The following is a 110,867-nucleotide window of genomic DNA, read 5'->3' as shown; positions in this document are numbered from 1 at the left end:
GAACTATGCCAGGGGGCAGCTGTCATAGAAGGCCAGGTAAAGGACCCTTGGCGGGCCAGTAGAGTGGCAGTTAGTGGTGCCCTTGACCTATTGGTAGGCTGCCTTGCACTTTGCGCATGATACCAACTGGGCAGGTGTCTTACCACAGCTCCTCCCCACTGGGCCTCGTGCCCGCTTAAGGCTGATTAGTTTCCCTTGTTAAACTCACAAGTGCAACAAGCAAAAGTCAGAGTTAAGTCCCAGACCACAGATTCCAAGTAAGCCAGTCCAATCAATGAGAGTTGCCAAACCAGAATCCAGAGCCAATAAGCCAAGTCACAGTCTGAGGTCGGTCGGTCGGTTGGTCGGTCTCCTCTCCACTCCTACCTTCAACCTACTCTCCTTCTACAACCCACACCCCCTAGTTCCTCCAGGTGCTGTTTATATACTTCTAGGTTCACTTTAGCCTCTAGTGGCTGCAGCTGTGCAGCACACCTCCAGCTACCACCTGGGCTTTAACCCTGCATTTGCTTAGAGCAAGGGGCACTGTGGACACCACACCCTATCTTCCGCGGTGATATCTTCTGCGATGTCGCTACAGTGGGGCAACCTAATCCACAAAGGTCCCTGAATAAGGTCCTATAGTATTTTTTTTTAACCCACTATAGTTAAAGATGTATATGCCCATTGTTGGACCTGTCTGGTCTGCCAAAGAGGGAACTCCCAGTTTCCCCGCAAGGCCCTGCTCTGCCCCTTGCCACTAGTAGATAGGTGCATTGCCATGGACTTCATAGGTCCCCTGCCCAGGACCACTCAGGGCCATCGATATACTTAGTCATCATGATACAAGGAATCCAGCGCTAACCGGAAGTGGTACCCCTGCAGGGAATGCAGGCCCTGGGTGTAACAAGAGCCCTGATGCACTTGTTCACCCAGGTGGGGTTGCCTCAGGGCTCTTGTTGCAGGCTGAGGGATACCCTTCACCTTAGGCATCTTGTGAACCCTCTGCCAAACCATCCAGCATAACTCAGAAATTTACGGCCATATATCACCCCCAGACAGATTATCTGGTGGGGCGCTTCAACCAGACCCTGAAGCCCATGATTCTTAAATTGACCCAGGACTACCTGGTTTGATGGGACCTATATTCAGATGCCATCTTATTTGCTGTCTGCAAAACTCGACAGGCCTCGCCCCATTGACCTATTGTACAGCCATAGGCACCGCGGTCGGGGGGAGGAGCCAAGATGGCGACGGAGTAACATCTTCCAGACTCAGCTCCCGTTTGTTTTCAAACATTTGGAGCCATAGACATGACAAATAAAGATTCCACCTCAGCTAAAGGAAAGAAGAGATTGCGGAAGAGGCAACATGCCACAAGCCCTAATGAGGAGAAAGATGAGAGGGAACATAAGAAGAAACAGCTTAAAATTGTTAAGTTCCTCCCTTCCAGCGGAGATAAACCACCTGTGAGTACTCGGAACAGCAGTAAAATAAGACCTGAGGATTTTGCTACAGCCTCAAATGTTGATACAGAGACAGAAAATTGTTTACCTGCATCCCCCAAGGAAATAAGAGGAAAGGAGCACAAAGGTTTAAGGCAGAATGCAAATAATGGAAAAAAGGAGCGTGTTCCCCTTAACCAGACTTATTGGTCTCTTAATTATATGGGGGATATTTGCTACCTTTGTGCTGAGTCCTTGATCCTTATTATGGAGAAAATGGGCCTTTTTGAACAGCAGCTAGTGACTTTGACTCAAATGCTTGGAGAGTTACCATTCAGTATGCATCAGAGAGATAAGAAAGACGAGGTTGTTATTGCGAAATCCTCATGTACCTCCCTTCGCAGCTCGGCTGGAATTCGTCATTCACAGTATGAGACGTCAGGGAAAGTCCAGAGAATGCTCCAAGCAAAACAGATTGTAATCTGTATTCCTAGAACTGATGCCCGACTCTGGTCACATAAGAGAAGGATAGTTACTTCCTTGGAAGAACTATTGAGCCGTAGCATATCTCCCTTGGAATTAAAAAACTTCCACTTTCTCCCCTCTTTGGATGGTTATAAAAGACTATTTTTGGATTTTAAATCACCAGAGGTGCCCTTGCAACTTCTCCATTTACAACAGCTATTGAGAAGACACAATATAATCGCCCAACGAGTTTTTAAAGAATTGGGAACCAATGCCCTGGTCAGAATTTAAAAAGCTAATAAGGGCTTTGCTTCAGTATCAAAGAACGCTGAATTAGAGAAGGAGGCTGGTTTAGATAGTAATTACAAGCCTCCTCGAGATAAACAAAACAAGCTGATTGGCAGCCAACTACCCAAACATAATGAATTGTTACTTATAAAGAGCAAGTTGGATATGCTCCTTGAGTCAGGAAGGAAAAAGTTCAGGAAACTGTGGGACTTGGAAAGAGAAAGTGACATGCCAAGTTCTGAACTCCCTTCCCAGTCAAGTCTGCTTATGGAAAACTTTATAGACCCAAATCCTGACTTTATAGATATGTCCCTGGAGGCAGATGCAGAGGGGGTTAAATTTATGGGACGGGTTGATGCTTCGCTCCATCTCTTAGCATCTACTGAGGATTCTTTAGAAATGATGAATGTCTGTCCAGGAAAGACATCATCTCTGATATCATTCACAGATGGTGCAATTTCTATCAGTACCCCCAAAGATCCTTCCTTGACATGTATGTCACAGGTCATCCTGTGGATGGAACAAAGGTAGATACTCCAGGTGGGCAGACCTTGGAGACAGAGATGATTCCCTCACAAAAAATAATTACTGCACCGATAATGAGGCCTCATATTCCCTTTAAGGGGAATTCAGTAGGAGTACAAAATTTAGCAAACACTCAGAGGTACATGGATCCTGAGGATGGTTCAGCAGTGAACTCCCAGATAACCTCGGTACTTCAAGAGGATGTTTCTACTGTCTTAGGGAAATTGGAATATAACTCAAACTCCGAGGCATTTTACCCCCAAGAGGTCCCTTTTCTAGGAGAGAACCAGTTGATCTCCCCTATTCTCTTGAATGAAGAAGTTCCAGTTAAAGCACCTGAAGGAACAGGAAGATTATCTGCAGAATAACATGTTCCATCTTTTTCCGCTTGACAGGTGGCAGACCAGTACATAAACAAAATTAGTCTCATAACTTGGAATGTCAATTGTCGGACCAGCTTATTACAAGACCCTTCTTCGAGAGAATATCTTCTTACTAAGGACATAGTGATGCTCCAAGAAACCTGGACTACAGGGGATCTGTTCCTTAATGGTTTTAATTCTTATTCACTGGGAGCAACCCCTGGGGTTGGACGCGGAAGATGTAAAGGAGGTTTGGGAGTACTAGTTGCTACATCGCTCTGTGTAACCACAAGGGCACTTCCATCTTTTGAGCATTATGCTATGGCTATTATGCTTCAGTTTACTTGGGGAGCTTTGCTAATTATTAATGTTTATCTTCCTCCCCAAAGAAAGAGATTGCAGACTGGAATATTATGGACTGAACTTGAAGCTTATATAACTAACTTACTTCAGTCCCATCGCAACGCATATCTGGTCCTGGGAGGAGATTTTAATGCTAGATTGGGACCAGATGACTATACTCTATATGCCCAACAAAAGGTTTACCTTTATCCCTCCACTCCAGGATTAGATGACCTTCTTTTAAAACAGAAATCTAAAGACTTAAAATCTAATTATGTGGGGCTCTTGCTGAAGCAAATGACTATGAGGCTTAATTTGCACATTCTAAATGGTGCATTTGGGAAAGATCACCCAGCTGAACTTACATATCTTTCTGGACTCAGAATGAGCCAGAAGGACTATTTTATGGTGTCTACAAATGTGATTCCCTTATTAGAAGAATTGGAGGTTTTCTCTATCTTATGCAGTGATCATTTACCTGTTTCACTGCTTTTGAAAGTGTCTTGTCCTCAAATATGGAACACCAAATATTATAACTTTGTTTTACTTCCAGAGGGGAGAACATATGGTCGCACCAAATGGTCCTCAGAAAAGGATTCTGAATTCTGTGCCCTATTTGCCTCAGATTGTATGCAAAATTTTAAAAAATCCCTAACTCATACTGGGGAAGCATCTAATCTAGTGGGCATTTTTCAGGAACTGATTAATGAGTTGAAACAGCACCTTAATGTTAAAACATGTTCTACCTCGAAGCGGCATTATCCACCATCTAAAGCATGGTTTGACAGAGATTGTGTTGCAGCAAAAAAAGCACTACATAACAGCTATAAACTCTATAAAGCCGACCCGGATCTAAAGGCGGCTCAAGATTTTTTTGTCCAAAAAAAAACTATATAAGAAGCTGTTAAAGCAAAAGAAAAAGGAGGCACTGAGAGAAAGCTGGATGGGCTTGATCCAAGCAGCTAAACTTAATAACTCAGCTTTGTTTTGGAAATTGGTAAAGATCTCTCCTAGTTGTGGGCCTACATCATTAGATTGTCATATTCATTCTGGAACTTGGGAGCAACATTTCTATGATCTTTATAAAGACTCCAACGTATTTTACAGTGATCTGAACTTTGCAGAGATTCCACCCTGGCCCTGTCACTGTAACAGAAATCCATGAACTAGCTGCTCAGATGAAATCAGGCAAAGCACCAGGTGGAGACTTGATCCCACCTGAAGCAGTGAAGAACAATCTTGGTTTTTGGGGCCCAGTTTTAGCCTCATTATTTTCACACATTGACAAAACGGGCCAAATTCCTGAAGACTGGGGTGCTGCTATTATTGTCCCCATCTTCAAGAAAGGCAACAGAGAAGACCCTGCAAATTATAGACTTATCAGTCTTTTAAGTATTATTAGTAAATTATACACACGTCACCTTTATAGAAGGCTTAAAGACTGGCTAGAACAAGAGGGAATGCTCGCGGAAGAACAGGCGGGGTTCAGAGAGGGCCGTTCCACTATCGATCAATGTTTGGTGCTACAACATCTTATTGAGAAATATAGTTCTAATAAAGTGACCTCCCTTTATGCAGCCTTCATTGACTTGAAGGCAGCTTTTGATTCAATTTCAAGAGTCAAATTATGGGAAAAGCTGGAGGCCTCTAACATCAATAGACGCTTGCTTCTTCTTATTCAAGCTCTACATAGGAACACTACTCTCAAGGTGAGATGTAGCACTCAGGGCCACCTCACAAATGCTGTCCCAACTCAAAAGGGGGTTAAACAAGGCTGCATCTTGGCCCCACTTTTATTTAATTTTTACATCAACTCTCTGGTGGGCCATTTAAACAGCATGGATTTACATCCTCCCAGAATTGCAGGGAGACATATAGCTGTATTGCTATATGCTGATGATGCAGCCATTTTGTCAAGGACCCCTACTGGAATTCAGAGAGCATTGCGAAAGTTATCAACTTACTGTGAGGAGAATCAGCTAATGATTAATTATCAAAAAACTAAGATTATGACCTTTGCTAGGAGGCCTAAGCTGCGGTCATGGATTATTAATCATCATAGGATAGAGCAGGTGTCTTACTTTAAATACCTGGGCGTAATAATACACTCAAGTGGCTCTAGAAGAGTGCATGGAGAGTATGTGGCTTTAAATGCCCAAAAGAGCTCCTCTGCTATCATACAGTATATGAAAACGAACAGAGGGTGCTATCTCCCTGCTGCCTTCAGGTTATTCCGAGCAAAGACACTGGCTCAGCTATTGTATGGCTCCCAACTTGGGCTGCCCCCAAATATTAAGACCTTGGAGAGGGTACAATCTAAGTTTCTGAGGGCGGTACTGGAGGTCCCAAGAGACATATCTAATGTTAAGATACATTAGAGACAGGCCAGATTAAAATAGAGGCTAAGATCTGGATAGCTATTTTTTCATACTGGCTTAAACTTTGGTATTTACCAGTAGGTCTTGCGCCTTTAGTTTTGCATGATACCTATAAGTCCAGCTGGATGTACTTAATAGAACAGAAAATAGTTGCCCTTGGATTTTCTGTAATAACTTTATTAGATATGGGATATGAACGGGCAAAGGCAACCATTAAACAACGTATCCTTGACATGGAAAAGCAGAATGATGTTTCTTATGTTTCTGAATTCTATGTCAGGGAAGATCTTAAATATACTGTTGATGTCCCACATTACCTTGTCCAGCTGGAGAATTATAAGCATAGAAGAGCTTTTACACTGGCCCGCCTCCGAGGACTCCCCTCAGCAGTGTCAGCGGGACGTTACAAAAAGATGCCTTGGTCCCAACGTCTATGTCCCTGTGGATCAGAAGATATCAAAACAACCAAACATGTGCTTTTTCACTGTTCCTTTTACAGGAACATTTGTGCCACCTTTATCACTCCATTGCGGATCCATTTTTTGGGACACACACAATAACAATATATGAACTTGTTGCTTTCTGACACAAGTCCAGCTATTACTTTTAGTGTTGCGAGATTCTTTGCTTCGGCGAAGCAAATTAGTTACTTATGAGTGCCAGAGGCAGGAAGAAGGGGCCTGTGCAGAATATTAAGGGGAAGACATTCCTTCTGGATGGAATGTATACAGGATAAAAGGAGTGTGGGCCTGAGATAATGGGGCTATGTGCAATGTTGCCAGCAGCATTCATTCTTCCCTACCAAAGCCAGGCCTGATATTGGGGAAAACTATCATGTTAAGCCTTAGAAACCCTGCTTTCATGAAGGGAGAAAGATGTGTCTTCCACCCAGGGCTTGCCTTATGACGATTTCATTTCATTTCATAAACCTTTATTGGCATTTGAAACAATTAAATACACAAGGTAGAAAAAAAATAACATTTTATAACTTCATTGTGGAGCTTGCCTTCATTAACACATCCCAAATAATAATTCACGAGTGACTGCATTTTTTGATTATATTTATATTTATTTATACAGGTATTTATATACCGCCTTTCTTTGGTCGTCAGATTTCTCCTCAGACTCCTCAGACTCCTCAGACTTTAATCCAAGGCGGTTTACATAGGCAGGCTGTTCTAAACCCCTGTACAGATTTTTACAATTGAATAGTTCTAGTCTTTCATAGAACTCCTCGTTCCAGCTGGATTCCTTCCCGGTCTGGCCCTTCGCCTCCCACGCTCCACTTGACGGCAACTCCTCTCTGCCACCGAGGGTCAGCTCATCTTATCAGCGTGTCGTCAGTTCTCGGGTACTTCTGGTTGTTTCGAACTGGCAGCCTCAGATCTTCAAGCATACAAGGCGGCAGCTCTACCAACTGAGCCAGACCTCCTGCCCACCAGGCTACCAGGCTAATCTGCTACCAAGCTGGTAGTTACTTTGGAGCTATCCTCAAGGTGGAAGCCCACACAACCCTCAGAGGGGCCAGTAAGATAAAATTGGCTCTTATAGGCGTTCACGAAGTAACTATGAGAAGAGCATAGTTACTACACAAGAGCATAGTTACTAGAGCATAGTGTCACTACACAAGATATGGGCGACTGTATCGGGTTCCAGGTGGCAAAATTCACAAATTCTACACTCATGTGGGATATTTTGAAACCTTCCAGAGAGGACTGAAGAAGGGAAAACATTAAATCTTGCAAGCATAAAGGCTCGCCTCTTGCTAACTTCACTAACTTCCAGAAATACGATTGAAACCATGACCAAAACAAGGAGTCAGGCCAAAATAACACTGGGAGCAGGTGGGGTTGAGGTTACGAATAAGTAACTGAGTTTCTTCCTCCCATAATTTTGTCCTTAAGATTAAATACACTCAATTAAGGTCAGTGTCTGCAAGAGATTCCAAGGAAAGGCCCATATTTTGAAGTTTTACTTCAAAAAGTCTATGCCAGGTGGAAGTGTAAGGGTCCTTTAGAAGGTCAATAAGCAAGGAGTCAGGGTGGATGTTAAGATGAAGATGTAGCCAAAATTTGAAGGCCAAGGACCATGCCATAGTTGAGGGAAGATGGATGCCCAACTCAAGGATCATCGTCAATAACCTAATCATATCAGGTACACCCAAAATGCGTCTTAGAAAGGAGGCATGATCTAGTTCCCAATTAACAGCTTCAATCCAGATTGGGGCCCCATATAGTAACTGACTCATGATCTTAGCCTGAAGGATCTGCAGTGCTGCAGGAATTCCACTATTATAGTGGAAGCAGGTGACTGCATTAAGATGGAGTACAGCTGAGGCTTTTGCCAGTTTCCTATGTAAGAACCAGTTAAGTCGGTGGTGAAAAGTGATTCCCACATATCTCAATGATCTTACTTTTGTTCAAAGGAGTTATTACCAATGTTCCAGGGTACAGGTTTTCAAGACTTAGAGAAGACCAATATTTTAGTCTTCACTGTGTTAATTAACATGTCATTGGATTTACAATAGGATTGGAACGCTATTAATAGCTATTGCAGCCCAGTTCTAGAAATGGAGAGCAGAACAGCGTCATCCACATAAAGCAGAATAGATAAAGGAGCATAATTCAGAGTAGGGGCAAATTTTTCACAATGAGTCAAATATGGGCACAGATCTGCCAGAAAAAGATTAAATAATAATGCGGCTAAAATACAGCCCTGGCTGTAACTAAGATTACAAGATAGTTGTAAGATAGTTGTAAGATAGTTACTGGTATCTTATCTGAAAGAGAACCACTTCGGTTAGTCCGAACCTGGCAATAATTAGAAGAGTGAAGTTTATGGATTAAGAAAAGTAAACGAAGATCAATCCCCCAAGAAGCTAATTTGTTCCACAAAAGTTCCCTGTTAACTGAGTCAAAAGCATCCCGTAAATCAATAAAAGCCACGTAAAGTTTGCCATTAAAATAAGTTGAATATTTCTCAGCTAAAAGGGATAGTAAAAGCACATGATCGAACCTGGTAGATGAACCCGGGCGGAAGCCGATTTGTTCTCTACCAGGAAGGCGCTTTTCCTGGGCCCAATCTGTTAAACATTTTAACAGGTGCCTAGCATAAAGTTTCCCAATCAAAGAGAGTAAACTGATTGGCCTATAATTTCCCAGAATAGCAGAATCACCTTTTTTAAATATAGGGACTAAGATAGAGGATAACCAAGAATTAGGTAAAATCCCAAATCAGCGTAAAAAGATTAGCCAAAGGCTCCGCCCACCAACGGGTTATTTATTAAGAATTCACACAGGATACCATCCGGCCCCAGGGCTTTCCCAGTCTTCAGGGTACTTATTATATAAGTTTCTATAAGTTTCTATATAACTTTCTATAACTTCTTCCTTGGGAACCGGTGTCCAAGGTGGAAGATCAAGAGGCAGATGTACAGCAGTAGGGGCCAAATTGGGGACAGTAAATATTTTGGAAAAGTGTGCCATTCACTCAGTGGGGGAAATCGGGAATGGATCACTTTGGAAAGGAATCAGATTAGAGCAGGAAACCAGATGCCAAAAAGTCTTACTATTCTTAGAAAAAATAGCTTCAAGCAACCTATGCCATCTGGTCAAAGCAAAGTTATGTTTTTTCTTCTCCAGGAATTGTTGGCAGTTCTTTCTGGATGAGAAATAGAGGGCCAAAAGTTCAGGAGATGGATGGAACCGGAATAGACGGAACAGTTGTCGCACCCTATATTTCATAGTCCAGCATTCTGCATCAAACCAGGAGGTTGGGCCTCCATTACTTTTCAAGGCTTGATTAGAATTGAGCATCTCAGATACAGATTCTCCAAAACAACAGTTTCTGGAGAATTTGTCAATTGAATAGTTTGTCTTAAATGTTCAATTTCTGGCAATCTGGACCATTGTTCAAAGGCCGATGCAGTTTTAGATGACCATTTTGGGCGCAAGAATGAATTTTGGGGAGGGTCCCTGTGTACTACCATAGAAGAAGGACGTAGTATTGACAGCAAAACAGGGAGGTGATCACTGTCAGCACGGAACCCAATCTCAAAATCAGAAATCCTAGGGATTAAATCATTGGAAACTAGAATGTAATCAATCACACCCTTAAGGAAAAAAAAAGTAAAGTCACCCGTTGTATCACTCTCAAAGGATCCATTCAAAACATATAAGCTGTAACTAGTGCACAGGTCTACCATTTGGGATGCATTATCATTGACTACCAAATCTTTAGACTACCTGTCACAATGAAACCAAGGGGGAATCATCTCTTCCATATCCCATTTCATATATTTTGCAAGAGCAAGATTATTGGCTCCTAGTCTTGGATTAAAATCTCCAGCAATAAGAAGGGAAATTGAAGGGTGTGACACCAGTACATGCTCAACAATATTCTTCACTTCTGCCCAATATTCCAAGGCAAGCATACCAAGGGGAGGAATATACACGTTCAGCATAAGAATGTGAAACTCACAGTTTTTGAATAAAAAAACTCACAGTTTTTGAATAAAAAAGCTTGAATATAAAGTTGATAAACATCAACTAGATCTCACCCCTTGTCTAAAGGCTCGGGGGGAGGTGCACAATCTCTTCTTTAAAGTGACATTAAAGTGACATCTGTTGAACCCAAAAACTTGCTACCATCACCTGCCCCTGAGTCCAATTGGTTTGAAATCCCCCTTCCCAGAAGCAATTGATGGGGATGCTGCCTAGTTGGTGCCCCACCACTGCTGCTCACCCTGGGAGTAAAGGAGGACCCGCAAAAATGTTTTGCATTGGGCCCTGCAGCTCCTAAGGCTAGCCCTGCTTCTACCTTCATCAGGAGGAGCTCACAACTTCTAGTATCTGAAGCAGGGTGCCAAAGTTGCAGCCCCTCCCCAGTGACACAGCCCTCCTCTCCTTCACTTCTTTTGTCATATAATTTCTCCTCAGCTCCCTCCCACTTCTGGTTCTGAGATTTGGAGAGCAGGGTCTTGAGCTTTCAAGATTATCTAAGTCAGTGGTTCCCAACATTTTTTCATTTGCATTCCCCTTGGCACCCATTTCCACAAACTGTACCCTCATATTAGTCCCACAAGGCATTCTAATGCCAGTTTTGCAAGGCATTACATACCTGTCTTTTTCGCCTTTTTCAATTCTTTTTCAAGTACCCCTGAAGGTCCTGGCAAGCAACCCTGGGGGTGCATGTACCCCAGATTGGAAACTACCAATCTAAACCATAAGGTCGTCTAGAAACTTGATAGTTTCCAGGTTCCCCTGAGCCCTGACCTAATGCCATTCTCCAAGCTGCATCCTCTGATGTCTCATTGGACATCAGCACCAAGGGTTTGGAGTCAAGCCTACTTGGGTAGCCTGATCCATCTCTATAGGTGTGGGCCTCAGCCAGTGCCAAATGTGGCTGGCCTCTGACACCACCCCTGCCCATCCTGGTTCTATCCCAATGCTTGCTGGTGCACTCTTTGGAGCTGCCTTCCCACACTCCATGAAGGGGGACAATATTTAAGATGGTCACTCAACAGACAAATATGCAAAGCCTCTCACCCAACTTAATAAGTCCCATTTCTTTTTTCTTGCACATAATGCAAAATAATTCCAGGGTGAGACATTTGGGGGTATCACATCTAACAGGCAAGTTCTCACCCTCCCTAAACATGGTAGTCAAAATATAACAATCAATTTAAAGAATTTACAATTTGAAGGCTTGTTATTAGATTTAACATTTGCTGTTACACAACCTGTGCTGGGGCAATTCAAATTCAAACACCCTTTTTTGGTTTGTCTGTTGGGGCAGAAGAGGGAGGAGGAACTACTGCAGGCCTTGAGCACTAAAAGGAAGGAAGAGGCACAATTAATCTGGTGGTGTTGGATTCCCATCTTGGTGCAAATCCATTTGTGCCAAGGTGCTGAGGATCATTTTGGATCTTGCAAAGAATGCAGAAGTTGACTGGAAATGAGGATGGGGGAGGTTTTGCAAATGGCAGAATACTGAATAAGCCCCTTAAACTCCCTGCAGCTGGCTGAACAGAGGAAGCCCTTCTATTTACCCAGAGCATCTTTGTCTGGAGACACCATGCGGTCTGCTGGCTGAAAAGGAAATGGCCATAGAGGGGCCCTCTCTCAGAAAGTCTTTTTTATACTGCAGACTCTCCCATCTCCCACCTCCTGGTACTGGGTTTAAGCTTGGCTGGCAGTTGTACTCTCTCCCCTAATTCCAGCTAGGGCAGGATGGATGGGTTATGGCTGCACAGTATAAATGTACCAGGGCCAGAAACACAGGTGGGGCCAAACTGGGTGTGGACCCAGGACTCGCTCAGGATAGATCTGGCCATCATGGCAGAGGAGCTGCAATGTGAGTCTCTGAATTGTAATGAACATTGTGAGCTGCACTGAGCAGCCCGTTGTCAGGGGGGATAAATTTTTACATACATACATACATACTATATAGAAGATGGGGAAATGTAGTGCCAGTGAGCCCATGTGCTGGAGGCAGGAGCAGGAGCCAGCCTTGCCCCAGGACAACATGGCACCACCCCAAAGTGCAAAGTGCACGGTCAGAAAGGTCTTTGGCATCATTCACACAACATGCACCCAGGTTCTGCTTCAAATTAAGGAAAAATGGCAACAGTATTACAGTTGAAGCAGAAGGCAAAATTTTCCCTCCTACCCTACTCTATTCCCTGTTCCCACTCTCTACCCACCTCTTCCATTGAATCCCACCTTCAAATCCAGCAATTCCATGTCTGGTTTAACCCCTCCCAACTGTGATATACTTGTTTATGTCACAGTTCTCTGTTTCAATTTAAACATCAACTAGACCTCTGAAGGCTGGGGGGAGAGGTGCACAATCTCATCTTTAAAGTGACATTATTGTCTGGCATATTGTGCTTCTTCGTGCTCCATATTAATATTGTTTTGCCTGTATACCTAATGAAGCATTCTGTTGAACCCAAAAACTTGCTACCATCACCCTGAGCAAGTATCATTTCTTAATATCGCATTTTGGTTTTTTAATAATCCTACATTTGACATTTCTCAAAATATGGGACCTAGTGTGGTGTTCTTCTTCTTCAGTCCTTAGCTGGTTCTTGGAGAGCAGGTTGCCCTCTCAGCTTAGGTGCCACTGGGATCCATGTATCATTTATGACATGCTTCCACTCTTTGCAATTGTTGGTGATATTTCTTGCCTCATCAGTGGTCAAACACTGGGTCCCTAGGTCTTCCTCAATGTGTTTGAGCCATGTTTTCTTTGGTGCTGCTCGTTGAATCCTCCAGTAGGAGGAGTGACTCTGCCAAGGACAGTCTGAAGCCTGTCTGCAAAAGGAGAGGGTGGTCACCCTGTCATGGTGACCAGAACTGGGAAACCAGGCTAAGAAACCACATGGAAATCCAAACTACTGCATCCAGTGTACCTTGGGGAGACCCAGGTTCAAATTGCTATTCAGCCACAAAACTCACTGGGTGACTTTGAGCCAGTCACTATATCTCAACTCAGCCTACCTCATAGTGAGGATATGGTATAAAGTAGGGAAGCACTATGTATGCCACCCTTGGCACCTTGGAGAGAGGTTGTGATTGATGTGCAGTAAATAACATAAATATTTCCAAAGTGAGACATCTGAAATACTGCAATTAACCATATAGCATCTAATTTCCTTGTGCCTTCACACCTGAAGAAGCATTTTGTTGAACCTGAAAGTCTGCATGCATCACTCTGAGCAAATAAGGCACTTTTAACATAACAGGTTTTTTAAAGTCTACTTCTGACATTTCCAAAGCAAATTCCCAAAATCTTTCCTCTTTCCACTCCCTTCTTTTGCTTTATTCCATTTGTTTTACATTTTTGTAAAGGGGGATACATTTACATTACAATGGGGGTAGCTATCAAGGAAGAACAGCTGCATTCAAACTATTGCCAAGGAAGGAAGGAAGGAAGGAAGGAAGGAAGGAAGGAAGGAAGGAAGAAAGAAAGAAAGAAAGAAAGAAAGAAAGAAAGAAAGAAAGAAAGAAAGAAAGAAAGAAAGAAAGAAAGAAACCCTCTTTCCCAAGAAGAAAATGTGAAAGTTCTACAACCTCCCTAAAAAGTCTTTTCCCATGAGCCTACTGAACTGTAAAATCACCCCTTTGAAACAAAAGGACCTAGGAACAACCCTCTACCCCCCATCCAAAGCCCTTTCATATTAACCCAGACACCAGAGCTGTCAGGGTGCCATGAGAGGTGCCAGAGGGGGAGGATATTATGGGTGAATAGCAGAGAGCAGGCCACATTGCAAATTTAATTGGATTTTTATTTTTTTTGCAAGCCTTCAGCTTTGCTATCTTTTGCCTTCTTAAAAGGAATAAAAACCCCAGCCTTTATTTTTCAAAGATGTTGCTGGCCTTGCTGGGCACTATGGACATTTTGTCCAATCACTTCTCAGCCCCTTTCCCTTTCTTTCCACCGAAGCACCTCAATTTTGCCTCCTCTTGCCCCCCCCCCTGCAAATCATTGTCTAATTCCATAAAGAGCAGACTGACTGGAGGGGGGCAACAATAACCACAGCAGAGAGAGAAAATGGACACTTTTGAGAAAGGCAGCAGCAGAGTCAACCTTAGGGTTCACTATCCTGCTTTGGATGAGAGATTTGGTGGTCCAGTTAGAGTTGAAATTGGTCTTGGGGGGAGGCCTTTTTTTTTTTTTTTTTTGCTCTTCCTGAAGAGTTAAAAAATAAAAGAAATCTTGTTTAGCAGCCAACTGTTTGAAAAGCAAAAGGGACAAGACTGGCTTATATCTATTTATTCAACCGTACATCGTAGCATAGAGGTACAGAACCTTCAGTTTTGGGGAATGGTCTTTGTTTCTTAAATAGTGCTCCTGATCCACCAGCTTTTTCTGATCATGTTTAGACTCAATGAGTAATAATAGTACTAATAATAATACAGGTATTTCTATACTACCTTTCTTGGTCCTCAGATTTCTCCTTAGACTTTATTCAAGGCAGTTTACATAGGCAGGTAATTTAAACCCCGAAGGGATTTTTACAATTTGAAAGAAGGTTTCTATCTTTCAAGAAACCACAACATTCAGATGTTTCTTTCTTGATCTGGTCGCACATTCTGGCCTCCATCCTCCTACGCTCAGAGCAGATGGAATAGCTCGGCTCAGCTTGTCAGCTGCTTCAAGGTTGCACGGTGCCGGTGGCCTCGAACTGACGACCTTCAGATGTTATCATCAGGCAAATGGAGGCTCAACCCTCTAGACCGGACCTCCTGCCCTCCTGGAGTAACTGACTACTCCACTCCAATGGAGTGAACCACAATGTTGCACCTGGATCCAGCTGATGGATCAGGAGCACCATTCAAGAAAAAAAGACAATTCCCCAAGATTGAAGTCTCTGTATCTCTGTGTTATGATTAACAGCTGAAAAAATAGCCAGTCTTGTCTCTTTTTTTTTTTTTTTTTTTTTTTTGGCTTTTATCCCAGTCAAAGGTAACCACTTTATACTCCCATTTTACTGCTGAAGATTACACAGGCTGAGAGAAGCCATTAGCACAAGGCTAATTAGCACAAGCTATTAGTACCATGATGCTTTTTTCAGTCTAAGCAGTGGCATAACTAATGATTGTGTTAGTGTTAGGTGATTGTGTTAGGTGCTGAACTCAGAATGATGCCCCAGAAGTTATGTCACACCCAGGCTTTTAAAAAAGTGAAAATTGGAGTGGGGAAAACTTGCTTTCTCCACCCAGCAGCTCACCCACTTGCATTGCTGCCTCCCCCCAGCCAATGGCATAGCCAAGGCATCTATCTGCTACCTGGGGTCAAATCAAAGAAGATTTTGTAGCCTCCCCTCCACAATAAAATCAAATTTAATTAAGTAAGGGCGCAATCCTGAGTCCCTTGTGCCAGCCCAGGAGGGTAGCAAATGTGCCATAAAGCGCATTTGCACCTCCTCGTGAGTCAGCTGGGCTGGTGCACGGACACATGCCAGACCGTGGAGGCTGAATGGGCCAGCTGAATGGGAGGCTGAATGGGCCGTGGAGTCCTCTGCGCCGATTCAGGGAGGGAGCCTTGCGTCAACCAAGCTTGGCCAACGCAAGTGTTACGTGAAAATCCCCTTTTTCCTTTTGTGATTTTTATATCTGGTTATGTTACGGACTAAAATATCATACAGGCCAAGCAAACAGGCCCAATTTCCAAAAACCCTGGTAAAAGTCACAAGTTTAGACAACCTCCAGCTCTCCATGCACACAGCAACAAAGACTTTAGCAGAAAAGACTTTAGCAGCAAAGTCTAAAGAGTAAATTGTTGTCTCAATCACTGTAAATCGTCGCTTAAGTGTCTCCTATTGTTATAGGAAGCCAACCATTAGACACATTGAATTTCGCTGATAAGGAACATCTGGGCCCCAAACACCCTGGTGGCTGATAGTTTTCCCCCAGCTCAGCCCCAAACACCCTGGTGAGTGGCACCACCTAGCTCAGCGCCCAGCCCATTTCGGTCACAGAAAAAACCCTTTTAAGAGAGAGGCTCCGGGCATATGGTCTCTCTCTCTCTCTCTCTGGGCTCCATCTGTGTTGTAAGGGTCCTCCATAGGACTCTCCACCCCCCCCCCCATCTAACTGCTATTCAGGACAGGTAACTATATGCGTCGGAAACTCTTTCCCTTCTCACCCCCCTTTTTTCTCCCCTTCTCTCCCCATCTTTAGTCAGCAACTGGTTTAGAACAGACCAGGGACCCCGTAAATCCTTCCCTACAAATTTCCCTTTTCCTAATTTCCTCAGATGCACCAAATACCCTCCACACGCAACCACCATGAAAGCTAGGTACAATATATTCAAGAACTAGAACCAAGAAATGTGCATTATGTTTACCTTTGTGCTTTTGTAATAAAACTATAATCTTGTAGTGATAGTTGTCTTTCTCTCAGTCTCCTTTTTAAGCAAAAAAAGGAATTTTCTCTGCATTACGCCGTCTTGTTATCTAGCCTGCGACCCTGAAGTTTCCAAAAAGGGTAATATACTAATTCCCCTAAACAAAACAGCCCTTTTGGTAACACAAGGCTTTCGGAGGGGTGGGGAGGAGGCGGGAGGGAGGCATTCAGGGGCAGGGGGAGAGCAGGCAGAGGGCGGTCCTGGGGGAGGGCGGACGGGGAGTGGGAGGAGGGGCTGGGACCCAGCTCTTATGCCGGATTCCAACCCCATTCCTGAGCAGCACAGAGCAGCTGCAAGCTGCTCCACTCTCCTCAGACTTCTGCCACCTCAGGAGTTGGCGCAAGGCTGAGGAAACCCATTGACACTGCTGTGGCTTACCCAGGGGTAAGGGGAAGAGTTTCCCCTTACCTCTGGCTGAGCCACTTCGGGGCCCTATCTTGCACTGGATACAGCACAGGCCTCAAGTGCAAGATAGGATTGTGCTGCACATAAATAAAAAGTGTGTCCCCTGTTGGTTAGTGATACTGTGCAGGGGTGAACAGGGACAGTTATTCTCCTGCTAATTATAAGAGGAGCACCACTTGAAAAGTGCCACTTTACTCAGTTAGAAGGGGTAACTGTATTATGATATACGGAAATGAGAGCTGACTCATATCAACACCTTATTGATTTTATGCTGTATCATAATAACATATCATTGGCACTCAGAACAATCAGTCTCATAGATCGGTTTTGAGTTAAAGAAATACACTTTTTGTTCCATTAGTCAGTTGTGTTTTCATTTTCTGGTTAATTGGCCATAACTTTTATTGAATACAGACATTCCAATGAAGTTTGTTTCATTGCATTCTTCATTAAATTGAAGTGAACCAACCCTAGAAGAACTTCACGTGGCCCTGGACTCCCTTGCCTTTGGCAAGGCACCTGGAAAAGACAGCATCCCTGCTGAAGTCCTAAAGTGCTGCAAAGAGATCATCGCTACTGAGCTGCATGAAATCCTCTGTCTCTGCTGGAGAGAAGGTGAAGTACCTCAAGACATGAGGGATGCAAACATCATCACACTGTACAAGAACAAAGGTGACAGGGGTGACTGCAACAACTACTGTGGCATCTCTCTCCTTAGCATTGTAGGAAAGTTGTTTGCCCGAGTTGCACTAAAGAGGCTCCAGGTACTTGCAGAGAGCGTTTATCCAGAATCACAGTGAGGATTCCGAGCCAGCAGATCCACCACTGATATGGTATTCTCCCTTAGACAACTGCAGGAGAAATGCAGGGAACGACAGCCACTCTTTATAGCCTTCATAGATCTCACGAAGGCTTTCGACCTGGTCAGCAGGGACAGCCTCTTCAAGATTCTCCCCAAGATCGGATGTCCACCCAGGCTCCTCAGCATCATCAGATCCTTCCACAAGGACATGAAGGGCACTGTTGTTGCACATCAGACCCCTCTGACATCCGAAGCGGCGTGAAGCAGGGCTGTGTTCTTGCACCAACCTTGTTTGGGATTTTCTTTGCTGTCCTGCTGAAGCAGGCCTTTGGTACTGCAATGGAAGGCATCAATCTCTGGACCAGATCAGATGGAAAGCTCTTCAACCTCTCCAGACTGAGAGCAAAGTCCAAAGTCCAGCTGAAATGTCTTCGTGAGTTCCTCTTTACCGACGATGCAGCTGTCACTACCCACTCTGCCAAAGATCTCCAGCAGCTCATGGATCATTTTAGCAAGGCCTGCCAAGATTTTGGACTGACGATCAGCCTAAAGAAAACACAGGTCATGGATGTGGACTCACCTTCCTGCATTACAATCTCTTCGCATGAACTGGAGGTTGTCCATGACTTTGTGTACCTTGGCTCAACGATCTCCGATACTCTTTCTCTCGATACTGAGCTAAACTTTGCATTTAGCAGAGCTAAATGCAGTTAACTTGCATTTAACTTTGCAGCTACCATGTTTTCCAGACTCACAAAGAGAATCTGGTCCAAAAAGAAGCTGACAGAACATACCAATATCCAGGTCTACAGAGCTTGCGTCCTGAATACACTTCTGTACTGCAGCGAGTCATGGACTCTCCGCTCACAACAGGAGAGGAAACTGAACGCTTTCCACATGCACTGCCTCCGGCACATTCTCGGCATCACCTGGCAGGACAAAGTTCCTAACAACACAGTCCTGGAACGTGCTGGAATCGCTAGCATGTATGCACTGCTGAAACAGAGACGCCTGCGTTGGCTCGGTCATGTCGTGAGAATGGATGATGGCCGGATCCCAAAGGATCTCCTCTATGGAGAACTCGTGCAAGGAAAGCGCCCTACAGGTAGTCCACAGCTGCAATGCAAGGACATCTGCAAGAGGGATCTGAAGGCCTTAGGGATGGACCTCAACAAGTGGGAAACCTTGGCCTCTGAGCGGCCCGTTTGGAGGCAGACTTTGCAGCATGGCCTTTCCCAGTTTGAAGAGACACTTTGCCAACAGTCAGAGGCTAAGAGGCAAAGAAGGAAGGCCCATAGCCAGGGAGACAGAACAGGGACAGACTGCACTTGCTCCCTGTGTGGAAGGGACTGTCACTCCTGAATTGGTCTTTTCAGCCACACTAGATGCTGTGCCAGAACCACCTTTCAGAGCGCGATACCATAGTCTTTCGAGACTGAAGGTTGCCAATATATATATCATTAAATTACCTTTCCAATCATATATAACATGATAGTATTATTTGTACATACCAAAGTTTTCACAATTTGTGAATTGTGCGGCCACTAGTGTTAAGCTCAGCTTGTTGCCCCATAAAGCTTGTTGCCTCACCAGGCAATCTCTGTATCCTGTATTTAATGTAAATTACTACCCCCTGTATCCCTTAGCTATGCCACTGAGTTTAAGGAAGAGTAAGTTGTGTCAGCACTCTTAAACATAAAGTTCCATTTTACAGCCAAGAACATCAAGTCACAGTGACAGTGCCAGCCCATCCATGCCAACTGAAACAGTTGCTTCCTCTGCCCATCACTGTCTTCCTACTTGCCTTCACTGCTTCTCTTTCTGCTTCCACTTGACAGTTAGAATTGTGCCCGGAGAGTGCATGGAGCAGAGGGGTAAGGGGGGCACCATTTGGCACAAAGGCATAGCTAATTCATTTGACTCAAGGAACCCATAATGTTTTGACACTTGTAATTTTGTGTACGACAAGGTTATTTTCAGTAGTAGTCATGACAGGAAATGAATTTATTTATTTAAAGAGATTTATACCCCACCTTTCCCGTGCAGGAAAATAATGATAATGGTCAATTATGGTCATGGTCAGAAAATAAATGCAGTGAACATTTCCCCTAAGCAAGGGATTAAAGTCCTTCGCTGCTGTTGCTTCCCCTGCACATAGTACTCAGCAGAGATGTGTTGGAGCCAGAGCACTAATCCCTGAGTTGAGCCCTGAGTTTCCACCCCCTTGACTCGAGTCACCCATGAATCATAATGACAGCCGCCACAATTCATTCAGAGCTGTTTTTTTAGTCATTTTGACTTGAGCCTGAGACTTTTTGAAAAGTGAGTCAAGCTCCAGAAGCAGCAAAAAAATATGTAAGAACATAAGAAGAGCCCCCCAGATCAGGCCAAAGGCCCATCTAGTCCAGCTTCTTGTATCTCACAGTGGCTCACCTCAGGGATCACACAAGGCCATAGAGATCTGCATCCTGGTGCCACTCCCTTACACCTGGCATTCCGAGGTAACCTACTTCTAAAACCAGGATATTGAACATAAGAACAGCCCCACTGGATCAGGCCATAGGCCCATCTAGTCCAGCTTCCTGTATCTCACAGCAGCCCACCAAATGCCCCAAATTGCTCATGGCTTGTAACCTGTGATGAACTTTTTCTTTTAGAAATCTGTCCAATCCCCTTTTAAAGGTATCTAGACCAGTGTTTCTCAAACTGTGGGTCTTAACATGATATGTGACTGCATTTGGGGAAATTATAGACCTGTACTTTTAACAAACTACTATGTATATTCTTTTAACGATAAGTAAAGGAAACTTAATCCTGGGTAAGTGTGTGTAGGATTGCAGCCTAGGACAGTAAAAAATTTTCCTGCTTGAAAATGTCACTTCCGGTCATGACATCACTTCCGGTGGGACCCAACAGATTCTCATTCTGTCCCGGTGGGTCCCAGTGCTAAATGTGTGAGAACCACTGTTCTAGACCATCCTGCATCACAAACAAGCAAGCAAGCACACACACAAAACAGAGTCACAAACTCACACAAGTTGGACTTTCACGGTTATTTTAACCTTCCCTTCTCCTACTCCCAGTCCCCATTCCCACTAGAATTCACAATTCATTTACTAAACCCCCAACAGTAATCCACCCATTGCCCCCTCTTTCCATCTCCCTTCTTCCAACATAAGAAACTTTCCACCATAGTCCCCAGTTTTAGCTCCCCACATGTCCCCCTTTCCGTGATCCCACCACACCCTCCTCAGGTTCTGAGGTCCACTTTTAAAGTCACCAAAGCCAGTGATCAACAACACTCAACTTCGCAACAGTGGCATCACCAAGGTTTAATATCACCTGGTATGGTAATTCATGGTCTCATCCCCCTTAACTTTGTTTGTTTGTTTTACTATATAAGAATACACCCAACAAATCAGTAACTAACAAAAAACCAGTGGTCTGCTTGACAACACTCACACAATTGAATAGGAATTCCAATATTAGCTCTCGTGCACAGAAATGAGAGCTGACATCTTACTGGTTCCCAGCAGTGTCACAGCAACATTGGCTCTATGAACAATCAGTCTCATTCATCAATTTTGACTTAAGGAAATTCACTTTTTGTTAAATAAAACAGTTATATTTTTCTAGTTATTTGACTACAACATTCAATAGAATACAGATAATTCAGCATAGGTTGTTTCATTACATTCTGCATTATATTACCTATTGAACTATATATACCATGATGGTATTATCCAGAAATACCAAGGTTTCCACAATTCTTTCCTCCACTGATGTCACCCTCCCAAAGATGTCACCTGGTGTGGTTTGCTCCTGCCCCTTCTAGCTATACTAGTGATTTGGCATGCCAGCTCAGGTGACAGGAAGTCTTGGGTTATCCCTGCTCAGAGGCATAAAACTTGCCTCTGGGTCCATGAAATACATGTGCCTAGGTTTCTAGACTTTTTGTTGTTGCTGTCCTTAAACAATTGGCAGCCAGAAATCGTTGCTGATCTTTGGTCTATTTGGTCTAATCTATTGGTCAACCAATAGATCCTGTTCTGCCCTCTGCGCACTTCGATCTTAAGTGAATACACAGTTCTTCCAATGGACTGTGCTCCTCAACCTGTCCCCAGTCCTGCCCCTGCCCCTCAGGACTTGTTCTAGACTCAGCCCCCAAGACCCTGATTTGGCAGCCTCAAATACTATGAAAAGCTAGCAAAGTGTGAGTTTGTAAGTGTGAGAGGTGGTATAGAATAGTGGCTGGAAGCCTGAGTTGCAAAATTGAACTTCCCTGAGTCAGTTCTCATCTCTGCCACAAGCTCACTAGGCAGTTTTAGGCATGCTATTCCCCTTCATACTTTCATCTTCTGTAACATGGAGATTATAATACTTACAGGTTTGTTATAAAGATTACAAGATCAGAGAGCTTTGAACACTTGAAAGTGTTAACTAGCTTGTGCTAGGTTATGGTCCATAAACCTTCAAGGGCCTGGGATCAGGATACTTAAAGGCCAGGCTCTCCCCACATGAAAAAACCCTTTCAACAACTACTCCTTTCAACAACAGGGGCCTTTCTCTGTGTTTCCTCTCTCTGAAGTTCATTGGCAGGGAGGAAGACACATGTGACTAGGTCTTTCCAGTTGCAGCTCCTTAGTTGTGGAACCTTCTCCCACTGGAGGTCTACCTGGCCCCTTCATTGTCAGCCTTCTACCAAAAGGCAAAAAAGGCCTTTTTTTCTTCTTTACAAAAGGCCTTTTTATCTTCTAGGCCAAAAGCCAGGCATCTCAGTTAAGCAGATGCACCCCATATTATTTGACATCCACTGTACTCCCCACCGGTTTTTTAATCTTGTGTGAGTTTGGTTTTTATTTATTGATTAAACTGTCCTGGTTTTATTAATGTGTCATTATTGTTTTTTTATAGAGCATATTTATTGAAGACTGTATTGCCTTGAGTATTTTGTAAGCTGCCTCAAGGGACTCTTCAGGAGCAGAAAGGATTTAAGCCCCTGAAGAAATAAAGGCAAGGAATATGTTTAATAATAATTCTAGATAGATACAGCAACTTCCTCAAGACCACCCAGTAGAAGAGCTGGAATTTGGGCCCATGCCAAAGTTCTGGAAAAGTTCCTCATAAGAAATGCTCAGTAGACCTCAAGAACTATATATTTGTCCCTAAGACTCCTGAAACCTGAGCCTGGGAGAGGTGGAATTTGGCCCCTCCTTTCCAGAGTGCCTGATGCATTAAATTAATCCACCCTTCAGAGGTGGATTACATCTTTCCTGGTAAATTTACAACAACAGTATTTATATACCGCTTTTCAACAAAAAGTTCACAAAGCGGTTTACAGAGAAAATCAAATATCTAATGGTTCCCTGTCCCAAAAGGGCTCACAATCTAAAAAGATGCAACACCAGCAGACAGCCACTAGAAAAGACACTGCTGGGGTGAGGTGGGCCAGTTACTCTCCCCCTGCTAAATTAAAGAGGAGCACCCACTTGAAAAAGTGCCTCTTAACCAGTTGGCAGGGGTACTTAACCAGTTACCAGCGAACAACCGGCTGTTGGCGCTGCTTGAGGGAATGCTATTGCATAGCATTGTGGGAGATTTTATAAACCAAGGGGATTAGCTCCCTTAATCTCCTTCAGGTGTGACTGGCTGCATTCCCAGGGTGAAATGGAGGGGTCTTATAAGGAAGAGAGGGGAAACGTCTAGTGAGAAAACACAGTTCTGTGATGCTGGCTGTGAGCCTTTCATTCTGAGCCAAGTGTCCAGCATTTGAGAATCAGAGTTTTTCTTGCTATTACACTCAAACAGAGAGACATGAATAGCTACATAAGTCACACACCAAGTTGGACACTGAACCATGTTGTCCCAGATATCTGTATTCGCTAAATGATCCACAGAGCTGTCAAGCTTTTACACTTGCATGATGTAATGTGTTTCCATCTCATGAGTTAGAAGCTAGATTTTGTCTGCATTCTCAAATTTCAACCAAATTCGCATGTCATCTGGGGGCTACTAAATCCTTAGCTCGTATAGTTCTGCACTGCCCTTATTATATGGATATTAGAAGTATGTTTCCAAATTTATTTTCACTGGCACGGGATGATGAAATCCTACATTTGCTTCTAGCTTTCTACTGACATGCTGGTCATAAACCAACTGGCTAAATTTTTGCATGATATTCTAACTAGACTAGAACCATATTCCACATCCACCCTAACGATTCTATTTCTTAGGCAGAGAGTTTGTTTGTATTTTGCTTTGTCTGTCTGTTTTGCTTGTCTGTCCAATGCCTAATAAAGGTTTTTGAAATTGAAAAATTGACAGTGAACCATGTCACCCCAAATAGCCCAAGGAGGTTGAAATGGCCTCCCTGGTACTAGAAGTGATATTATTTCAAGACAAGCCACACATGGAGCAGAATTTGGGGTTGTGGGAGGCTGAATGGCCCCTCCACATGCTTGAATAAATCTTGGGGGTTGAAAAGAAGGAGAGATTTTCAGAAGCAAGCAGGAGCACACATCTACACCTGCAAAATTCAAACTGAATTTCATGGTCTCCTGAGGTTACAGCTAAGAACAGAGCATCGTTTATGAAGCTGATTGACTTGCTTATAATTTAGGCTGACTGGAAGCACAATCCTATGCATCTCTACTCAGAAGTAAATCCCACTGTGTTAAGTGGGACTTACTCCAAGGTAAATATGTATAGGATTGCAGCCCATATGATGTTTCATCAGGGGTGAAACAAAGGGAGCTGATGACAGCAGATGCCCTGCCAGCTAGGAATTTATCTCCAGCATTTGGACAGCAATACACATCAGAGCTTGTGGAAGGTGAGTCCTCCAGTAGCAGGAAGGGTGCAGAGAGCAAAAAGCAGCTGGTGGTTTGAATGTAAAGAGACAAGGAAAGAGTGGAGTGCAGCCTCTGTAGCCTCTGAGTGCAGCCTCTAAAATGCAGGTGGTGCTGTAGGAGCTCATTTGCCGTCATCTGTATGCTACTTGTCTGTTTGTAAATAAAAAATTACAGACACTGCAAATCTCCAGTGTTTTCCCTGCCAAATGTGACAAAGCCATATCATGCTTTCCCCAAAACTTCTGACTGCTCAGAGAAGTGGAGAGCACATGATGATACGTAGTGGGATGATATGCACATGGGACAAGTAATCTAAAGAACGCATCCCAAGTTTTAAATATGAAGGGCCAGACTACAACTTCCTACCATTCTGTTTGGTGTCAATGGATTTTTATATTCAATCTTGCTAAGTATCATCTGGAACTAGAGAGAAGAATTTTCAGTTTGGAGGACAATTATATAACTTCCTCCCTCAAAAGGTTTGCAAAATACTGTCCATAAGTTGTCATCAGGACTCAACCTAGGGCATTTTTGATGAAAGAAATGGGTAGTGATGAAATACGAGTACATGTTTTGATAGCTGGGCAATATGCATAATTGTTAATTCTGCTCCTTCTTAAGTACTGTTGCTAGATTGAACTCTGGCTTTGAATAATATTTTTAATAATAAATATGTTCAGAGCTGTTCACAAATTCATCTGAAGATATCATTTTGTGAAAAATTTTATTTTAAAGAACAAACAAATATATATTTACCTCTGTAGGCAGGGCAGGGGTTGGGCCAAAGTCAGGGTGGGTAATGGTAGGACATGGACAGACCTAAGCATAATCTGGCAAAAGACAGGCAACTTTAGTGCAGATCCCCAAAATGTTCTTTTTCAGTCTCCTATGCATATGTTCAAGGAAAACAACCAAATTGCTTGCTAATCCCTGGAGTGACACCATTTTTACCTCTAGTTTGTTAACCAGGAAAGGAAGAGCTTGGTTGTTTATTAGCCCCCCAAAAAACCACAGTGGCTCTATGAGAATGCTGAAGGCCACCACCTCCTGGCGGACATGGTGCTTTGCTCTTTCAGAATCAAGTAAACTTGCTTCCAAACATGAATTGCCAAACCAGTTGAGAAGTGAGTTTTCAGTGAATCAGAACTTCAACTTAAGAGTCAGACCAAAAATCTCCAAGGCTTCAAGTCTATATACACTTACCTGGTAGTAAATTCTATTAAATTCTGGAACTTACTGCTGAGTAGACATGCATAGGATTGTACTGTTGAACACTGTAGTCTTCTTAAGTTATAGTGTGAGCAAAGGTTAGAGGATATTGTGCATTAAATGTATCTGTGCTGCTTCAAAGCAGCTGACCTGGTTACCAAACCATTTTTTAGACATACAAAATTGCAAATTGCTGTGTTGGTCCATTAGAAGAAAAATCCACATCCAAAAGTAGGGTACCAAAAAAGAACCAGATGTCAAGACAGTAAGCTTTCAAACTCTTCATCTGGCTAGGCAGTAAGCAAGAGAAGGGAAGGAAAATATTACAGATGTGTTGAAGGTGTTCTGACAGTCTGCAGTAAAACAAAAGACAGTGTTTAGATTTTCATGCAATCCTGAATTGCCTTTTCAATTCAGTGGGCCTTTTCAAGCAGCAATGGGGCTGCTTAGCCAAAGAGAACAAGCAAAACATGGTTGACTTCTCCCCCCCTCCATATTCTGGAAATATAAAGTCTGTACATTAACTCAGTTCAGTCTCTTGCACTAATCTGAAGTGTGGACTGAATTACCTTACACTTGTTATAATTCCAGACTATGGGGTGGTTCAAGCATATTTTTCTGGCAAATCTGTCACAAAAACTTCCAACGAGCGGACTTCCCTCAAATGAGGAGGCTGGTTAGAAGGAGGTTGAAAGGGAAGGTAAAAGACTCCAATCTCTCCAGACTGCATGGAGTCTGTTTAAAACAACAGTAATAGAAGCCCAACAGTGTATACCACAAAGGAAGACGGGCTTGACTAAGTCCAGAAGGTGCCCGCATGGTTAATGAGCCAAGTTAGAGAGGCTGTAAAGGGCAATGAAGCTTCCTTCCGTAAATGGATGTCCTGCCCTAATGAGGAGAATAAAAAGGAACATAAACTGTAGCAAAAAAAATGTAAGAAGGTGATACGGGAGGCCAAGAGAGAGTATGAGGAATGCATGGCAGCAACATTAACGGGAATAATAAAAGCTTCTTCAAATATGTTAGAAGCAGGAAACCCGCCAGAGAAGTGGTTGGCCCTCTCAATGGTGAGGGAGGGAAAGGGGAGATAAAAGGAGACTTAGAGATGGCAGAGAAATTAAATGAGTTCTTTGCATCTGTCTTCATGGCAGAAGACCTCGGGCCGATACCGCTGCCCAAACGGCCCCTCCTGATTAAGTTGGATAGAAGTTAAAAGAGAAGATGTTTCAGACCTAATTGACAAATTAAAGATCAATAAGTCACCAGGCCCAGATGGCATCAACCCAAGATCAAGGAACTGAAGAATGAAGTTGCTGAACTCTTGACTAAAATATGCAACTTGTTCCTTAAAACGGCCACTGTGCCAGAGGATTGGAGGATAGCAAATGTCACACCGATTTTTTAAAAGGGAAGGAGAGGGGACCCGGGAAACTATAGGCCGGTCAGCCTAACATCTATTCCAGGTAAGATGGTGGAATGCCTCATCAAAAACAGAATCTCAAAACACGTAGACAAAGAAGCCTTGCTGAGGGAGAATCAGCATGGCTCTATAAGGGTAAGTCTTGCCTCATGAACCTTTTAAAAGTATTTGAAAAGCTCAACAGGCATGTAGATGCAGGAGAATCCTTAGACATTACATATTTGGACTTTCGGAAGGCGTTTGACTCAATCCCTCACCAAAGGCTACTGAGAAAACTCCACAGTCAGGGAATTAGAGGGCAGGTCCTCTCATGGATTGGGAACTGGTTGAAGACCAGGAAACAGAGAGTGGGTGTCAATGGACAATTTTTACAAAGGTGAAAAGGTGTGCCCCAAGGATCTGTCCTGGGACCAGTGCTTTTCAACATAAATGACCTGGAAAAGGGTTGAACAGTGAGGTGGCTAAGTTTGCAGATGACATCAAACTTTTCTGAGTTGTGAAGACCAGAAGTGACTGTGAGAAACTCCAGAAGGATCTCTCCAAACTGGCAGAATGAGCAGCAAAATAGCAGATGCATTTCAATGTAAGTCGGATTGTAAAGTAATGCACACTGGGGCAAAAAATCAAAACTTCACATATAGGCTAATGGGTTTTGAGCTGTCTGTGACAGATCAGGAGAGAGATCTTGGGGTGGGGTGGACAGGTCAATGAAAGTGTCAACCCAATGTGCGGCAGCAGTGAAGAAGGCCAATTCTATGCTTGGGATCATTAAAAAGGTTATTGAGAACAAAGTGGCTAATATTATAATGCCAATGGTAAGGCCACACCTGGAGTATTTTGTCCGGTTCTGGTCACCACATCTCAAAAAGGACATAGTGGAAATGGAAAAGGTGCAAAAGAGAGTGACTAAGAAGGTTGCTGAGCTGGGCCACCTTCCTTATGAGGAAAGGCATTTGGGCCTCTTAAGCCTAGAAAACAGGCACCTGAGCGGGGGAACATGATTGAGACATACAAAATTATGCATGGGAAGGATAAAATGGATAGAGAGATGCTCTTTACACTCTCACATAACACCAGAACCAGGGGACAGCCACTAAAATTGAGTGTTGGGAGAGTTAGGACAGACAAAAGAAAATATTTCTTTACTCAGCATGTGCTTGGTCTGTGGAACCCCTTGCCACAGGATGTGGTGATGTCATCTGACCAAATACCTTTAAAAGGAAATTGGACCAATTTCTGGAGGAAAAATCCATTATGGGTTACAACCTATTCCTATGGATACAGGAAGCTGGACTAGATGGGCCTATGGCTTGATCCAGCAGGGCTGTTCTTATGTGCATGTGTGTGTGCATGCACATGTGTGTGAACCAATCTCACACCTTTCAGAGGCTATTCAAGTCAGCATGAAAACCTCCTGATTTCCATCTTTTGATTGTACTGCAGACTCTTTAGGAACCTACACACAACCTCCCTCTCCACCTTTCTTACCATTAATTCATGAGTATCAAACATAAGGCCCCTCCACCCCACCCCCCTAAAATTGGGCTTTCCCAGTGTGATAATTGGGCTCTCTCATATCTTGAAATTATGAATATGATTTGCACATTTTCTCTTGTCATTTGTAGCTAATGAGTTTCTATGTGAGAACAAGTGCTTATTTCTAGCCATTATCTGCTTAATGATGTCACTTCCTGCTTAACGATCTCACTTTTGGCTCTTAGCAGGCACCATCAAATCAGTTGAACTAACGGCATTGTCAAATAGAGGTTTATTAAGGCCAAGGATGCTGTTCTGATGGCTTCCTCAGAACATGTGTGTGTGTGGCCAAGTTCTCAACTGCCTCCTGGAGACAAGAGAGGAATGACGGACTCTCCAAGGTGACTTTGGAGTAAGTTTATTTTGATCTGTTTAAGAATGGCTTTTGCTGTTAAGTTTCTCTGTAACTGCCTGCTTCTATTCTTTTGCACCTCAGCACAACCAATGTGCAAGCCATTTCCCCAGAGTGCTCGTTTTATCCTGCATTATTTTTGGATAATTTTGGATAGTACAAACACTTTGTATTTTATTTTAATAAATGCTCTTTACATTTTGTGTGCCTCGGTTGGTTGAACCAAGTCAGAGCCTTCCCCCAAACCTCTTCAACCAAGGGCTACATGCCAGGGATGGGCCAAGACTTGGGTGACTCTGCCTCGAGTCACAAAAACACGTTTTTTGCAACTCGTACAGGCTCAAGTTACACCGGAAGTGTAACAACTCAGGTTGAAACCGGAAATGACTCCCGACTCGGTGTGTGTGCCAACTCTGAAAATCGAGTTGTGACTCAGAAATTCAAGTTTCTTAACTCAAGTCTTGGCCCAGTCCACTTGGCCCAGTCCACTTGGCCAGAATACTTGGCCCAGTCCACTGTCTCTTGTGCTTACTTAATTTGTTTTTTGGGGGGAGCACTTTTGTGGGTGATCTAGAAGCTGCATTGAAAGCAGCCCAAGCAACTGATTTAGTGAGAGAAGGGTGGGTTGGCTCCAAGAGGCAGGGGATAGGGGTGGAAGGGAGGAGGGCTGCAAGAGGCTGGGGTGAGGAACCAGTAGAAGGCGAGGACAGCCTGGGGAGGGGGGAGCAGGCTCTCTTGTCCGTCGCAGAAGGAATGATCAGTTGGCTGATGCTGGCTACGTTCGCCGGGCTACCGCCAGTGCTAGCCTAGTGCCAGCCGGTGCTGGGCCAGCACGGGGCGGTCTCCTGGACCACAGAGGAGCAGAATGGGAGGTGGGGGGTGTGGACAGGCGTGTGGAGGAGGCGTTCCGGGGAGGGGGAAGGCTGGTGAGTGGGAGGCATGCCGGGGGGCGGGCGAGAGGAGGATCCGCAGAGCTGAGCTCCGCAGGATCCAGGGCACTCATGGAGGGCTGCTCAAGCCTTGCTGAGGGAGAATCAGCATGGCTTCTGTAAGGGTAAGTCTTGCCTCACAAACCTTTTAGAATTCTTTGAAAACATCATGTGGATGCGGGAGAACCCGTGGACATTATATATCTGGACTTTCAGAAGGCGTTCGACACCGTCCCTCACCAAAGGCTACTGAGAAAACTCCACAGTCAGGGAATTAGAGGGCAGGTCCTCTCATGGATTGAGACCTGGTTGAAGACCAGGAAACAGAGAGTGGGTGTCAATGGGCAATTTTCACAATAGAGAGAGGTGAAAAGCGGTGTGCCCCAAGGATCTGTCCTGCGACCGGTGCTGTTCAACCTCTTCATAAATGACCTGGAGCAGTGAAGTGGCTAAGTTTGCAGACAACACCAAACTTTTCCGAGTGGTGAAGACCAGAAGTGATTGTGAGGAGCTCCAGAAGGATCTCTCCAAACTGGCAGAATGGGCAGCAAAATGGCAGGTGCGTTTCAGTGTAAGTAAGTGTAAAGTCATGCACATTTGGACAAAAAATCAAAACTTTACATATAGGCCAGTATTATTCAAACTTCCCTATTCTCTTTAGGGAAGCGCCAGGAACTGAAAGGAGGCGCGGGATGTCACACCTACAGTCACACCCTTGGGCAGAATATGAGCCCGTCTTCTGCGCTTTTTTTTAAAGCAGAACAGGAGTTGCTCAGCTGCAAGAGTAGCTGCCGCTGCCCCGCCCTCTTCTCCCTCCACTCCAAGGCTGCCACCTTCTGTGTTCCCTGCATGTTGTTTCCAAAGCTCTTCGACTCCAACCCCCATCTGGCAAGTACCGAGCATCCTCAGCTTGCAGTCCTTAACCTTTGCTGATCCTTGTCTGGTTGGTTCCTAGTTCCCAGCCTGGTATCACTTCTCATCAAAGTGAAATCTCTTTTCAACCCCCTCCCACTTCCCCGTTTTGATCTCCAAACCTTCCTGCTTTCCTCCCCCTCCCCAAATAAAACGCTTCCTATTTTACCAGTAACCAGGGGTCTTAAAGTTGTTTCCATGCAAAGGGAGAGAGAGAGAAGCCACACTTTACTTGGCCAGGAGCAGAAAAAGGGTAGAGTTTTAAAAGTGATTTATTAATCTTGTTGTTTGACTGAAGAGGAAAGGCTGTATTTTTAAAGTGATGAATTTTGCTATTTGAAGGGAATACTTATCAGCCATTGAAGTGATTGCCAGCCCAATCCTAGCCACACTTTCCTGGGAGTAAGCCCCATTGACTCTAATGGGACTTACTTCTGAATAGACATGCATAGGCTTGTGCTTGTGCATCTCCTAGTATAGGAAACAAATCAGCTTCCTAACCAAACCCTTATCAGCTCTGATATATTTTCATGGTCTATTTTTGTTTTCCCCACCAGCTGCTAGAAAAATTTAATTTCATTAAATTAATAAAGGGTTCAATCCTATCCAAGGAGAATGGGAGAAATGACTAGTTGGACTGGGGTCCACAGGGCTGTGTGTGTGTGTAATGTTGGTCAGACTGGTTGTTCACAAAGTTCATTTGACAAAACAATTCTATTGGTATGCTTACAAAGTTTAAAAAAATGAGTCCTCCTGGACCAGACAAAATTTACCTACTCCAGCATCCTGTCTCCAACAGTGATCAGCAGCTGATCATTTATAAAGTGTCAACCCAATGTGCTGTGGCAGTGAACAAGGCCAATTCTATGCTTGGGATCATTAAAAAGGTTATTGAGAACAAAGTGGCTAATATTATAATGCCATTGTACAAATCGATGGTAAGGCCACACCTGGAGTATTGCGTCCGGTTCTGGTCACATCTCAAAAAGGACATAGTGGAAATGGAAAAGGTGCAAAAGAGAGTGACTAAGAAGATTGCTGGGCTGGGCACCTTCCTTATGAGGAAAGGCTATGGCGTTTGGGCCTCTTCAGTCTAGAAAAGAGACGTCTGAGGGGGCACATGAATGAGACATACAAAATTATGCATGGGAAGGATAAAGTGGATAGAGAGATGCTCTTTACACTCTCACATAACACCAGAACCCAGGGACAACCACTAAAATTGAGTGTTGGGAGAGTTAGGACAGACAAAATATTTCTTTACTCAGCATGTGGTTCATCTGTGGAACTCTTTGCCACAGGATGTGGTGATGGCATCTGGCCTGGATGCCTTTAAAAGGGGATTGGACAAGTTTCTGGAGGAAAAATCCATTACGGGTTACAAGCCATGATGTGTATGTGCAACCTCCTGATTTTAGAAATGGGCTACGTCAGATGCAAGAGGATGCACCAGGATGCAGGTCTCATGTTATCTGGTGTGCTCCCTGGGGCATTTGGTGGGCCACTGTGAGATGGTGGACTACAGGAATGTGGCATTTGGTGGGCCACAGGAAGCTGGACTAGATGGGACTATGGCCTGATCCAGTGAGGCTGTTCTTATGTTTTTATGTTTCCTTTGAAAAGTAAGTAGCCCCATTGCTGCTTACCTTACCTTACTCGGGGGACAGGGACAAATGTCCCCTTCTCCCGAGGAGCCTCCTGCAGTAGCGCGGGAGGCGCAGGATTCGGCGACAGCCCTTTTCAGTGCCACCGAGCCTGGGCGCTCCAGGCAGCTCAGGATTGGGCTGCCTGTCCTAAAAAAAAAAAAACTTTACTAATCTTCAAAGCTCATAATGTTAGTCTGGCATGTGAGTAAGGATCAAATTCGTATTTCTATGCTATATTCCAAACTTGCCTAACCAACATTAGTACTATAGGCATCCATTTTGTACTATAGGCAAGCCATTTCCACATTGGGACTATTGCAGACATTTCTAACTTGGCCCAAGATGGGTTCTCAATTTGCTGCTTATACCACTGAATGCTGGAGGTTAACAAGCATGCTTGATGATTCAAGTTAAACTCATGGAGTCCCCCCCTTTGTATGACAATGGTATCTCTTTTAACAATATCCTAGACCTGGGGTCGGCAATCTGCCATTCTGGAGCCGCAAGCGGCTCTTTCAGCCTTCTGCTGTGGCTCCCTGCGGGGCCAACCCGTCTGGCCCCGACGCAGCCGCTGCTCACCAGCCCAAGCGCGCGCGCGCAGCTCCCACACCTCCTGCGGCTGCGCCCCATAGGAGAGGGCGAGAACGGATGGCGGAGCACCACCACCAAGGGCGAGGCGAGCCCCCCCCCGACCCCGCTGCTCCCTCCTGCCCGAGTCAAAGCACCAGCCACCTGCCACAGGGGAGGCATAGGGGGAGGGCGCGTAAACAAACGGGGTTTGAACACCCTGATGACCCCCCTTCCCACAAGCAGCCCTGACCCCACGGAGCCAAGGCAAAAGCAAGCAATTGAGTGCAGCTGCTCTGTCCTCCTCCCAAGCTTAGAGCACAATCCTGTGCATGTCTCCTCAGAAGTAAGTCCCATTGTGCTTGCTCCCAGGAAAGTGTGCACAGGATTACAGCCTTCAAGCTCCCCACTCAGCATTCCCATCGCTCACTCACACTCTCACTGCTCCATTTCCTTCACTTGCAAACTTGAAAGGGGTTTGGAGACCCCTGCACCAGATGGTATTCTGTATATGTTTGTATACTGTATGTGTAACATACTGTATATGTACCACCAAAGCATATTTCATGGTTGGGAAGTAATCACTGTTAGTATGCCTTTTATTTTATGCAGTTTTGAACTCTTAGCTTGTTTGTTCAGGAGCACCTTTGTGAACAGTGTTAAGTAGTACTAAGTGGTCTTGTTCAGAGGTAGTATTGTGTGGAAAGGCATTTACAGAAGTACAGAAGTAAATGACAGTAAAGAATGACAGTATCCTTCACGAGCAGTTCACCTGTGCACAATCTAAAACAGTTGTTCTCCAACTGTGGGTCTGGACCTGATTTTTAGTGGGACCTATAAGAGGGGAGTGTATTATATAACTGTGACCTACAAGAGGGGAGTGTATTATATAACTGGGACCTATAAGAGGACATTATGTGTATTATATAACTGGGACATATAAGCGCAAGCTATATATGCAGTGTTATTTTCATTTTAGATGTCAAAAGGGATTTGTGGCTCCCGAGGTTTTCTTTTTTCCAGAAAATGGGTCCAAATGGCTCTTTGAGTGTTTAAGGTTGCTGACCCCTGCTAGACATTGCAAATCCCCCCCCCCAAATTTCCTAAAACAAGGTATAGAATTTGTTATTATAGCTTTGAATATATATAGAAAAATTATACATAAAATATATTATGTTCACTTAAGAGCTCAATCCTATCTGGCTTTCCAGCATTGATGCAGCTGCAGTGCAGCCCCAAGGTAAGGGAATAAATGTTCCCTCACCTTGAGGAGGCCTCCATGACTGCCCCTCCATCACAGAATGCAGTGCACATCCTGTTGGCATGGCTGCATTAGCACTAAAAAGTTGGATAGGATTGGGTCCTAAGTGTATTCACTTTGCCCCAGAAGGACATATTCAGAAGGACATTTATCTAAGTCCACTGAGATGTCATATGTCATCAAAATTCAATTTGATCAGCTGCGTTATGTGTCGAGGGAGTAGGATTCCTAAATATTTAATAATAAGGACACCATCTGAATTTCCAGGCACAAAGCATTTTCCAGCAGCATCACTTCAGATTTGGTCTAGTTGATACAGTAACCAGAGATATTTCCAAAAACAGTAATTAATTTTAGTAATTCAGGAATGGGCACAAGGGGATCTGCAAAAAACAACAGAATATCATCAGTATACATAATAATTGTGAATTCATTTGCATTGTATTTAATATCTTGGATAAAAGAGTTTTGTCTAATTGCACATGCTAATGGCTCCAAACAAAAATTAAAGATGAGAGTGGACCTTGTTCCTTTTTCCAGATTTATTGTAGGCAACAGATAACCATTTGATGCTATTCATGATTTAGTTGCAGAATAGAAGATCCCAAACCAGCAGTTCCCAAAGTCCTACTCGGACTTTGGAACCACAAGTACTCATGCAGGTTTGTGGGGCTTGGGCCTGAGGGAAGGGTGGTGTTCCAACAGTGCTGCAGCGGCATGGTGATCCTGGCGCAGCAGAACCCCTGGGGTTCCTGTGGCACTGTTGGGATATCCGTCACTGGTGGGTTGTGACGCAGCACTCTGGGAGCAATTCAGGAAGCTCCCCAAGTGTCGTAAGACTTCGCAGGGCGAATCTCCAGTGCGCCTCTCAGAAGCTTCTCAGCATCCAGGGAAGTGGAGGTACAAGAAACGGTTCCCTTCTCCGCGCTGCCTTCTGTGCTGTGACTGGGCGAGAGGCTCTGTGCACGTTCAACACGCTCCTCTCCTCTTTCTCTCTCGGTCCGCGCGCGCCCCTGAGGGAGCGAGCGAGGGGCGCAGCCAGAGCCCGGGCGTGCGGTCAGCGCTGCAGGCGTCCGAGTGGTCCAGCCAAGGTCTGCCGGCTCTCAGCACAGCCCAGCGCCAAGAGAGGCCACCGCCTCGCAGCCCGGCCTCACTCCGCAGCCCCTCCGCGCGGTGGCGTCGCTGGAAGGGGCGGAGCAACCAGCCTGGCAGGGAGGTGGGCGAGCGGCCCCTCCCTTCGGAGCCATTCCGGGAGGGGAGCAAAACGGAGCCGCACGGGAATGGCTCCGAAGGGAGAGGCCGCTCGCCCACCTCCCTGCCAGGCTGGCTGCTCCGCCCCCTCCAGCGACGCCACCGCCTCCACGGCCTGCAGACTGTCTGCCCAGGAACAGAGCTGACAGGCAACTGACTCCACGACGGCCAGCCCGGCCAGCCCCGCCTCCTCCTGGCGCTGCTCCCCAAGCGCCCCAGGCCGCGGCAGGTGCCCCGGGCCTCCCGCGGGCCCTCCTCCTTCTGGCTGCGCCATCGCCGCTCCCGCTTCCAGCGGCCTCCGAGAACCGACGCGGCTGCCGCCCGCTGCAACAGAGGCGGAGCGGAGGTCCCACGCTGAACCGCGGGCTCAGGCGCCCGGCTGGGGGCCGCCGCTGGTCCCGCCCTCGCCTGCCCCGCGGCCAAGTGGCGTCCGGGCGGAGCCCCGCGGCAGACGGCGCGCGCCTCGGCTGCGGAAAGGGAGGCGTCGACGGCTTCCGCTGTGCCATTCGCCTCGCTCCCCGCAGGACCCCGCCGCCGTCCGGGAGGCCCCGCAAGGACTGCGCTTCCCGAAAGCCTCCGCGAGCGCCGCTGCCTGGTGCACGTGAGCGGCCAGAGGAGTTGTCCTTGCCCCGCCATGGCGCCCCGGATCTCGCCCTTCCTCGGGTGAGTCGCGGGACGCCCGCCGAACTTTAAAATGGGGGGGGCTCCTGGCGGGTCTCCCCGGAAGAAGGCGGGCGGCGGCAGCGCAGGTGAAGGTGCCTCGTCCGAGCCCGCCGCCCCTTCCCGACTGGCCGCGGGACGGCTCTGCGTCTTCAGCCGCACCGTCCCGCGCCTTCTCCGGACCTGTAAGCTCTCCGGGAGTGAGGCCTGCCCGAAGCCTCCCTCGCGGACGTGCAGCCCGCCTGCTGTCGGGGAAAGCGGGGCCTGGCTGGCGGGGGAGGCTCGGCAGCCCCGCTGAGCAGGTGCAGAGTGCGCCTCCGTTGCCTTCGAAGCTCCTCCAGGTGGAGAGCGGACTCGGGCGCAGGCGGGAGAAAGCTCGTGCCGCGGCCCCTCCTCCGGGAGCGCGGCTGCTGCCCGTGGCCCTCGGGTGCTTCGCTTTCGGGGCAGCCGAGGGCGACTCTCGCTTCGGGCCCTCTGCCGGTCTCCTTCTGAAGGGTGCCACGTCCCCGTGAACTGTGCCTCGGCTCCTGCCGCGGCTTCCGAGCGCGGTCGGGACTGGAGCTGGCCGCAGCTGCTCTGCTCCCCAGTGCGCGTGCAGCCTCGGCCCGCAGACCCCCGAAGCGCCTCCCGGCCGCCGGGAAGGCCTCGCTAGACCTTCGTCTTCCGTTTTCCTGCTCAGGTTGCTGGCCAGAGGAGGCCTGGCGGGGGGCGCCGTGTACGTGGTGTACAGCCAAGGGCTGCTCAGCGACGGCGATCGGGGGGCCCAGGCCCTTCGGAAGGCCCAAGACGCCGTGCCCCTGGCCGTGGAGGAGTGGGCGAGGTACCTTGGCTGGCAGGTGAGGCTCACTGGTCGGCTGCAGCACGTATGATGCCCTTCTTAGAAAGAGGGGTTAGGCTGGAAGACAGTGCTTGCCAAGGGCCCGGCAGGGGAGGATTCAAACCCAGGACTTCCCAGTGTCTGCTTGCTGTGGTGTTGGGTCATCTCCTGCCATTTTCATGAGCTGACATGCTCAGTGCTGTTCTTCTCAAGCAGGTTCAGCTTTTCTGATCTCTGTGTTTGATTTCTCCAGCTTCCAGCAGTCCCACAGACTGAATTCTCCATCCGCAATTCCTGGAACTCAGGCAAGCACTTTTTCATTCGCTTTTCATTCAAACAGTTTCAGGCTGTTCCAGAGAGTCTCAGGTCCTTAGAACAGGGGTTCTCAACTGGGACCCACTTCTTTAGAATTAGAAGATTCTCAGTCAGGACCCATTGGAAGTGATCTTATGACCCTAAAGTGACATCATCAAGCAGGAAAATTTTTAACAATCCTAGGCTGCAATCCTACTCACACGTACCCAGGAGTAAGTCCCTTTTACTATCATTGTTAAAAGCATATACATAGTAGCCTGTTAAAAGTACAGAGCTGTAACATTTCCCCCGATGCAGTCACCTACTATGGTAGCATCAAGTCTAATATATTAAAATAAAATATTGAAATGAATGACCCACCTGAAATTGGCTCATGGCCCGACCCACAGTTTGTGAAACAGTGCCTTAGAACACTTATCAGGAGCTGTTCAAAGAGAGGGAGAGGCTGTAGGAGAGCTTTTGGTGCTCAGTTTGTGTCCGAGCAGGCCTTTCCAGTGTCTTGACTGTGTATCCCAGAATCTTTTCCGAAGTCTATCACTGACATGCAGATCACATGAACGTATGGAGCTGCTTAATACTGAATCAGAGTATTAGGTTCGGTATCCATCTAGTTCGGTATCCTTCACACTGAATGGCAGCAGCTCTCCTGAGGTGTTTTTCTACCCTGCCTCTAGAGATGCTCTTCACTGTGCTTGGGGTTGGACCCAAGACCTTCTACAAGCAAAGCAGGTGCCTTGTGAATGTATAAAACTGTATACTGTGGTTGAACTGAATGCTCTTTTATTAAAAATTTTAAAAAATTCCTTCATATAGATAACAAGCCAGTCAGGAAGAAGAGTTGTCATAGCCTGCTCCCTGACACACTTATTTTCTATGTGCAAGGAAGCTTTGGGATGTAAAGGCTTTTTCGTTTGCAGTCCAAGGCAATAAGTTTATCATCTTAATCAGAATGTTTATCGGAATGGTCCCATTTTGCACACCCCTTGTGGGTTCTTTGAGCCAAATAATGGGAGAAACAATCTGGATAAATAAAATACAGCTGCTTCATCTGTCCATTTTGTTAATGTTGTGTTTTGTTTTTGCAGGAGTTCGGACAGTCATATGTGCCCTCTCTGTGGCCCCTACAAGGGCTTGTGAGTACACCCAGCAAGGATGGAAGTATATGAAGGACTTTGTCAAATGACAACCCACCGAGGAGACCTGCTCTGTCTTTCACACTTGCTATCTAATGGGGATTTTACTTGATGCCTTCCAGCACAGGATAGCTCTATTGCTGAAAGGCTATATTAAAGACTTTGAAACACCCCTCAGAGGTTTTGGCCTAATGTGTTAACCATCCATAGAAAAGGGGGGGAAAACTGATGTAAATGCAGGTTTTAGACTCTGAGGCCTTTCAGCCTCATATTGGTTGAAGACATTAGCTTTTTCTAGTCACTGGCTTAGTTGATGACATATTATGGAATGATTACAAACATTCCAACAGCTCTGGAATTTAAAGAAACTATCAGCATGTTAGGCCTGGGAACAGATGGGGCCATGTAGTATCTGTTTATTGGCGTAGGCAGCACTATAGACTTTTGGGTGTGTGAATGAGGCAGTTTGAAGACAACAAAATGTTACACATCTATGGATTTTATCAGGGATCTCCATTTGTACAAAACAAAAGTAACTAGTTTGATTCTAGCCATGACTGTGAATACCACGCTTCCCAATTACACTATATGAGAATTTAACAGTCTGGGTGTCATGAACTTCATTTTCAACAAAGCAGTTTTTTTTAAACCCCTTTTGTCCATGAATCCCAATTGAAAGACTTGCCACCAGTGCTTATGAAATTGCAAACTGCCTCATTCACTGGGTTGTTCAAGACTTCCATCTAAGAACACTGATGGGGAGTGGTTTTGTTGCTCTTCTGAGCCCGTTACTCCTTCTCCTAACTAACACAAGGGGAACATAACTGCAAAATTAATATGGAGAACATCTTGGTTAGATGAAATTGTGCTGCAGCTGTCGCCTGGGCACCTCCTCATTTGGTGTAGGACATACTCTATAAGTCATCCTATTGCTGCAGATGCAGATTATACTTAAAGGAGAGGAACTGGTGTTGCTAGTTATATGGCAATTTTCCTGTCCATGTATGCCCTTTATTAATGCAATAATATATAATTGGCACAAACTATTTGCTCTTACTTTTAAAGTTCTCCATGGTCTTGCTCCTTCATTTCTCTGTCTTTCCCCTTGTTCCTAGATCCACTGAAGGTCTCAGGCAGCCCAATCCTATGCTCATTGGCACCCAGGGCTACAGCAGTGCTGAAAGGGCAACCACTGTATTCTCTGGGCACCAGGCTAGCACTGAAAGTCTCCTCAGGGTCCCTTACCCTGCTGCAACAATGCCAAAGGATCTCCTTGGATCTGCACCTGCTTTTGAGCAGGCATAAAACCAAGGGGGAACATAGAATATGGCAGCAGAGTCTGCTGCTATCTCCTCCCCTCTGGACCAAATCCTCCCCCCCCACCCTCCCCTGAAAAGTTGCACTGCTGCCTGGCGGTGCCTTTTATAGCAGCTGCAGAGAGTCCTCTTCCTGGCAGTGATGCCCAGTGGCGACACTCCCTACTCTCCAGGTTCTGCAAACATGCTTTATGGCATGTTCGTGACACCCAGTGCAGGCAGTATAGTCATGCTTGCTGGCACTAGACAGCTCAGGATTGGGCTCTTACAACTCTCTGTTACAACTTTGTTGCTTCTTGATCCACCTATCAAGATCCACCTTCTTGATCCACCTATCACCTATTCATGAGGGATCTCAACTGCCTACCTATTTTAGGAGGCCTTTGGCTTATCACTTTTTAATTTTCATTCCCAAAATTAACCAGGCTTTTGGAAGGGGTGACTCCAGCCATCTCTCCGCTTGTAAACTCTATGGGGCAGGGACTTGCCTCTTTTCGCCCATGAAACTCTGCAAACTATCATATGCTAGCTTTGTGCAATGGCTGACAGCATCTCTTTGCTTCCAGTTTCAGACAGAGTTTTCCCAATCCCACCCAAAGGGACTTAAACCATGGGCTCTATCACTGAGCTGTGGTGCCTCCCCATTTGCAACCAACACAGCTGGGAAGGGGTTCCTCTGAATAGCTGAATAGGAGGAGGTGAAACCCCTAACAGTGGTGGTCAGCCTCAGTACCTCTACTTGGCCTCTACCTCTACATTGTTGAGATGGGTGAAGATAGTAGCAGCAAGTTTTATCTTCACTGCAAATGTGCATCTAGGATTATCTTTTTCCTGCAGTACCAAATGATGCTAATTCATCATTAGCACCTGGGGGGAAGCAACAGGGATTCAAGTACTTGCTGGCATTGCTGCAGTGGGAGCTCGATCTGCCCCTGGAAACACCAGCCATTGAGAACTGAGCTAGTCCCTTCGTCTGCATAGCCCTACTCCAGCATCCTTTTTCTTGGTTACACTAGAATGTGATGGAATATTGGGGGTGGTGGCTTTTAAATCTATAGGTAGAACAAGCTGGGGGGTGGATTTCCTTACAGGAAATAGATGAGTCCAAAATAAAGAGGCAGAAGCAGCAGGGGAAGGCAGAGTCCAAAGTTCAGAGATCATCCGGATCTGGACCATCAACAGCCTGCTAGAAGAATTGGGCTCTAGATAATCGTCTCGTACTCCTGATGCATCGCTTCAATATAAATCTCGTGTTCCCAGTAGTAGAATGTATTCTTTTTTGCAGAAGGCTGGCCAACAGAGACCTTATCGGAACCTCTTGTGATGCGGTCATCTATGAAAAACGCAATTTCAGGTTTTTCAGTGAAACTTTCAAAGAGAGATTTGGGGCTGTGTTTTGTATACTGTACATACTTCAGAACTCAGTCGTCTCAATCCAAAGAAAGTTAAGTCTGTGACCACAAATCAATGACCACAACCAATTTGATTTCAAGAGGACTTTGGCACCATTTCCTTTCAGAATGTGATCTGAGTCTCTGGTTTATACAGTATATATATTTATACAGTATAAATTCAAAGTTCCTAGTTCTCAAGACAGCCTTGCAAATAAGGTTACAAATAAAGTATTTGACACGGTTCCTCACCAAAGGCTGCTGAGAAAACTCCAGTCAGGGAATAAGAGGGCAAGTCCTCTTATGGATTAAGAATTGGTTTAGGACCACGAAACAGAGTCAGTGTCAATGCACAATTTTCACAATGAAATTTTCACAGATGTGCCTCAAGGATCTGTCCTGGGACCGGTGCTTCTCAACTTGTTCATAAATGACCTGGAGTCAGGGATAAGCAGCAAGGTGGCCAAGTTTGCAGATGATGCTAAATTTTTTTCAGGTGATGAAGACCAGAAAGGATTGTGAAGAGCTCCAGAAGGATCTCTCCAAACTGGGAGGAAGGGACACAAAATGGCAGGTGCATTTCAATGTAAATAAGTTTAAAGTAATACATATTGGGGCAAAAAATCCAAACTTTACATATAATGGGTTCTGAGCAGTCTGTGACATCTCACAAGAGAGATCTTGGGATGTCAACCTAGTGTGCGATGGCACATTCCATGCTAGACTAATATCATGCTAAGGATAATTAAAAAGGGAATTGAGAATAAAACAGCTAATAATGCCATTGTACAAATAAGGCCACATCTGAAGTATTGTATCCAGTTCTGGTCGCCACATCCCAAAAGGGATATAGTGTAACTAGAAAAGGTGCAGAAGTGAGCGACCAAAATGATTTCTGGGCTGGGGCACCTCCCTTATGAGGAAAGGCTACAGCGTTTGAGGCGCTTTATTTTAGAAAAAAGGTGCCTGGGGGGGACATGATTGCAGCATACAAAATTATGCAGGGGAAGGTTGTTCTTTTCCCTCTCACACAACACCAGAACCAGGGACATCCACTAAATTGCATGTTGGGAGAGTTAGGACAGACAAAAGAAAATATTTCTTTACCAAGCATGTAATTAGTCCGTGAAAGTCCTTGCCACAGGATATGTGATGCCTTTAAAAGGGGATTGGACAGATTTCTTAAAAAAAAAAGTCTATCATAGGTTACAAACCATGATGGGTATGTTGCAACCTTCTAGTTTTAGAAGTAGGCCATGTCAGAATGCCAGGTGCAAGGGAGTGGCACTAGGATGCAGGTGTCTTATGGGTGGGCCACTGTGAGATACAGGAAGCTAGACTAGATGGGCCTTCAGCCTGATCCAGCGGAGCTCTTCTTATGTAATGGAAATACATAGGTGACCAGGCTGATATTTCAGAGGAGCCATCAGAACATTATATGCAACCTGTCTTTGCGACCTGTGTTTTTTAGATGCAAAGGTCCAAAGAAGCTTGAGTGTTGCACCCATTGCCACATTCTGCATTGATTCTCACTCCTGCGGATCATGTACAATGCCCTGTTTGTTACCTCCTTTGCCTGACTAATATTTCTCAAAAAGGACTTAATGAGGAGCCATGGCAGCTCCTTTGAAACTTGTTTGAATGTAAAGCTAAATGGATAGCAAACAGACGGAGTGTGGCGCTCTTACTGAATCTACCTGTTTCAGTGTCAACTGTCCTTCCAAACAGAAAGATAGTCCCAGCCATCATGGCAGCCAAGGTCAAAACTATGAGGAGGACAGCCCACCAACGTGTCTGCAAAAAAGAGAGAGCAAGACTATGTAAGCCATTCAGGAGCTAGGACTGAGGCTAGGACTCCAGCAGTCATAAAGTCACAAGAATATGAGAAAACTCCTGTGGATCAAGCCAAAGGCCTTTTTTCCCCATAGTGGTGCACCAGTGGTCTTTGGAAAGCCCACAAGGCATACTTCTCTCTCACTGCTGCTGCCCTGCAACTAGTATTTGGAGATATACCACCACTGGAGCTGGAGATAACACATAGCCATCCTACAGTGCAATCCTATGCATGTCTACTCAGGCACAAGCCCCACTGAGTTCAATGAGACTCCCAGGTAAGCATGTATAGCAGTGCTATTCAAACAGGTGTCGCGATGCCCCAGCCTGAGGGCCCTGGTCTCTGCCCCCTTAAGGGGCGGAGGCAGCCTAGAGGCAGGGGGAGCAATCGTGCTCCACTTCCACTCTAGCGGGGGCGGGGCATGATCGCTCCACATCCACTTTCCCTGCTGCGGGGAGCCCTGCCAGAAGTCGCGCCGGGCTCCCTGCACCCTGGGGAGGCTGCAGGAGGCTTGGGTAAGTGCAATCCTGGGGATCACGCCGCTGCCTCCCCCCCACCCCCGCTGCCTCCTGCCCCTGCAAAGACTGGCTCTCAAACTCTCCCAGTTTGAGAACCACTGGTATATAGGATTGCAGCCGTAGCCACATAGTACATTGCCATCAGTAGGCAGTGACAGACCTGCCCTCCCTCTTTAAAGCCATCCAAACTAGTGGCCATCACCACATCTTGTGGAAATGACTTACAGGCCAGGGATCCAGGGTCAAACCCAGAGAGTCCTCACCTTCATCCAGGTGGCTATATCTTCCATTTCGATGAAATTCAAGATGAAGTTTTTCATTCTTGCAACAGGTCCATCCTCATCTACAAACTGGCAGATGTGAAATTTGTCACAGTAGCCTGTTCTGCTTTTGCATGGTGAGCCTGGCATCAGTCGGATTTTGGAACCATTGAAGAAATTGTGCCATTCAGGGGAGGTTGTGCTGGCACAGGTTTTGGCCTGCCCTGCAGATGCCATTTCAGAACAGAGTTGAGAGACTGTGATAATTATTATATATGTTTTAAGCCTGGTATCTTTATATCTGGAAGCATTCCAACAACATATAATTTATAAATCAAAAGCATTAGGAATATAATTTATAAATCAAAAGCATTAGCATTAGGAGCCAGAACGGCATTTTTTTGCAGATATTTCAGCAAAGATGTTGGAAAGTATGCAAGCAATATCTGCTGAGCTCACTGAATCCAGAAGAGGTGGCAGAAAAAAATTTTCAGTGGTGGAAGGGTGGGTGCCTTTTCTAGCTTGTCTCTGTCTCTCCCAATGACTGACAAAACAGACTTTTCAGATCCAAAAAAGCAATTCTGACAGGAGTGAAATATTGATTAAAAAGCACTTTGTGTATGAATATTCACATTTCCCCTCCCTCTTCCATGCTACGTTTTCTTCTTGATCTAGATTTGTTACATGAGTGTTCCCAAGCCAAACAAGGATCACATATTACAGGATGGCATCATGGTGCTCTGTAGCCAGTCAGTTTGGTTGTGTGATGTCTTTGAGGGCAACTGAGGGCAATGCTTTCTGAATTTGACACACTGAGGATCGTAAGGCCAAGTGAAATCAATTGAGGGGTGAGCTACAGTACATCTGATAGCAATCAATGGCAACATAAAGATATGAACAAGACATTTTTGCAAGGTGTCCTTAAAAAAGGAGAGGTGAATTTGACATTCTGCAGTCATAAGAAATAGAGACTTGGCTTAAAAAGCAAAAAGACAAGATTCTTAGGTAGGCCCCAGTCCTATCTTCTGCTACCAACGCCAGCACAGTTGTGTCGAAAAGTCATGTGCTGCATCCTATGGTGGGTGGATAACCCAAAGGTAAATGTTCGAGACATATGTCTGAGGAAGGAAGGGGGGGAAGTTTTTGGAAGAGGGGATAACGTTATGTGAAAATCCCCTTTTTCCTTTTAGTTGTGATTTTCTCTCTATCTGGTTATGTACTATGGACTAAAATATGCAGGTTAAACCTCAGCACACAGGCCACAATCAGCTCAAGTCACAAGCTTACACAACCTCCACCTCCCTGTGGACACATTATGGGAGGAAGTCTGGCATCTTAAATCATTGTTTAAGTGTCTCCTACATTACTGTATTCATTGTATTGTTTTAACCCAATCACTGTTTAAGAACTGTATGCAAAAGTGTCTCCTAATCCAATCACTGTTTATGCAAACTTGAAATGCCTTATTCATTGTATTGTTTAAGTTCCCCCAGCTAGGAAGCCAGCCATTTGACCCCATTGAATATTTTTGATAACATCCTGATCCTTTCAATGTTTTACATACCCTGCTGTGTGGTAGTAAGCAAGCTACCATCCAGCTCAGCACTGTCTGAAAACCCTTTTTAAGAAAGGGTTTCCTGCCACATGGTCTCTCTCTCTGGCTCCCCCTCCAAGGACCAACACATCTGTATTGTGTCAGAGGGTCCTCCACACAGGACTCTCCCCCCCCCCATCCAACTGCTCTACAGGACAGGTAACTATCTTGCGTCTGGAACTTTTTCCCTTCTTCCCCCCCTTTTTTCCCCCTTCTCTCCCCATCTTTAGTCAGCAACTGGGTTTGGCAGACCAGGGACCCCTAAAATCCTTCCCTACAACCTTTCCTTTTTCTAATTTCCTCGGATGCACCAAATACTCTCCACACGCAACCACCATGAAAGCTAGGTACACTGGTTTCAAGTATTAGGATGAAGAAACATACACTTATCATTTCTCCATGTGCATTATGTTTACCTTTGTGCTTTTGTAATAAAACTATAATCTTTTATTAAAAGTTATCTTTCAGTCTCCTCTTTAAGCAAAAGGGAATTTCTCTGCATTACGCCGTCTTGTTATCCAGTCTGTGATCCTGAGGTTCCAATAAAGGGTAGTGTAATAATTCCCCTAACAAAACAGCCCTTTTGGTAACATTTAGATCCAGTGTGCACCATTGCTGCTGGATCCACCCCCTCCCTGTCCCTGGTTCTTCTCCCAGAATGCCAGGTTCCACTCCCTCCCTGCCCACAATCCACTCCCCTGCCAGCCTACCTGCTCCTGAGCAGATTGTTACATGAAAATCCCCTTTTGCCTTTTAGCTGTGATTTTCTATATATCTGGTTATAATATCATGCAAGCTAAACTGTTCTCCCAGCATACAGACCACATTTCCAGGACTCTGGTCAAGCCACAAGCTCATGGTTACACAACTACCCCCCCCCCCCCATAGTCACACATTATGCGAGGAAGTCTTGTGTCTTAATCCAATCACTGTTTAAGTGTCTCCTATTTAAGTGTCTGTCTAATAAGTGTCCCCTATTAAGTGTCATACAGTAGTATGCAAATGATTTTGGTGTTACTGATTGCCTTCCCCTGCATCTGGCATTCTGAGGTAGCCTACTTCTAAAATCAGGAGCTTGCACATACCTGTTATGACTTGTAACCCATGATGGACTTTACCTCCAGAAATTTGTCCAATCCCCTCTTAAACATGCATAGGCTAGCACTGTAATATACATTTTATGTTTCTTTGTGGGAGTTTTTATTTTTAGTCATGTTTTTTAAAACTATCAACCCACTCCAACAATTTGGGATGAAATGACTGAGATCTTTAAGTATAATATGTTTCAATGTAGAAATAAGAGGAGAAGAAAACACTAATTAAAAATTTTAAAGTTGATTTTTTTTCCTTAATGCAGGATGTCATGACAAGCTCCTGCACTTTGCCACTGTATAACAGGCTGTAACCTGAATGGACATATTTAGTGGTAGGGTTAGAAATTCAAAAATAAATTAGAAGCACATACCTGGCAGTTGGCAACAGAGCTGACATCTTTCTGCAAGGGAACTGGAGATGCAATCACACTGTTCTAAACCATGTTGGATGCAAAGGGATCCCACACAGAGCTAAAATGTGAGATATGTGGAGAGGCATGAATTCTAGGATGGAGGAAAAGTTTAAAACTTTTGCAGGAACTCTGCAAAATAGTTTTTTTTACCATTTTGAGTCTGGAAGGGGATTGGGCCCTTTCACACCAGTGGCACTGAGATTCAAAGCTAAATTGGTGTTTTATGTCAAGGTGTCCATCTCGACAAGGCCCATGAAATATCACCTCCTCCCCAAGATAGAAATCTGGTAGCAACCCTGACACACTAGGTTTGCTGGAGATCTAACAAGGGAGTGGTGAGTATAAAGGCTTCTCACCCGCCCTCCTACCCTGCAAGGCCTTGCTGCCGCCAAGTCCCCCTGTGACAAATGGTGCTTATCCCATCTCCCCTTTTCTAAGGCACATAACTGCTCCGGCACATACAGCAATGTCCGGAGAGGATTTTCAGCAGGAACAACTTAAGTCTCCTCTCCATTTGCATCACAATCTATCTAGATGCTCACATACAGCCAGTGTTTGTTTGAAAACTACAGAAGTTGTTGGATTTTGGCATGTCTCCTTTTAATATGTTTGTTGTAGTTTGACCCCAAGGGTTGATAATTATTGGTTCAGACAGCAACATGCTGAATATGAGCCAGGATGGTATAGTGGTTTTGGTGTTGGACCCAGAAGATCTGTGTTCCAATCCCTGCTCAGTAAAAAAGCTTTCTGGGTGACCTTGGCCAGTCACTATCTCTCAGCCTCACCTACCTCAGTGGGTTGTTGTGAGGCTAAAAGGAGAGAAGCAACCATGTACACCACCCTGAGCTTCTTGTAGGAAGGGTACTATAAAAATGTGACAAAAATAAATTTGGCCCCCAAAGCTGCCAGCTGCTAGCTTCTACCCTAGTGTCAGGAACTGCATTCATTTCTTTGAACAATCATTTTATTATTCTGTTCCATCTAGCCCAGCATCCTGCATCCAACAGCTGTTAAGTCAAGCAGGGCACAATGATGGCAAACTCTCTCCCTGTTACTTATTCCCAGGATGTGGTAATTGGAGGTAGACTGCCTCCAAGCCATTTAGCTTGCTTAAGAGCCATTGAAATACCAGCTCTCTATAAGAGCATGTAAGAATCTAAGAGATTACCACAACCTCTGCCACAACCAGATACCTCCAGGGCATGAGAGCAATGCCACCCAGCAACTGGTGCCACCTTGCCACCCAGCAACTGGTAATCAGGGGTACACTGCCTCTAAACATGGAGATTCTATATAATCATCATGATAACTGATAGCTATATCCTTCATTTGTATCCTCTCAATTTTGCACCCTCATAGCCTAAGATCAGTTTCAGCTGGGATCATGGCAACTCCCCCTCCATTGTTTGCCCTCAGAATCCGATACTCAGAGGTAGACTGCTCCTAAATGTGGAAGTTTCACTTAAAAACAAGAAGTTAACAACCCTCCACTATTGTTTCTCCCCTCCCAGCAACCGGTATTCAGTATCCAGGCTGCCCCTGGGCACGGAGGTTCCATTTAGCCGTCCTGATCCACAGCCATTAACCAATTTTGCCTCCATGTAACTCACCCCATTCAAACACACTTGTGACTGCCTGCCACAGATAGTGAAGTTGGCTTTTGGAAGAGGCACTGGGCATTTGGCTGTTGATCCAGAGCAAACACTTTCAGAAGCACAGTCTGTCTCCTCCTGGCAGAGATCTCCATGGGGTTTGTGGACACACTCATGGCTGCAGCAGAGTCCCTGGCTTGGGCTGAAAAGGTGAAAACATTTCTTAGGTGCAGACTTGTAAATCTGGCTGGGCTCTGCTGCTGAGCTGAGCTGAATGGGTGGGGAAATGGGGGTCCATTTAGGTGTGTGCTTTATTTCTTGGGCTATGCTGGTGCTTGGAATAATTCTGGACATTTGGGCCCATTCTTTCATTTATTCATTCATAGAAATTCCATCTCTAATGTATTTATTTAAAATGTATATTTAATTTTTTTTTCTGAACCTCAACACTGTGCCAGATATTTGATGCGGCCCTTTGGCCAAAAAGTTTAGAGACCAGTGCTCTATATGAAAGGCCATCATCAAGGAAGGAGCCTAATGGATCTCCCAGGACCAGAAGTGGCTGCTGAAAAGTATGCCAGCCCACAGAAGTTATAGTTTGTACTTAACGTCTGGAATTCAGAGGTAGTCTGCCTCTGGATGTGGAAGTTCCATTTAGGGCACAATCCTAACCAGGTCTACTCAGAAGTAAGTCCTATTTTGCTCAATGGGGCTTACTCTCAGGAAAGAGTGGTTAGGATTGCAGCCCTAGTTATTTAGCTATTAACAGCCTCTGATAGACCCACTGTGATAGAGCCCTTGTATTGCATACAGAAGGTGCATCTTTAGCAGCATAGCATCTTTAGCAGGTAGGGCTGGCAAAGAACCCACCTGAAATCTTGAAGAGCTACTGCCAGTCAACATAGGCAACTACCGCTTGTCTTGGCATTTATTGCTGCTGTTGCTACCCTCTTTGGTGTCCCCTTGCAGAACTCAAACCAGATACATCATCATTACCTGCACAGAGCTCCTGGTTTCAACCGGCATCGTTTTCCATCTGGCTCACTAGCACTGTAACAACAGGCATCTGTGACATCATTGCCAACATCACAGTCCTCGCCTGGATCCACAATCCGATTCCCACAGATAGGAAGATCCGTTTCTGGGAGAAATTACAAAGGAAGTAACTGCTCAGATCAAGGCAGTAACATCAGAGAGACCAAATATATGCCTGCTGTTGCTTTATATTACATTTTGCAATTCTGTTATGGATTAGATGGCTTATATTGGCTCCCGTACAATCCGGCCCATCCTCTTAGGTCATCGGAGAAGGCCTTTTTACAAGTGCCGCAGCCTAGGGAGATAGGTAGCCTAGGGCAGCGCCAAGAAATAGGGCCTTCTCAGTAGTGGCACCAACACTATGGAACTCCCTTCCCCTTGACTTAAGAACTGCTCCCTCTCTTGAAACTTTTCGGCAAGGCCTGAAGACCCTTCTGTTTAGACAAGCCTTCTGAGCTCCTGGCCTTTTAAAAATCTCTTAACATCTCTTAATATTTTTTAACATCTGTTTACAGGCCTGATCCTTTTTTAATTTGCTGCGCTATGCTCTTATCTGACTAGTTTTTTATCTGACTACTGTTTTTACAACATGTTACAATATGTTATTTTTTATCTGTTTTAAACTATGTTTTTAATGTGTTTTAACCTTGTTTTGTAAGCCGCCTTGAGTCCCTTCGGGGAGAAAGGTGGGTTAAAAATAAAGAATAATAATAATAATAATAATAATAATAATAATAATATTGGAAATATGACTGAACTGCAGAGTGACTGAACTATGACAGACAGCATAACCCTATCCACGTCTATGCAGAAATAAGTCCCCTTTTGTTCAATGTGGCTTACTCCCAGACATGTGTATAGAATTTCAGCCTGAACTGTACAGAGCAACTGCCAATTCTTCATTTCAGGAACAAAGTGACAAAGTTCAAGCCTGCCTAGGAACCATGAATAGGTATATGTGTGTTCAACAACCACACTGTGCCATTGCAGAAACTCTGGTAGTGGGTATAAATTCAGGATTTTGAAATCTCCTGCTTGAAAATATTCTGTGTATCTCTAAATGTCAGGTGCTGGGAATAAACAACAGGAGAGGGCCTTGTTTGTGCTGTTAGACATCTCAAATGGAGACTTCCATGTATAGGAAGTCTTCTATATGAAGACTTGGAGATTTCCTAAGCATCTATCTATCTTAGATGCTTAGGATCAGGGATGGGCAAGTCCAGCATGATTTGAGTTGAGTCATGAGTCTCCACCCCACAACTCAACTGAAAAATGAGTGGGCAGACTTTCCGAGTCACCCAGAACATTTTGGTGACTCAAAAAGACTCAAGTCACAAGTCTTTCCCTTTAGAAAAAACTCAGAAAAAAACACAGAAGACGAAGGAAAAAAGAAGCTGCTGCTGGAGTGTGTGCGTGTGTGCGCCGGAGTTCTCTTTAAACACCTATCTGATGTCCCCATCCCATCTGTAAACAAGTTGGGAGGGGGTGCGATGAGAGTGGGGACAAAAGTGGCAATAGGGAGGAGGGTCATGCGCAGCAGCTGGGAGGCCTACCAGTACAATCCAATCCTTTGCAGCTCTACTCAGAAATAGTCCCATTGTGGCCAGTCTTTCAATGAGCCTGCTGCAGCCATGCCATGAGTTTCCCTTTCATGGCTAGGAACTGCCTCCCCCCCCACCTTCTCCCCCCACTCGTCCCGGGAAAGAAACTTTGTCCAATGATCACCATTCCTTCAGAGAAGCCCACTCCCACCTCCCCCTTGTCTCCTGCTTGATGCAAAAGCCAAAACTTTAACCCTTTCCTGGCTGGCACTTCCCTGCTGCTCACCCGGTCTGAAGGATGACCCCAAGAGGTCTTTCACAACCAAAAAAAGTAAGCCAGCACATCCAGACACAGACTTGAGTCTGCATGCGTAGGGGTGCATTTCGAGTCAGTGACCTCAGACTTGAGTCAGTGCTGGAGTCATTGACACGTCTGACTGGAGTGTTCACGAGTCAGCAAAAAAGCATATTTTTGTGACTCAGACTTGAGTCACTTGACTCGAGTTCCCATCCCTGCCTAGGACAAAGGTGAACGTGGTAGCGTGAGTGAAAACATCTGGAGGTATTTGCTTAGCCACTGTTAGAAACAGAGTGATGGGCTTTTCTCTGATCCAGCAAAGCTTTTCTTATGGAGGGTGGGTCTATCAGGCTGTTAATAGCTAAATAACTAAATGGAACCCCCAAAACCTGAGGCAGACTACCTCTGAATACCAGATGTTAGGTACAAAGTACAATTTCTGTGGATTGGCATGCTTATCATCAGCCAGTTCTGATCCTGGGAGATCCATTAGGCGATCTCCTTTATGATGACCTAGAGCAGTGGTTCTCAAACCGGTGGGCAGTGACCCACTAGTTGGTGTAATGGTTCCCCATCCCTTTAAGGGGCAGGAGAGGGGGTGAGGGCCGGGGGCAAGGGCATTCGCAAGTAGAAAGCGCTTTGCACCTGGATGGACAAATGCACCTGGCTTTGCAGGGGATGGACAGAGTGGATAGAGAGATGCTCTTTAGACTCTCACACAACACCAGAACCAGGGGACATCCACTAAAATTGAATGTTGGGAGAGTTAAGACAGACAAAAGAAAATATTTATTTACTCAGCGTGTGGTTGGTCTGTGGAACACCTTGCCACAGCATGTGGTGATGGCATCTGGCCTAGATGCCTTTAAAAGGGGATTGGACAAGTTTCTGGAGGAAAAATCAATTATGGGTTACAAGCCATAATGGTGCAACCTCCTGATTTTAGAAATGGGCTACGTCAGAATGCCAGATGCAAGGGAGGGCACCAGGTCTCTTGTTATCTGGTGTGCTCCCTGGGGCATTTGGTGGGCCGCTGTGAGATACAGGAAGCTGGACTAGATGGGCCTATGGCCTGATCCAGCAGGGCTGTTCTTATGTTCTTATGTACCTGCTTTTTTCAACATTCTAAGTATCAGGGAGCCCTGCAGAAGGCTGTACAGGGCTCCCTGCACCTCCTGTAATGTCCTGCCTATGTCCTGTAATGTACCTATAAGTACCCCCTTTCACTCCCATTAGCAACATGATCCTGGGAATCATGTTGCTGCCCTCACTCCCTCCCCTGCAAAGAGTTACCCTGGGAATAAAACTCCTAGGAAGTTTGAGAACCACTGGCCTAGAGTGAAGACTTTGGGATGTGGTGGCAACTCAACAGCAAAGCCCAGTTCATGCAGATCATGCAGATGATCCCAGGTTCATTCCCTGGCATTACCAGGTAAGGCTGGGAAGACATGGAAAGCTACTGCTAGTCAGTGAATATACAATGCCAGTGGGGGGCTCCACCTCTGGCCAAAATTTTTAGAATCCTGGTATTTTCTAATAATACCATCAAATTATAAAGCAATCAATGCATAATTTCTTGCAGAATGCAATAAAATAAACCACACTGAAGTATCTCTATTCCATCAAAAGATATAGCCAGAAAACCAGTGGGATGGGTTTTCACTACACCCACTACACCCACTGCTCATTGCATGAGCGGAGTTCCATCATAGGGGTGACATGCTGGCCTCCCGCACTGGGTGACACAAACCCCAGTGATGCCACTGGGTCTGACTCAGCTGAACGCAGCTTATTACAGGAAAGAACTCGCACAGCACTCTATAGCTCAGTCTATGAGCAATAAAGCTGGGGAGACATATTGGGAACAAAAGAAAACAAAGGAGAAGATTAGAAATGGAGACAGGTCAGGCTACTGAAGATTCCAGTGCAGCCCTCATAATCTGACAGAATGAAGAACATGTTTAAAGTAAGCCCCATTGACTTCAGTGGGACTTACTCACAGGAAGATTTTATCTGTTTGTTTGTTTTATAGAATTTATGTCCCACTTTTCTAGTCCACAAAGGGTACTCAAGGCAGCTTACAAATAAAACAATACCAAAAACAAGCACCGTGCCCCTCCCCCCCATGTATTGGCAACCTTCAGTCTCGAAAGACTGTGGTATCGCGCTCTGAAAGGTGGTTCTGGCATAGCGTCTAGTGTGGCTGAAAAGGCCAATCCGGGAGTGACAATCCCTTCCACACCGGGAGCAAGTGCAGTCTGTCCCTGGTCTGTCTCCCTGGCTACGGGCCTTCCTTCTTTGCCTCTTAGCCTCAGACTGTTGGCAAAGTGTCTCTTCAAACTGGGAAAGGCCATGCTGCACAGCCTGCCTCCAAGCGGCCAGCGCTCAGAGGCCAGGGTTTCCCACTTGTTGAGGTCCATCCCTAAGGCCTTCAGATCCCTCTTGCAGATGTCCTTGTATCGCAGCTGTGGTCTACCTGTAGGGCACTTTCCTTGCACGAGTTCTCCATAGAGGAGATCCTTTAGGATCCGGCCATCATCCATTCTCACGACATGACCGAGCCAACGCAGGCGTCTCTGTTTCAGCAGTGAATACATGCTAGGGATTCTAGCACGTTCCAGGACTGTGTTGTTTGGAACTTTGTCCTGCCAGGTGATGCCGAGGATGCGTCGGAGGCAGCGCATGTGGAAAGCACTCAGTTTCCTCTCCTGTTGTGAGCGAACAGTCCATGACTCGCTGCAGTTCAGAAGTGTACTCAGGACGCAAGCTCTGTAGACCTGGATCTTGGTATGTTCCGTCAGCTTCTTGTTGGACCAGACTCTCTTTGTGAGAGAGAAAACGTGGTAGCTGCTTTACCGATGCGCTTGTTTAGCTCGGTATCGAGAGAAAGAGTGTCGGAGATCGTTGAGCCAAGGTACACAAAGTCATGGACAACCTCCAGTTCATGCTCAGAGATTGTAATGCAGGGAGGTGAGTCCACATCCTGAACCACCCCCATGTCAGCATAAAAAGGCTTCCTTGAATAAAAAGATCTTACGACCCCACCAAAAGGATTCTAAAGAAGGAACTGTTCTCCAATCCAGGGGGAAGGAATTCCACAGATGGGGAGTCACCATCGAGAAGGCCCTCTTTCTTGCCACCATCCCCCCTCACCTCCACTGGTGGCACACAGTTAGAAGGGCCCCCTCTGATTATCTGAGAAGATGGGTTGGATTGTATGGAAGGAGGCAGTTCGTCAATACCTTGGACCTGAGCTGTATAGGATTTTAAAAGTCAAACCAGCTGGAAACGAACTGGCAGCCAGTGTAGCCACTGAAGCAGCGGCCCAACTGAGTCAAAGCAATGAGTCCCAGCAACCACATGGGCAGCCACATTCTGCACTAACTGCAGTTTCCGGACAGTCTTTAGAGGCAGCCCCATATACAGCGCAGTGCAGTAATTAATCTGGATGTCACTAGGGCATGGATCACCATGGCCAGGTCTGAGTGACAGTATGGTCGCAGCTGGAGAATCAGCCAAAGCTGAGCAAAGGCTCTCCTGACTACAGTCACTACCTGGTAATCCAGGAGCAGCTGTGGATCCAGGAGCACCCCCAAGCTGCAGACCTGCTCCTTCAGAGGGAGTGCAACCCTATTCAGAACAGGACAACAGTCCAATACCTGAACCTTGAACTTCTGGACCAGGAGAACCTCTGTCTTATCAGCATTCAATTTGTGTTCAAAATGTGTTCACTCACATCCAGATCCCAACTGCCTCCAGACAACGATCCAGAACTTTGACAACCTCCTTGGACTCAGGAGGAAAGGACAGAAAGATCTGGGTGTCATCAGCATATTGATGACACCCTACCCCAGATGATCTCACTCCAGATGAGCTCACCCAGCAGCTTCATGTTGAACAGCATGGGGGATAGAATGAAGCCTTGCAGCACCCCACACCTAAGAAGCTAGGATGCCTTCCCCCGGCACCACCTTCTGGGATCTGTCAGACAGGAAGGAGCGGAACCACTGCTGAACAGTGCCTCTAAGCCCCAACTCAGCCAACTGACCCAGAGGGACACCATGGTCGATGGTGTCAAAGGCCGCCTACAGGTCAGTAGGACTAACAGGGACATACTCCCCCAGTCCATTTCCCGGCACAGGTCATCCACCAAGGCAACCAGCCAGACCAAAAAGGATCTAGATAATCAGCTTTGTCCAGGACCCGCTGGAGTTGAAACATCACCGCCCACTTGATCACCTTGCCCAAGAATGGAATATGAGACTGGCCAGAAGTTGTTCAAATTAGTGGGATTCAGAGAGGATTTCTTCAGGAGGGGGTGAACCACCACCTGCTTCAAGGTTGGCAGCAATACCCCCTCCCTCTGAGAAGAATTCACCACCCTTCCTGTCCACTCAGCCAACCCTCCCTGGACGGATTAATTAGTCACACACAAGGGTCAAGTGGGAAGAAGATGGCCTCACACTCCAGAGAATCTTGTCCACATCCTCAGGTTCTACAAGTCAAAAAGAATCTCACAGGATAGGCAGTTACCCCAGGGACAGATACTCCTAATGTGCCATCCAAGTCGTGCTGGATCTGATCGACTTTATCTGTGAAGTGCTTAGCCAATTTATCACAGCGAGCCTCTGTGTGCTCCTCCCCATCAGTAGGGGGGGGTGAGATGGAATATCTCAGAAGAGCTCAGCCAGACAATTCTCCAAGGATGTGATGGTGGGAGAGATGCATGACCGCTTAAGCTCTGCCACCGCCATAGAATAGGCTCTGGGATGAACTCTAGCCTCTATGCGGTCAGAAGCAGCACAAGTCTTCTGTCACTCTAGATCAGGGTGCCCAAACCCTGGCCCTGGGGCCACTTGTGGCCCTTGAGGCCTCTCAATGCGGCCCTCAGGGAGCCCCCAGTCTCCAATGAGCCTCTGGCCCTCCAGAGATTTGTTGGAGCCCACACTGGCCCGATGCAACTGCTCACAGCGTGCGGGCGACTGTTTGACCTCTCGCATGAGCTGTGGGATGAGGGCTCCCTCCACTGCTTGTTGTTTCACATCTGTGATGCAGTAGCGGCAGCAAAGAAAAGGCCAGCCTTGCTTTGTACAAGGCCTTTTATAGGCCTTGAGCTATTGCAAGACTTTCATTCATTCATATAAGTTCATCTTTAATATATTCATTTATGTAAACTTATGTAAATTTATTCAAATTTTAAATGTAAATTAATTCTTCCCCGGCCCCCGTCACAGTGCCAAAAACTTTGGACAGCCCTGCTCTAAATGTTGCATCTAAAATATTCAACTTGTCCCTCAAAACGGCCACGGTGCCAGAAGATTGGAGGATAGTAAATGTCACGCCTATCATTAAAAAGGGAAACAAGGGGGACCCGGGAAACTATAGGCTAACATCTATACTGGGTAAGATGGTGGAATGCCTCATCAAAGATATAATCTCAAAACACACAGACCTTGCTGAGGGAGAATCAGCATGGCTTCTGTAAGGGTAAGTCTTGCCTCACAAACCTTTTAGAATTCTTTGAAAAGCTCAACAGGCATGTGGATGCAAGGAGAACCCATAGACATTATATATCTGGACTTTCAGAAGGCGTTCGACACGGTCCCTCACCAAAGGCTACTAAAAAAACTCCACAGTCAGGGAATTAGAGGACAGGTCCTCTCATGGATTGAGGACTGGTTGAAGACCAGGAAGCAGAGAGTGGGTGTCAATGGGCAATTTTCACAATGGAGAGAGGTGAAAAGCGGTGTGCCCCAAGGATCTGTCCTGGGACCGGTGCTCTTCAACCTCTTCATAAATGACCTGGAGACAGGGTTGAGCAGTGAGGTAGCAAAGTTTGCAGATGACACCAAACTTTTCCGAGTGGTGAAGACCAGAAGTGATTGTGAGGAGCTCCAGAAGGATCTCTCCAGACTGGCAGAATGGGCAGCAAAATGTCATATGCGCTTCAATGTCAGAAAGTGTAAGGACATGCACATTGGGGCAAAAAATCAAAACTTTACATATCGGCTGATGGGTTCTGAGCTGACAGTGACAGATCAGGAGAGAGATCTTGGGGTGGTGGTGGACAGGTCAATGAAAGTGTCGACCCAATGTGCGGCGGCAGTAAAGAAGGTCAATTCTATGCTTGGGATCATTAGAAAAGGTATTGAGAACAAAACGGCTACTATTATAATGCTGTTGTACAAATCGATGGTAAGGCCACACCTGGAGTATTGTGTCCAGTTCTGTTCGCCGCATCTCAAAAAGACATAGTGGAAATGGGAAAGGTGCAAAAGAGAGCTACTAAGATGATTACTGGGCTGGGGCACCTTCCTTATGAGGAAAGGCTACGGCGTTTGGACCTCTTCAGCCTAGAAAAGAGGTGCCTGAGGGGGGACATGATTGAGACATACAAAATTATGCAGGGGATGGACAGAGTGGATAGAGAGATGCTCTTTACACTCTCACGTAACACCAGAACCAGGGGACATCCACTAAAATTGAGTGTTGGGAGAGTTAGAGCAGACAAAAGAAAATATTTCTTTACTCAGCATGTGGTTGGTCTGTGGAACTCCTTGCCACAGGATGTGGTGATGGCGTCTGGCCTAGATGCCTTTAAAAGGGGATTGGACACGTTTCTGGAGGAAAAATCAATTATGGGTTACAAGCCATGATGTGTATGTGCAATCTCCTGATTTTAGAAATGTGCTATGTCAGAATGCCAGATGCAAGCAAGGGCACCAGGTCTCGCTCCCTGGTGCATTTGGTGGGCCGCTGTGAGATACAATTGCCCCTCTGAAGTCTGTCGCAGGTGAGGTCATCCAGGATCGGGCGCAGCAGATGGAACGCTGGGTGTAGCACTACTCTGAGCTATATTCCAGAGAAAATGTAGTCACCGAAGAAGCGCTGAACAACATTGAGTGCCTGCCTGTGCTGGAGGAGCTTGACAGTGAACCAACCCTAGAAGAACTTCACGTGGCCCTGGACTCCCTTGCCTTTGGCAAGGCACCTGGAAAAGACATCATCCCTGCTGTAGTCCTAAAGTGCTGCAAAGAGATCATTGTCACTGAGCTGCATGAAATCCTCTGTCTTTGCTGGAGAGAAGGTGGAGTACCTCAAGACATGAGGGATGCAAACATCATCACGCTGTACAAGAACAAAGGTGACAGGGGTGACTGCAACAACTACTGCGGCATCTCTCTCCTTAGCGTTGTAGGAAAGCTGTTTGCCCGAGTTGCACTAAAGAGGCTCCAGGTACTTGCAGAGAGCGTCTATCCAGAATCGCAGTGTGGATACAGGTCCAACAGGTCCACCACTGATATGGTATTCTCCCTTAGACAACTGCAGTCTCCTGGGAGCAATGACAGCCACTCTTTATAGCCTTCATAGATCTCACGAAGGCTTTCAACCTGGTCAGCAGAGACGGCCTCTTCAAGATTCTCCCCAAGATTGGATGTCCACCCAGGCTCCTCAGCATCATCAGATCTTTCCACAAGGACATGAAGGGCACTGTTGTCTTCGATGGCTCCACCCCTTTGACATCCGAGGTGGGGTGAAGCAGGGCTGTGTTCTTGCACCAACCTTGTTTGGGATTTTCTTCGCTGTCCTGCTGAAGCAGGCCTTTGGAACTGCAACAGAAGGCATCTATCTCCGGACCAGATCAGACGGAAAGCTCTTCAACCTCTCCCGACTGAGAGCAAAGTCCAAAGTCCAGCTGAAATGTCTGCATGACTTCCTCTTTGCCGACGATGCAGCTATCACTACCCACTCTGCCAAAGATCTCCAGCAGCTCATGGATCGTTTTAGCAAGGCCTGCCAAGATTTTGGACTGACCATCAGCCTGAAGAAAACACAGGTCATGGTTCAGGATGTGGACTCACCTCCCTGCATTACAATCTCTGCGCATGAACTGGAGGTTGTCCATGACTTTGTGTACCTTGGCTCAACGATCTCTGACACTCTTTCTCTCGATACTGAGCTAAACAAGCGCATTGGTAAAGCGGCTACCACGTTTTCCAGACCCACAAAGAGAGTCTGGTCCAACAAGAAGCTGACGGAACATACCAAGATCCAGGTCAACAGAGCTTGCGTCCTGAGTACACTTCTGAACTGCAGCGAGTCATGGACTCTTCGCTCACAACAGGAGAGGAAACTGAACGCTTTCCACATGCACTGCCTCCGACGCATCCTCGGCATCACCTGGCAGGACAAAGTTCCAAACAACACAGTCCTGGAACGAGCTGGAATCCCTAGCATGTATGCACTGCTGAAACAGAGACGCCTGCGTTGGCTCGGTCATGTCGTGAGAATGGATGATGGCCGGATCCCAAAGGATCTCCTCTATGGTGAACTCGTGCAAGGAAAGCGCCCTACAGGTAGACCACAGCTGCGATACAAGGACATCTGCAAGAGGGATCTGAAGGCCTTAGGAGTGGACCTCAACAGGTGGGAAACCCTGGCCTCTGAGCGCTGGCCGCTTGGAGGCAGGCTGTGCAGCATGGCCTTTCCCAGTTTGAAGAGACACTTGGCCAACAGACTGAGGCAAAGAGGCAAAGAAGGAAGGCCCATAGCCATTGGGACAGACCAGGGACAGACTGCACTTGCTCCCGGTGTGGAAGGGACTGTCACTCCCGAATCGGCCTTTTCAGCCACACTAGACGCTGTTCCAGAACCACCTTTCAGAGCGCGATACCATAGTCTTTCGAGACTGAAGGTTGCCAACATGAGTGTGAGATACAGGAAGCTGGACTAGATGGGCCTATGGCCTGATCCAGTGGGGCTGTTCTTATGTTCTTATGTCTGTCCCACCACTTCATTGTCTGCAGCTTCCCAGAAAACCAAGGAGCCACTCTTACTCTGCAGCTGGGCAGATGCTGCTCAGGATCAATTTCATCCAGGGCCCTGGTCATCTCCCCATTCCAGAGATCAGTCAGGGTGTTGGGTGAGTCACCAGCTCTGGCAACAGGAAAGTCCCCCAGAGCCCTCAGGAATCCATCCGGATACATCAGCCTCCAGGGGGCGGACCATACAATGCAGCCCCCTGCTGCTGCAGAGGCAAGAAGCTGCAATTAGCCTAAATCCCACCAGGAAATTGTCCATAAATCCCACTCAGGATCTGTCCATGTCAAAGGAGTGATCTTAATCTCCTCCATGTCCAGATCACCATCAACCTGCCCAGCAGTAAACATCAGATCCAACATGGGTTCTGCATCATCTGTCGGGTCAGATATTCTCTAAGACAAACCCATGGTTGCCATGGTGGCCATGAAGTCCTGAACTGCAGCTGTCCTAGGGACCTTTTTGTGGTTCCCCAACACTAATAGGTAAGGGCACTCCAACACCATGCTCAGGATTACCCCAATCAGCTCAGGTAGGGAGACTGTTGGGCAGCATGGCAGGCAGTACACCAACAGAATCCCTAATCTGTCTAGACCCTCCATCATGACACAAAGGCACTCAAACCCCATGGACCACAGGACAGGTACCTGGTAAGATGGATGGTATCATGAAAGACCATTGCAGCCCCATCTCCCTGCCCCTGTAGTCATGGCTGCTGCAGTACCCAGAAACCTGGCAGACAGATCTGGGATAGGCCTATGCTTCCCATCTCATTCAGTCAGACCTCCGTGATACATGCCAGTGATGTGATACACAACTCCGTGATCCTGAATTAAATCCTAAACTAGGCAGGTCTTATTATTCACTGACTTGGTATTCAAGAGCAGCAGTTACAGACTCAGGGGATCATTGCCTAGAGTACCAAGGGTCAGAGGGATGGGGGAAGGATCAGAAAGAGGGACAGTCTGTCTATGACTGACCCTCGTTCGCCTGCCCAACCCCCACTGCCATATCTTCTGTAACCTGTCACTCTACTAATGGTGTTTGCACTCCCATCCCCCGGGCTCCCTCGAGGTGTCAGACACATTGCCCTTTGGCAGGTTTGACCCACAAACCACACAACCTGAACCACACACACTTCATTCAGCACTCAGTCACTCTCACTTCACTATTGAATTCTTTCTACATTCAATCCACTTTAGACAGCAGCCCCCCTCTCACTGAAACTTGGGTTACTGCACCCCCTGTTCCCCTCTCACCAAGACAGAGGTCACCACCTTCTCCTTGGGCTCCCTATTACAAGGCCAAAATTAAACACTCCTGTATGACAACCAAAACCCACTCACATCACACCTCGACAACCACCCACTCACAATCTTGCTTTCAGTCCCACTCACAACCTTAATGCTTACACAATGCCTCCTAACCCCTTCCAGGTGTCCTATCATTGCACAGCTAGGCGATCGGTGATCCAAGGATGATGAGCAGCTCAACAACACGGGCCACAGCAAAGGATCATACAGCCTCCTGATCCACTGTCTTGATCCACTCAGGAAGAGTCAAGGGCAAAGATGTACTTACAGTTGCATTTAGTAATGGAATCTGCTTTGTCATTGTGCATACAGCATGGTTCAACATTTGACATTCAGGAACTTACACTTTGGTTCATTCATGTGCCAATTAAAACCACAAAAAGATACATCCCCAAATAAAAAATAATGGACATTAAAACAGAAAGGGTCCCTCACCAACGAAACAGAGGTCTTTCTTCATCCTCAGGATTTTAGCAATATAAGCTATGCTGCACGGGGAGAATTTGTCGTTGTTAAATTCTTCCCCATCAGTGGCATAGCCAAACATCAGGTATTTCCCATGTGTGGTGTCAAAGTCAAACCGGGCACACTCCTTGCTCTCGTCATGCTGAAAAGGAAATAGGCTTGTTCACAAATCCATTACAAATATTTCTGAAGAACAGCAAATGCGAAGTGAATGTGGGTAAGTCATTATCTCTCAGCCTACCCTACTTCACAGGGTTGTTGTAGGGACAAAAGGAAGGAAGGAACCAAGTACACTACCCTGAGCTCATTGGAGGAAGGGTGGTATTTAAAAAAAAATCTGAAAAAAATAATGAGTGGCCTGACCCACAATTTGGGAACCACTGTGTTAGAGATTTGTTTCATTTTCAGCTTTAACCTCCTGTGCTAGGTACTCACATTGTTTCATGCTCTAGTCCAGTGATTTTCAACCTTTTTTGTCTCATGGCACACTGACAAGGTACTAAAATTGTCAAGGCACACCATCTGTTTTTTGACAATTAACAAGGCACACCATGCTGTTGGTGGGGAGCTCACATCCCCATTGGCCCTATTAACAAATTACCCTTCTCCCAAACTCTTGCGGCACACGTGTGGACCATTTGCAGCACAGTAATGGGCAGCACAGTAATGGGCACAGTGGTTGAAAATGGCTGCTCTAGTCCCTATATTCACATGATGAGCAGGTATGTCTTTCCTGAAGCAGCAGCTGTTTTCAGCAACAGACTGGGTCAACATTGTCATGAAAATGTTGTTTCATGTAGGTCTTTACTTTCCTTCTATTGGTATTGGAGTAGTTGGGTTTCCTCAGGAGTAAAGGACCCAGGTGAGAAGGATTGGGCTTATTAGTATAGAGAATAAAACCCTGTGGAGAAGGGAACTTTGCTGCCTCTTTGGTTGGATGGGATTTGGAGGAGTAGCTGGGGGACTGAGTGAAATTATTTTTGACTGGTTAGGTTTTTAATCTTTTTCTTTGCAGCTTTTCTTGGCAAGTTCATAAAAGGGTTTTGCCTGAGGGGGAATCCTGCAGGTTCAGTAGCCTCCTTTATTTTGTAGTGCTTTTGTTATCTGCATATTTAATATATTAAAGTTTTTAATTGTTAATTGGATCCTAATAAATCCTGTATTTCATGTTCCCCTTTGTTTGGATTTTAATGAGAACCTTGAGATTATTACTCCTCTTCCTTTAGAGGGTCCTTTTGTGTGATCCTCAAAACCTAGGGAGGATGCCCAATTGATTGGCATATGCTAATTCAAGCAGGTGGGCTGTCTAGGACCAATTGGACTTGAGAAAGCTAGACAAAAAAGACAGAAAATCCACAAAACCACCTGTCTGCTGGGTCATACCAGCCATGGAATGTGAATTTCCACCATGGATCATACCAGCCATGTGGGTTTCTGCCATGATGCTGATTTCAGTGGTTCCAGGGAAGCATCCCAGGACAACAGTTATTATAGCAGATGACCCAGCAGCCTTTTAAGGCTCCTCAGAAGCCTCTAAGGCAGGGGTGTCCAAACTTTTTGGCAGGAGGGCCACATCATCCCTCTGACACTGTGATGGGGACCAGGAAAAAAAAAGGAATTAACATTTAAAATCTGAATAAATTTACATAAATTTACATAAGTGAATATATTAGAAACAGAACTTATATGAATGAATGACGGTATCATGATAGCTCAAGACCTATAAAAGACCTTTCACAAAGCAAGGCTGGCCTTTCCTTTGCAGCAGCTGCTGCTTCACAGACATGAAACAGTAAGCAGCGGAAGAAGCCCACAGCCATGCGAGAGTTGGCCCTTGTGCTGAGAGTAGTTAAGTTGGGCCAGTGCAGGCTCCAGCAAGTCTCCAGAGGACCCTATGGGCCAGATTGGGGATCCCTGAGGGCTGCAAAAGGCCAAAACCAGGGATTTTCCCATCATATTTGCATCAGAAACATAAACTGCAATCCTATACACAACTTATGTAAAGCAAGTCCCACTGAATGCTGTAGTGTATTCTGAGTAGTGTATTCTGAGTAGACATGCCTAGAATTATACTCACATAGGCTCCCAGACTGTGTCCAAATTCATGAGAAAGTGTGATGTGGATCATTCTAGGAGGCAAGACCTGGCCATATTTCTGCAGTGTGATAAGTCCGGTGTTCAGCGATACATCCTTACCCTGGAAATTCTGGTGCTTGGAGCAAATTCCTCCTGAGTTGCCTGAGACAGAAAGTAAATTAATGGTGGAAGCCATAGAATAAATTTTAACTTATTACATATTGAATAATTGAACATCAGGATAATGTTCAGTCACCTGCAATGTTATCACCTTCATAGGGGAGGTTCTTTTGGATACAAATTCTTTCTTCTTTTGGGGTCTTAAAGATATTCTCAAGCAAATATGTATAAAGATTACACAGTCCTACCAAAAAAATTCCCCCCCTTTTTAGGTTGCCATGGATGTTTGAATGAATTTAGGATATTTTTGGGGTGCTGAATCCAATAATGTCATCAGTTTTGCCAGATTGGCTCTAGTTTTGACAGTCTAGTATAGCCACCTTACATGCTGATTCAAGCAGCTTCCTTGTGAGGAAGTCAATGCCTTGGCTTCCTCGTGAGGACTCTGCTAGCATATAACAGCCCAATCCTGAGCTGCCTGGGGTGTCCAGCCTTGGTGGCACCAAGAACGGCTGCCGCCGGATCCTGTGTGCCTCGGGCTTCGGCAGGGAACTTTCGTGAGAAGGGGAGAAGGGTAAGAGAAGCAGTTCCGCAATGGGGCTACTCACTTTACCGCTGACCAAAAGGTTGGCAGTAAAATAAAGGCGTTCGTATAGGGCGCCAAGCCCCACATGAAAGCCTTGGATCAGGTGGAACGGAGCTCCACGAACCCGCCTCCCTCCCTCCCCGCTCCTTCTCCTCGGCACGCCTCCCGCCTGCCCTCTCTCCGCCCTCCCCACACCTCCCCTCTCCCCAGAACGCCTCCTCCCCACCTCCTGGTGGAGGCTGGGTGCCCGCCCCGCACTAACCTGGCACTAGCCCAACACTGGCTGGCACTGGGCTAACGCAGGTGGTAGCCTGGTGGTGAGGTTTGCAAACATGCCTTATGGCATGTTTGCGACAGTGTGCAGCGGCACAAAGCCGTGGCGCTGAGCCCAGGATTGGGCTCTAAGGTTGCTATACCACACCCTCAAGACTAGAGCCAACTGGGCAAAACCAATGACATTTTGGAGGGATTTAGCACTCAAAATATACCCAAGAATAGATCTATCTTTTATGACAGTGTTTCTCAACATCTGTCCTCTGCTGTACCATTTTGCACGGTCCACCTATTAGAAATACCAGCAGAAGTAACTGGTGATGATGTCATTGCCAGTTGCTTCTGGATTGGGAGGCCAGATGTGTCACGACAAGTACTGGTAAGAGGCTCAGGGGGAACAGAAGGGCTTTCTTGAGCCTGCAAAAAGTGCACACTGGAGCTCTGCTCACTGAGCTGAGCCTCCTGTTGCTGCTTGTCACATTGCCTTGCTGGTCTGGGGGTCCTGCACGTACCACCAGAAACCACCCTGATTACTACAGGTGGTACAAGTATCACTGCTTGAGAAATGCTGTTTTATGACAACAAAATGTGTGTTGGCCTATTTGCAGTTTGAGTGAAAATAGGAATGTAAAGGTCCAAAACTTTGTTTTAAATCAGGAGTCTCCAAACTCTGACCCATGGTGTGCAATGATAATAATCTTGGGCATGACAGTGGCAAAGCCTTGCCATTCCACAGTGTAGCCTCCTTTTTTGTGCCTGATCTCTGCATCAGTACTTCTCCCTGAAATCAGTGCACAGAGCCTTATAGGCCCTAGGGCAATGTGGAGCAGAAGCGGTTGCCAGGCATGAAAAAAGGAGCCTGCCAGGCGGAATAGTAAGACTTCGTCACCACCACCCCATGCCCGACATTATTATCATGGTGCACCAGATCTGGCCCACGGTCAGAGTTTGGAGACCCATCTTTTAAATCATTCAAAATATATTTTAATGTTATATTTCTATTTTCCTATCAATTTCTGTTTTTCTGCCACAGTATTCAATTTGGTGGAGCCTGAAAGAAGTTTGCTTCTAAAAATTTCTAATAATCATCATTATCCTCCCAAAAACATTAAATGATTCATCACATAAGCAAATGCCAGATCTCGTGAACAAATTATTGGAGAGCATGTAGGGAAGACTTGAATGAAATCAACAGGCCCCCGACTCCAATTTAGCCATATCATGCCCTCTATTGGAAAGGGGGTCCAAAATAAAAGATAAGGGGGCTGGGTCCCTTTGCCCTCTCATAACTGATCACAGTTTGTGTATGTCTCCTCATCAGCGTGTTAGGAGTTGCAGTGGCATTCCCAGAGGGTGGGCTAAGTTTTGCAAGGTGCCTAATGCATCCTGTAAGCTGCCCCCCTTGCCATTGGAGCCATTCTGAGAAGCGCAGGGGCATCGCTTCTGTGTTGTTCTTGCCACTCAGAATAGCTCTGACAGCAAGGGGGAGGGGCAGTTTACAGGGTGCATTGAGGCGCCATGAAAATTTAGCACTGTGCCCACCCTCTGGGAACACCACTGAGGAGTTACACACACACTAGATAACCAGCATGACAAGGATTCTCTTTGGAGAGGCAAAGGATCTCTTGACCATCACTTTCCCCACAGCTTGGCTTGGAAAGACCCTTGCCTGATAGTTGGAGAGTTACTGCCAGCCAAAGAAGTCAGTACAAGGTTAGGTGGCCAAATGGTCTGACTTTGTATAAGCATAGCATAAGGCTATAGAGCAGGGGTGTCCAAACATTTTGCCAGGAAGGCCACATCATCTCTCTGACACTGTGTTGGGGGCCGGGGAAAAAAAATTAACTTACATTTAAAATTTGAATAAATTTATATAAATGAATATATTAGAGATGGAACTTATATGAATGAATGAAGGTCTTGCAGTAGCTGAAGGCCTATAAAAGGCCTTGCACAAAGCAAGACCAGCCTTTCCTTTGCTGCCGCTGTTGCATTACAGACGTGACACAACAAGTAGTGGAAGGAGCCCTCATCCCACAGCTCACACGAAAGGTCGAACAGTTGCCCTCACACTAAGAGCAGTTGCATTGGGCCAGCCCGGGCTTCAGCAAGTCTCCAGAGGTCCAGAGGGTCATTGGAGACTAGGGGCTCCCTGCGGACCAGATTGGGAGTCCCCGAGGGCCGCAAATGGCCCCTGGGCCGGGGTTTGGGCACCCCTGTTATAGAGTGGGTGTTGTTTACAAAAACACAAATGTGAATCTTCACAACAGTTGCATTGCTAGGGTAATGCAACAGGTAATGCGCACGGGGGGGTGACACTCACTGGGGGGGTTACGCGGCAAAATAACTGTTTTTAGGAATAATACCATCATGTCATGCACCACTGGATGCAAAATTTACAGCAGAATGCAATGAAATAAACCAGAGTAAAATATCCCCATTCTATCAAAAGTTATGACTAAAAAACCAGAAAACAAAAATGCGTGGAGCCCTATGGAAGGTGAAACTGGGTCATATCACGCGTTTACTCGTGAGTAGGCAAACTTGCCTTAGTCCATCAGAAAGGGTAGGCTGAGAGGAATCCAACAACAGCAGAAAGGTCCCAATCTGATGAATGCAGCCCCCAAAAACACCTGAGAAGGAAGTCCTTCCCTCCAAGCGGACAAATACATATATTGAGCCTTATGGAAAGCGAAACTAATGTTTACTCGCGAGTAGATGTTTACTTGCAAGTAAGCAAATGTGCCTTGGCTCTGGTCAGGCCAGGCAAAGGGGAATGTGTGGCCACCAGAATGGTTCCAAATCCTGATCTGATGGAACAGGAGCTTAACAAATGCTCCAGAAGGCAGCCCCCCCCCCCCAAAAAAAAGAATAAAAACAGGCTTCAACTGGTAAGGTGAATTTTTGTCATTTTTTAGACTTGCAAAGCTAGGTAAATCCTAAACAGTGATATGGTTTAAACAGAAGAACTTAAATTGAACTGGGCAGGGCTGAAAATTTAACTGATTTTGGAGGTGGGTATTGCAGGCAGGTGGACAATTCATTTGGTGGAACAGGGCTGGCTTCCCCTTATTTATTTGTTTTACTTTACTTTAAATATTTATAATTATTTACTTTAATTTGCTTGATGATGTCACTTCTGGTCATGACATAACTTCCGGTGGGTCAATCTAAAAATTGGGTGCTCTTACTACAGGATGTGGTGATGGCATCTGGCCTATTTGCCTTAAAAAGGGGATTGGACACATTTCTGGAGGAAAAATCCATTACAGGTTACAAGCCATGATGTGTATGTGCAACCTCCTGATTTTAGACATGGAGGTTTAGAATGGTTTAGAATGGACATTTTAGACATTCTGCCAGATGCAAGGGAGGGCACCAGGATGCAGGTCTCTTGCTGTCTTGTGTGCTGCCTGAGGCATTTGGTGGGCCATTGTGAGATACAGGAAGCTGGACTAGAAGGGTCCTTGGCCTGATCCAGCAAGGCTCTTCTTACATTCTTATGCTAATAATATTATATATCAATCAGTGTGTAATTTCATGAAGGATGCAATGAAACAAACCACATTGAAATATCTATGATGCCAAAAAACAAGCAGGGGTGGTGCAATGGTACACCACCCAGGGTGTTGCCCCACCCACTGCGTGGGAGGAGATCCATCATGTGGGTGATGCACTGGCCTCCCACACCAGGTAACGCAAACTCTAGTGGTGCCACTCCAAGTCTCTGCTTTGCAATAATAAATACATTCCTCACCAGCTTGCCCATTGAAGGCAATGCCCAGAACACCACTGTAATCCCGATCAGTCAGAAGGAAAGCTAGACAGTAGCTGTTCCAGTTGGACTTGGAGTGGAGCATAAGGAGCATCTCTGCACTGATGAAAGGTGACTGCATGGACCCTGAACGGTCCTCCTCCTCGATTATCTGCAGAAGAGAAACAACCGCACTAGACAACAGGAACAGTTTTTGTAAAGCATCCCAGGGGTAAGACTCAACCTCGGATGGGGAGCATCCACACCCACCATTTCATCCAGCAGCAATAAATAAGCCAAAGCTACTATGACGACGAGGGAACCAGAAATTCCCCAGACCCCACTTCAAATCTTGCCAGTTTCACAAACTCATTAGGTGGTGTTAGGCATGTTGCAGACTTTAAGAGGCAGGCCCAGAAAGCCTCAGGATGAGAGGCCATGTGAAAAAACGAGGGAGTCATTTCTTTCAGTTTTCCAGCAGAAGTCTGTTTGAGCAGTTGGGTCTCCCTGACCTCCTGTGGGGTGTGAACAGTCCCCAGTGCACAGAAACTAGAAACAGAGAAATTCTGAAGGGCTTTGGTTTCCTTCAATGACTCTGCCCTTTCTCCTTTGCTGCCCCTTGTGCCTGGAACTCCCTCCCCAAACATTCATTCAACACCCCTTTCAGATCAATTCCCAATCAATTCAATTCCCAGTTCAGATCACTCTTACTCCTTTCAGATCAATTCCCAATGCCTACCTTTTCCATCAAGACTTTGCTACAACCCAAGTCCCTATATCCCAGGGCCAGCCCAAGACCTCCTGGCACATGATGCAGCATGCCAAGTGCTGTCCCCGACCTTGTGATGTGTCAACTTCAGCTCCGACACTTTACTCCAGTGATTCCCAACCTGGGGTACATGTACCCCTAGGGGTCCTTGCCATGACCTTTAGGGGTACATGAAAAAGAATTGAATAATGGTGGAAAAAGGTAGGTTTGTATTAGAATGTCTTTCGAGGTTGGCATTAAAATGCTTTGCAGGGCTAATATGAGGGGTACAATTTATAGAAATAGGCTGCCAAGGGGCATGCAAGTGAAAAAATGTTGGGAGCGACTGCTCCATTCCACTCCTCTCCTCTCCTCCATGCTTCTGCCCTGTCCAATCATGCTTTTCCAATCCAGGAGGTAGATCAGTGGAGGCAAGTGGGTGGAGAACTGCTTCAATTGGCATCGTGGATGGGCTGGTCTTGCTATATCCTATTGCAACTAAGTGTATGCATGTGCACATTAAATAATTGCATATTCTTCACCAGTTCATCCTTGCTTCCTACTGTATATACTAATGTATATGTCTAAAAAATTAGGTCTTAAAATTTACGCTGAAAACCTGGGTCAACTTATCCATGGGTCAACTGCCTCCAAGTAGGAGCGGACAAGCCAAGCACTGGCTGGTATATTGCAAGACCTGTTGGAGCCCCACATGGCTTGGCAAGTGTGGCTGCTGAGGTGGCTGGCTTCACTGTGCCACTGTGATGCAGGGTGGTAAAAAAGGCTGTGTCCATTGACCTGGCACTGTGGTGCGGTGCAGAGCCAAGTGGACAATCCAGCCACAAGGGACCTGCACATCTGGCAAGTTGTGGACAGGGACAGGGCAGATGAACAGATGGGCGAGGGAAAGGAACAATGCAAGGATAGAGCGCCTTTTACAATTAGACTTCGAAGGATTTTAGTAAGACATCAACTCGAAGTTATATGTTAAATGAAGACTAAAATTAATAAAGTGAGGGCGCAAACTATATTGCACCATGGGCCAGTGCAAGTCCCTTGTGCCAGCCCAGGAGGGCTGCAAATGTGCCGTAAAGCACCTTTGTGCCTCCTCAGGAGTAAGCTGCAATGGTGCACAGAGGTGTGCCGGCACACGGAAGCTGAATCCAGCCTCTGTGGCAGCTTACTAGGTGAGCCTTGCATCAGCCCAGTGTTCCTGGGTGGGAGGAGGCTGGATGGTGGGTGGCCCTGGGGGCGGGCAGGTGGGGCTGGGATCCACCAGTTATGCTGGGAGCTTGGAGTGACTTCAAGCCACTCAGCTCTCCTCGGACTTGCGCCACCTCAGGAGGTGGTGCAAGTCAGAGGTAAGGGCAAGGGTGCCTTACCCGGAGGTAAGGGGAATAGTTTCCTCTTGCCTCTGGCTGAGCCACTTTGGGTCCCTATCCTGCACAGGATACAGAGCAAACCTCTTGGCTTGCCTGTTCCTGCGCAGGGTAGGATTGTGCCCTTAATGAATTAAAATGCACCATATGTTTTCACTGTTATACTACTCTTCAATAAATTCAGCTGTAGAGTTCTTAGGTAATAATTACTGGCAGGTCATTTGATGTGTGTGAATGACTGTTCCTAAGTTTTACCCTCGATTTGCAGTAGGCTCACAGCAAATTCTGTGATTTGGGGTTCAATACTGGTTCTCAATTTATCTACCAGATTGACTAATAAATGAGTATTTATTACGTTACTGCCCACCCCTTCTTCTGTTCCCCCATTTGTGTCTGTGTCTAGTTTGTGAGACTCCCTTAAGAAAGGGACCTGTTCTCTCACCCGGTGTAAAAGGAATCTTGTCCTCTGCATTCCTGAGATGAGGCATGGAGAGTTTTAAAAGGTGCTCCCATTGGGAGGAGCATCTGGTGTAATCACACACCATCACATAATAAGCCAGGGCGCAATGAGGAAGCTTACCAGGTGGCAGTGAGCAACAGCAATGGCTGTTTCAAGGATCAGCAGACTCACATGGAACATGTCTGCCCTTGCTTACAAATAAAATGGTTTGTCTTTAAGGTAACATCTTTGCTATGTTTTGCTGCCACAGATGGCCACTGCTAACCCTCCAAAAGTGACTCTGAGATAAAAAACACTGTGCAACTAGAAAACTCACAGTGGTGTTTTCTACTCTACCTCCTGTCAGACCCCAGCGGGACCCAAACTCCCCAAGACGTTTGGGTGTCTTGAGGTGTCTTCCCAAGAAGAATAAAGGATCCTGAGATCCCAGAGGATTCAGCCCCCTGAACTGAACCCACTCCAGTCCTTTGTCATCTCTAGCATAGAGATGACATTGGATCCAGACTGAAACACAAATGTAGTGCAGAAGTGTTCACCTGGTAGCCAGAGGCCTGCTTCTGGCCTGCTCAGGAGCAGTGGCGTAGCTAAGGAGGTGCAGGGGGTAGCAGTTCCACCAAGCTTTAGGGGGGCAACAAGCTGAGCTTGACACTAGTGGTGAAAATTGTGAAAATCTTGGTATGTATGGATAATACATGTTATATGTCACTGGAAAGGTAATTTAATGCTGAGTGCAATGAAGCAAACTGCATTGGAATATCTGTATTCTATCAAAAGTTATGGTCAATTAACTAGAAAATGAAAAGGCTTATGGAACAAAAAGTGGATTTTCTTAACTCAAAACTGACCTATGTGATTGTTCTGAGAGCCAATGACATGTTATGATACAGCATGAAACCAATAAGGTGATAATATGAGTCAGCTCACATTTCCATGTATCATAAAATAGTTACCCCTGCTAACTGGGTAAAAAGGCACTTTACTCAAGTGGTGCCCCTCTTATATTTAGCAGGGGGAGAATAACCATTCCTCTTCACCCCAGCAAAGTGTCTTGAACCAGTCAGGGGCACACCTTTTGTTCATTTACTTAATTAATTTTGATTTTGTCTGGCGGGGAGGAGGAGGCAGGTTTCCCCCCAATTTTCACCTTTAAAAAAGCTCAGGCATGACGACACTTCCAGTTGTGACATCACTTCTGGGGCAACATTCTGAGCTTGGCACTGGGCTACACGATCATTAACTACGCCACTGCTCAGGAGAAGGATGAAGGTTCAAAGTCAGCTCCAGATCAGGAGTGGATCCCAGAAAGGGGGATCAATGCAGCCTTGTCCTTTGCTCATGCAGTTGCTCTCTTTCTAGAATTCCTCTGACACCAGCTCCCTAGTAACTCACTGCCTTCTAACGTGGCCTTGTGCACCAGATCCCTGCTCCAGACTTGCACCCACCTTATACGCAGCCCCTGCCACCAGGATCACCCCAAGACCTCCTAGCAGCTGAGACATCAAATGCTGCTCTCCTTATCTGGTGATGAGTCAGCCTTTGCTCCTCCGATACTCTAGCCCACCACTCTCCTCTCTCCACACTACTGCTTTATCTCCCTCTTCTCATTCCAGTGTAGGGAGCGGGAGGAGGAGGATCAGTAGTGGCAAGCAGGTGGATGGAAGTAGGCATTCCCAACCAGTCTGCTGCCTGAGGCAACTGCTTCAATTGGCCTCATGGGTGGGCCAGCCACCAAAAACATCAGAACTACTGCTCCAAGTCATATGCGACTCTTTCTAGCTCTTTCAGCAGCCAGAAGCAAATGCCACCTCTGTACAACTCATTCTTCTCTATGTATACAGAAGGAAGGAGGAAATGCTACTATTACTCTGAGTTTACTGACTGGGTAGACATCTGATTGGCTCCTGAGGCTATAAGCGGAGGAGCAGCAGCTGGTCCAGCCATAGTAACAGGCCAAACTAGCACTTCTGAAGCCTGAAGGAACCCCAGGGTGTTCAGAGTCTTTGAAACTGAAGGGAGATGTTGAAAGCTCATGTGATTGTAGGGAAGACTTGACTTACATTGATCATCTTAACTCGGAAGTCGACATTCCGGATCCCATCAAATTCTACCCCTTTGTAAATGGCATTCACGGCTTTTATGTAGCTGGCGATCTGGAAGAAACAACAGAGAGAAGGCACCTTTCTCATCCTAAAAATGCTTCTTCAGCTGTCTGTCTATCACTTGCAGCCCACATTCCCTAGAGTAAAAGGTTTCAATGTTTTTTAGTTTAGAAAAAAAGGCAATTAAGAAGGGGGAGAAAATGGAGGTTGATAAAATAATGGTGTGGAGAAAATGGATAGAGGAAAGTTTTTCTCCTTCTTCCACAACATTCATTGGAGTCATCCAATGAAACTGGCAGAACATTTGAGATAGACCTGGGGTCGGCAACCTGCCATTCTGGAGCCGCAAGCGGCTCTTTCAGCCTTCTGCTGTGGCTCCCTGCGGGGCCAACCCGTCTGGGGGGAGGGGCTCGCCCCTCCCGCAACGCAGCCGCTGCTCACCAGCCCAAGCGCATGCGCGCAGCTCCCACACCTCCTGCGGCTGCGCCCCATAGGAGAGGGCGAGAACGGATGGCGGAGCACCACCACCGAGGGCGAGCCCCCCCGCCACCGCCAACGCTGCCGACGTTCCCTCCCGCCCAAGCCAAAGCGCCAGCCACCTGACCATGGAAGGGAGGGTGCATAAACAAACAGGGGGGTCATTTGAACACCCTGATGACCCCCCTTCCCACAAGCAGCCCTGACCCCACGGAGCCAAGGCAAAAGCAAGCAATTGAGTGCAGCTGCTCTGTCCTCCTCCCAAGCTTAGAGCACAATCCTGTGCATGTCTCCTCAGAAGTAAGTCCCATTGTGCTTGCTCCCAGGAAAGTGTGCACAGGATTACAGCCTTCAAGCTCCCCACTCAGCATTCCCCCCATCGCTCACTCACACTCTTACTGCTCCATTTCCTTCACTTGCAAACTTGAAAGGGGTTTGGAGACCCCTGCACCAGATGGTATTCTGTATATGTTTGTATACTGTATGTGTAACATACTGTATATGTACCACCAAAGCATATTTCATGGTTGGGAAGTAATCACTGTTAGTATGCCTTTTATTTTATGCAGTTTTGAACTCTTAGCTTGTTTGTTCAGGAGCACCTTTGTGAACAGTGTTAAGTAGTACTAAGTAGTTAAGTGTTAAGTAGTCTTGTTCAGAGGTAGTATTGTGTGGAAAGGCATTTACAGAAGTACAGATGTAAATGACAGTAAAGAATGACAGTATCCTTCACAAGCAGTTCACCTGTGCACAATCTAAAACAGTTGTTCTCCAACTGTGGGTCTGGACCTGATTTTTAGTGGGACCTATAAGAGGGGAGTGTATTATATAACTGTGACCTACAAGAGGGGAGTGTATTATATAACTGGGACCTATAAGAGGGGAGCGCAAACTATATATGCAGTGTTATCTTCATTTTAGATGTCAAAAGGGTTTTGTGGCTCCCGAGGTTTTCTTTTTTCCGGAAAATGGGTCCAAATGGCTCTTTGAGTGTTTAAGGTTACCCCTGAGATAGACAAAAGGAAGGACTTTGTTACACAACCCAAATTAATCTACAGTTGACTATACAGGGTCAGACTGCAGAGCCCTCCTCAGGTAGGAAAGGGCGCAACATTAGGTCCTGCAATTGGCAGGCAGTATGAAGTCTCTAGATTGACAAGACACAATACAGTGCTAGGAGCCTGGGGTAATACAGCAGGATTTTCTGTCTATTTCACTTCAAGATTCAGCCCAAGCTGACAGTGAAATTTAAAACTCACCATGAGTCAAGATTGGTCATTATTCTGGTGTTGCTCCAAGGTTGCATATTTGAATGTATTATTGAAAAAAATATCCTTTCTCAAGGATATTGGAACGCTAGTATTTCAAGCTTTCAACTTAGCCCTAAGATGCCAGCTTTCCACGTGCAAAGTAATTTTTTTTTTTTTTTTTGTAGTTTAAGGTAGCAATTTTCCCCTTCCCCATCTGCAGTCTTTCCAGGGGGGGGTGCAGTTCAGGGCTGTATTGCATACAATTTCTTGCTGGCCCTGATTACTCTCTGTCAGCTGTATCTGGACTCCCTGGGCAAATTCTCCTACCTGGGCAATTACAACTTCAGTGGAGCCAAATCTTTGGTAGAAAAGATAATCAACTTGGATATGAAGCAGGCAAGACGTCTTTGAATAATCTAAACTTCTTTTCTGTCTTCGAAAGTTGTTCTTTGGAGAAAGGACAAAAAGGATAGGTTGGGGAGAAACAAATAGTAGAACTAAGAAATGTAGTGAAATTCTGAACTGTATGACTTCATATAGGTGGAGAATTTAGGGCACAGAATCGAACCAGCCCAGACCAACCCATTCACACTGGAGGGAAAAGGGACAATATTTTAAGTCTAGCTTGGGCCCATGAACATTATTCTAGAATTGTGTGTGAGAGAAATAATCCACCTCTTAATCCCATCTTCCCTGGAAATGATAAGAGGAGAGAATTTGGACTGGCAATGAGCAAGGACCATAAAGAAAATTGCTCCTCACCTTCATGATCAGCTTCCGCTGGAAATCTTGCAGGTGTTGGTGTGTTTGTTTTGCCAGAGACACTGATTTTGGGTCTCCCCAAAATCTATAGTCTACAGTTGGAAACAAAAGTCAACTATGAAACTGCAGCCTCAAATTGATGTGACATGGCATCATTTTACTGGAACACATCTTTCTGGGGGAGGAACTGGGGCATGCTGACTCAACCCTTAGATTCCAACAAGCTATACACACCCCAAATAGATTCATGTGGGTCCCCAGCCAATCTGCATGACAGAAGAGGACCATTTTCAAGTCCAGGCAGGTATATTCCCAACCTGAGATGGAGGGGCTTCCAACACAGTTATCTTGTCACTGAAATTGTGGGCTTGTCAAAGCCAGTCAAAGACAAAATACTAGGCTCCAAATATTTATTTTTACCAGTGCTGGCCTGTCTGGAGACTTTATAGTGCCTGCCAATCACAGATGTCAATGTTGTACATGCTATTGTACACACTATTCAAGGCTGGTGGAAAAATTCTAGCCATGAATGGCCATCAAGTCCCCTTTCAACTTCAGGTGCCAGTTTTTGTGAACCACAGTGAGGGCTTGAGCTGGTGTGCCAAATGCTGCCCCGCTGTCTGATAATGAGCCAGCCTCTGCTCCTCCCACCCTCTAATGTTTGCATTTTTTCCCCCTCCACATTTCTTCTACCTCTATGTCCCCCTCTTCTTTTCTCATCCAGGGAGTGGAAGGAGGAGCAGTGGATGCAACTAGCAGGACAGGACAGATATTGGTACCACCAATCTGCTGCTTGAGGCAACCACCAGTTGGCCTCATAGATGAGCCAACCCTGACCACAGCCCAATTAAAAACAAAAAAACAAAGAGCAGCAAAATGGTAATTTCAAAGAAGTATCCACCATGACCCTGCCGTGCTATCACCTCCAACAAAATTAACCCACCCAAGACAAACTGTTCATAGGAGAGAGAAAGACTGAACTATTTCTGGAGAATGTTTCATTTGTAAGGGATGGGGAATTCACCTAAGTCACTCTCGTGGTGGATGAACAAATGACCTGGAAAAGTTTGGTTAGCAAGAAGCGTTCCAGCAGATTGAATGTAATAGGTGCCATTCCACGTCTGGATAAACCCTTCGAAAAGCCCATTGATGATGGAGCCATGGCAGAAGGAACCTGGTTCTCCTATTTAAAAGTCACACAATCAAGGTCATTGTAAGACAGTTTGTTCACACTCTGCTAAACAATTCCAAGGCATGGCAAGCTGAACTCTGAAAGTTCACAAATATATGAACTTGTGCACACAAGTATGCAAATTTGCATATATGTTGCATAATTTATTTTGCTTCCACTATTCACACAGTGCTGAGCCCCTTTATTGATAGCCCCTTTACCTGGCTTCTGACATTGCCAAACACTTTCATGCAAATCTTTACAACTTAAGGTCTAGAACTTTGCTTTAAAAAAAAAATCAGAAAACAAAACTTCTTTACAACTTAAGGTCTAGAACTTTGCTTTAAAAAAAAAATCAGAAAACAAAACTTTCAAAATATTAAATCCTGCATCCAATATCACATGTCATGCTGGAGAGAAAATCTGAGAGACAGGAAGATTTGAAAAAATTAAATTGTCTGACAGTATAATCTTATGCATGTCTTCTCAGCAATAAGTCCCACTGAATACAGGGGGATCTACTCTCAGAAAAGTATGTATAGGTATAGGACTCCAGAGTCTGGGTACAATTTAGGTTCACCGGTGAAACACTGCCATGTATAGGCCAGTATTTGCCTGTTAAAAATTCAAACATCTGGAAGCAGGCAGAGAAAGCTATCTTTCTCCATTCCATGTTAATCAACATTTACCTTCCCTCTCCCAAGAAGCTAATTATCCCTGCTCTATTTCCTCCCAGCTGATAAGGAGAATGAGCAACTGAAGAAGAGATAAGATGAGATAAGATAAGAAGAGATAAGAAGAGAATTGAAGAAGAGATCAAGTATGTGAGGGAAAAGATGGCCAGCAGCTATGATCCCATTCAGTTCTGTCTGCCTCTATCCAGGGAGAACTTCCAAATGAACAAGCATCAAAGCAGGAAAGAGGATTTCCTGCTACAGGCTAGGGGTTGGACTAGATGACCTATTAGGTCCCTTCCATGTTTCTATGAAAGCCTGGGTTACATGGGCTTGGCTCTGACTCCCTGTCTCTGGCATAATTTCCAGCTCTAGATTCTGAGGTCCTTGTTGACAGTTGCCTATGCCAGGTGGCAACTTCACAGGTTGTCTCCTGAGATTATTCTTGAACCTGATCCTCCCCATTCTCTGCATCATCAAACCTCTCCTCTGATGTCAAAAGGCAGAGTCCAGAACCCTGACAGCTACAAAGAAAAAGTACGATAATCCTGACATCTTTCCATAATCATACTTTTTTCACCTTGCAGTTCACCGGAGTAAATGAAAGAGACATCCATGGGCCCCAGAGCTCCCTTTCTTGTAATCTGAAAGCCTTTTGCAAACACACTCATGTCCCTTCGAAGTCTCAGTTTGAAGATCCTGCAAGATGGTGACATTGTGTAATAGCAGGCATGGCCCAAGACCTCCTGACACCTGAGGTGGTGTGCCCCCCCTTACCCCATGATGCACCAGCTTCTGCTCCTCCCACTCTCCCATGTTCTCGCTCAGGGGTCTCCAAACTTTTTGGCATGAGGGCTGTATCGTATAACTGACACTGTTAAGGACCAGAAAATAAATAAATCATACATGGAAAACCAATGTGCTGAGATTTTGACTGAATATAATAAGTGGGTGGGGATGGAAGGAGGAGGGGACCAGAAGGCAAAATTGACTTGCACAGGAAGGGAGGGGAAAGCATCAAGCAAGCTACAATGCAAATAACAAATGTTTTGTCTAAATTTCTGCTCAATTTCTAAGTTTAACATAGACATTAACTTTATGTTTGTATTTATATTTTATATTCCAGGTTTGTATTTATATTTTATATATACTGATATATTCTACATCAGTATATATCTCATTCGGGGCCCAATCCTATGCCCGTACGGCACATTTGTGGCCCTCAGCGCCAGTGGATGCTCCACCGCTTGGCAGTCGTGCTGACTGTTGGGCATGGATGGGGGCATGGAGGGAAGCAGGGAAGAGGTGTTCCGGGGCAGAGAGAGGTGGAGGGAGGGCAGGGAGAGGGTGGGGAGTTGGCGTATAGGGGGCGGGAGGGAGGCAGGACTGGTGTTGAGCTGCTGGCCTGACATGGAGGCTCTTAATTCTACGCTGACCCTTGGGTTGCCGTAGAATCAAGTAGCCCCATTGTGGGGCTACTCGCCTTATCCAGGAGAAGGGGACGAAAGTCCCCTTCTCCCAAGGAGCTGCCAGTGCTGCCTGCTGAGCACGAAGGATGCAGTGGCAGCCATTTTCGGCACTGCTGCAGCCCCGCACACCAGGCAGCTCTGGATTGGGCTGCCTGCCACTAGAAGTGCTGAATGTAATGCAGTGTAATGGAATAATTTATTTTCATTACATTGCATTACATTCAGCACCTCTAGTGGCTGAATGCGGTATATACCTGTGCTAGGAAACCTAGAAGTGCATCTTTTGAGCTATTTTAGCTCTGAGACATTGGGGAACCTCACGGGCCAGTTAAAATCCTCTGGAGGGCTGGATTTGGCCCCGAGGCCAGGGTTTGAAGACGCTGTTCTAGCTCAACACTCTCCTCCTCTCTGTAGTTCTTCCTCTCTGTACTCCTCTTCCAGTCCATTGAATGGAAGGAGGAAGGTCAATCCGCTGGGGTTTCGCAGAAACCCCAGCGGGGAAAAAAATCTGTGGATAAAAAAAAGTGGAAAAATAGATTTAAAAACACAGTTCCAGGTTTCTTGCCCTTCCATTGCTCCAAATGGAATAAGGCTTTGCCTTAACATCCTCAGGGGTTTGATTCTGGGACTCCCTGCTGATGCCATAAAATATGTTAAATAAAAGCAGTTTAAAAAAATTAAAAAGTGTGTCCCTTTACAATTGTGGTTTAACAACAGCTTTTCTTACTGTTGTAGAGAGGCACAACCCAATCCTATGTGTGTCTACTCAGAAGTAAGTCCCATTAGAGTCAATGGGGCTTACTCCCAGGAAAGTGTGGATAGAATTGGGTTGGCAGTCAGCAATTAGAAATGCAAAGGATCCCCTGCCTTTGCCTTGCGCATCTGAGGAATGGAATGATTGCTTGCATGACTGTCTCTCTACCATAGTATGAAAAGCAGTTTTTTAAACTGTGATTTTAAAGAGATGCATTTTCCCCTTCTCCAGGAATAAGCTCATTTGCAGGGGCCATTTGTGTTGAGTCAAACCAATGTATAAAAAAATCTGTGTAAAACAAGGTTGAACTTATAGGTGGACAGAGATGGCCGCCTCCCCCACCAAACTGTATGTGAGGCAACCTTTTCAGTTGGTCCCTCTTTTTAAAAGGATTATACAGTTTAAGGGAGCATACATCTCTTTCTCGCTGGTGATTAGCCACAAAAGCAAAAATTGAACTTTCATGTATCAAGACAGCATTCTTCTGAATATCAGAGACAGGTGACAAATGGCAAAAGATTGTTGTCTCTGTCATGTCTCTGTCATGCTCAGCTCTGTTCATGGCTATCTGCTTTGGAAACAGCCTAGATTGTTTGCTGAACATGCCAGCCCTAGAACCCTTGTGTCACACAGGATTCTAACGAATGTACTAGGGACCAGGTGCATAAACAGTGTGTTATGAGTGGGTGGGGGGCAGCCAGTCAGATTACTCTGCACAAACTGAAAGTGTACCCCTTGTATTTGTTTATTTTATATATTTATGAACATTTAAAAATAATTTACACAAAGCAGCCTACAGTGAAAAACAGAACAAACAAGAAATGCTTAATTAAAAGGAAACAACCAAAACAATAAAATGATTTAAATTTTTTCATATTTTCAGTATAAATATCCAGTGCTACCAGTGAAAACCAGTAGTGAAACAAAAATCAATTATAAGTTGAACATAAGTGGGACTCCCTCTCAGCAGCACCACAGAAAAGGGCCTGTCTCTTGGACTGTGCCTGTACAGGAAGATTAGCAGAGGTGGGCAAATGGTCTTTCAAGGAGGCTAGTTCACTATTACTGACCTCACTGAGGAACCTCCTGGAGTATGACCATTGGTCCCTCTATGCCAGGGGTCTCCAAACTTTTTGACCAGAGGGCCACATCAAATATCTGGTGTGGTGTTGAGGGCCAGAATAAAAATTTAAATATAAAATTTAAATAAATTAGAGATGGAACTTAGATGAGTGAATAAATGGGCTCACTCATTCAACCTCTCTGGCCCTCAGAACACCCTCCAGACACAATCAGAGCACAGGTCTGGTCATGTTCAGTTGAGTGGACCAGAGGCTTTCAGGGGACAAGAGGTTGGCCGCGGGCCGGAAAGAGGCTTGCTGCAGGCCGAATCTGGCCCCTGGGCCAGGTTTTGGAGACCCCTGCTCTATGCAGTGGCAACATTGGAAAATGTAAAGGAGGAGCAGAAGGGGGAAAGTGCATTTGGTAGATCATCTTGTCCCACACATTAGATTTCTAGGGGCAGACAGACTTTTAATTTCACATTAATGCTGCAACCCTCAACATAAATAGAAATGGGGAACTGCTCTTAAAATGTTTTGATACTATTTACACAGACATTATGACCATAAAGCAAAATGCTCAAAGCTTGCAAAAGTGCCTTCTGTCACAGCGTCTAGCAATGGAGATCAAATTCCTTGACTAGGCAATGAAGTGCTCACACTCCGGAACTGCCTGTGCATCTAGGTTCACATGGTCAGAACTAACTGGTAACGGTCTTCCTGGGTCTTAACTTTGGAAATCTTCTCTGCCTTACCTGAAGATGTTCAGGGAGTGACCCTGGGACCCCCTGCATATGAAGCACGTGCTTTGCCACTGAGCTACAGCCTCTTCCCTTGTCTGAACGGCACTGCTTGTTTGGAATTGAAGGACCATACCTCTGATAGGCTTGGAACTCAAGCAGAACAACGCTTCCATCTTCCTTCAGCTTGGCCTCCTGATGTATCTTGTCCAAAGCTGCTGTGTCATAATAAATTCTCTCATAGTGCTTTATGAATGATCTTCGGTGCCCAGCCTCATTTGCTTAAATACAAGGAGAGGAAGGGAGAAAACAAATATTGATGAACACAAGAACCCACAGGAGGCCAGACTAAGGCAACTTCAGCTTCCAACTTGCCCCAATGAGTCTTATATCTCAGTGGCATTCCCAAAAGGGGGACACAGTATCAATGGTGTAGCTAATGATCACGTAGCCCAGTGTTGAAGTCAAAATGATGCCCGGGAAGTGACGTCACACCCCGGTTATTAAAAAAGTGAAAATCGAAGAAAACCTGCCTCTTCCCCCCAGTAGCTCGCCACCCACTTGTTCTGCCTCTCCCCTCCAGCCATTGACATAGTTAAGGCAACTATCAGCCACCTGGGGTCAAAGATTTTGTAGCCCCCCATAACAAAATCAAATTTAATTAAATAAATAAATAAATAAAGTGTGCCTCTTATTGATTAGAGACACTGTGCTGAGATGAACAGGGACCATTATTTTCCCCCTGCTAAATATAAGAGGAGCCACTTGAAAAAGTGCCTCTTTACCCAGTTAGCAGGGGTAACTTATTATGAAACATGGAAATGAGAGCTGACTCATATCAACATCATGCTGTATCATCATAACATCTCATTGGCTCTCAGAACAATCAGTCTCATAGGTCAGTTTTGAATTAAAGAAATACACTTTTTGTTCCATTAGGCCAGGGGTGTCCAAAGCTTTTGGCAGGAGGGCCACATCATCTTTCTGACACTGTGTTGGGGGGCCGGGAGAAAAAAGAATTAATTTACATTTAAAATTTGAATAAATTTACATACGTTTACATAAATGTATATATTAAAGATGAACTTATATGAATGAATGAAGTTCTTGTAATAGCTCATGACCTATAAAAGGACTGGCACAAAGCAAGGCCAGCCTTTCCTTTGCTGCCACTGCTGCATTACAGATTTGAAACAGCAAGCAGTGGAGGGAGCCCTTCATCCCACAGTTCATGCAAGAGGTCAAACAGTTGCCCTCACGCTGAGAGCAGTTGCATCAGGCCAGTGTGGGCTCCAGCAAATCTCTGGAGGGCCAGAGGCTCATTGGAGACTGGGGGCTCCCTCAGGGCTGCATTGGGAGTCCTTGAGGGTCGCAAGTGGCCCCAGGGCCAGGGTTTGGACACCCCTGCATTAGGCAGTTGTGTTTTCATTTTCTGGTTAATTGGCCATAACTTTTGATAAAATACAGATATTTCAGTGCAGTTTATTTCATTCTGCATTAAATTACCTTTCCAATGATATATAGCATGATGGTATTATCCATATATACTGGAGTTTTCACAATTTTGGCCACTAGTGTCAAACTCAACTTGCTGTCCCCCTAAAGCTTGTTGCCCAGTATAATTGCTACTCCCGTACACTCCCTTATCTACACTACTAAACAGCACTAAGTTTTACAGGACACCTCAGTGTGGCCTGTGAGTTACCGCTTGTGGTTGGAGCCATTCCAAGAGGGTAAGAGCAGAGGAGGAGATTTCACCGAATTGCTCTTGCCACTTGGAATGGCTCCAACAGCAAGGGGGAGGTGCCCTGCAAAACTTAGAACTGTGCTCTGGGAATGCCACTTATATCTGAGCCACAGATCCCTCAGATGGTTTATGTTATATATGCAAGTTATGCAGGATCAAAAGCCTGCATAACTCTATACTTTTATTGTAACTTATTCCCATTTTGGATTAACTAGAACAACATCTTGGGTTTCAGCTTTATTTGAAGAACTGAAATGTGTATTTAATATGTGTATGAAGGAAGAAGTTCCATTGAATGAAAGGAAAATACTGAATAAAGTTCAGAGGGGAGCTGGGTTCATGCTGATATACTGATGAGCTGACCCTAGGTGGTAGAGAGGAGTTGCCGTCAAGTGGAGCGTGGGAGGCGAATGGCCAGAGAGACCAGACCGGGAAAGAATCCAGCTGGAACAAGGAGTTCTATGAAAGACTAGAACTATTCAATTGTAAAAATCCCTATGAGGGTTTAGAACAGCCTGCCTATGTAAACCGCCTTGGATTAAAGTCTGAGGAGAAATCTGAAGACCAAAGAAAGGCAGTATATAAATACCTGTATAAATAAATAAATAAATAAATAAATAAATAAATAAATAACCGATTGGCCCAGTCTTATGGCTGGCCAATTGGGTAGTGGATCGAAATCCTACTGTCCGATTGGCCCTCTAGTTTAGAGTTTCAACAGCGCCAATTGTGGGGAATCTGGGCGAATAAGGTATATATCCTTATATAAGGGCGGATAAGGTATATATCCTAAAGCCAGGGGTGTATGCACTGTGTTTTCATTGCCAGGTTCTGTTCTGAGGGTGAAATGAACATAAGAACAGCCCCACTGGATCAGGCCATAGGCCCATCTAGTCCAGCTTCCTGTATCTCACAGCAGCCCACCAAATGCCCCAGGGAATACACCAGATAACAAGAGACCTCATCCTGGTGCCCTCCCTTGCATCTGGCATTCTGACATAGCCCATTTCTAAAATGTGTTGCACATACACATCATGGCTTGTAACCCATAATGAATTTTTCCTCCAGAAACTTGTCCAATCCCCTTTTAAAGGCATCCAGGCCAGATGCCATCACCACATCCTGCGGCAAGGAGTTCCACAGACCGACCACACACTGAGTAAAGAAATATTTTCTTTTGTCTGTCCTAACCCTCCCAACACTCAATTTTAGTGGATGTCCCCTGGTTCTGGTGTTATGTGAGAGAGTAAAGAGCATCTCTCTATCCACTTTATCCTTCCCATGCATAATTTTGTATGTCTCAATCATGTCCCCCCTCAGGCGTCTCTTTTCTAGGCTGAAGAGGCCCAAACGCCGTAGCCTTTCCTCATAAGGAAGGTGCCCCAGCTCAGTAATCATCTTAGTCGCTCTCTTTTGTACCTTTTTCATTTCCACTATGTCTTTTTTGAGATGTGGCAACCAGAACTGGACACAATACTCCAGGTGTGGCCTTACCATCGATTTGTACAACGGCATTATAATAGTAGCCGTTTTGTTCTCAATACCTTTTCTAATGATCCCAAGCATAGAATTGGCCTTCTTCACTGCCACCGCACATTGGGTCGACACTTTCATTGACCTGTCCACCACCACCCCAAGATCTCTCTCCTGATCTGTCACAGACAGCTCAGAACCCATCAGCCTATTTGTAAAGTTTTGATTTTTTGCCCAGTGTGCATGACTTTACACTTACTGACATTGAAACGCATCTGCATGAAACCCATTAGCCTATATGTGAAGTTTTGATTTTTTGCCCCAATGTGCATGACTTTACACTTACTTACACGAAATGAATGAAATGAAATGGATCTGTTGAGCTGTTATCTCTATGGTTTCCTTTATTCGCATGGACCCACTAACAGTTTAGCTGAGATTGGATAGGTGGTATGAAAAGGTAAGTGGATTAGCTGTTATACATACACTGGTGAAAAAAGTCCCTGTCCCTATTTATAGTTTAAATATTATTTTCAACCAGTGTGCTGTTGGATCTTGGTGGTATGCCAAGATCTAAATGGTATGCCACACAGGGCCATAGCTAGGGGGTGACTGGGGGGGGGGGGCTTTGCCTCCCCTAGCATTTTTTCCAAACCTGTCCTCTTTTCACCCTCTTGTCCTCCAAACATGATTGAATGTCCTCCATTGTAGCTTCTGTTCCCTTAGAGCTCAGCCCTTCTGCACATGCAGCCTCCAATCAGCTCAGGTTGCTGTAGCTTAGTAACACAGCTTAGGGGGCCAATCATAGCGATCCCCTGATAGTCACATGACAGGAGAGGAGGGCATGAAGAAGCCTCCTGAGCTGAGCAGGCACTCTCTGGTGCCCTCCATCTTTTCCCTGGGAGCTGCGTGGCAGCAAGCATGCCCAGTGCAGGGTCCTGGAAGTTACTGCCTGCTGAGGTCTAGCCTGGCATTAGTTGGTGGTGAGGTGAAGCCCTTTTTGCAATGTTTTCTTTTTCGTGCACAGCAGGGAAGAGGGCTCTGTGCTTCTGGCAGGGATGGGGGGAGAGGGAGAGAGTACATGTGTGTAGAGTGAGTAAAAGGGTCCTGGGGGGCTCCTTGGAAGCCCAACATAATTGCCCACTCTGAAAAAATAGTTGCCCACCCACTTCTAGAATCCTGGCTACGGGCCTGGTACCACAGGATTTTGGAGAGGATCTTTTATTAGTAGGACTATTGGGGGATGGTATGCCTTGTCAATTGTCAAAAAACTGGTGGTGTGCCTTGACAATTTTAGCACCTCATCAGTGTGTTGTGAGATGAAAAAATTTGAAAATCACTGGTCAAGATATTGGCAAAAGGAAGACAATAGAGGTGGGAATGTAGAATGAAGGTTAGGGTAAAGGGCAGGAGGTCTGACTCAGTTGGTAGAGCTGCTGCCTTGTGTGCCTGAAGATCTGAGGCTGCCAGTTCAAAACAACTGGAAGTACCCAAGAACTGACTACACGCTGATATACTGATGAGCTGACCCTCGGTGGCCGTCAAGTGGAGCGTGGGAGGCAAAGAGCCAGAGAGAGACCAGACTAGGAAGGAATCCAGCTGGAACAAGGAGTTCTATGAAAGACTAGAACTATTCAATTGTAAAAATCCCTACGGGATTTAATCCCTATGTAAACCGCCTTGGATTAAAGTCTGAGGAGAAATCTGACCAAAGAAAGGCAGTATATAAATACCTGTATAAATAAATAAATAAAGGGGCAGCAGATATTATTTCAGTGACACATACTTGAATGCAGTCTTAGTAGTTTACAGTAGGAAAAAGAAAACCTTATTTCAACACTTTTAACCAGGAGCACTATAGAAAGTTTGAATTAGAATCACATCTGAATTTTTGCAAACTAAATTGAGTTTGAGATTTTTCATTCCCAAATCTAGTTTGAAACAGAATGCAACTTCCCTTATTCTTGTTGATTTATACAGTAGATGCAATCCTTCTCTAGACCTTAACAAAATTATCTTAATGTGCAAGGTGGCTCCTCCCTAATCTGCTGTAAGAAACAAGAGACAGTTTTTGGACCAAGAAAGCAACATGAAAGATCTTAGCTAAGTTCCTCAAGACTGTTGATCTCTGGCAGTGAATCAAAGGAAGGAAATCTTCCACAAAGAAAATTAAAATCCTACCTGTGCCAGTAGTTTGGGAAAGAACCATGTTACAGAAAAGTACACTTAAGTACCAAAAAAATATCATGGCTTCAGAGGAAGCAAAGTCCTGTTTCACCCTCACCACTTCTAGGGTGTGTCAGATTCAGTGAAGTTTCATAATTAGACTGCAAATGCCTCATAGCACAGGAAAGATCCTGCAGAGGCTTGTTTCATAAAAAGCTTGGATACTTTTCAACTTAAGTTAGGAACTGTTGTGTCATATTGCATTCAATTTTTTCATGTTTAAAATGTCTGAAGGAAAGTAGTTCTGATGTGGCCAGCCTGTGTGGGGGGCTCACACAATATGAATACTGATTCATTAAAAATTCCTACATGTAAACAACTAGTACATGTAAACTACATGTAAACATCTAGTAGAGAAAAGGTTCCAACCTAGCCTTCTGCTTGACATATTAGCTGTCTGTGTGCAGAATATATTTTTGTTTGTTTTTTGGTAGGGAGTTTTCAAATTACACAGGTCTGCAACCAAAAAGCTGTTTTCATAATTTTATCTGATTCTTATGTTTTTTGGTGCGCTGAATTCAAAAATGACCACCGTTTTTTTCTGGGATGTCAGGTTTTTTCACAATCGAAATGTGCCTTGGTCAAACAGGTAGCTGGAAATCGCTAAATTTCAAATTCATCATACTTGGGGGGAAAAAACTGAACATGGAAAAACAAATTTATTTTCACTGCCAGTGCTCCCTAAATCATGAAAATACATGTTTATTGGTCCTGATGGTGATCACTGCATTGTTGAGTGTGCTTGCTAGGGCATGCAAAACTGGTTGGTATGTGGGGATTTAAAAGTATTGTGTATGCTGCTGGGACAACAGGCTGGGTACACCAAATACCCTTGTTTTCTATGTTTATGGGACAGTAGAGACCGACAAAATCACTGGAAGCAAAAAAATTGGCCACCAAGAAGTCTAGTTGTTGGTGAAAAGAATGTTCTCAGAGATACATTGGTACCCCCTGAGAAGGTTTTATTACCACCACTCCATATAAAATTAGGATTAATGAAGCAATTTGTTAAGGCACTTCCCAAAGATAGCGAATGCTTCAAGTACTTGGGATCCAAGTTTCCAGGTTTAACGGAGGCAAAACTGAAAGAGGGTTTTTTTGTTGGCCCGGATATTAGAAAACTCATATCCGACAAAGGCTTCATCAGTTCAATGACTCCAACTCAAAAAGAAGCGTGGGTTGCCTTTACTGTGGTCATAAATAACTTTTTGGGAAACCAAAAGGACCCAAATTACAAGGAAATGGTGGAAACAATGTTGAAAGTGTTCCACAAGCTTGGTTGCTCCATGAGCTTAAAAGTCCATTTTCTCAACTCACACCTTGACTATTTTCCTGAAAATTTGGGAGCAGTGAGTGAAGAGCAGGGAGAACGTTTCCATCAAGATATAAAAGAAATGGAAAGAAGGTATCAAGGGAAATGGAGTGTAACGATGATGGCTGACTACTGCTGGATGTTGTATAGGGATCTTCAGGAAGCCACCTACAAGAGGAAAAGCTCAAAAAGAAGTTTAGAGTTTAAAAAAAGACGATTTCACAAGCAATGTGAAATTGAGTGTGGTGTTAATTTTGTTGTCACCTGTGCAAATGAGTTGATATTTTTCATGTAAATAAAATATTTGCGTTAAGAGATTTTTTAAAACGATGACCACCCGTTTGTTCGAAAACCTGACGTCCCAGGACAAAACTGCTATCGTTTTTTGATTCAGCGCACCAAAAAACGAAAGAATCAGTCAACAAAACCAAAACAGCTGTCCAAAATTTTTTTTTTGCTGACCTGTGTTACATGAACCACCTCTGCTTTCTGAAGTAGCAAAGTTCAGACACAGATTCAGTGAGACAAAGGCTAAAGTCACAAATTCAGGCTGCTGAGGACTCAGAGTTTACTCCTTTGAGCAACTGTGAGTGGGGCACTCATGCTGCCAAGCAGTGGAAGCTCAAGCTTTCGAACAACCTGAGGACAAAAACATGTGAAGGCCTCCCAGTGGCCACTATGCTTCAGATAGCATACACTCATGCCAGATGCCCCCATGATGCCCAGGAACCAGGCAGTGGATGGGCAGTCTATTTTCACTGTTGCCACTATAAGGCAAGGCGACCTTTGACCCTAGACCTTGATAGCCCAATAGAGTATAAGCAGAGTACTAAGAATTAGTTTAACACTATAGCATATGCAGAATGGAGGAGAGAGAGCTGCTTGATTTTTAGAAACAAATGCTTAAACAGCTTGAAAAACCACACTGCTATAGCATAAGAAGTTTTAACTGCCTGATCTTATTAAAGCATAAAGCATAAAGGCATTTCCAGCTAAAAATCATAGTTAGTCTCATAGAGAACAGGACAAGCAGTTTGAAGGGGAAAAAAGTATTTTTAGAAGTTTGCTAGAAGCTACACAGAGATTAGAAAAAATAACCAAGGCAACAAAAGATAACGGGTTACTTGGCAGGCGCACAGGTCTGCCAAGGCTATCGCATGCTTGATGCCAAAACTCACTTATTTATTCTTCTAAGTTTTCAAAAGAAGGAAAAACAAATATAAATATTTAGTCTTTGCTTTTAAAGTGTAACCAACATATATGGAATATATATAAGTAATTACCTCTAATTACTTAAAGAATAAAAATGCTTGATTTTAGGAAAGTTTAGTTTAACACTGCATGCATCCTTATCTTAATTGTCAAGGATGTTTTTGGGCAGACACTTGCAGAGGGGAGTTCAGAACAGCTAGACAGATAAACGGAACCATAAAGAAAGAGTCTTTGTTTGAATGTAACTGAGATGGAACAGTGGGGCAGCAAGTGCAGAGTTGCCTCAAAACAGCCTGCCTTTGTAAGCCCTTTAGGGCAGAGATCTGTCTTTGTACTCTGCGTAAAACATTAGCAGTGCTTTTGTTTTTGTCTTAGTTATTGCTATTGTTATATAATATTAATACATATAATGTGTTTGAAGATAAATGAGACAAGGATTTGTTAAAAGAAATCACATATGCAGAGTACTAGTTGGCTTGTTTTTGTGTTGGAATGTAGAAAGGTCACAAGAAACTAGCTGAAGCCTCATGACACTTTAATAAGTGCTAGTCAGTCACAAAAAAGCCCTCAATACCAATATACTCAAAGTAAATAGTTATATAGAATTATATAGTAAAATTCTTAAAAGGGAGTTTAAAAGATTCTAGTTTACACAGGTTAGCAAAAGGCCCACAAGAAACATACTAAACCCAGGAAAGAAGATGTAGATGAGTAGCATAAGCAAAGCCATCCTAATTAGGAAGGGTTTAAAGGAATAAAAGTCAATAAATGGGTTAGAAGTTCTGCCAATTTAAGTTCTTCACACCCATGTTTAAGTATTTGTGTGTTCTCTTTAATAGGGATAGTATGAAAACTTATTTTCTCAAAGAGGTCCCTAATTAAACTAATAAATGTGAGTAGGGGTCATTGTTGTATCCAATAATGTTACAGCGAACCCTGCTGGTTTTGGAAACTATTGGAAATTGTGTAATTTTGGCAAAGTGTTAAGATGAAACCCCCACCTGTGTGTAAATAAGAGCCAATCAATGGTTTTACTCACTTGTTGCCCACCTATTTTCCATCTTGTATGTAAATGGTATTTTATCTATGTCCTATTAAAAATGAGCCCCATTTATGATGTCAGACTTTAAGCGAATGAGAATTCTAGATTTTCAGACAAAGGATTGTGTGGTATAAAAGTTAAGAACCACCGTTCAGACGGGGTCCATGCTCTGGACATGAGTCCCATGGACCAATTGTATACAATTCAATAAAAGCCTGTAAACCTTGTGTACTGAGTCATTCTGAGTTGCTCATTTGAGTAGCTGTTTGGCCTTGCAACAACTATAATTATGGATGGAGGCATGACAGACTTGTGTCCAGTTGCTTCCCATTGCCTCCTGGTAAGCATCCTCATTGGGTGCTGGGCTCCTGCCTTAGTGGGTGATGGTGGGGAGTAATGGCAACAGGATTTATAAAATGGAATTGAGGGATGACAATTAACTGCTGCCATCGATTCCCCACAGTTGCCCAGTAAACATCCTCATGGGCCTTGGCCTACTGGGCAATAGTGGGAAGCAGTAGTAGCAGCAGACCCTCACTGCCTGAGGGTTTAGCCAGGCACAGGTGGTGTAGGGAGGAGGGGTTTAGATTCGTTAGGCACTGGGGAACGTTTTGGGACAAGCGGGGCCTGTACAAGAGGGACGGGCTCCATTTGAACCAGAATGGAACCAGACTGCTGGCACATAACATTAAAAAGGTGGCAGAGCAGCTTTTAAACTGATCCCTGGGGGAAGGCCGACAGGAGCCGAGGGGCATCCGGTTCGGGACTCCTCATCCCTATTGGATGAGGATGGGGAGGTTAGAGAACAACAAGACAAAGGCAGGGTAGGAGAAGAAATTGGGAAAGGTAGGGTGACGGGATGTGATAGACGGTTTGGCACAATGAGAGGATGTGGGGACAAAGGAGCAAATAAGCAGCCCATCCTGGGGCATTCCGTGTATAAATGCTTTTATGCGAATGCCCGAAGTCTACGAGCAAAGGTGGGAGAACTGGAATGTCTGGTGACAAGGGAAAATATTGACATAGTGGGCATAACGGAAACCTGGTGGAATGCGGAGAATCAGTGGGATACCGCAATCCCGGGCTATAAACTCTACAGGAGGGACAGGCAGGGGCGTGTTGGAGGTGGGGTGGCCCTTTATGTTAAGGAAGGGATAGAATCCAGCAAAGTAGAGATTGAAGGTGGGTCCGACTCCACCGTAGAATCTCTGTGGGTTAAATTACCAGGCTTGTGCAGCGATGTAATACTGGGGGCGTGCTATCGTCCTCCAGACCAGAAATCTGATGGGGACCTTAAAATGAGGAAACAGATCAGGGAGGTGACAAGGAGGGACAGGGTTGTAATCATGGGGGACTTAATTATCCTCATATTGACTGGGTCAATTTGTGTTCTGGTCACGATAAGGAAACCGGATTTCTTGACGTGCTAAATGACTGTGGCTTAGATCAACTAGTCACAGAGCCCACCAGAGGACAGGTGACTCTGGATTTAATATTGTGCGGTACGCAGGACCTGGTTAGAGATGTAAACGTTACTGAGCCATTGGGGAACAGTGATCATGCTGCGATCCGTTTTGACGTGCACGTTGGGGGAAGAATACCAGGCAAATCTCTAACAAAAACCCTTGACTTCCGACGGGCGGACTTCCCTCAAATGAGGAGGCTGGTTAGAAGGAGGTTGAAAGGGAGGGTAAAAAGAGTCCAATCTCTCCAGAGTGCATGGAGGCTGCTTAAAACAATAGAGGCCCAGCAGAGGTGTATACCGCAAAGAAAGAAGGGTTCCACTAAATCCAGGAGGGTGCCCGCATGGCTAACCAGCCAAGTTAGAGAGGCTGTGAAGGGCAAGGAAGCTTCCTTCCGTAAATGGAAGTCTTGCCCTAATGAGGAGAATAAAAAGGAACATAAACTGTGGCAAAAGAAATGTAAGAAGGTGATATGGGAGGCCAAGAGAGACTATGAGGAACGCATGGCCGGCAACATTAAGGGGAATAAAAAAAGCTTCTTCAAATATGTTAGAAGCAGGAAACCCGCCAGAGAAGCGGTTGGCCCTCTGGATGGTGAGGGAGGGAAAGGGGAGATAAAAGGAGACTTAGAGATGGCAGAGAAATTAAATGAGTTCTTTGCATCTGTCTTCACGGCAGAAGACCTCGGGCAGATACCGCTGCCCGAACGGCCCCTCCTAACCGAGGAGTTAAGTCAGATAGAGGTTAAAAGAGAAGATGTTTCAGACCTCATAGATAAATTAAAGATCAATAAGTCACCGGGCCCTGATGGCATCCACCCAAGGGTTATTAAGGAATTGAAGAATGAAGTTGCAGATCTCTTGACTAAGGTATGCAACTTGTCCCTCAAAACGGCCACGGTGCCAGAAGATTGGAGGATAGCAAATGTCATGCCTATTTTTAAAAAGGGAAAGAGGGGGTCCCGGGAAACTATAGGCCAGTCAGCCTAACATCCATACCGGGTAAGATGGTGGAATGCCTCATCAAAGATAGGATCTCAAAACACATAGACGAACAGGCCTTGCTGAGGGAGAATCAGCATGGCTTCTGTAAGGGTAAGTCTTGCCTCACGAACCTTATAGAATTCTTTGAAAAGGTCAACAGGCATGTGGATGCGGGAGAACCCGTGGACATTATATATCTGGACTTTCAGAAGGCGTTTGACATGGTCCCTCACCAAAGGCTACTGAAAAAACTCCACAGTCAGGGAATTAGAGGACAGGTCCTCTCGTGGATTGAGAACTGGTTGGAGGCCAGGAAGCAGAGAGTGGGTGTCAATGGGCAATTTTCACAATGGAGAGAGGTGAAAAGCGGTGTGCCCCAAGGATCTGTCCTGGGACCGGTGCTTTTCAACCTCTTCATAAATGACCTGGAGACAGGGTTGAGCAGTGAAGTGGCTAAGTTTGCAGACGACACCAAAATTTTCCGTGTGGTAAAGACCAGAAGTGATTATGAGGAGCTCCAGAAGGATCTCTCCAGACTGGCAGAATGGGCAGCAAAATGGCAGATGCGCTTCAATGTCAGTAAGTGTAAAGTCATGCACATTGGGGCAAAAAATCAAAACTTTAGATATAGGCTGATGGGTTCTGAGCTGTCTGTGACAGATCAGGAGAGAGATCTTGGGGTGGTGGTGGACAGGTCGATGAAAGTGTCGACCCAATGTGCGGCGGCAGTGAAGAAGGCCAATTCTATGCTTGGGATCATTAGGAAGGGTATTGAGAACAAAACGGCTAGTATTATAATGCCGTTGTACAAATCTATGGTAAGGCCACACCTGGAGTATTGTGTCCAGTTCTGGTCACCGCATCTCAAAAAAGACATAGTGGAAATGGAAAAGGTGCAAAAGAGAGCGACTAAGATGATTACGGGGCTAGGGCACCTTCCTTATGAGGAAAGGCTACAGCGTTTGGGCCTCTTCAGCCTAGAAAAGAGACGCTTGAGGGGGGACATGATTGAGACATACAAAATTATGCAGGGAATGGACAGAGTGGATAGGGAGATGCTCTTTACACTCTCACATAATACCAGAACCAGGGGACATCCACTAAAATTGAGTGTTGGGCGGGTTAGGACAGACAAAAGAAAATATTTCTTTACTCAGCGTGTGGTTGGTCTGTGGAACTCCTTGCCACAGGATGTGGTGCTGGCGTCTAGCCTAGACGCCTTTAAAAGGGGATTGGACAAGTTTCTGGAGGAAAAATCCATTATGTGGTACAAGCCATGATGTGTATGCGCAACCTCCTGATTTTAGAAATGGGTTAAGTCAGAATGCCAGATGTAGGGGAGGGCACCAGGATGAGGTCTCTTGTTATCTGGTGTGCTCCCTGGGGCATTTGGTGGGCCGCTGTGAGATACAGGAAGCTGGACTAGATGGGCCTATGGCCTGATCCAGTGGGGCTGTTCTTATGTTCTTATGTTCACAGAAAGGCTGGCCCATCCATGAGGCAGAATGAGTTGATGACCTCGGTCAGCAGTAGGGGACGCTTACTCATCTGCTTCAGCCCACTCACCCTCATTTCTGTGCAGCTCCCACTCCCTGGATTAAAAAAGAAGTGGAGAGAACAGGAGAGGGAGTTTGGAAAATCTCCACATTTCTCCTTCCATTTCCTTTTCTTCTTCATTTTCCAGTCCAGTGGGAGGAGAGGTTGACACATCACCAGGTAAAGGGGGGCAGCATTTAGCATATTGTCTCAGGCTCTAGGAGGTCTTGGACCAGCCCTAGACACATATGTGGACCCTTTGCACTCATCCCACCAGACCCCACCCACAGTAGCATAGCTAGAGGAGGTGCAGGGCTAGCAAATTGGCTGCCCATTCGTTTCCGGGCCCAATTCAAGGTGCTGGTTTTGACCTTTAAAGCCCTATACTGCTCTGGGCCAGGGTATCTTAGAGACCACCTACTCCCATACAATCCGGCTCAGGTCATCAGAGAAGACCTTTTTACAAGTGCCGCCACCCAAGGAAGTCCGTGGGGCGGCGGCAAGAAATAGGGCCTTCTCGCTAGTGGCACCAACATTATGGAACTCCCTTCCCCTTGACTTGAGAATGGCTCCCTCTCTTGAGAGTTTTCGGCGAGGCCTGAAGACACTGCTGTTTCAACAAGCCTTCTGATTTTCTGGCCTTCTTAACATTTTTTATACATCTTTTAGTTTTTTACAGGCCTGATTCCTCTGTGATTTGCTCTTTTATGCTCTTTTTATTCTGTCTTTTAATCTGACTGCTGTTTTTATGGTCTCTGTTAATGTGTTTTTAATATGTTTTTTATCTGCTATTTATTGCCAATTTATGTTTTTTAAATCTGTTTTTACGTGTTGTTAGCCGCCCTGGGTCCCTTTTAGGGAGAAGGGCGGGATACAAATAAAGTTTATTATTATTATTATTATTATTATTATTATTATTAAATGCACTGGGCTGCAGGCTGCTTGGGTGCAGCAGTTTGGATGCCTGCCTATGCAATTCTTCCCCCCCCCCCCAACAATTGCAGCTTGTGCCTCTTGAAAAATAATGCTGGGGCAAAAAATGACACTCATTGCAAGAGGGCCAGTGGGAATCAAAGTTTCTGGCCACTTGCTCCCTTTGCTCCAAAGAGTTGGGTGGATGAATGAGGGGCTTGGGGGCATGCAGGAGGGGACTGGGAGTTGTGGGAGGCAGCAGAGAAGGGGGTTTGAGCAGCCAGAGACTCCACTTGTGCCTCTTGGGGGGCGAGCAGGAGGGGGCTGGGGTGGAAGAAGGTGGTGGATTTTATTTTTCAATTTAAAAGAAACTGGGTGTGATGTGGGCTGGATCATTTTTAACTTTTGCCCTGGGCTCAAGGATGGCTAGCTATACCACTGCCCACCCAAGGAGCTGTCTCTGCTTCCAAGTAGCTGTTTGCCAAATCCACACAGTTCATTCTCCATCACCAAGGGGCAGAGCAGAACTTCTATTACTGAGAATGACTCTGTCCACATTGAAAAGTATCTAACCTGTACATTGAACATTCAACCCCAGCTCTGGCTTCTGACTGATCACTTGGCACAACCAATGTACTTTCAACACTGCTTTCACAGCTGCTTGTTCCAAAATATATACTGTATAGCAGTGGTTCTCACACATTTAGCACCGGGACCCACTTTTTAGAATAAGAATCTGTCAAGACCCACCAGAAGTAACATCATCAAGCAGGAAAATTTTTAACTATCCTAGGCTGTAATCCTAACCACACTTACCCAGGAGTAAGACCAATTGACTATCATTGTTAAAAACATACACATAGTGGCCTGTTAAAAGTACAGGTCTGTAACATTTCCCCAAATGCAGTCATGCCATGCAGTCACAGACCATGGCAGCATCAAGTCTAATATATTAAAAATAAAATATTGAAATGAATGGGGACCCACCTGAAACTGACTTGTGACCCACCTAGTGGGTCCCGACCCACAGTGTGAGAAACACTGCTATATAGGATAAAGTTGCTAAAATTGAGCACCCATGTGTTTGTGCATTTAAAAATCTGCCAAAGAATTCTTCATAAGAAAAGAAATTAGAGCTTAATATGTAAAAATATATATAATATGTGAAAAAAGAAACAAAAACCCAACCCCATGTAGAAATTAAGTAATTCCATTAAGACATAGTATTGTCCAGTGGTTCTCATATGGTTTAGCATCGGGACCCACTTTTTAAAATGACACTATTGGGACCCACCTGTGAAGGAGGTGTATGGGATTTTAAGGGGTAATTGGGATTATTCAGTATATATGAGGTAGGTTAGGATAAGGTAACTGAGGGAGAGTACTTACTATAGAGGGAGAATATGGGAAAGGAAGTTGAAGTTGGTCTTTTGAAGTTGGAACTGCATAGTTAGGCAGAGTGATGGAGTGGAGAAGGTGTTAATCAATAGGAAGGGGGAGGAAGAGTTAACTCTGAAGTGGAAAGTAGAAGAACTCCAGAAGGCCAGATGGCCTTGGGAACTAGAAGGATAACACCAGGGCCAGGAGATAATACACAGGTGCAAATGATGAGATCACGCCACGGAAGAGAAGTACATACAGGTGTTCTGATAGGCCCGATGGCAAAAGTGGGCCAGGGTGTATGATTGGTTGAACAGCATCAGTGGGCATGACTCAGCAGAATTGGGGAATTATGATTGGTGGCCATTAAATCTGCACTGGGTCTTTGCTCTGAGTCCCCTCAGGGTTGGCATATGCCAAGGGGGAATGCTGCCTCTCTGAACATCTGAAAGGAAAGATCATGTAAGTGTATATAGGCAGTGGCATAGCTAAGAGGGTGCAGGGGGTAGCAGCTGTATCAAGCTTTAGGGGGGCAACAAGCTGAGCTTGACACTAGTGAACAAAATTGTGAAAATCTTGGTATGAATGAATAATACCATCATGTTATATTTGGAAATGTAATTTAATGCAGAATGCAATGAAACAAATGGCACTGGAATATCTGTATTCTATCAAAAGTCATGGTCAATTAAACAGAAAATGAAAACACAACTGTTTTGTGGAACAAAAAGTGGATTTGCTTAACTCTAAACTGACCTATGAGACTGTTCTGAGTACCAGTGAGATGCTATTATGATACAGCATGGACCCAATAACTTGTTTATTTATAAATTTGATTTTGTCATGCAGGGGGGGCTACAAAATTTTCTTTGACCCCAGGTTGCCTTAGCTATGCCACTAACTGGGGGGAGGCAGCTGATCAAGTTGGTGGTAAGTGGCTGGGTGGGTTCCACCCAATTTTCACTTTTTAAAAAGCCTGGGTGTGATGTCTCTTCTGGTTGTGACCACTTCCAGGACAACATTTTGAGATTGGCACCAGGCTACACAATCATTAGCTATGCCACTGTATATAGGCATGTGAGTAGAGTAGAACCAGTTAGCTTTCTTATTTTCCTGTAGCTATGTGTGTACTGACATCTCTAATTGCTCTTGAGAAGCCCACTGTGTTGGGTGGCAGCTACTTAAAGTACTAATCTCAGTTACAATAAAGAACTTTTACTCTGACTTTTGGAGTGTGTGCTGAGGGGCAGGCTTGGATGACACAGGAGAACCCAAAGGCTTGCATAGGCAAGCATTAAGGGGGGGGCAACCTTCACACCATCTAACTTTACAAGACTTCAAAAAAGGTGATCTGGAAAGAAATATAGCTCCCGTGTAACTTTGATTTGAGTTGGGGGAATATAGATATTAACTGCTAAGACATCCCAGAGCAACATCATCAGTTTAACAACCTGTATCTTACAATTACTATCAGACATAAAGACAAGATCATTGAAAAATGTGACAGACAAAATTGATAGCCCACCAGAGGGACAGTCCTTGACATGTGATTTAATTGCAGGTAAAGAAATAACATTGTACTGTTCCAGAGAAATGGGATAAACCATCCAAGTTTCTTGGAGACAAATTATCATATTTTTTTGAGATAACATAAAACCTGGAGTCCTAAGCTTTGAAGACCAACCCTCCACTTTCCAGGAAAGAAATCTAATCAGAATAAAATCTGCTGAAGCAGTAAAAGGGGCTATAAGTCAATCAAGTCAATCCACAGGGTCCGGGCCTTTAGCCAGCTCTGACAGGACTCAGTCTTCTCTGGACTCTGGACGAATACATCCACTGCAGGTGCACCCCAAGCTGGTTGTAGGTTCTGAGTTTGTAATCTGTCCTGCAAGCTCATTTTGCTTTAATTCCCCCTCGCCCTGAGAGTGGGTCTGATGGACATCCACTAAGGTATACTCAGGGCTTTTTTTTGTAATAGAACGCACCGGAACGGCGTTCCTGCACTTTTCTTATGCAGTCCCCTGCAGGAAAAAATGAATGGAGCCCTATGGAAAGTGAAAGTGAGCCATAGCGTGTGTTTACTCATGAGTAGGCATACTTGCCATAGTCCATAGGAAAGGGCAGGCTGAGAGGAATCCAACGACATCAGAATGGCCACAATCCAATTAATGCAGCCTCCCAAAAACACCCGAGAAGGTCCCATCCCTCCCAGCTGTGAGCCTGAGCCAGAAAGGAAGCCACGTGGCTGTGTTTACTCACTAGTAGTCCATTGGAAAGGGCAGCTGAGAGGACTCCAAGGACGTCAGAATGGTCCTGATCCAATGAATGCAGCCCCCAAAAACACAAAAGGGAGAAGGAGGTCCCTGCCTCCCTCCCAGCTGCAGTCTATTGAGCCGTATGGAAAGCAAGCAGCCTCACGTCGTGTTTACTTGTGAGTAGGCAGACGTGCCTTGGCTGTTGGTCAGGCCAGGCAAAGGGGAATGTGAGGACACCAGAATGGTCCCGATCCCATGGAGCTGGAGATACTCCAAAAGGCAGCCTCTCCCCCCCCCCTTAAAAGGACAAAAAAGAGGCTTCAGGTGGTAAGTGGAAAGTTTTCTATTTTGCACTTACAAAGCCAGGAGGGTCTTTTTCTTGATATGCCTGAAATAGAAGAACTTTAAACTGGGCACTGGGGAGGACTGGAAATCTCACTGATTCTTTTTTTTGGGGGGGGGGGGGGTTATTGCAGTCAGGCTACAGAATAAGCTCCATTGACCACTATGGGACTTACTTCACAGTAGACATGCATAGGATTGGGCTGCAATCCCACCCACACTTTCCTGAGAGTAAGCCCCATTGACCACAATAGGACTTACTTCAGAGTAGATTCACTTGGTGGAACAGGACTGGCTCCCCCTTATTTAATTATTTCTTTTAATTTAATTATTTATAATTATTTATTTTATTTTGCTTGATGATGTCACTTCTGGCCATGACATCACTTCCAGTGGGTCCTGGACAAATTGTCATTCTAAAAAGTGGGTCCCGGTGTGTATTGGAATCTCTGTAGATCTGGAAAGGAGGTAGGCTGTGGTGTCAGCAGTGGCACCTTTAAGGGTAAGGCCTAGGCTTCCAGGGAGTGTGCTGCACAGCTGCAGCCACTTGAAGGCAATAGGGCCCTCAGCAGTATAAGGCAGGAAGGGTTTGTGGTTAGCAGAAGGAGGAAAGCTTGAGGCAGGGGAGACTGGATTAATGGACTAAGGAATTGATGACTAATGGACTGCTGGTGGACTGACTGGTGAATGGACTTTGAGACTGCTGGAGACACTGGCGTTTGGTGTGTGGCTGCTGTGTTTAAGACCTGCTGAGGACCAAGGGTCTGCTGTAGTGGTGGGAGGCTGCTGGCAGGAGAGAGGACCTCTGCAGGTTAAACAGGTGAGCTATCCTGGAGGTGGGGTCCAGCAGGACTGCAGGGCAGAGCCAGGGTCATTTGTTGAAGGGGAGCTAATTTGCTTAAAGTGGGCATAGCTCTCCAGACAGAGCTTGGCCTTGGAATCTGGCAAAACACAGTGCTAAAAGTTTGATAACTACTGCCATAAGTTGTTAGTGACACAGGGGTGTGTGTGACTCTACAAGTTTTCAAAATAACTAAAATTGGAATTTGGAGGAACAATAATATCATTTTATATCAATCTATGCATAATTTCATGCAGAATCCAATGAAACAAACCACATTGAAATATCTGTGTTCTAACAAAAGGTACAGCCAATAAACCAGTGGGGGCAGGGTGATGGTACATCACCACGCCCACCACCTGGGGCATTGCCCTGCCCACTGCATGGGGTGACGCACAGGCCTCCCGCACTAGGTGACGGGAATCCTAGTGCTGGGGTGCTGATTCCAAAAATGGCATCAGTTTTCCCCTATCATTTCTAGTATTGGAAATATGGCATAGTCTCATTAGTGAATGGTTCAAGGAGCTTCCTCATGAGGAAGCCTATACTATGGCCATTTTTTGAATCAGCAACCCAAATTCATAAAAAATTCACCATAAATTTTGATAAAATGTTTTTCTGACCCTCAGTTTTCTAAGTCTTTGATATAGATTAAAGATCGTCCTGAATTATTTTTTGCCAATGGCAAAGAGTGGTTAACTTGATAACTGTAGGCACAGTGTATTTTAGGGCATTTTACATTAGAACAGTGTTTCTCAAACTGTGGGTTGGGACCCACTAGACGCTGTGCCAGAACCACCATTCAGAGCGCGATACCATAGTCTTTTGAGACTGAAGGTTGACAACTAAGGGTCAGGACCCACTAGGTGGGTCATGAGCCTATTTCAGGTAGGTCCCCATTCATTTCAATACTGTATTCAATAGTGTTGAATGCCTTTTTGTTATCCTCTCTGTACATGTTAATCACGTGTTGTCTAGTTGTATCTTATTACCTATTTCTCTAATTAAAAAATGGTTTATAAATAAATAAATAAAAGATTACATAAGAACATAAGAACAGCCCCACTGGATCAGGGCATAGGCCCATCTAGTCCAGCTTCCTGTATCTCATAGCGGCCCACCAAATGCCCCAGGGAGCACACCAGATAACAAGAGACCTCATTCTGGTGCCCTCCCTTGCATCTGGCATTCTGACATAACCCATTTCTAAAATCAGGAGGTTGCGCATACACATCATGGCTTGTGCCCAGTAATGGATTTTTCCTCCAGAAACTTGTCCAATCCACTTTTAAAGGCATCCAGGCTAGATGCCATCACCACATCCTGTGGCAAGGAGTTCCACAGACCAACCACACACTGAGTAAAGAAATATTTTCTTTTGTCTGTTCTAACTCTCCCAACACTCAATTTTAGTGGCTGTCCCCTGGTTCTGGTGTTCTGGTTCTGTTGTTCTGGTTCTGGTGTTATGTGAGATGTCATCCCTATGGGATGAGGATGGGGAGGTTAGAAAACAACAAGACAAAGGCAGAGTAGGAGAAGAAATTGGGAAAGGTAGCGTGATGGGATGTGATAGATGGTTTGGCACAATGAGAGGAAGCGGGGACAAAAGAGCAGGAGGTCTGGTCTAGAGGTTAGAGCCTCCATTTGCCTGAAGATAACATCCACAAGGTCGCCAGTTCGAGGCCACCAGCACCGTGCGACCTTGAAGCAGCTAACAAGCTGAAGCCAAGCTATTCCATCTGCTCTGAGCGTGGGAGGATGGAGGCCAGAATGTGAGACCAGATCAGAGAGAAACACCTGAATGTTGTGGTTCTTGAAAGAAAGAACCTTCTTTCATTTGTAAAAATCCCTATAGGGATTTAAATAAGCCTGCCTATCTAAACCGCCTTGAATAAAGACCAAGAAAGGCGGTATATAAATACCTGTACAGTGGTACCTCGCATAACGAATGCCCCGTGCAGCGAAAAACTCGCATAACGAAAGCGGTTCGCGAAGTTTGGTAACTCGCACAACGAATTTTTATGACCTGTGCTTCGCAAGACGAATTTTTTGTTCGTTTGTTTTGGTTTGTTTTAAGGGGGGGGATCTTCATGCCAGTTTATGCTCACATTCACCCTAGTAAGGGGAGGATCTTCATGTCAGTTTATGATCCTGTCCACCCTAGGGAGTGGGGGATCTTCATGCCAGTTTATGATCCCATTCACACTAGGGAGCGGGGGATCTTCATGCCAGTTTATGATCGCATTCACACTAGTAAGGGGCGGATCTTCATGTCAGTTTACGCTCACATTCACACTAGTGAGGGGCGGATCTTCATGTCAGTTTACGCTCACATTCACACTAGTAAGGGGCGGATCTTCATGTCAGTTTATGATCCCATCCACCCTAGGGAGCAGGGGATCTTCATGTCAGTTTAGTAAGCAGGGGATCTTCATGTCAGTTTATGCTCACATTCACCCTAGGGAGCGGGGGATCTTCATGTCAGTTTATGCTCACATTCACCCTAGAGAGCAGGGGATCTTCATGCCAGTTTATGATAGCATTCACACTAGTAAGGGGCGGATCTTCATGTCAGTTTACGCTCACATTCACACTAGTAAGGGGCGGATCTTCATGTCAGTTTATGATCCCGTCCACCCTAGGGAGCAGGGGATCTTCATGTCAGTTTAGTAAGCAGGGGATCTTCATGTCAGTTTATGCTCACATTCACCCTAGGGAGTGGGGGATCTTCATGTCGGTTTATGCTCACATTCACCCTAGAGAGCAGGGGATCTTCATGCCAGTTTATGATAGCATTCACACTAGTAAGGGGCGGATCTTCATGTCAGTTTATGATCCACTCAGCATCCCCATTTCCTTCATGTTTCCCCCCATGATCACAGCAAAAGCAGGCAATTGAGTGCAGCTGCTCTGTCCTCCCCAGCTTAGAGCACAATCCTGTGCGTGTCTCCTCAGAAGTAAGTCCCATTGTGCTTACTCTCAGGAAAGTGTGCACAGGATTACAGCCTTCAAGCTCCCCACTCAGCACCCCCCCTGTTTTTGAAATCCTCTGTACAGTATGTATGCCTTTAAAGAGCACTTAATAAACACTTTGTAAACCAAATTTGACTTTGTTCTGACTTTTCTTGCCCATAGGAATGCATTAATTAAATTTCAATGCATTCCTATGGGAAAACGCACTTCGCAAAACGAAAAACTCACATAACGAAAGGACTCGCGGAACGGATTAATTTCGTTATGCGAGGCACCACTGTATTATTATTATTAAAGGAGCGAATAAGCAGCCCATCCTGGGGCATTCTGTGTACAAATGCTTTTATGCGAATGCCCGAAGTCTACGAGCAAAGGTGGGAGAACTGGAATGTCTGTTGACAAGGGAAAACATTGACATAGTGGGCATAACGGAAACCTGATGGAATGCGGAGAATCAGTGGGATACTGCAATCCCGGGCTATAAACTCTACAGGAGGGACAGGCAGGGGCGTGTTGGAGGTGGGGTGGCCGTTTATGTTAAGGAAGGGATAGAATCCAGCAAAGTAGAGATTGAAGGTGGGTCTGACTCCACCGTAGAATCTCTGTGGGTTAAATTACCAGGCTTGTGCAGTGATGTAATATTGGGGGCGTGCTATCGTCCTCCAGACCAGAAATCTGATGGGGACCTTAAAATGAGGAAACAGATCAGGGAGGTGACAAGGAGGGACAGGGTTGTAATCATGGGGGTCTTCAATTATCCTCATATTGACTGGGTCAATTTGTGTTCTGGTCACGATAAGGAAACCGGATTTCTTGACTTGCTAAATGACTGTGGCTTAGAGCAGCTAGTCACGGAGCCCACCAGAGGACAGGTGACTCTGGATTTAATATTGTGCGGTACGCAGGACCTGGTTAGAGATGTAAACGTTACTGAGCCATTGGGGAACAGTGATCATGCTGCGATCCGTTTTGACATGCATGTTGAGGGAAGAATACCAGGCAAATCTCTAACAAAAACCCTTGACTTCCGACGGGTGGACTTCCCTCAAATGAGGAGGCTGGTTAGAAGGAGGTTGAAAGGGAGGGTAAAAAGAGTCCAATCTCTCCAGGGTGCATGGAGGCTGCTTAAAACAACAGTAATAGAGGCCCAGCAGAGGTGTATACCACAAAGAAAGAAGGGTTCCACTAAATCCAGGAGGGTGCCTGCATGGCTAACCAGCCAAGTTAGAGAGGATGTGAAGGGCAAGGAAGCTTCCTTCCGTAAATGGAAGTCTTGCCCTAATGAGGAGAATAAAAAGGAACATAAACTGTGGCAAAAGAAATGTAAGAAGGTGATACGGGAGGCCATGCGAGACTATGAGGAACGCATGGCCAGCAACATTATTTTGTATTGGCAACCTTCAGTCTCGAAAGACTATGGTATCGCGCTCTGAAAGGTGGTTCTGGCACAGCGTCTAGTGTGGCTGAAAAGGCCAATCCGGGATTGACAATCCCTTCCACACCAGGAGCAAGTGCAGTCTGTCCCTGGCCTGTCTCCCTGGCTATGGGCCTTCCTTCTTTGCCTCTTAGCCTCAGACTGTTGGCAAAGTGTCTCTTGCATGGTGCAGAGTTGTCGATCTGCTTGTCGGTTTTCACCCTAAACCCCACGCACTCCATGAGGTTAACGGACCGTGGCGAGGCAACACTGGCTGGGGACTGCCCAGCTTAAGGCGGGCAGTAGCTGCCCAATGAGATGCAATGATCTCTCCCACCGTTGGAAGCAGCCCCTGGCGTCATGCTCTACGCCAGTCGAGCAAAGACTTATAACCGGTAAACTGCTGCTTCCCGTGTTGTGCTGACGCCGTATGGGGAAGTTGGAGTGTCCTCTCCAGTGCACGAAGCCTGGGTAAAGAAGGTATGGAGGATAGGCTGTTACCCATGCAGCAAATCCCCCCTCTCCACGTCGCTGGAATGTTCCAATGGAAAGGCAGAAGCCAATACGGTTGGTTCCAGCAGCGTCGCAGGAGTTGCCAGAACGTGACTGTGTTCAACCATGAACTGCCTCAGGGACTCCGGCTCCTGATTTTGCCTCGAGGTTGACTCCTGAAGCCTTTTCCACAACTGGATGTAGCCACAAGGCAGTGGACATTAAGGGGCATAATATTAAGGGGCATAATCCCAGCAACATTAAGGGGAATAATAAAAGCTTCTTCAAATATGTTAGAAGCAGGAAACCCGCCAGAGAAGCGGTTGGCCCTCTGGATGGTGAGGGAGGGAAAGGGGAGATAAAAGGAGACTTAGAGATGGCAGAGAAATTAAATGAGTTCTTTGCATCTGTCTTCACAGCAGAAGACCTCGGGCAGATACCACTGCCCAAACGGCCCCTCCTGACCGAGGAGTTAAGTCAGATAGAGGTTAAAAGAGAAGATGTTTCAGACCTCATAGATAAATTAAAGATCAATAAGTCACCGGGCCTTGATGGCATCCACCCAAGAGTTATTAAGGAATTGAAGAATGAAGTTGCAGATCTCTTGACTAAAATATGCAACTTGTCCCTCAAAACGGCCACAGTGCCAGAGGATTGGAGGATAGCAAATATCACGCCTATTTTTAAAAAGGGAAAGAGGGAGGACCCGGGAAACTATAGGCCGGTCAGCCTAACATCCATACCGGGTAAGATGGTGGAATGCCTCATCAAAGATAGGATCTCAAAACACATAGATGAACAGGCCTTGCTGAGGGAGAGTCAGCATGGCTTCTGTAAGGGTAAGTCTTGCCTCACGAACCTTATAGAATTCTTTGAAAAGGTCAACAGGCATGTGGATGTGGGAGAACCCGCGGACATGATATATCTGGACTTTCAGAAGGCGTTTGACACGGTCCCTCACCAAAGGCTACTGAAAAAACTCCACAGTCAGGGAATTAGAGGAGAGGTCCTCTCATGGATTGAGAACTGGTTGGAGGCCAGGAAGCAGAGAGTGGGTGTCAATGGGCAATTTTCACAATGTAGAGAGGTGAAAAGCGGTGTGCCCCAAGGATCTGTCCTGGGACCGGTGCTCTTCAACCTCTTCATAAATGATCTGCAAACAGGGGTGAGCAGTGAGGTGGCTAAGTTTGCAGACGACACCAAACTTTTCCAAGTGGTGAAGACCAGAAGTGATTGTGAGGAGCTCCAGAAGGATCTCTCCAGACTGGCAGAATGGGCAGCAAAATGGCAGATGTGCTTCAATGTCAGTAAGTGTAAAGTCATGCACATTGGGGCAAAAAATCAAAACTTTAGATATAGGCTGATGGGTTCTGAGCTGTCTGTGACAGATCAGGAGAGAGATCTTGGGGTGGTGGTGGACAGGTCGATGAAAGTGTCGACCCAATGTGCGGTGGCAGTGAAGAAGGCCAATTGTATGCTTGGGATCATTAGGAAGGGTATTGAGAACAAAACGGCTAGTATTATAATGCCGTTGTACAAATCTATGGTAAGGCCACACCTGGAGTATTGTGTCCAGTTCTGGTCGCCGCATCTCAAAAAAGACATAGTGGAAATGGAAAAGGTGCAAAAGAGAGCAACTAAGATGATTACGGGGCTGGGGCACCTTCCTTATGAGGAAAGGCTACAGCGTTTGGGCCTCTTCAGCCTAGAAAAGAGACGCCTGAGGGGGGACATGATTGAGACATACAAAATTATGCAGGGGATGGACAGCGTGGATAGGGAGAGGCTCTTTACACTCTCACATAATACCAGAAGCAGGGGACATCCACTAAAATTGAGTGTTGGGCGGGTTAGGACAGACAAAAGAAAATATTTCTTTACTCAGCGTGTGGTTGGTCTGTGGAACTCCTTGCCACAGGATGTGGTGCTGGCGTCTAGCCTAGACGCCTTTAAAAGGGGATTGGACAAGTTTCTGGAGGAAAAATCCATTATGGGGTACAAGCCATGATGTGTATGCGCAACCTCCTGATTTTAGAAATGGGTTAAGTCAGAATGCCAGATGTAGGGGAGGGCACCAGGATGAGGTCTCTTGTTATCTGGTGTGCTCCCTGGGGCATTTGGTGGGCCGCTGTGAGATACAGGAAGCTGGACTAGATGGGCCTATGGCCTGATCCAGTGGGGCTCTTCTTATGTTCTTATGAGAGTGTAAAGAGCATATCCACTCTGTCCATCCCCTGCATAATTTTGTATGTCTCAGTCATGTCCCCCCTCAGGCGTCTTTTCTAGGCTGAAGAGGCCCAAACGCTGTAGCCTTTCCTCATAAGGAAGGTGCCCCAGCCCCGTAATCATCTTAGTCGCTCTCTTTTGCACCTTTTCCATTTCCACTATGTCTTTTTTGAGATGCGGCGACCAGAACTGGACACAATACTCCAGCTGTGGCCTTACCATAGATTTGTACAACGGCATTATAATTAACAAGTTGTGAGTTCCTGCACCTTTTTTTTTTTTTAACATAAAAAGCACTGGGTATAACTCATTATTAAAAGGATACTGAGGAGGATGGCTTGGCCCTCCAAATGGAGAGGGTGATTCTATAGCATTCCCAAACAATTAATACCGATTCTTCCCACTAAAGATCTACTCTAACCCTATCCAACTTATCTATTACCTTGCACTGCTCAACTGCATCCAGGCTTCTAAACCAGTGGTTCTCACACATTTAGCACCGGGACCCACCAGGACAGAATGAGAATCTGTCAGGACCTACCGGAAGTGATGTCATGACTGGAAGTGACATCATAAAGCAGGAAAATTTTTAACTATCCTAGGCTGCAATCCTACCCACACTTACCCAGGAGTAATTTTCCTTTACTATCATTGTTAAATGAATATACATAGTAGTTTGTTAAAAGTACAGGTCTGTAACATTTCCCCAAATGCAGTCACATATCATGGTAGCATCAAGTCTAATATATTAAAAATAAAATATTGAAATGAATGGGGACCCACTTAGTGGGTTCCGGCCCAGTTTGAGAAACGCTGTTCTAAACTATTTCATTGCTTCAGATGTTACAAGGCCATCTATATTTAATTGAAGCAGTAACTCCATATCTCTTACATCTTCTTTTTGGACATTGCTCCCCTAATTTCTGTCCCGTAAAATGTCCAAATGTTTGTTGTTGTTACTAACCATTGTCAAATTCTTACACTGGTTCTTATTAAAAGAGAGAGCCAAAGAGGTTGTATTAATCAAAGCAGTATTAGATGTTTTAGGCAGTATTCTCTCCAACATATTGGAGGATTCCCCCAGAGAGCTGAAGCAGAGTTGGGCCCTGTTCCACCTCCATAAGGACAGTTTGCTCTGGAATTAGGTGGGATGCCGGGGCATTTTTGTTTCACTGACTGATGGTAACTTTCTGCTTCTCCATTGCCCTTTCCTCTTGCAGGCAATGTGTCATGACCCAAGCACAGCACCCACTGGTGTGTCATCCAGAATGGAAAATAAACTCCTCCACCTATATCAGGACTTTTCAACTGCATGCATGGCCCTATCAAATTCCACAATTTCAATTTCAAATCCTATTCTTATTACACCCCACTGAGTCTATCAAAACTGCTCCTTGTTTTGTGAGACTTTAAATCATCCAGCTTAGCAGTCTCTGGCAGTATGTTGATGTCTATCAAGGTATTTATACATTCCTGCATCTGTATACAGAAACTTCTGTATCTCAGAGAAAATCCCTTCAGGGTTAAATTTAGTCACCAAAGGTGCTAGCATATGGCCAGGTTCAGCCAACTTTGGAGCTTGCTCACTAGATGGTGGCAGAGTCCATTCTTGTCTCCTAGGAATCAGCAAATCAGAGAAAACTCTTTACGGATATGGAAACTACCCAAAAAACCTCAAATTCTTGACAGTGCCATTAGGATAACAGGGCTATCAAACTTCAGATGCAGTCTCAAAGATTTAAAGCAACCTAATGTCAATCTGCCCAAAATCCATTCACAAAAGTTTGCTTAGGGATTCATGTATTTTTTTGTTTGGAGGACCAATGCTCCTGATTCAGGTAATTATTCCCAGTATCCAGGCTTATCTGATCTGGCTGAAAACAACACCTGACCAAGCTAAAAAGCCAGCTGAGCTTTTCCACGTTTTCAATATCACAGGGGGGCCATTTATCTGTGAAAACAGTCAATTCCCAACTTCTGGAAATTGAAAAGGTGCAGAAGAGAGCAACCAAAATGATTACTGGGCTGGGACACTTCCCTTATGAGGAAAGGCTACCGCAGGGCTTTTCAAAGTGGGGCATCATGACGCCCCAGTCTGTGGGCCCTGGCCTCTGCCCCCTTAAGGGGTGCGGGCAGCCTGGAGGCAGGGAGGAGGCAGCGGCTCGATCCCAAGCGGCTCTATCCTGCAGCCTCCCCAGGGTGCGGGGAGCCTGGAGCAAACCCTTTGCAGGGCTCCCCTCAGCAGTGAAAGTGAAAGCAGAGCGATAGCAATCCACTTCCGCTTTAGCGGAGGCGGGGCGCGATCACTCTGCTTTCACTTTCACTGCTGAGGGGAGCCCTGCCAAAGGTTCGCACCAGGCTCCCTGCACCCTGGGGAGGCTGCAGCAGGCTTGGGTAAGTGCACCCAAGCCCCTGCAGCCCCCTGAGCTGGGGATTGCTCCACTGCCTCCCCCTGCCCCTGCAAGCACTTACAGTGGCTCAGACTCTCCATGAGTTTGAAAACCACTGGGCTACCGCGTTTGCAGTTCTTCAGTCTAGAAGAGAGGTACCCGAGGGGGGACATGATTGAGACATGCAGGGAATGGAGAGAGAGAGAGAGAGACTCTTTACACTCTCACATAATGCCAGAACCAGGGAACATCCACTAAAATTGAGTGTTGGGAGGACAAAAGAAAATATTTCTTTACCCAGCGTGTAATTAGTCTGTGGAACTCCTTGCCACAGGAAGTAGTGATGGCATCCTGCCTAGATGCCTTTAAGAGGGTATTGAACAAATTTCTGGAGGAAAAGTTCATCACTGGTTACAAGTCCTAGTGTACAAGCTCCTGGTTTTAGAGGTAGGCTGCTTCTGATTGCCAAATGCAGGGAAGGGCACCAGGACACAGATTGTGTCTGTCTTGTGTGCTCCTTGAGGCACTTGGTGGGCCACAGTGG

At 45.5% G+C, this 110,867-nt stretch overlaps 2 protein-coding genes across 2 annotated transcripts; one reads left to right on the top strand and one right to left on the bottom strand.

Moving 5' to 3' along the window:
- The first annotated feature begins 35,847 nt into the window (after nt 1-35,847).
- On the top strand, nt 35,848-38,936 carry MICOS13 (mitochondrial contact site and cristae organizing system subunit 13). Its single transcript, XM_066635308.1, has 4 exons — nt 35,848-36,502; nt 37,179-37,335; nt 37,570-37,621; nt 38,717-38,936. The coding sequence occupies exons 1-4, from the start codon at nt 36,474-36,476 to the stop codon at nt 38,812-38,814; spliced, it is 336 nt and encodes a 111-aa protein (XP_066491405.1). The 5' UTR covers nt 35,848-36,473; the 3' UTR covers nt 38,815-38,936.
- A 2,346-nt stretch (nt 38,937-41,282) lies between these two features.
- Nucleotides 41,283-83,828, bottom strand: LOC136659277 (disintegrin and metalloproteinase domain-containing protein 10-like). Its single transcript, XM_066636413.1, has 16 exons — nt 83,810-83,828; nt 82,241-82,385; nt 78,661-78,779; nt 77,260-77,418; nt 76,236-76,327; nt 75,801-75,920; nt 73,705-73,797; nt 69,064-69,232; nt 64,329-64,489; nt 62,222-62,393; nt 49,773-49,917; nt 48,795-48,978; nt 47,143-47,242; nt 44,087-44,307; nt 43,169-43,265; nt 41,283-41,413 (listed from the first exon to the last, which is right to left on the bottom strand). Exons 1-16 carry the CDS (start codon nt 83,826-83,828, stop codon nt 41,283-41,285), a joined length of 2,127 nt encoding a protein of 708 aa, XP_066492510.1.
- Between the last annotated feature and the right edge of the window lie 27,039 nt (nt 83,829-110,867).

Source organism: Tiliqua scincoides, chromosome 8 (assembly GCF_035046505.1).
Source record: "Tiliqua scincoides isolate rTilSci1 chromosome 8, rTilSci1.hap2, whole genome shotgun sequence".
Classification (NCBI taxonomy): Eukaryota; Metazoa; Chordata; class Lepidosauria; order Squamata; family Scincidae; genus Tiliqua; species Tiliqua scincoides.
Note: the sequence above shows the minus strand (reverse complement) of the source record. Positions and strands in the feature narration are given on the sequence as shown.

Excerpts from the sequence above, each read along its gene's own strand:
- MICOS13 (XM_066635308.1), top strand. The coding sequence starts at position 36,474 with ATGGCGCCCCGGATCTCGCCCTTCCTCGG. Across the intron at positions 36,503-37,178 it reads CGGATCTCGCCCTTCCTCGG|GTTGCTGGCCAGAGGAGGCC; the intron begins GTGAGTCGCGGG and ends TTTCCTGCTCAG. Across the intron at positions 37,336-37,569 it reads CGAGGTACCTTGGCTGGCAG|CTTCCAGCAGTCCCACAGAC; the intron begins GTGAGGCTCACT and ends TGATTTCTCCAG.
- LOC136659277 (XM_066636413.1), bottom strand. Across the intron at positions 64,490-69,063 it reads TGCCTTCAATGGGCAAGCTG|GCAACTCAGGAGGAATTTGC; the intron begins GTGAGGAATGTA and ends TTTCTGTCTCAG. Across the intron at positions 43,266-44,086 it reads ATATAGCCACCTGGATGAAG|ACACGTTGGTGGGCTGTCCT; the intron begins GTGAGGACTCTC and ends TCTTTTTTGCAG.